The sequence below is a fragment of the Hippichthys cyanospilos genome, chromosome 20, assembly GCF_059441005.1.
Source record: "Hippichthys cyanospilos isolate Australia breed blue-spotted pipefish chromosome 20, RoL_Hcya_1.0, whole genome shotgun sequence".
Taxonomy (NCBI): Eukaryota; Metazoa; Chordata; class Actinopteri; order Syngnathiformes; family Syngnathidae; genus Hippichthys; species Hippichthys cyanospilos.
This window is the reverse complement of record NC_142388.1, coordinates 12,517,099-12,621,697: the sequence shown is the minus strand read 5'-3', so window position 1 is coordinate 12,621,697 and position 104,599 is coordinate 12,517,099. Positions and strand designations below refer to the sequence as shown.

At 39.3% G+C, this 104,599-nt stretch overlaps 4 protein-coding genes across 4 annotated transcripts; all 4 read right to left on the bottom strand.

Annotated features, from left to right (window-relative positions):
• Positions 1-2,592: 2,592 nt before the first annotated feature.
• On the bottom strand, positions 2,593-35,065 carry LOC148407440 (adhesion G protein-coupled receptor F5-like). Its single transcript, XM_088403967.1, has 19 exons — positions 34,961-35,065; positions 33,766-33,961; positions 33,517-33,675; positions 32,815-32,847; positions 15,121-15,261; positions 14,876-15,037; positions 12,092-12,180; positions 11,934-11,995; positions 10,153-10,277; positions 9,814-10,029; positions 9,399-9,599; positions 7,892-8,026; positions 7,607-7,791; positions 5,787-5,963; positions 4,336-5,712; positions 4,067-4,108; positions 3,626-3,688; positions 3,475-3,535; positions 2,593-2,642 (listed from the first exon to the last, which is right to left on the bottom strand). Exons 1-19 carry the CDS (start codon positions 35,063-35,065, stop codon positions 2,593-2,595), a joined length of 3,579 nt encoding a protein of 1,192 aa, XP_088260093.1.
• Positions 15,975-32,262, bottom strand: LOC148407441 (uncharacterized). The gene is made up of 14 exons (XM_088403927.1): positions 32,133-32,262; positions 31,341-31,436; positions 29,767-29,820; positions 27,570-27,592; positions 25,835-25,973; positions 25,556-25,729; positions 23,695-23,748; positions 23,328-23,501; positions 22,625-22,678; positions 22,259-22,432; positions 17,470-17,619; positions 17,232-17,393; positions 16,194-16,247; positions 15,975-16,000 (listed from the first exon to the last, which is right to left on the bottom strand). The coding sequence occupies exons 1-14, from the start codon at positions 32,260-32,262 to the stop codon at positions 15,975-15,977; spliced, it is 1,464 nt and encodes a 487-aa protein (XP_088260053.1).
• Positions 35,066-43,719: 8,654 nt separating the features above from the next.
• LOC148407439 (adhesion G protein-coupled receptor F1-like) lies at positions 43,720-60,334 on the bottom strand. Its single transcript, XM_088403966.1, has 14 exons — positions 60,226-60,334; positions 59,490-59,578; positions 59,328-59,389; positions 58,954-59,078; positions 58,627-58,839; positions 58,227-58,427; positions 53,249-53,383; positions 52,966-53,153; positions 52,597-52,773; positions 51,147-52,517; positions 47,456-47,497; positions 47,084-47,137; positions 46,924-46,984; positions 43,720-44,187 (listed from the first exon to the last, which is right to left on the bottom strand). The coding sequence occupies exons 1-14, from the start codon at positions 60,332-60,334 to the stop codon at positions 44,132-44,134; spliced, it is 2,883 nt and encodes a 960-aa protein (XP_088260092.1). The 3' UTR covers positions 43,720-44,131.
• Positions 60,335-61,176: 842 nt separating this feature from the next.
• On the bottom strand, positions 61,177-81,439 carry LOC148407438 (uncharacterized). The gene is made up of 30 exons (XM_088403965.1): positions 81,355-81,439; positions 80,432-80,461; positions 79,424-79,570; positions 79,154-79,315; positions 78,231-78,260; positions 77,223-77,369; positions 76,953-77,114; positions 76,031-76,060; positions 75,023-75,169; positions 74,753-74,914; positions 73,831-73,860; positions 72,822-72,968; positions 72,552-72,713; positions 71,631-71,660; positions 70,623-70,769; positions 70,353-70,514; positions 69,431-69,460; positions 68,423-68,569; positions 68,153-68,314; positions 67,231-67,260; positions 66,223-66,369; positions 65,953-66,114; positions 65,032-65,061; positions 64,024-64,170; positions 63,754-63,915; positions 63,524-63,607; positions 62,062-62,208; positions 61,792-61,953; positions 61,544-61,657; positions 61,177-61,217 (listed from the first exon to the last, which is right to left on the bottom strand). Exons 1-30 carry the CDS (start codon positions 81,437-81,439, stop codon positions 61,177-61,179), a joined length of 3,345 nt encoding a protein of 1,114 aa, XP_088260091.1.
• Positions 81,440-104,599: the final 23,160 nt, after the last annotated feature.

Sequence of the window (104,599 nt, the reverse complement as noted above, 5' to 3'; positions counted from 1 at the left end):
CATTGAGTTATTATGCTATTGCGAGTTTAGAGTAATTATTTGAGTTATTGTTATTACTTTGAGTATTAGTATTGCGAGTTTAGAGTAATTATTTGAGTTGTTATTGTTATTACTTTGAGTATTACTATATTGTGATTGAAAAAGTTTTAAAATATGTAATTAATTGAGGATGTGCCTTATAATCCGGTGCGCCTCATATATGGAAAAAGTTTTAAAATGTCATTAATTGAGGGTGCGCCTTATAGTGTGGAAAAGACGGTGTGTATATATATATATATATATATATATATATATATATATATATATATATATATATATATATATATATATATATATTTATATATATACACACACACACGTGTGTGTGTGTGTGTATTTTTTCCCCAGACCCCTGAGGAAAATTTTGACCCAATTCAGGCTTTTTGATGTTTCTGATTTGTAATATCAAAGAAAAAGCATGTACAAATAGCATTGATTGTCAAAACATGACAACTTTCAAGATGCCACGCTGCCATTCCTTCTAAATGCTTAAGAGTAGAATTTTTACGACTCAACCCGACTCTGGCTCCCACAAATGTGTACCAACATCACTTCTCTGTTTTACCTTTTGTGTTGTGACCTAATTTTGTTTTTGTTGATTCCAGACACTAGATCAGGGGTCTCAAACGTGTTCAGCTTGCGGGCCACGCAGAGGAAAATCTATTCCCAAGTGGGCTGGACCAATAAAATCATGGTATGTATTTTGATCACTTTAAAACAGCAACTTCAGATTTGTTTTCCTTTTTTGATACTGTCCAAAATAGCACAAGTGCAACATCACTATTGACCATAAAACATTAACATTACTATTAATCAGAAAGCAAGTTTTCATTTATTGAAAAAAAAATCAGCTCATTTTTATACTTTACAATATCATTTCGAGCAGTAGTGTTTGGCTTAATTTTGTGTGTGTGTGTGTGTGTGTGTGTGTGTGTGTTTTGTGCCCGCAAACATTTACAGTGGGGGGGGGTCTCTGGAAAATGTGTTTGCTAAAAGGTTTGAGAACCCCTGATTTCAAGGGCCAGATTAAACCTGTTTCTTGGGACAGAACCAACCTGCGGGCCATATGTCTGACAACCAACTCGAGGTATTGCTTGTTATTGCAGACCTTCAGCCAATGCACACTGTTAATCAAGGGGAGAGTAGCTTGTTGTGCAAACAATTAAGTCAACAGCTCTCTTTGTATGCAGTTAATATAATATTATAACCCCTGTATGTTTACTTTTGAATTATGTAAAATTAAAATTTCTCTAAAGAAAATTGAGTGTTAAATGTCTTCCTGTCCTCTCTAAAATGCCACAAAGAAAGAAATGAAGTCTTACTCTCAACTTCTGCAAAGCAGAAAGGAAGGAAAAGGATTAATGTCAAACAGAAGTTGACTCAACATTCACTCAACATTTTAATTATCAGTCAATGATACACATTAATTTACACTTGAAAGTATTCTAAAACACAACAAACAATACAACATCAAACTGGTAACTTAATGCATAGCAATACTCTGTTACAAAAATGTCATGCTAGCAAGAAAACTACATTCAAATATTGCTAGCACATTTATTTACATTTAACCGTGGAAAAACAGCTACTTTGCAGTATGGTTCTGATAAGAAATGAATAAACTACAATCAAAAATACAAAACAGACAGAGAAGGCATGTTAAAAAAAAGTATTACAAAAACAAAGTTCGATAGCATATGTGAGCTTCTACAATTTCAAATACATCAGTATATTTAGGCAAAGTAGCAAATTACAGCACATTTATGATTTTAAAACAAAAAGTGACAAATAAGTGGCATTAAAGTCCAAAAATGTACATTCCATACAGTGCTATTAACTTCATTAAAGGGACAGTGTGTAAGACTTAGACCGTTTTTCATTAAAAAGGAATACATTAAATGATTGTAAATTTCAAAAACTTGCAAATTAATTTGCTCTTAATGACCAACAGTATGTTTTAAATATAATCATAGGTCTAGTTATCATTAAATTATATTACATGAAGGGTGGCACTTCTCCGGAGGTGGTCATGTTTGTTATCCTTGTCTTGTTTGCCTTCCTTGTCTGTCTTCTCGTTTCAGTGATTATGTCCACCCGTCTATGTTACCTGGCCCCTGTGTGTCAACCACTTTAAGTTCCCTGCCGTTCATGGCTGTCTCGCTGTTTTGCGTTTGCCTAATTAGTGTCGGTGTATTTAAGTTCCAGTTTAGTTCTTGCTAGCTGTAGGGTTATTGTCTAATGTTATGCTGTCTGATGGTCATGCTGCTGCCTTCGCTGTTTTCCTTCATCCACCGGTCCGAGAATCCCCTATCTTCCCGTTGTTCCCTGTGGTTCTCCGTGAGTTCCTTTGGGTTTAAGTTTTTTGGTTGTACTTTGTATTTTTTAGTTCCTGAAGTCCTCACTTCTGTTCTCTATTAAACGTCCATTTTTTGTGAGCCTCGTCTTCCTGTCTTTTTGGGTCCCCTTCATTTCACACCTCCAGTCGCCATGCCCCGCTGTGACAAGATGTTGCAAAGATGTTGCTTGCAGAGATGCAAGCAGTGGTCATCAAGATCATGCAACGCGAGACGATGCACTGGCATCCGAAGACACGTTGTTTCCACCTGAAAAAAACATCAAAAAAATAAGCTCAATCTATGACAAAAAGGGTCCACATAGATCACACAGTCAAAGGTTTATTTGACTTTTAGAACCTAAGAAATACAGCTCCTGCTATCCCGATGAGCTGTGGAAATAAATGGATGGATTTACAGATTGACGGGTGGATGTTCGGCTAAGGTTTGAATATCCTGAAATTTACCTGAGAATTAGCGTCTTATGTTAATCACTATGGCAGGGGTTTAACTATCATCGGCAAACGACCATAGAGAGATGTACAACGCTTGGACTGGGATTCATAAATGAGTGGTGAACGAGTAAATAAACGAGAAAGGAGTGAAGATTTGGGCACCCCAGGTAAAGAATTGTATTTTTGTACATAAAGAAGTCAAAGACAGGTGGGTAATTTCCAAAAGGTACCAACTTTTGTACTTTTCTTTTGTAAGGAAGAATGGTCAAAGATACCTCAAACAAGAAGCGAAGCACTCCTTGCTGGTTACAACAAGCATTCAGAAGCTGTGATACTTGTCAAGGGGCACTACAAGTTATTACCTCTGCAGCATGCCCAAAAATTATTTTTCGAGTATATCAAAAATGTAAATGAGGGAAATAGAATAAAAGGTTTGGGACAAATTATAACAGTGTCTCATCTTTACGTCTTGTAGCGTTTCCATTTTTTTTTTTTTTTTGACTTATACCCAGTAATACAATTTTTCATGTAGGGTTCCCAAACTTTCGATCCCCATTGTACAAGGTAACAATCAAGTCCTGGGTTTTTGTGTTGTATTGACACAGGGGTTGCAGAATACTGTAATCCGAAATAAAAAGTTGGAATACCTCCTCTTCCAAAATTCCTAAAAGCCTGCATGAAAGTTGACGATGTTCCAGAAGTGGTAATCTAAAAGAGTTGACATACATCAGTGCATTATTAATGAAAAGGACATTGCAAGCCGTTACCAATTTTTTTTTTTTTGATGAGTGGTATTACCTTTGTCCCACTTCCAGAATGTTGATAAAGTTTGAGAAACGGCTTTGCGATTTCTGACCGCACCTGAAAACATTAGTAAATTTTAGTAAGTGATTGGCTTAGATGAATTACTTTTAAGAACATGCCAAATTACCAACACTTTTTATTAACTAGGTCATAGCTACTTCAAAAACAAATAAAATTGGAAGATTGCCAAGATGTGATCATTAGATTAATGCCCCCCCCTCCCCATATCTATTTCTATAATTATTTAGTCATTTAAAAAAACAATGTGGGTTGGGTTCATAATCACTTTTGTCAGCAGAAGCACACAAAAAAACAATTACCAATGATGTTATGAGCTAATTCAGGCTGCGTTTTCACATCATGAATAATGATTAAAATAGTTTTAAAAAACAGTTTTAAAATCTTTAAAATATTTTCGGAATTAGAGGCACATACCCTTTTGACCAAGAGAGTTCCAAAAACCAATACAAACAACCCCTATTTAAAGACAGAGAGAAAATTTAGGAAATATAAATTTCACAAGTTAGATGAGTTTAGTAACATGAAAAATTGTAAGCATCTCATTCAGAAAGATCATCCATCTCTTTTGAAATGTTTTACGCTTCGCAGTCCATCGCCTTTAACAAACTTTTTAAATAATAGTGATTGATGAGGATTGACAAAGGATTAAATACATGATACATAAAAATGTATCAGAAACTCACCTGAAGAGAATTGAAGAAGGCGAAGGCGATGTGGATTCCAATATTTCTTGGGTCAATTAGAGTCCCCACTCCGAGACTCCAAGTAATTCCAAAAAAGGGTGTGAGGATGGCCAAGGTTTCAGCGACTACCCACAAAACGTGCTTCTCATTGTCTTGTACAGCGATTCGCAGCCCACGACTCCGCAGAATTTTAACCACCACCACTATTAGAATTACAATGTTTATAAACACGATGAGTAGCGCCGGTATCACAAAAGCCAGCAGCGCTTTCGACTGATTCCAGTTAAGCCAGCAGATCTCATTTTCTTGAATGTAAGTATTGCTTGGTGCAGTTATTGCTATAGTAAGGGCTGCGATAATCAGCGGCGTCCCGTAGCCGACAGTGAACGCAAGACCGAACATAACCCCTGAAGACAGCGTTCCACCGATGTCCTTGACTATGTAATAGAACAGGAACATGGCATAATTCAACATCCAGAAAAAGAGAGCTAGGTAGAAGAAATGGATGAAAAAGGTAGCAGCGGTACATGCAGCCCGATTTGTTTTTTCTCCTTCGGAAATACTCGAACCAATGATGAACCAAATATTTGCAATCAGGAGGGACAGAGCAATGTTAACGATGGCTACGTTGCGAAAGAGCGATAGCTTCTCCTTTCTCACGCTTCTCCATATGAATGCCTCAATGCAAAGGCATATAACTAAAGACGCCATGGAAATACCCACGCCGATGAAGGTTATGTAACTCAGAATATCGCTATCTGGAAAAAAGGGGGACATTAGCATTGAAAACGAGGTCAGGTGGTCACACTGACACGTGACGGTTTTGTCATCTCTTTCGACAAGCTCACAGCCTTCATCATCCCATCCTCCAAGACCGTCAAAGAGGGAAAAGTTCCAGAATACGCACTGAGGGTTTCCCAGAGTGTCATTTATAATATCAAACGTGAAAGTAATATTGCTGACGCTGGTGTCAGACTGAACCAGTACGACTCTCCCATTGATGACCCTGCCCGTAGCGTTGTTCTCATCTCTTGGAGGAAGTACATTATCTAACGATTCAAAGGTTATCACAGTGAGGTTTGTTGCTCCATTTGTCTCCTGAATGTCTATCTCCACTGTAGAATTAAAATCTCCGTTGAAACTGTCGACGAATGTCGTTTTGTTCAAGAGGATCAAAGGCGTTTCGATGCCAAAAGAGGCATTGACAAGCCTACTTGTTATACCTTCAAGAGCAAACAACAACAAGGAACTGACGCTCTCATTTCTGGGAGCGATGGTTCTCGTTTCTACAGTATCGATGACAGCCTCAAGGTTAAGAATATTCCATGATTCGATTGCTGCATCTGTGGTAAGGACGCCTGCTGTTAAAAGGACATCCTAAAGTAGAAAGAGACAGTCAAAACTTGTTTTAACATCCTGCCTGTGAGAGGAAAGAAGAATAACGCACATACCTCCATCGAGACTTGACTTATTGTGAAAGAAGATGTTGTTACAAAAGAGGCTACATTGCCTAGGATTTGAGAGATGGCTTCGATATTGTTGGGAGATTCAGTCACTTCCTCACTCAGCTCCACTGTAACATTACTGACTTCATCCAGGAAATCTGGCAAAGTTATTTCATTCAAAAACTGAAATTTGAGAGGAAAAAAAAACAGATGTTACAATCAATGTGTGGCTCAAGATTTTCTGTGCAGAACAGGCAAACTTAAATAATCTTCTGATTTCTACTTTTAAGATGTTCTAAAGGCATTATAGATTATTTCTAAATTAACTGCCTCTATGGGGTTCTCAGTTTACAGTGATCCCTCATTTTTTGCGGTTAATTGGGCCTGGAACCCCCCCGCGATAAGTGAATTTGAAGGTTTTTGCTCCTCTGTCTTGTGAGAGCAAGAACAGCCTGCGTGTTTTACCAATGAGTCGCGCCGGGAGCCAATCGCGTGTCTTATAGAACAATGGTCCCCAACCACTGGTCCGCGGCCCGGTATCGGTCCGTGGATCAACTGGTACTGGGCCGCGTGGGCCGCACCCGAAATAATGTTTTGGAACTCATTTAGTTTAACAGCTCATTCATTAGTGCTTTGTTTGGCGTGATCTTTGTTTTTTGGCGCCGCTTCTGGCCGCTGTTGGTATTACATAGTGAGAAGGATGATGTGCTTTTGAGAGCAGTCAGTCGCGCTTCCAGTCCGCAATGGAAATCCCAAGCGTTGACTGGGCAATAGAAATCCCAAGCGTTGACTGGTTCGTGGTGATAAAAAGCTTGTTATAGAAGACCTTGTAGTGACCTGCAAGACACTCAACTTGATTTCAAGAGGGAGATTGGCACTTCTATAGTTGTGTTGTAATCTACTCTAGCCCCAACTCCCGCTTGTTATTCGCAAATTGACGTGCCAGTTAGTCAGTCTCATTCGTAAAAGATGCAGGCTGTTCTTGCTCCTCCAAGACAGAGGAGCAAAAACCTTCACTGGACCATTGGATATCTCTTACTTGGATTTCTTTTAGAGTAAAATGGTATTTCAAGTATAAACTCTCATTGTTCTCATGTTTGATCCTGTACACATTTGACTTTAATTTGACTTCTCGGTGCCGCGAATATGACCGCAGCGAGACTTCAAAGCATGGAAAATGGTAGCTGTTCAGTTACTGTTTAAGGTTTAGTACAGTATTTTCCTCACTATAAGGCGCACCTAAAAGCCTTAATTTTTTTTAAAAAGCTTATGGTGCGCCTTATATTCAGGTGTGCCTTATATATGGATCAATATTGAGATTGGGATACGTAGATGGGGAACGAACTGATAAAGTAAGCCATACCTGTTACTTTTGTGTATTTACAGTTGAACAAGGGTGGTCATATTGACATTGAGTTAATATGCTATTGAGAGTTTTGAGTTATTATTGTTATTACTTTGAGTATTACTGTATTGTGATTGAAAAAGTTTTAAAATTTGTCATTAATTGAGGATGCGCCTTCTAATCCGGTGTGCCTTGTTGTGCGGAAAATATGGTACTTTAAGATTTAAGTAAATATGTGAGCTGCAATAGTTCCGTGTCCTTGGCAAGTGCATTTATAATCACCCCATCTGTCTGGCATGCAGGAAACCATCACAGCATGTCTCTTAGCATTATAGGTTTAAAAAAAAAAATCCATGATGCACTGTGGGTGCGATAGGCAAGGTGCAAAGTTGTGAGGGGTCACTGTATTTTCTTCTAACTTTAATAGTCCTTGCAGTTTAAATTTTATTGATTTCATTTTTAAAAAATTCCGTCAACTCACCCGAGATTGAAAGAGTAATTGCACAATAATCTGAAGGGTGCAGTTGTCGTCTCTATCTTCCCATTCTCCACTTGCCCTGCAAATGGCAGTTCGCTCGCCCACCTCGTCTATTTCACAGGCAGCTCTACCCACAGCATTTAAAAATCCATTTCCAAATTCTGGATCATCAACACATATAAATACACCTAGAAAGACAATTCATGTTCACTGAAGGGATGGACCATGTAAAACCTTGTCAGTATTCTGTAGTATCAAATGTGTTGTCGTTTCTGGCACACTACTTACCATCATCAACCAACCGCAATGTTGTAATCTGTGAGAATTGAGAAAATTCAACTTCTTCACATGTGATATTTAATTCCGGTTGATCACAGTCTTCCTGTGTGAGTGTTATAAGACTTTGGATTGCAGGGCCTCTTTCTAAACATGCACACGAAAAAAATAAAAACAACACTGTGAAAGTGATGCATCAATTATTTCAATTCATTTAAGGAAATAAAAAGCACATTTTGCTGAGCGAAATTTTATTTGATGAAGCTCAAACAAGCACAAGACCAACATCCAAACTGCACACACCACTGAGTAAGACATATTCATGTATTTGCTATATCTATTTTTATTATTATTAGTAGTATTATTATTATTATTATTGGTGTTGTTGTTGTTGTTGTTGTTTTGCATTTAAAAGATCTGCACTTTCAAAATGCAGCCATCATCCAAATTTGTGGAGTGGGTGAGAATGCATAATTCACAACCTAAAATACAAGATAGCTTATTGCTAATGTTTTGGTGCCCCTTAGCCATGGTCAACATATTAGAAACACTTTAATATGATTAAGAGATGAGTTGCACAGAACAGCAAATTAAAAGAGCTGAAAAGGAAGTTGTTGCTAAGTTAATATCACTCAAAACTTAGCATTATTTTGTTCATAGGTTTTGTGGAGCTTAATGTTGATGGTGGTTGGTTGTCTGCGACGGGTCAACTGTTGTATTTTTTACACCAGCTAACCCTGTTTTCTATAATTTTCTATTCTGTACATGCCAATACTCTGCAAGGCCTGAGAAGTTTCTGTGGGTAAATAATGAACTAATTTAAGAAACCACACAGCTTTTCTTGTGAGATAAGGAAACCTTTTACTTCATTAATATGGCTGCTCGGATCCTATTGTGCTTCTCTGGAACACATACAGGAGCTTACTCCTGATGACTTGACCACTGTGCAGAAGCCTGAGATACGACTACAACAGCAGAAAGAAGGAAATGCTATCTTCATATAATAAAGATTTATTTTTCTGCTATTTGCCCTTTTCCTCTGCCGCCACTTTTGCTTTGGAACATCTCCTCACTCGAAAGGTCATATATTGCAACGTTCAATGTGTTTTTTTTCAAGCGCTTAGAATGATTTGCAAATAAAACCCGATTCATCATATGAGAAAACTTATGATGAGAAAGTCACTCCAGATTAAAACAAACAACAACAACAAAATTTCAAAACCGATACGTAATATTTTGGAAACTGAACGTCATACTGGAATACGCTCATTGCGTCGCTTCATATCGCAATATATCGATATTATCACCCAACACTAATTAAACATTTGATAGAACTACCTTGTTAGTTTTTGTAATTTAGTGACATAACTCCACCTCCCGCCGAAGTCCGTGGTGATGCAATCTCGTTTGCTTTTTCAATCAATGTAAATCCATTGTTGCTCAATCAAAATCTTTCACTGCTCGCTCAATATTTTTTTCCATGCTGTAAATTTTTTTTGTTTTTCTCTTTGCATTTTACCTGAATCCGGGATTCCTCTAAACAACACTTGGTAAGGGTCTTGGACAAAGCACTCCACCGACACTTGCTGCCCCGCCTCACAGAAGATATCGTCTTGGCGGGGAATCACCCGAATTATGGGTGTAATTAAAAGGTTGACTCTTCCATTAGAGGCTTGCCGGAAACTTGAATCCGCATCAAAAAGCAGACATTCATAGCGTCCTGAAATGAAATTCTTTTATGAATACAAGACGCCACCTCTACAAAAATTCAGTAGGTAGCAGCAGGTGACAATATAGGAAAAATTAAATAATAAATAGAGTGTAAATATTGTTCCTTTTTCTCAATTGTTGCCAACAGATTGCAGAATTCTTCTAGTCTCATGTATAAATTATATTTTGAACATGAATATACTCAGATGTCGAGGGTTTCTTACCATCGTCGGTGAAAAAGTAGTTAGTGATGGTGAGCGTTTCCCTTCCATTAACTCGTGAAAAGCTGTGTTGATCATCTTCATTAATAATTCTACCATCCCGTGTCCACACTGACGAAGTGATACGAAACTCGAGGTCCTCTGGTGGTGGGCCACATGTCAGAGTCATATTTTCTCCAAAAAATACGTTGTTTGGTTCAATTTGTAAAGGAGCGAAGCCTTTGATTGAAAAAATACAAAGTGCGGACAATCACACTGCATTAAAAGTTTTTCAAGGCAAATTATGGTAAGATGCTATTTAAAGGTCATTAATTTTGTCTAATGAGAACAATAGTTACTTACTGTCAAACACCAAAGGAAATTCATTTCTCAGGTCATTAAATATTCCTGCTAGAAGTGCTTCAACGGCTTCATCTTGAATTGTAGCATTTGCAATAATTTCAAAGTCAACAATGGTGCTACCGGAACTTGATAAAAAACATAAAAGCAGATTAAACGTGAGGAAACGGGTAACTGCATGCTTGAAAACAAAGGTCAAATTTCAATTCTATGTAGGACCAAGGGTGACCAAAAGTTTTTAAATAAACAAAATTTGTCATTAATTATTTCCCTATTTAATAATTTCAACGTATCCTGGAATTAGATATTTCCCATTATTTTAACGTTTCAATCATGCTGTCAAGTGACATTCACAAGCTCATCCGTTGTTAGTTGTTACGCGCACCTTGAGCAAATGCGATGTCATTTTCGGCAAAAAGTGTTTTTAAAGATATTACCGTAATTCCCCAAATATAAGACACACTGGTGTATAAGACACACTCTTAATTTCGAGGTTAAAGTCTACAACTACAAAGAGAAAACAGAATGAATCTCATCTTTTTTTAAATCATTCATATTACACACACACACACACATATACATATATATATATATATATATATATATATATATATATATATATATATAAAAAGTAGTATATATATATATATATATATATATATATATATATATATATATATATATATATATATATATATATATATATACACACACACACACACACCTATTTTCATGTGCTTGTATTCGTAAGTTATACATATGTTGTTCATTAAGTGTATTGTAGATTTTCCACATTGTGAGCAGTCAGTGAATGCCTCACCAGTAATGTTGAATGCACTCTAAGCAGTTGTTTCTCCTTTTCCTTGCAATGCGGTTCAAGTTAATTTTACCATAAATAACCGAAGTTGAGCAGCATCCATGTTTCACCAAGTTTATGATTGTGCGTGTATGCCAGAAGACCACAATTAATAAACGAGTCAATTAGAATACCTTTCCGTGTTCTCTAACCGGTGCACTTTTAATTGAATCACCTGGAGACTTTTACTTGTTCCTCTCCATTTTGGTAATATTCCTGTGCATGAACAAGGAGGGACCCGGACGTTGGTTCAGTCTGCTTGCTTCTTTTATTGAAAATAATGCTGTAACAACCTCAGCCTACATGAGCTGTTGATAGATGCAACAGGCACTTGCTGCTAACTGATGTCCCCGTCTAGCTCGTCCCGTTACGGTAATTATCGTATGTAAGAATACGGTCAATCAAAAATGCTCATCTGTGTGTTAAAGCTCGGCTTATGTGGCTGACAGATCAATTATCCTTGAATGATGTTGAAAAAAAAAAAAAACAATGTTTTTTTTCAAATTACTGTTTATAAGACGAACCAATACTTTTGGCCTTAATTTTGGGGAAAAAAGTGTGTCATATTTGGTGAATTACGGTAATTGTACGTAATAAATGTAGTCATCAAATGAACTATGGACAAAACATTAAATTTTACAGCAGAAATATACGTTTTGTATGCTTTTAAATCCACGAATTCCCTCTTTTCCTGGCTTAAATGTTTGAAAATAATCTTCAAATAAGTAAATAAGTAATAAATAAATAAGTAAGTAAATAAATAAATAAATAAATAAATAAATAAATAAATAAATAAATAAAAGGAATTATTGTACTGTGTGTGTCCACTTAGGTAAGGTAGGTAAATTAGATCATTGTGAAAAATATCAGTGGGCATCAAACACTCGTAAAAAGTTTGAAGAATGTGGGATTAAAGAATTATATGTACCTGAAGCCTAAAATATTTGCTGATTGTAGCCCTGGGATGTATATCCTAGATTGAGTTTGAATCTGAAACAGCAAGCACACCCAACATACGGATTCAACAATTATTTCAATATCAACCATCACAAACCTTTGAAGGGACGGTGACGAAGGATAACTTACAGAATTTGAACAAATCTGGTTAACATTATTATTTACGTCGTTGTATGAGTCATCAAAATCAATGTCAAGGGTGATCATCAATGACCTCACTAAAACACAGATGCAGTTAATTAGTACAAATTGGTCCAATTATTTTCTTTGAGATAAAACATTGTTTGTGTGTAAACTCATTTACTGTCAAATATCGGGGGAACTGTAGCAGGACCTGAAAATAAAAAAAATGTAGCGTAAAGAAGAAGAAAACACGGTCAAACATTGCATTGTTTGTTTACAATGCTTAACATATTCATAAGCGCATTCTCAGGAGGACACTCCTATACAATTCGGAACAGCAAAGCCGATTCCTTTATTTCTGCTTACCAGTGAAACGTTTTGGTTTTGACGAGAGCAACATTTGAGATTTTTCTTTAGCGGTATAGTGGACATAAACTGTTATATTATGCTTGAATATCAGTCCAAATTGTAGTCTTGAATATTATTAAATAATATTACTTGTCATTCCTTAAGGATTGATTTAAAGGCCTCTATCAAATAGTGTTCCCAAAGATTATTTACTGGGACATAACTTATAGGTCAATCATAACTTGCTTAAAAAACGATCGATCAATAAAGGCAATGTTACAGTTTGTTGCATTAGCAGCAGCCGGTAAAGCTGGATGGATGGAGAGACACGTACAAATATTTTAGCAAGCTCTTTTTGCCTTTGAGGGAAGGCGTGGAAGATGGCGGAAGCTATTTGAAACATTCTATAAATAATATGGCAGTTGAGAGCAAGGCGTCTTTGTTTTGATCTGCCCTGGATGTTGGATTCGGGTGCGTCAGCCTAACAAGACAATGGCCTAGAATGACTTAACTTTGTACTCCTATTAAACACTTGCGATAAAATTGCAACTCTTGTGTTAGTTGTATTGATAATCTAAGAGAAAAGAACACATTCGTTGGGCAAATGTGTACTTGCTAACTCATTTTGGACATCGTACATAACGTACTTTTCTGACTATAAACCACATTTTTTTTCTTATGATATGAGCCCTGCATTTTATGAGGATTAGTGAGGGTTATCTGCAGTATTTTTTTATTATGCTTGCCACCACAAGGCAGTCCACCAGTAAAGCAAATGTGTGCATCTATTCAAAGTGTCAATTTGTGAAACAACTATAAGATGTGAATCAATGGCTGTATTCACAAATAAAATTAATAGAAAAGAGTTAAAAAGATGACAATTATGTAAAAAAAAACATTACTAAGATCCAAGATACAAGTTTGTGATTGTAATTTTACGTAATTGTGTATGTGTGTGTGTATATATATGAGTGTGTGTGTAAGTGCGTGTGTGTGTATTATTTCTCTTTTTTTTGGCTTATATACCGCTGCATCTTATAGTCCAGAAAATATGGTATATTTTACTGATTTCTAACAAACATGTGTACCCAGGTAATGCTGATAGAAAATAAAAATGAGACCAAGATAAGTCAATAATGAGAATGAAGTATGATTGATATATATATATATATATATATATATATATATATATATATATATATATATATATATATATATATATATATATATATATATATATTAATAAAAAAAAGTCAGTTTCTGCTATGTTGAGATATATTTTAGGGTAGTTTTTTTCCTTTCATTTTTTTAGTCTCGTAATTGCAAGCAAAATGGCATGTCCATCCATCTTTAATGGAAAACCATATCGCTTCACTCAAAAGCTTGAAAAAAGGAAATGGCATCACTGAAATTCTCAGTATGAATTAGTACAGTACCGTATTTTTCGGATTATAAATCGCGCTTTTTTTCATAGTTTGGCTGGGGGTGCGATTTATACTCTGGTGCGATTTATGTGTAAAATTATTAACATTTATTACATCATTTCACATGTTATTTTCACACTAAACCGCAAGAAAGCGCTCTAGGCCTGTGCTGATAATTTCAACATCGCCAGTAATTTATAAAAACAACTGAGAAGGGCTGAACTAAAATCGCACCGATGAGGTCAGCGACGTAGAAGAGGAAGCGGCGCATCGCCTACCTCCCGAGTTGGGGGAGTTGTTTAAAAGTGACACAGAGGATGAAGATTTCATTGGATTTAGTGATTTGGAGTAAAACTGATAGTTTGGTAAACTTGTTAGCATATTCTTTATGCTCGAGTTTTCTGAATAACTCATATGTTACTGACATTACCAGGCATGTCAATCATGTAATCTTAGTATTACCGTCCATTATTCAGACTGTTGTTCCCTATTTTATTTTTATTTTAAATTGCCTTTCAAGATGACATGTATGTTTTTGGTGTTGGATTTTATCAAATAAATTTCCCCCCAAAATGGAATTTATACTCCAGTGCGACTTATATATGTTTTTTCCTTCTTAATTATGCATTTTTTGGCTGTTGCAATTTATACTCCGGAGCGATTTATAATCCGAAAAATACGGTACTTTTAGCTTGCAAAAAATCTTTTGATGAAAAGTAACTCATCATTTTGTAGAGGTATGAAATAACAAATGCGACTTCAGACCTGATTGATGATTTTGAAAAGAAAGTATATAAATCTAAATAATACAAAGAATGAGTTTCCTCTGTGCTTATGAAATGTATAAAAACACGTCTTAATGAAAATGTACGTAATTTCATAGCTGTTTAAAGTAAGATACATTACTTTCTGTTGGACATGCAGCGGCTGTGCCTGAGAAGAAGAAATATAGATAAATCAGCATCTCTGGCAAAGTAAGGAAAAGAAAAAAATCAATTTTGATAGGAGCTGCACTTACTCGGTACACATAATATCTCATCTGGGGGAATTTTGTTGATGCAGTTGCAATTGTCCATGCTGTTGTTGTTGCATGCACCAAAGGTTTCACAGATTCCACATGGCCATAGATACTCATCTCCACACTCACACCTCTGTAGACCATTAAAGTCGGAGTAGCAGACTGAAAAGAAATTGACACCATAACATTTACAAATAAAATATTTACACACAAAAAAGACCAATAAACATGAAATACATTCTCACCTGTGATCAGATTGACTTCCGTCAGTATTAATTCCATTGTGATATTCAGCGGTAAAACAGCAACACCTTGTCTTAATCGTTCAATTATTTCTGTTGGCTCACTGCTTAATGTTTGTATGTCGAAAACGGTGATTACTGATGCTGAGAAGGAGTGCAAGAAAAAGGACAGCAGGTGTTATGCATGGCACAAAAGAGGCCATCAGTTGCTACGTCACGCCTCCCATATCGCACGCTCAGTGCATCGCAGTTTTTTTTTTCATGAAAAGAAAAAAAAAAAGGTATATTGCGGAGAGACTCGCTGTGAAGATTCCCTGCATGTCAGGCAGACGAGTTAATTGTAAATTTCACACGCCAACGGGCACTCCTCGGATGTCAAACTACTGCAGTACACATATTTGTTTAAATCTTAAATGATCAAACCTTATACCACAGGTGTCAAACTCAAGGCCCGGGGGCCAAATCCAGCCTGCCACGTCATTTAATGTGGCCCGTGAATGCAAATTATCTAAGTTTCCATGACCCTTGCTAAACTCAGTTCCAAAACTTTAGCTTGTCGTGTATAATGAAAAATAAAATTGAGATTTTTTGGTTTGTTCTTTAATATAAACAATAAATGAACAAACTAGAATGCTTTACTTCTGATTTCAAAACAACTAAGCCATCAATTTGTTGTGTTGGGTAATAATACTATGAGATCATTTAAAACCGACTTGGTTTCCTCAACATATCGGCCCAATGAAGGAAGTTCTCGCTACAAAATGGCCCGAGACAAAAATGAGTTTGACACCCCTGCCTTATACAGTAACTGCAGTATTGTCCGTAAGTAGTCGGGATCATGGTGAGTCGCAATTGCCCTACGAGTAAGAACAACATTGAAACACTGAGGGAGCGAAAGATCATGTGCGAAGTACCGAGAAAACAGTATCTCTTATTCAAATTTGTGATAAAGGGGTATTTTCCCACTTCCAAGTATCTAACATCGTATGTTGTTTACTTCTACTTCTATTGTGTTTTTCCCTTGGCTTCTTTTTGAAGAACAACATGTATGTGAAATAATGCAAAGGTAGTCATACCTCTTTGCGTTTGCTGTGAGACTGTTGGTGGTGGTGTTGTACATGGGGTGATTTCTGGTCCAAAAACAATAACATAAAAACTGCTCATTATTTTCACAAGAGTCCTCATTCGATTCCATTAAGCAACAATGAATAAAATAGCGACATACTGTACGTTTGCCATTGAGAGTAACTTCTGTACACCCTATGGCACATGTGTCCAAACTAAAGGCCCGAGGGACAAATTCGGCCCAACACATCATTCTATGGAGCCCGTGAAATGCCCATGACTTTAAGTTTCTGACAAAAAAATAAAAACAATTTTGCAAGTTGTCTTTTTTTAAGAAACAACAAGCACTTTTTTTTTACCAATCCCATTTTGAACAGTTTTTACTGGCCTCTGATTTCAACACTAGGTAAATATGTGACGATCAGACTTAAATTTATATGACGTCACTGTCACAACGGCCCTCTGACAGAAACTTAAAGTACAATTTGGCTCATGATGATGGTAATAAGTTCGACACCCCTGCCCTAGGTCCTCGACTAGGTATGGGCCGATAACCATAATGGCAATGTATGGCAATGTTGTAATTCATAGTTATTTAAAATTGTCCAAAATGTCAAAACCAGTAAGTGTCTTTTTTTTCTCTTTGGCAAGAAAGTGTACAGTCGTCAACATGGAACAACAGAATCAACATACTGTACTACTAATTGAAACACATTGTAATTGAGTGATTGAGTTGTACTTAACTACGATCACTCGACGGTAGTTAATTTCAAATCAATCGTTTTTCAAAATATTGTGCATTTAGATTTTTTTTTTAATTATTTTGCACAGTAAATATTTGTTATTGCAACACATGCATGTTATGGCAGTATAACAGTTCATATAAAGAAGAAAAATGGCTACAATTTTTTTTTAAATATATATATTTTTAAGGGCTGCATTTTCAATACTTTGAAACTGCAATATTTTTGCTCAAGGTTATCATACTGTCAGATTCTGATATTGTCCCATGCATAGCCACGACATTTTAAACTTGGGATTACACTTACCTGAAATTGGTTCACAGAACCGCCAAGAAGGAATTCCATATATGCAGTCACATGTTGATGTAAAGGCATTACCACATGCACCAAAAGTGTCACAGAAGTCACATGACCATCCAAAGGAGTCCTCGCACTGACACCGGCCACCACTAGAGTTTGGATAGCAGACTAAAAAGATATTATGTTACTTAAATGTTACTTAAATTTGAGTGGGCAATAACATTTGTCCAACAGAAAATTTCACCTGTGGTCAAATTCCAGTTTATGAGTGTTAAGTCATCTGCAATCTTAAATGGTAAGGTGACATCCACAGCAGCCCTCAGTCTATTAATGAAATCTGACGGTGATGAGTCTATCAGTGTCGTGTTCACGTTGATGACAAGGTCCACTGATGCTAAAGAAGAGCACAAGAGACATGACTACAGGAACGATACCACATGAGGGCCATTCGTCATGATTTAACCCATTGTGCACATGCTTTGCAAACTAGACACGTTTCCTTTTTTTCCCCCCAGATTTTGTCAATACTTTTAAAGGCATAATTTTTTTAAAAAGTTATAAATATTTTTTCCTTCGACCAGTTAAATTGTTCAGTGGCATCAGTTCTGTCCATACATATGTAGGTTAAATTTATTACCACCCAGAAAAACATTAAAAATGTTGCGGTCTGTCTTTGTAGTCTGTGACGTGATGATGACACTTTAAGACAGCCATTAACTGGTCTCTCCCACCACTTACTGTCTTGAGGTGAAACACAAGTCAACAAAGAATTTTCTGTTTGCTGACATACCTGTAGTTTGACTGCCGCTCAACGGAACGTTGCGAAAATCGCTGGAAAATCAATGTCATAAATCCTATTAAAATGCATCTCAAAAATGGAAATTATAATGGTTATCTATGGTCCAAATTTTGGACAATAATTATTTTTGTACACGTAATCAGCTGCAATCACATAGAAATGTCAGAATTGTTGCATTTTGAAATTGTACATGAATCATCTGCGAGAAATTTCAGCTCCCTTGTCCCCAACCCCCCCCCCCCCCCCTTGATTATTTTATGATAACTTAAAATAATTCAAAGGGATTTCCATAATTTGTAACATAATGCCGCAAGGATTATGCTTATCGGTGTCAAATCCTTTGTGGATGCCATTGCATCAAGATGGGCTAGCCATGAGGGTCCGCCTTTTGGCACAATGCCTTCAAAAATGGGCAATTTGGTGGCTGAAAGTCAGTCTCTCCTGACGCCTGCTGGGATCACAGTAGGCATATAAAGCTGGTCTCCCTCAGATGGGTGGCAAATCAAAGTTGTGTTGTGCACACACTCTCACAAAGTGTCCCACTTTTAATGAAGCTGGCTTGCGTGCATCTGCAGAATTACCAACATGCGGTCTAACCTGTCTCTTTCCTTGCCAAAGGCATAGTGATCACTAAAATAGATCCTGTGGTTTTGAATGGTAAAATGATACTGCAAGAGCCCATCCATCCATTTACTTCCACTTATCCAGGGTCGGACTTCCCTTTCCCCGGCTACTTCGTCCAGCTCCTCCGGGAGAATCCAGGCCAGCCAAGAGACATAGTCAAGAGACATAGTCCCTTCAGCATGTCCTGCCTGGGGCGTCCCCGGGGCCTCCTCCCGGTGGGACATGCCGGAAAACCTCACCAGGGAGGCGTCCTAACCAGATGCCCGAACCACCTCAACTGGTCCCTCTCAACACGGAGGAGCAGTGGCTCGACATTAAATCTCTCCCGGATGACCAAGCTTCTCACCCTATCTCTAAGGGAGAGCCCAGACACCCTGTGGAGAAAACTCAATTTGGTAGCTTGTATCCTGCGAGTTTCTGAGTCGTTTCATAAGTTCTCACTCAGCGCTAAATGTATATGTTGTGAACCGTGTTTACAGAAGATCAGGAGAAATACAGGTGACATGATAACAGTTAACACAATATGTATGAGTAAAAGCGATGTGGAAAGCCAATTTCAAAGGTAAAGTTCATATTTTGTCAAAAAGAAGGTGATAACCAAATTACTTTATATGTACAATTACGACCTTTAAAACCAGTTTTTGTTTTTGTTTTCTCTTATTATTTTATACTCTGCAAAAGTGCTGACCAAATACAAGAAAAGATTCCTAAAAAATTGGCAAATTTTCTTTTTTTAAGCTAAAAAATAAATAAAATCTACCAATGGGTTAATTCATTTCTTGCCAAAAAAACAACAACAACAAAAACCTTATTCAAGACACTTTTTTCTTAAAGGGACACTGTGTAAGGATTTGAAAGTTTTTCATGACAGACAGCAGGAGATGCAGCATTTACCATTGTCCGTAGTTATAACAAACATGGCAGCCTCCGGAAAAGTGCCACCCTCGATGTAATATAATTTAATGATAACTAGACCTACGATTTATATTTAAAACATACTGTTGGTCGTATAATTTAATGATAACTAGACCTACGATTTATATTTAAAACATACTGTTGGTTGTTAAGAACACATTTATTTGCAAGTTTTTGAAATGTACAATCATTTAATGTATTCCTTTTAATGAAAAACGGTCTAAATCTTACACACTGTCCCAAGAGGAATTTGAGCTAAAAAAAAATAGTCAGAAATTGTTGTAACTTTTATGCAAATAGTAGTCTGCATAAAGTCAAACTTTAAAAAAATGTTTTAAAATGAGTTGCATTTACATGGGACTTTTCTAAGTTCGTACTTATAATGATTCACACTGACTGCTTATAACACAACATCTGGAGCAACTGGATGTTGAGTGTCTTGCTCAAGGACACATCCACAGGATCACACTGGTGTTGGGATTGAACCCACATTTTCTCAGTTGGCAGGTAAGCTCGACCACTGAGCCATGCCAAAAGTAAAAAAATATAAATAAAAATCTTCTTTCCTAAAAAATCTTGATTAAAATCTATTCCTTGTATGAGCCTAGATTTAAGAAAAACGTCCTTATGTACTGCAAAATGTAAGCAATATTTTCTAATTACTTTAAAATGACACCCATGTGAAATTAGGATTTTAAAACACCAAAATTATTTCCAGTCATTTTCTTATGCAGTTTTACCTTTGCAGTAGATACAAGTAAACATAATTCTAATACATAATTTAACTTAAATTACAGAAAAAGGTGTCTTGCTGTAAATGTTTTAAGCAATGCTTATTAGTAAGGCACTTCATATAATATTTTGTTTTTGCTGTCACACTTTTACGTTTTAGACAAAAAATGAGAATATATTTCCTCTTATTAGCCTTTTTTTAACCTACCTAAAATGGACTTTTTGCAGTGTATTATCTGGTCTTTTGTTTCATGTTTTCACTGTGCATGTTTTTGCATGACCATGACCACACGTACGGCATTTTGTGTGCGAGAATGACTTAAAGTGCTGAATACATAAAATTGACTTGAATTGTGATGTCATATCCAGTCAACCACAAGTGTGAAGAAAAAGAAGTAAGAAGTATGAAAATGACATCATTGGCACAGGTAAAAAAAAAAAACAATCAAGGTTCAGCTTGTGAACGCCACATGCCCAAACCCAGAAAACCAGGTTTGGGCCAGGTCATTGAGCACTGTTAATTGGATTTTTTTTTTTCTATTTTTACTTCATATTATCTGCTTTTTTTATTGTTTTCCCTGTGTATTTCTGCATGACCACTTTGTGCATAGGAATATTTTAAAGTGCTACATCGATAAAGTTGACTTGAATTGTGATGTCATTTTCAATCGCTAGCAATAAAAAAAGTCTTTATCCAGGTATTAATTGGACATTGGTGATGAGTGCAGAAGGAGAAGCCCTTTTAGGACGTTGAATTTGGATATTTTATATTTCCAGGGAGCAATAATAATTATTTTTTTTTATTATTATTATTTTGAGCATATAATTTTACTTAAGTTTAGTTCGGGTGCTTCCTGTGTGACGTCATTGCTGAAGCGCGAACAACTTACTAAAAATGCTAATGTCAGACGTGACACCCCAAAGCAGTAAGTTACATATTTGTTTTTATCTCAATATGTACCATATTGGCCGTAGCTAATGTGAATTTTATGTTTGTTAGTTCTATGCTGTAAATTGTTGGTGGGAAGTGTGGATGAAACCAGTAAAGATGAGCAAAGATGAACAGTGCAAGACAACTGTATACATCAATGCAAAAAATTATTGTCTCGTTTGTGGGCAAGCCAGTATATAAATAAATGATTAAAATGCATCACAGCCGAGGCTTTTTGTAAGCAAATTTTTCCTAATGAAAGGCGTTCTTAAGTACAGTACCATTGTATATCCGTTTAAAAAAAACACCAGCAGTTTTTTTTTTTTTTTTTGGGGGGGGGGGTTCATCATCAAAAAAAAAAAAAAGAGTAGAAAATATTTGTTTGAGCAGAATGTAAAAATCAATAAATGATAAAAATGCATCAAAAAATGTAACAAATACGGGAAATATGGGTTGTTATATCAAATTACATTACATTCATGTTAGCACAAGCGCTGGTGTCTTGTGTCTCTTCATGTCTGTTATATGACAACAATGTCCCCTTTTGTATCTTAAATTTTCTCACATCACCTGAGGCATTATTTCTACGCTGAGACATTTTGTCAGCACATTTTTCGTAACGAGGCGTTGATAAGTTAAGGTACCCCTATATCTCAATTTAAAAAAAAAAAACACCAGTTTTTTTGGGGTGGTCATCAAAAAAGAACGGAAACAAATACTAATTCGTGCAGAATGTACAAATCGATTCAGAAGATATATTGTCTAAGTGTGTATCTAGAAATAGATTTACAGTGAATTCAATTGCATTAAAATATTTAAATATTGCGTTAAAAGTATTAAACTGTTATGTGCGTACGATTTTATGCATGTGAAATTATGGAAAAGATGTCAAACATTTCATTTACAGTTCAATACCTTCTGTTGTTGGTCGTTGACATGAGGTGATAGCTGTGGAGAAATGAGAAAATATGCTTAGAAAAAATGGTAAGGCAAGTCTTCCTCTTTCAACAGTTTCATATAAGAGCCACTTACATGAAATTGGTTCACAGAACTGCCCAATTGGAGGAAGTCCATGTATGCAGTCACATGTTGGTGCAGTAACATTGCTGCATGCATCAAATGTGTCACAGATGTCACATGACCACCCAAATGAATCCTCACACTGACATTCATATTCTCCAGGAGAGTTTAGATTTGAAAGACAAACTAAAGAGAAATAGATGCCAATGGTCATTATTACACATTTGCAAATTTCTGAATTATACGAGCCAGTCGCATTTGTTGAATGAATAAATGAACTAAAATTCTTACTTGTGGTCAGATTCCAGTCAAGTATTAATTCATTAATATCTGTACTTAAAGTGGAGGGGGTCGTCGCCACAGCAGTCCTTAGTCTACCAATGAACTCTATTGGCACTGATGTGTTCACCATGAGGACCATGTCCACTGATGCTGAGAAGAAGCACAAGGAGATAACCAGAAATGTTCTCACATTGGGGGCATTCATCATTTGTAGCCCAGAGTTGTATTTTCAATGGGCTGCTGGCTTTGACCAGTTATTGAACATGTATATAATCATTTTAACTTAACGCATTCTTCCAAGTACAAGTCAAATTTTTTTCCCCTCATTTTCAACCCCCATCGTAGGGCAGTCGACCTATAACCGCATAACTTAAAACAGACTATTTTTTTTCCACAAATCTGTGTTTGAATACCATGGATTTAAATGTGAAATAAGTTCTATCATGTCATTTAAAAGTGTGTGTGTGTGTGTGTGTGTATATATATATATATATATATATATATATATATATATATATATATATATATATATATATATATATATATATATATATATATAGCCTCGTTATGTACGTGTGTGCGATTAGGGTGACTTCAATCTATATGTTTAAACCATTTTTGATGATTTTATGCAAGTGAATTATTGGAAAAGCTGTCATACATTTCATTTACAGTGCAATACCTTCTGTTGTTGGTCGTTGACATGAGGTGATAGCTGTGGAGAAATGACAAAATATGCTTAGAAAAAATGGTAAGGCGTGTCCTCCTCTTTCAACAGTTTCATATAAGAGGCACTTACATGAAATTGGTTCACAGAACTGCCCAATTGGAGGAAGTCCATGTATGCAGTCACATGTTGGTGTAGTAACATTGCTGCATGCATCAAATGTGTCACAGATGTCACATGACCACCCAAATGAATCCTCACACTGACACTCATATTGTCCAGTAGAGTTTAGATTTGAAAGACAAACTAAAGAGAAATAGATGCCAATGGTCATTATTAAACGTTTGCAAATTTCTGAATTTTACGAGACAGTCGCATTTGTTGAATGACTAAATATAACCAAAATTCTTACTTGTGGTCAGATTCCAGTCGAGAATTAAATCATTAATATCTGTATTTAAAGTGGAGGGGGTCATTGCCACAGTAGTCCTTAGTCTACCAATGAACTCTATTGGCACTGATGTGTTCACCATGAGGACCATGTCCACTGATGCTGAGAAAAAAAGCATAAGGAGATAACCAGAAATTTTCTCACATTTGGGGCATTCATCATTTGTAGCCCAGAGTTGTATTTTCAGTGGGCTGCTGGCTTTTCCCAATTATTATACATGTATATTATCATTTTGACTTATCGCATTCCTCCAAGTACAGAATTTTTCTCCTCATTTTCAACCCCCACCTTAGGGGGGTTGACCTATAACCACCAAACTCAAAATAGACCCATTTTTTTCCACATATCTATCCATTTTAGAGTGTTTGCACTGAACATTGCAAAATGCACTCTCGTGATGTGCCGCCAAATCGGTTCTTTGTTGTCAACAATGTTGCTCATTTTTTCAATGGACTTTGACGCGTTATGAAAACAAAAAGACGGTGATCTCCTGACTGAAGTACAGGTACTAGTATGTGTCTCTAGTATGTGTGACTGAGCGTGGGAACACTATTGCAGTACAATGGGTAAGCGCTTCTGAAAAGCTCTGATATAAAATGATGTAAACACTGCAGCTACGGTATTATCAATATATGACGACATATACATTTGAAAAAAAAACGTGAAGCACTGAAGTTGCAAAATGTGAAGTGGCAAGCGAACTCTGCAAGTAAGAAAAAACATACATTTTAAATACATGGTTAAATACATGCCTATAACTGATGGAATCTTACCTTTGCCTCAATAGAAATTCAAATTTTAATGAAATATGAGATTTTTTTTAATTTTTTGGTGGCTGTATTTCTAAATAGCTGAAACAGCTCATCCACTGAAACCCCACCTCTCACCGTGTGTCTGTCGCACCCTCTTTATGATGCCATTCTATAGCCGATCACCAAGACGGAACAACAACAAAGCTAATGCGATCAAAAATGGGTAGGAGATGTGGAGTGAATAAAAAACCCCCAAACAAGTGTTTTACTAACATTGAAATGAACTGGATTTCACAACAAAGCAAAAGCCTTTTAACTTTCAGTGCCACGGCCGGGATTTATGTTCTTTTAAAATACTTACAGTACGTTGTGTGAGAATAATGAGAATTCTCGTCAAATACGATTTTTTTATGAAAGGGTAGCTGACACCCCTGACTAATTCTTATTTAAATATTAAGACAAGTGAGCACTGTAGTTGATAAACTGTGATTTGGATGGCAGTGTTGCACAAGGTGATGAAGAAAGCCATACATAGTACACATACATTACATTGATGTGATTCAAATTAAGGAATGGAAATAAATTTTCATATGATACCACCCTTGTTTAAATAGATATCGTATAAAATATTCTGTTGGCCTTGAAAGGTAAGTGAAATTGCTTAAAAATTGGCTGGCACACTCGGTGTTGCCTTTTCCGATAACGCTTGGCACCGAAGTTGTCAAGATAGCACACACAACAACATTCAATTGTCCTATAAAATCGGTCTCCTCGGGGAATTACTACTCATAACAACAGTTCCACCCATGGATGAATTATTTAAATGTTGATTGTCAGTCCGTGTGCTCCCAAATACACTTTTTCGCCACTTGGACATATTGTACACTAAAACTTTCCAACTAATAAACGAAATGTTGCTTTTTAATTGGCCAAATCAGTAAAGTAAAATAGTCAACATCTCCTTGGAAGATGTGTGTGTAATGATTTTATGCATGTGAATTAATGGAAAAGCTGTCATACATTTAATTCATAGTGCAATACCTTCTGTTGTTGGTCGTTGACATGAGGTGATAGCTGTGGAAAAATGAGAAAATACGCTTAGAAAAATGGTAAGGCATGTCCTCCTCTTTCAACAGGTTCATATAAGAGCCACTTACATGAAATTGGTTCACAGAACTGCCCAATTGGAGGAAGTCTTTGTATGCAGTCACATGTTGGTGTAGTAACATTGCTGCATGCATCAAATGTGTCACAGATGTCACATGACCATCCAAATGAATCCTCACACTGACACTCATATTCTCCAGGAGAGTTTAGATTTGAAAGACAAACTAAAGAGAAATAGATGCCAATGGTCATTATTACACATTTGCAAATTTCTGAATTATACTAGCCAGTCGCATTTGTTGAATGAATAAATGAACCAAAATTTTTACCTGTGGTCAGATTCCAGTCGAGTATTAAATCATTAATATCTGTACTTAAAGTGGAGGGGGTCATCGACACAGTAGTCCTTAGTCTACCAATGAACTCTATTGGCACTGATGTGTTCACCATGAGGACCATGTCCACTGGCTGAGAGAAGCACAAGGAGATAACCAGAAATTTTATCACATTTGGAGCATTCATCATTTGTAGCCCAGAGTTGTATTTTCAGTGGGCTGCTGCCTTTACCCAGTTATTGTACATGTATATAATCATTTTAACTTATCGCATTCCTCCAAGTACAAGTCAAATTTTTTCACCTCATTTTCAACCCCCAACGTAGGGCAGTCGATCTATAACCGCATAACTCAAAACAGACCAATTTTTTTCCACAAATCTGTGTTTGAATAACATTAATTCAAATGTGAAATAAGTACTATCCTGTCATTTCAAAGTGTGTGTGTGTGTGTATATATATATATATATATATATATATATATATATATATATATATATATATATATATATATATATATATATATATATATACACACACGTGAATTATGTTCTTTTGAAATACTTACAGTACATTGCTAATGATGAGAATTCTAGTCAAATACGTTTCTTTATTAAGTTTTTTTTAAGCCAAATGAGCACTGTAGTTGAACTGTGATCATCGGATGGCAGTGTTGCACAAGGTGATGAAGAAAGCCATACATAGTACACATACATTATATTGATGTGATTCAAATTAAGGAATGGAAATAAATCTTTCATATAATACCACCCTTGTTTAAATAGATATTGTAAAAAATACTCTGTTGGCCTTGAAAGGTAAGTGAAATTGCTTAAAAATTGGCTGGCACTCTTGGTGTTGCCTTTTCCGATAACGCTTGGCACTGAAATTATCAAGATAGCACACACAACAACATTCAATTGTCCTATAAAATCGGTCTCCTCGGGGAATTACTACTCATAACAACAGTTCCACCCATGGGTGAATTATTTAAATGTTGATTGTCAGTCCGTGTGCTCCCAAATACACTTTTTCGCCACTTGGACATATTCTACACTAAAACTTTCCAACTAATAAACGAAATGTTGCTTTTTAATTGGCCAAATCGGTAAAGTAAAATAGTCAACATCTCCTTGGAAGATGTGTGTGTAATGATTTTATGCATGTGAATTAATGAAAAAAGCTATCATACGTTTCATTCACAGTGCAATACCTTCTGTTGTTGGTCGTTGACATGAGGAGATAGCTGTGGAGAAATGAGAAAATATGCTAAAAAGAAATATGGTAAGGCGTTTCCTCCTCTTTCAACAAGTTCATATAAGAGGCACTTACATGAAATTGGTTCACAGAACTGCCCAATTGGAGGAAGTCCATGTATGCAGTCACATGTTGGTGTAGTAACATTGCTGCATGCATCAAATGTGTCACAGATGTCACATGACCACCCAAATGAATCCTCACACTGACACTCATATTGTCCAGTAGAGTTTAGATTTGAAAGACAAACTAAAGAGAAATAGATGCCAATGGTCATTATTAAACGTTTGCAAATTTCTGAATTTTACGAGACAGTCGCATTTGTTGAATGACTAAATATAACCAAAATTCTTACTTGTGGTCAGATTCCAGTCGAGAATTAAATCATTAATATCTGTATTTAAAGTGGAGGGGGTCATTGCCACAGTAGTCCTTAGTCTACCAATGAACTCTATTGGCACTGATGTGTTCACCATGAGGACCATGTCCACTGATGCTGAGAAAAAAAGCATAAGGAGATAACCAGAAATTTTCTCACATTTGGGGCATTCATCATTTGTAGCCCAGAGTTGTATTTTCAGTGGGCTGCTGGCTTTTCCCAATTATTATACATGTATATTATCATTTTGACTTATCGCATTCCTCCAAGTACAGAATTTTTCTCCTCATTTTCAACCCCCACCTTAGGGGGGTTGACCTATAACCACCAAACTCAAAATAGACCCATTTTTTTCCACATATCTATCCATTTTAGAGTGTTTGCACTGAACATTGCAAAATGCACTCTCGTGATGTGCCGCCAAATCGGTTCTTTGTTGTCAACAATGTTGCTCATTTTTTCAATGGACTTTGACGCGTTATGAAAACAAAAAGACGGTGATCTCCTGACTGAAGTACAGGTACTAGTATGTGTCTCTAGTATGTGTGACTGAGCGTGGGAACACTATTGCAGTACAATGGGTAAGCGCTTCTGAAAAGCTCTGATATAAAATGATGTAAACACTGCAGCTACGGTATTATCAATATATGACGACATATACATTTGAAAAAAAAACGTGAAGCACTGAAGTTGCAAAATGTGAAGTGGCAAGCGAACTCTGCAAGTAAGAAAAAACATACATTTTAAATACATGGTTAAATACATGCCTATAACTGATGGAATCTTACCTTTGCCTCAATAGAAATTCAAATTTTAATGAAATATGAGATTTTTTTTAATTTTTTGGTGGCTGTATTTCTAAATAGCTGAAACAGCTCATCCACTGAAACCCCACCTCTCACCGTGTGTCTGTCGCACCCTCTTTATGATGCCATTCTATAGCCGATCACCAAGACGGAACAACAACAAAGCTAATGCGATCAAAAATGGGTAGGAGATGTGGAGTGAATAAAAAACCCCCAAACAAGTGTTTTACTAACATTGAAATGAACTGGATTTCACAACAAAGCAAAAGCCTTTTAACTTTCAGTGCCACGGCCGGGATTTATGTTCTTTTAAAATACTTACAGTACGTTGTGTGAGAATAATGAGAATTCTCGTCAAATACGATTTTTTTATGAAAGGGTAGCTGACACCCCTGACTAATTCTTATTTAAATATTAAGACAAGTGAGCACTGTAGTTGATAAACTGTGATTTGGATGGCAGTGTTGCACAAGGTGATGAAGAAAGCCATACATAGTACACATACATTACATTGATGTGATTCAAATTAAGGAATGGAAATAAATTTTCATATGATACCACCCTTGTTTAAATAGATATCGTATAAAATATTCTGTTGGCCTTGAAAGGTAAGTGAAATTGCTTAAAAATTGGCTGGCACACTCGGTGTTGCCTTTTCCGATAACGCTTGGCACCGAAGTTGTCAAGATAGCACACACAACAACATTCAATTGTCCTATAAAATCGGTCTCCTCGGGGAATTACTACTCATAACAACAGTTCCACCCATGGATGAATTATTTAAATGTTGATTGTCAGTCCGTGTGCTCCCAAATACACTTTTTCGCCACTTGGACATATTGTACACTAAAACTTTCCAACTAATAAACGAAATGTTGCTTTTTAATTGGCCAAATCAGTAAAGTAAAATAGTCAACATCTCCTTGGAAGATGTGTGTGTAATGATTTTATGCATGTGAATTAATGGAAAAGCTGTCATACATTTAATTCATAGTGCAATACCTTCTGTTGTTGGTCGTTGACATGAGGTGATAGCTGTGGAAAAATGAGAAAATACGCTTAGAAAAATGGTAAGGCATGTCCTCCTCTTTCAACAGGTTCATATAAGAGCCACTTACATGAAATTGGTTCACAGAACTGCCCAATTGGAGGAAGTCTTTGTATGCAGTCACATGTTGGTGTAGTAACATTGCTGCATGCATCAAATGTGTCACAGATGTCACATGACCATCCAAATGAATCCTCACACTGACACTCATATTCTCCAGGAGAGTTTAGATTTGAAAGACAAACTAAAGAGAAATAGATGCCAATGGTCATTATTACACATTTGCAAATTTCTGAATTATACTAGCCAGTCGCATTTGTTGAATGAATAAAATGAACCAAAATTTTTACCTGTGGTCAGATTCCAGTCGAGTATTAAATCATTAATATCTGTACTTAAAGTGGAGGGGGTCATCGACACAGTAGTCCTTAGTCTACCAATGAACTCTATTGGCACTGATGTGTTCACCATGAGGACCATGTCCACTGATGCTGAGAGAAGCACAAGGAGATAACCAGAAATTTTATCACATTTGGAGCATTCATCATTTGTAGCCCAGAGTTGTATTTTCAGTGGGCTGCTGCCTTTACCCAGTTATTGTACATGTATATAATCATTTTAACTTATCGCATTCCTCCAAGTACAAGTCAAATTTTTTCACCTCATTTTCAACCCCCAACGTAGGGCAGTCGATCTATAACCGCATAACTCAAAACAGACCAATTTTTTTCCACAAATCTGTGTTTGAATAACATTAATTCAAATGTGAAATAAGTACTATCCTGTCATTTCAAAGTGTGTGTGTGTGTGTATATATATATATATATATATATATATATATATATATATATATATATATATATATATATATATATATATATATATATACACACACGTGAATTATGTTCTTTTGAAATACTTACAGTACATTGCTAATGATGAGAATTCTAGTCAAATACGTTTCTTTATTAAGTTTTTTTTAAGCCAAATGAGCACTGTAGTTGAACTGTGATCATCGGATGGCAGTGTTGCACAAGGTGATGAAGAAAGCCATACATAGTACACATACATTATATTGATGTGATTCAAATTAAGGAATGGAAATAAATCTTTCATATAATACCACCCTTGTTTAAATAGATATTGTAAAAAATACTCTGTTGGCCTTGAAAGGTAAGTGAAATTGCTTAAAAATTGGCTGGCACTCTTGGTGTTGCCTTTTCCGATAACGCTTGGCACTGAAATTATCAAGATAGCACACACAACAACATTCAATTGTCCTATAAAATCGGTCTCCTCGGGGAATTACTACTCATAACAACAGTTCCACCCATGGGTGAATTATTTAAATGTTGATTGTCAGTCCGTGTGCTCCCAAATACACTTTTTCGCCACTTGGACATATTCTACACTAAAACTTTCCAACTAATAAACGAAATGTTGCTTTTTAATTGGCCAAATCGGTAAAGTAAAATAGTCAACATCTCCTTGGAAGATGTGTGTGTAATGATTTTATGCATGTGAATTAATGAAAAAAGCTATCATACGTTTCATTCACAGTGCAATACCTTCTGTTGTTGGTCGTTGACATGAGGAGATAGCTGTGGAGAAATGAGAAAATATGCTAAAAAGAAATATGGTAAGGTGTTTCCTCCTCTTTCAACAAGTTCATATAAGAGGCACTTACATGAAATTGGTTCACAGAACTGCCCAATTGGAGGAAGTCCATGTATGCAGTCACATGTTGGTGCAGTAACATTGCTGCATGCATCAAATGTGTCGCAGATGTCACATGACCACCCAAATGAATCCTCACACTGACACTCATATTCTCCAGGAGAGTTTAGATTTGAAAGACAAACTAAAAAGAAATAGATGCCAATGGTCATTATTAAACAATTGCAAATTTCTGAAATGTACAAGCCAGTAGCATTTGCTGAATGAATAAATGAACCAAAATTATTACCTGTGGTCAGATTCCAGGCGAGTCTTAAATCATTTATAGCTGTACCTAAGGTGGACGGTGTCGTCGCCACAGCAGTCCTGAGTGTACCAATGAACTCTATTGGCAGCGATGTGTTCACCATGAGGACCATGTCCACTGATGCTGAGAAGGAGCACAGGAAATAACCATATTTTTTTCACATTTGGGACATTCATCATTTTGTAGCCTGGAGTTGTATATATATATATATATATATATATATATATATATATATATATATATATATATATATATATATATATATATATATATATATATATATATATATATATACAGCCTCGTTATGTACGTGTGTGTGTGATTTGGGTGACTTCAATCTGTATGATGAAACTGTTTTTTGATGATTTTATGCATGTGAATTAATGGAAAAGCTGTCATACGTTTCATTCACAGTGCAATACCTTCTGTTGTTGGTCGTTGACATGAGGTGATAGCTGTGGAGAAATGAAAAAATATGCTAAGAAAAAACTGGTAAGGTGAGTCCTCTTCTTTCAACAGGTTCACATAAGAGCCACTTACATGAAATTGGTTCACAGAACTGCCCAATTGGAGGAAGTCTTTGTATGCAGTCACATGTTGGTGCAGTAACATTGCTGCATGCATCAGATGTGTCGCAGATGTCACATGACCACCCAAATGAATCCTCACACTGACACTCATATTCTCCAGGAGTGTTTAGATTTGAAAGGCAAACTAAAGAGAAATAAATGCCAACGGTCATTAATAAACAATTGCAAAATACTGAAATGGACAAGCCAGTAGGATTTGTTGAAAGACTAAATGAAAAAAAATTCTTACTTGTGGTCAGATTCCAGTCGAGTCTTAAATCAATTATATCTGTATCTAAGGTGGAGGGGGTCGTCGCCACAGCAGTCCTGAGTGTATCAATGAACTCTATTGGCTGCGATGTGTTCACCATGAGGACCATGTCCACTGATGCTGAGGAGCACAGGAGATAACCAGAATTTTTTTTTTACATTTGTGGCGCTCATCATTTGTAACCCAGAGTTGTATTTTTCATAGGACTGCTGGCTTTACCCTGTTATTATGCTTGTATTTGATCATTTTACCTTTTTCTCTGAGTACAAGTCAAGTTTATTTTCCTCATTTTCAACCCCCACATCAACTTATAACTGCAAAACAGACCAATTTTTTCCACATATCTGTGTTTGAATAACATTACTTCAAATGCTAATATCATGTCATTTACAAGACTAAAAAAATAGTGTGTGTGTGTGTTTCTGTGTGTCTGTATATATACAGATGTATGTATGTAATGGATGGATGGATGGATGGATGGATGGATGGATGGATGGATGGATGGGTGGGTGGGTAAGTAGGTAGGTAGATAGATAGATAGATAGATAGATAGATAGATAGATAGATAGATAGATAGATAGATAGATAGATAGATAGATAGATAGATAGATAGATAGATAGATAGATAGATAGATAGATAGATAGATAGATATGGTAGTACCTGTTGTAAGTTGTGTTGGAAATGTGATGAAACCTGTAAAGCACAAACAGTTATCAAACTAAACAAATGATGGCTATTATAATGCATTACAACACAAAAGAGCATTCAGGCCACATACTCAAGTACAGTAGGGAAAAATGATGGCTTATTTTCAAGAAAGAAAAACTCATAATTGTCACTGTTAAATGAATTGAAAGCATCAGCCTAGCTTAAATGAGTGTAACCATCACTAGACAATGTCCACCTTCTTTCAAAATAAATACAGTATATGGTAATAATAATAAAACAATCTCATAGAAATATCATGTTCACTCCTAAAAGAATAATTTACAGTGAAAACCATCACTGGCACACCTTCTTTGAAGTCACTAAATAATTGGACAAACGAAGGATTCCTTCCTTCTTTCTTTCTCGTCGTATAATAAAGCACAAACATGTTCTTAACTTCCTCCTAACTCCAGACAAACTAAACTCATTGTTAAGGGTCCGCAAATGTTAAACTATGCAGGACGCTGGATCAAAATCTTTGTGAAACTTTGTTATTTTGTAATGTGATTTTTTTTTGTTTTTGTTTTTTTTTTTGCTCTTGGAGGAGCAGGAGGATTGGGCTCATTACCATATCTACTTTTGGACTTGTTCAAAAAGCAAGTTGTTATGTCGGTGTTACTATTAGTGGAACTGTTTCAAAGAAGCATCACTTACGCGGTTTACAGTACTGCCCATTTGGAATTCCATTTACACAGTTACAGGTTGGTGTGAGGGCGTTGTTGCATGCACCATAAATGTCACAAATGTCCTCAGACCAAAACAACATATCTTCACAATGACACTGATATTCTCCAGTAGAGTTCGGATAGCAGGCTAAAAGGAAATGGATATGGCAGAATTACCAAAAAGATTGATTAAATTGATTGAAATACAAAACACCTTGAGAGCCCGGAGAATTCTTACCCGTGGTCAAATTAAAACCTGCCACCAGCAATGAACCATCTGTGCTGTTGTATCGCAAGGCACCGGTAATTTCCAAAACCTCCCTCAGTCGATTAATGAAGTCTACTGACATCATGTTTAGAGTGCCAGTCAAGACGAAAATGTCCAGTAATGCTCTGGAGCAATATGCACTCGAACAGTTTCCTATGTCTTGGATCTGAAGTCCAATTGTGGCTGAAACGGAAATATTGTGGGTCCTTAATTTCAGTCACAATTAAAAAAAAATACTAAAAAGAGGAGGAAAACTGTGTCAGTTTCAACCCATGCTTTATTAAGCACATGCTTTACTTAGCACACACATTTAATGCTCCACCCTAGTTAAGTCCTCAAAAATATTACTCACCATTCCTTTTGGCTCTGTTATGACTGTGGGTGTGTTTTCTGTGTATCAGCTCCTGGGAAGTATAAAACCATATATAATAAATATCAATAAACCTGTATCAATAAATGGTAATTTTCTTCTGTTTTGCTGCTTGACTATTAATATATAAAATAAGTTTCCATCAATCTCAGAAAATTTTCCTGGTCCTGAGGAAGAAAGCAGCCGTAGATCATCACACACAAACAAATGCTTTATTGCTTGTCTTTAATGTTCCTTTTATCAAATTCTGCACCAGATGTTTGAACGTACAGTACAGTACCACCTAATCCCAAGGACTGGCATTTTTACCATAATGCCAGGTGGGTTTTGACTTGTACATGCACAATAAAAAACACAACATTTACCAATCTGCTCAGAAGTCAAGTAAATATTTGTAATCTTTGTGGTTTTATTAGTGTAGCCGCCGTTCATGATTTTTCCATAATATCACAACGTACCAACTTGCACATGTGCAATCACTGTGATGAAAAAACTGTAGACCAGAAATTATGTAATACAGACATTATAATACAGTACAACCATCAATTTGCACATTAAAAAGTTAATAACCTTAGCAATATGGGGAAAAATATGAGATGTTTTTGCATTTAGCCTACAAAAAGTACGTTTTGCAATTTATTCACAAACTTGTTTGATAGTTTTTGCCCGTCAAAAATGTTTAGCAAAAACGACTTTATAATTACGTGGATATTATCATTCCATAAATGCATCCAATTTGTAGGTCAATAATACTTTATGTGTTTGCAAGTCATCTTCGTTGCTTTGAATTCTTACTTTCAAAAATAAATTTGAAGACTGTGTGTAGTCCGTGTTGTGGTAAAAGATGAAGGATCCAAGAAAAACGAGATAGATGAATCGAAATGCCTTCAGTAGTTTCATTCCGACTGTAAAGAAGAACTGAAATCACAGTAGAAATAAAATAAAATTGTAACACTGAAAACCATCCATCATTTTTTATTGCGCTTTTTATGTTGGCTAAGACATCACATACAACAAGAAAGAATAGAAAGAAGGTAAAAGGTTTGTATTTACCTGTGGTATTCTTGTTACTGACGAAAGCTCTTATTTTGCCAAACACCTGAAGAAATGCGAGTCAGTCGCGAGCCATCGTGTATACCGCATGTGTCCGAGTTAATTACCGGTCTGACGGGTTCAGTTGCTACAAACATGGAACCATTAGGATTATTCAGCGTTCTTGTCGTGATCATTCCAATTAGAAATTTAGTTCCTTCTTCCTTGATGTTCACACTACTCATTACTGACAGGGAAACTTTAATGCGACTCTAAGGCGTGCGGACTCAATTGTTAGGGTGTGTATGAGGCCATTTAAACTTTCGGTATTGTTGTGCTGCATTTGTTTAAACCAGGGGTTTCATAAAGAGTCATGAATATTTTCACAATTTAAAATAAAATTAATTGAACACAAATATCTGTTTTTGTTGTTAATACCCCCAATGTTCTGTTATTCCTTGATGTTTCACTGGCTTCTATCTACATAGATAGGCAGCAAACAGAAAATTAGTGTAACTCTTCTTTAATTTATTTGTGTCAGTAGTACAGCTCTCACTCATTTATATTGTAAAACTGTAAAGCTAAGAAAATATGTTATTTATGTCAATGTCATTTTAACGATGGTCTGTGGTGGGAAGAAGTACGCTAATTAATAGCCAGTATCTGTAAAGTGCTAGTGCATGAATTTACGTATTTGCCGTGTCAGCTTGTGCAAAATATTGAGATGAGTGTCCTATTCTATTCCTTCTTGCTCTTGGGGCTTTGTTTGCTTGCAACGCATTTTGGCAAGTACAGTGATCGCTCCTACTTCGCGGTCTCAGATATCGCGGTCTCAGTACTTTGCGTTTTTTTCCAGGAAAAATAAAAAATATTTCAGAATAAAAAATCATTTAAAAAATGTGCAAAAATGTACAAAAATTGAGAAAAAGCACAAAAAGTACATTATACAGTACTGTATTAACCAAATAACGAAGTGATATTAGTTAATAACTATGTTAAGAATTCTTCAAGCGTTAGAGTTCGTGATGGTTTATATCTTAATTTGAAATGCATACTTTTAATTTGTCGGGTCGCGTTGCATTTCCGTTTCCTGTTTTACGTTCTCTGTGCTCATTCAGTTAGTTAAGGTGACATCATAAATGACAACGTAAGCTCATATTTATAGTTTATTATCATTTATGTTGATAACGCACGTTACTGCCTATGTTTAGTAAGCGATGAGTGTTTATTCTGTTTATGTGTTCGTTTGTGTAGAGGTTGCACTTTATAGTTAGTAGTTGTTATTAGTTGTTGCTAACCCGCTAATGTCAGCTAAAAATACGGTAAATTCATAAATTAAGTGTTTATATGTTAGTTTACTGACTTTAAGATTGTTGTTTATTTATTATTCAACAGATACTACATGATACACCATACTTGAGTCAAAATAAATGTGAAGTTCAACGTGATGACTTGCATACTTTTTCACTGGAGTCTTGGTGCAAACCAGTCCTGAGAACAAATTCTCAACAAACTAAGTAATATTAGTTATTTAATGAATATACAATAATGTTAATAAGGATAATGTAATGTTCAATAGTAGGAGAAAGGAAATAAAATAGGCAAAAAATACAAAAAAAAAGGATTGTTTATGGTTAGTGCAGCTATATTGGGGCGTACATAGAAATCTAGGAACTGATACCCTACTTCGCGGGGGGTTGACAGCCCCCATTAACCGCGAAGTAGGGGGAATCACTGTATTTATCATAAGGAAAATGGGTATTTTTTACTAGCTCATCGGCTGTTTCTGGCCATAGAATGTCAGTTACAGCTATGAAATCCCACTCAGTGTGAATCTGAGAAATACTACCAACTGCAAACCCAACTGAAAAAATGAAACACATTTCTACATGCTAACTCTCTGGCAGTGTCATTGATAGCCACTATTCTTGTATGGTATGCTTGCAGGAAGAAGACAGCCCTAAAAAGGCATGCAAATCCGTTTTTGCCAAGCTTTCCTGGCATGTTGCCAGTCAAATTAAGTGAACCGAAGGCACTTTTGGTTTCACTTCATATTCAACAGCTTTTTTGCAAGTTACATCAATAATAATAGGAAAAATAACTCTTGAAGTTGACTAGAAAATGAGAATGTATACAGCTAACTAACAAACATCATCTTATAGGTAAAAGTAAGAGAATGACACATTGACCTAAAAGGAGACCAGATGATGAAAAATATTAGAAAGAACAAGGTTAACCACACGAGAAATCATAAAATGGGCATCTACGGAGAGAGTAATAATTTAACCAAGGAGAGGAATGGCATGGTACATCTTCAATGACGTTGCTCCACCATGAAAATAGTTCACTCGCATAATAATGAGGGTGTTTCCACCCAGCTTGTCAATAGACAATGGTGTTTAATAACTGTTGGCTTGCATTCCAAAGAAATGATACAAAGCAGACTTGGAGCATAGATGGCTGAGTTTTCCGCTACATCTCAGGTTGGTCACTCCTAATGAAGCCCTTGTTGCATGAACTGATTAAGCACACTCAGATGAGGGTGAAGACAACCAGAATAGTCAAATTTCATTGATTCAAAACCTTGATGAAGAAATCACCTGGAAGAATTCATTCATTAGTGGGGATACGTGGCAAGGAAAATGGATGGATTGGTGCGTCAGCTCTTGGTGTTCCCCTTGTGATTTTATTTGTGTGTTGCAGAAAGTTGGAATTCTTTGCCTAAGGGGGCAGAGTCACTGGCTGTGCACCTGCTTGAAATCAATCGTTGTCAGATCACTTAAGTCACGGGTGTCAAAGTCAAGGCCCGGGGGCCATATCCGGCCCGCCACCTCACTCTTTGTGGCCCTTGAAATGCTGATGTGACTTCAGGTTTCAGACTAAAATACCAAAATTGCAAGTTGTCTTTAACTTTTAAAAATTTTGTGGAAGAAAAGCAAACATTTTCTTATTCTCCAAATCCCGGCTTCTGATATCAAATGTGTGATCAACACACTTAAAATGTATTTGAATTCACAGTCATTCCGGCCCTCTGACAGAACCTATCACTACAATGCGGCCCAAAATAAAAATTTGTTTGACACCACTGACTTAAGTATAGCCGGAACAGGAGAATGATGCAGGATGCTTGTCTGAATAAAAATATGACAAAAACCAAGGAGGAATGTTATTTATCAAATACAGTAAAACCTCGAGATATGGTCGCTTCTGTATTTTTTTATTGTATTATGAAAATTAGTCAGCACATAAAAGTGTTACAGGTGGGTTCGCTCAGGGGTCTTGCTCTCCGGTATCGGCCTGCTTTGTTTCTTTTTCCCCTGTGTTTCCTGGCATCTTTTTTTTAGGTGTGCCCCATCAGTGAAAGGATTGGTCGGCCATTATTGGCTGCTGCTGATTGGCAGGTCGCACACCTGCTATATATTGAACTGAGATGGCAGGCAACTTCCTCGTCCTCCTTCGCTCCCAACCAGCCACGCATTTGTACAAATAGTTATGGAAACCGAGCAGTAGGGGTGACGCGCAGTTTTTGTTGTACATTTTCTTTCCTCCTGTTTTTGGAGCTAGGGAGGTAAGCCTATTGTCTTTTGGTTATTTTGTTTGCTAGGTTAGTTTGGTTATTGCCCTGACAGATTATTTTGTTTGTTGTTTTGGCCTTGGTTCACCCTGAGTTAATTGTTCCTATCTTTCAGTAACCCTTTTGTCATGTAATTAAATACTGTATATCTTTTGTTTTCAAACATCTGGTTTATCGGCTGGCTGCTTGGGAGTTGGGGAAGGCGGGGCCCATTACCTATGTTGTGTCCTAGGCCCCTAGACTGGGACATAACAAAAGAAACAAAACTTGAAATCTCAAAATTCCAATTTGTGTTGAATGCAATATGAGGTTATACAGCCCGTTAATATGGCTGCTCATTTGGAAGGTTTAGGAGTCAGATATTAGAATTTTTTTTCTTGATATTACAAAAATTAGTCAGCATGTATAAGAAATATAGCCACTTATGCTTGGGGAAAATATGCAAACTTCACACAGGAAGGCTGGAGCCAGCTCGATTTGGATTCGGGTACCTTAACTGTGAGGTGAACTTGCTAACCATTGCGCCACCTGAGTCACCCCTAAAAGAAACTAAATGAAATTAAACAAAAAACTTGAAATCCTCAAATTCCCATTTGTGTTAAAAGCAACAGGAAATCCTACAGCCCAGTACTCTGGCTGCTCTTTTCAGAGTTTTTAGTTTAGGAGTCGGATAATATTGCGCTTCTCAGGAACACATACACGAGCTCTCTGTGGATGACGAGAAATTAATACAATGGCAGAAACAAAGGAAGTGCCATCTTCGTAATATAAAGTTTTCTTTTTCTGCTGTTTGCCCTCTTTCTCTGCTGCTGCTTTTGCTTTGGAATATCCGCTCACTCAAAAAGTAATGTAACATTTTTTAAGCAATTGGAATTATTTACATGTAAAACATGACTCACAATATGACAAAAATCATGTTATGAAAGCCACTCCAAAGCAGATTGATTAAATAAATAAAGTGTTTTTAAAACAATAACACTATATATTGAAAACTGAACATCTTATTGCAAGTGAGTATTGCGCCACTCTGTTAGCAAAAAAAAAAAAAAATCGATATCATCGCCCAGCACTATTAGTCATGTGTTGATGAGGTGTGATGGAGAGTACAAATCAAAGTCGAGGCCCGGGGGCCAGATCTGGCCCACCACATCCTTTTATGTGGCCCACAGAATGCTGGTTGGACTTGATTTCTGGTTAAAACACCAAATGTGACGCTCTGTGACACCGGAAATAACGGGAGTGGCTGGACCCAACAGACACTGAACTGAAGTATCAAATGAGCAAAACGTTGAAAAACAAAAGGAGCACGTAACACGCTACCAGGATTAGAAAACAAGAAAATCAAAACACGACATGGGTCAAATGGAGAACAAAAAATGGCAGAGACAAAAAGTGTCAATGCAAATATAACACGTGTGGAACAAACCACGGGAGGGACGGAACCCACAGGGCCGCAACGTCAAAATAATGCCAAATAAAAGTAGCAAAGTAAAGCGCTCGGAAAAACTGCAGGGATGATTAGTAACAACAATTGATACGCGGAGAATACTCACGGAGTACAAAGTGGCACCAGAGAAACAACAGGGAGGGTACGCAAACATGCAGTAGATAGGAACTTAGAAAAACTTGGATTCAGGAAGTGCTAACAAGACGGATGTTCAGAGAATAATCTGACGTCGTCACCCTGCCCCGGCTGCGCTTAAATAGAGGTGATGGATATTGAGAACAGAGGGGTTCCACCCCTCACTCAAAGACAGGGTCGTCCTGCAATAAAACAGAGTCCTCAACACAGTCATACCGGCCCTCAGAAACAATACTGTAACAACAATGTGGCCTGCGATGGGAATGAGTGCGACACCCTTGGTGTAGACAGAATGAAACACTGTGTCACTGACACCTACTGGACTTTAAAAATCCTGCAGGCAACCCACTTGACAGACTGAACTGACACTGATTCATGACTTTCTGTATGCAATATCGTTTAAGTCTATGCATATATAATGTATAATTCAGTATCTTTAAATAATGTGAACGTGTATCAATGCGAAAATCTAAGAGAAAATAATGAGGATGCTTGGACTTTTTGTCTTTACAAATCTTTATTCTAAAAATGAGTCAATTGGATGCAATCCACTCTCTCTTTCAATTTCATTATCGTTCTTTTTCTTATGGACGCCATGATCTACAGGACATGATTTTGTAATTACAGCCAAACTCATGACAGTGAAAAGTCACTTAAATGTCGCCATTTTGGATCTGATGTCGACGATTGAAAAGGAGGAAAGGACAGAGTTATTCTGTAGTATTGAGTGGGAACTTTCATGCATTTGCACTATTGTGGGCTTCCAGTTTCCGTAGGTTCGGTTGCAAGGTCACTAATGTAATATAGTCGTAGAAAATGTAATGCATACGTTTTTTTTCCGGGTTCGGGAATTTCCATTTGACAGAGGTCCATAGTTGGGAGTACTTACTGTATTTGTTTATATTTCAATTTACTCTTCCTTTTCACATGAACGAAAGGGTTTTTAGTAGTAATTCTTTTGCTGCCCCGAGAGTCCATGGCACACTTAGCATCTGCCAATTCTGACTAATAGGCGAGCTTGCACTGGCTGAAGGGAACTAACTTACAAAACAAGAAAAATTAAACAAAAGAACAAAAGTCAACAAGAAGTAGATGAGATGTATTTAATCTTGTAACCAAAGGTTTGTGATACACCGTATTTTCCGGACTATAAGCCGCACCGGTATATAAGCCGCAGAAGCAAAAATTGACCCCCCCCCCCAAAAAAAACATATTTTGCCACGGATAAGCCGCACTGGACTATAAGCCGCAGGTCATAACATCAGATATTTATGCAAAAAGATGGTATATAAAAGTTTTAATTTCTTTATATATATATATATATATATATATATATATATATATATATATATATATTTGTTTATTTATTTTAATAGTCTACCAACTGCAACATTTCTAACAGCATTCTGTCTCCCATTGTTTAATTGATAGATTAATTTCATAAACTTTGGCCACACTGCACATAAATAATATATAGAATCATAATATTATAAATACAATCTTATATACTGTATACTGTATATCAAACACAAACTTTTATACAAGATCTTTATGCCGTCCTCACTCCTAAGCGTCTGTATTTTTTTGCTAGCTAGACGGCTGGTTAACGACGTTTCAAACAACCAAACTGTCTCTCCTTTTGCTCTGGTTTATTTGAACAATGGCCATTGACCATTAAACTCTTTAGGTCGCCGTAAAACTAAAAAAATAAAACATGTAATCAGCTCATGATACATAGCACCTCTCGAGCTAACAAACAAGTTGCACAATCAAAAAAAACTCTTATTTCCAATGTCTCTAACGATAAAAAAAACAGATGACCCGTGTCATCATTTTGACAACTTGTGTAATTACGAACAATTCTCATTCAAGGCAAAACAAAATAAGATCAGCAATCCTCCAACATTGCCTTGTTGTCTTATTACGCTGCTACATTGGAGAACTAACTGTCTGCTGAGAAAAAAAAATATTTCGAAATAACCATAAGAGGGTGCTCTATGTCTATGTACAAATCTAAAACATCAATAGTGGTACTGCATTTCTGAAGGGCAAAAATAATCTCATTCTATTTAGACATTTTTTTTATATATATTTTTAATAATATATTTTAAAACTCTTTTTGAGCACAGCCATTGATTCACATTTTTGCAGTTCTATTTCATAGTTGTTCCATAAACTGACTTCTTCAGCAGGTACACACAATTGTTGACCGGTGGGAAAAAACAGCGGATAAGCCGCACGGCTCAAATCAAGAGGAAAAAGTCTGAATTTGAATTTTTAGAACTAATTTGGTACTAAATGTTGCCAAATGCATCTTGTTCACAGCACTTAAATTTAGTAAAGTGAGATGTGTTAAAGAACAAAGGTAAATTCAATGTTTGATTAATGATCGCATTCAACAATTTATTAATCTCGTACATCAATGAATTAGTTGGATACAAAACATTTATACAGTTAATGGTGTCTTAAATTAAGATTAAACAAATAACCATGAAATACAAAGTATAGAAATATAGTTCCTGTAATGGGAGTAACACAAAATTCACAAACAGGTACGTATTATGCAAAGGATGCACTTTAGTGCCCTTAAGTTATTTTTGCAACTGGAAAACACGGTACATTTTTCACAGAAAGTTTTCAGATGAACCTTAAACGCACTATATTTTTATTTCATAATCTCTCTAAGATTGCATAAAGTACAGATAAGGTAAATATTATTTTTTAAAAAATGTTCGATCAAAAATTGTCAAATCACTTCTCTATTAGAATTCAAAAAGTCCTAAGATTTGTCACTTACTATACTATATTATGACCAAAAAAGGTTAAAGTGCATTTTAAGTTAATCCTGAAATTTCTGATCCACAACAGACCAAGCATAAAAAATCGCAAAGTTTTATGAGTTGTATGTAATTCAAAAACATAGTACAGTTAACACCTGCAGACTCTCTGTTCATCATAAAATGATTTGATTCGCTGATTTTGTTTTGCATTTGAAGAATTTGTTTGATATGTTTGAGGGTTTCTCCCTATCCCCACCACTCAATTTTTTTTTCTTTTTTTTTGTATAACAAATGAGTGTCGAATTGTCTCAAGTCGTGAGCTGGATCGGTCCCTATCTCCAGTGAATAGCGGGACCTGACTGTATAGCAGGGGTGGCCAAGTTCGGTCCTCAAGAGCCACAATCCAGCCTGTTTTCATTGTGTCTCTTCAACTAACACACCTGATTCAAATGATTAGCTCATCAGCATGCTTTGCACAATCCTGATAACGACGCTGATTTGACTCAGGTGTGTTGGTTGAAGAGATACATTGAAAACAGTCTGGATTGTGGCTCTTGAGGACCGAACTTGGCCACCCCTGCTGTATAGCATATTACAGGACATCAAACACTCAAATAACAAAAACATGACCAGCAAAATACTGCGCTCTACATTTTAGTATTATTATTCTGGTAACAATGAAGATTGGCGCAATATTTTGAGTATTAGCAAGAACTAAGACGATAGTCAAACAACATTTAGTTGTTTGTCTGTACTGTATGTATTATATTGTTGTATTCTGGCCAATATTTATAAATTAGTATCAAACAGTTTGGAATACGTACATTCGAAAAAGGTCACCTGTTTTAAGGCAATACTATTGCTCTTGTATGTGCTTGAATGAAAGTTATCAAGAAGACAACTTTATAGTCAGTGTTTTAGCATAACTCAGCAATCAGACCATTTTTGGAAATATCTTGTTGCTCGGTCAGCCCAAGCAGAGATGTTTGCAGAGGATATCAAGTGTTGACCGCATGAGATGACGAAGACAAATCAGATGATACGTTGTTACCGCCTAAAAGGAAAAACAGACTCAATCAGTGACAAAACTTGGACAAATGGACAGAATTCTAAACTACAACTTGGTTGCTGTCATCTGTTGCTTTGCTGACAGTTCTATGCTGATCATCTATTCTGACTTTGTGATGTCTTCCCTTGGAAAGAACAACTTTACAGGGATCTTCAGTATTTCCTGGGATGGTTCACAGCTAAGTGCATAACTGTCAGGATGAAAATTAGCACTTTCAAACAAGAGCCAATAATACAGTGGACCCCCGATCTATGACATCCCTGCCTTTTGTTTTTTTTTCACTTCACGACGTGGACTGTGACGTTCTTTCGTACACTCTACGGTATTTTTCCCGCTTTACAACACTAACAAGGGTCATGGCCTTAATGGTTGGCTGTGTTTATGTTATTTGCCTCCATCTTCAGGCATTTTTAGGTAATTGCTATTATTTTCTGTACCAACCAGAATCCAGTGGGCTAAAAGTGCGGTGTAATCCCTACTTTCTATTAAAAACCAAGAGAGGGAACCTAGAGGTACATCTCAGATAAACTAGAGACACTAAATTAGATAGGTAGGGTTCCAGAAGACCTGGTTGGAGGTGGCAGGCAAGGCAAAGTTACAGGATTCCATTTTTAAGTGCTGTCCGACTATACATCATAATTGTCGAACTCAAGTCCTTGCAGGCTGGTATCCTGCATGTTTTCCAGTTTTGTCTCCCAAACACACCTGATTGAAATGATGAGTTTATTAGCAATCTCTGCAGGGGCTTGACAATGATCCTTATCATTTGAATCAGGGGTCTATGAGAAACAAGGTTCAAAGACATGCAGGATACCGGCCCTCAAGGGCTGGAGTTTGACACCCGTGTAACTACATGGAGCTCTCCTATGGGATTGATGGGCGGGCGGACAGATGTTCTTTGTTATACGTTACCCTTGTTACTTTGAAAAATCTACAACCGTTTTTGTCTTGAATGGTATTTTTAAGTTTAGTGGATGATCCTCTTAAATTGCTGCACCATCCATGTGACTTCAGTATTAATTTACAATATGGGGGGGTAAAAAACTGGATTTTGCAGTTTTTTTTACTAACTTCCACATGTCACCATTTTATTTTAAAGTAATGAGTACACCATAATCTCCATATTAACAATGGTAGTTAGGAACCCAGCATTGTGTTCTAAAGTCTCAGAAAGCCACAACAAAAGGAACAAAGAATCAAAGAGGATCTGGATCAAAGAAATTGCAAATCCCTGCTGCAGAAAACACTCTCCACTCTGTGAATAGTGGCTCACAGCAAGGGCAAACTTTTAAAAGCTGCAAAAATTGTGCCAGTCGGATTCTGTATATGACATTTCTGTGTGGAATGTACATGCATCAAGCATATATCAAGTTTTACACTAATAATTTGGGTTGGTGGATAATTGATTACAATTGTCCATCCATGCATCCATTTTCTATCGCAGCTTATCCTCAATAGGGTCACTGGTATGCTGGTGCCCATCCCAACTGTCTTTGGGCAGAAGGCAGGGAACACCCTGAACTGGTTGCCAGCCAATCAGAGGACACACAAAGACTAAGAATCGTCCACATTCACAAACACACTTAAGGGCAATTCGGAGTTTCCAATACCTCTGCCATGCATGTTTTGGGCAGGGGTGAGCAGCCCGTCAGCACTGACGGACTTTCAGTTGCTGACGGTGCAGACTGAGAAAGCAATGTTTTGAATTGAGTGTCAAGATGTTTTTGTGGTACTTTGCTTTTTAAATATTCAGCAAAGAAAAGTATTCATCACCAGTCGCTGTTGATCAAGCGGTTATAGCTTACTAATAATACAAACTGAATTAGAACATCATCAAAAATAATGCCACCTAGTGGACAGGCTGACTATTGCAGTTTTGTTACTCTATGACAAAACTATAGAGCAGTGGTTCTTAACCTTGTTGGAGGCACCGAACCCCACCAGTTTCATATGCTCATTCACCGAACCCTTCTTTGGTAAAAAATAAAATGTGATTTTTGTTACTGGTGCACGAAATGAACTGTGCATTAATATCACCTTGTTCAAATAACAAAACCAACACAGTGCATGGTAGGAAATCTCAGAGCAGGACGCTTTTAATGACTGTGGCCACTAACTGCAGACTAGACGACGTGGTGGACCTCTGCGGCAGAGGCTCCACCGAACCCCTGAGACCGACTCACCGAACCCCTAGGGTTGGATCGAACCCAGGTTAAGAACCACTGCTATAGAGAGACCAGGAGTTGCAAATTGTTGCCCGCATGACTGTGCTCACTGGCATGCGGAGAATAAGCAAAATCCAGACAGGGAGGCCACGGCTGGAAGTGTATCAGAAAGTGAGGCAGAGGCGTTAACCATTCTTCCACCGTGCAGCCCTGGTCTAAAATCTAATCAAAGGATTTTCAACTTATTTGTATCGACAGGAAGCATTGGTAACTAATTACAAAGTGTTAAGTAAATTAGATTCATCTACAAAAATTAACTACAAGAATTAAAATCAGAATAATAATAATTTTTGTACTTTATGAACAGAAGCCTCCTATGTTTGTGCTTTGCCTGAAACTGTCTTTGCTTGAAACCAAATTGTCAGGTGCGCTAATAGCACATTAAAGAAAACACCTGTCCCTCCTTTTTCTAAATTTTCCAAACATGCAAAACGAGGTTTGCCCCAGTGAAATAGAATCCAAGAAGTATAATGGACACTTTTCAAAAATGCGGTACCTCTTCTTCCAAAGTTCCTGAAAATCTGCCATCCACTTGACGAAGTGCCAGAACTCGTAGTCTAAAAGAATTGACAAAACCACATTAATTGAGTACAATATTGAAGAAGGGATAGTGTATGTGATCTGCAAATACTGTGTGGATGCAATGTTTTTCTTACTCTTGTCCCACTTCCAGATGTCGATGATTTGAATGCCGAAATTTCTGACCGAACCTGAAAAAAATGTCACAGTGCAACTATAAGTAAATAAGTCTGCCAGGGTTTGTGACATGATTTTTTACTTTTATACACAATTTTTCCAATGTGTTACAAGCACAATGAAGGAAATCTAAGCAAAGTCAACTCTACAGGTGATGAAAGGTTTGAGACTTCTGTGCAACAAGTGAGATTGTTCTGCTCATTTTAACTGTGCTTAATTAAATTTAAAAAAAACTCTCATCAGATTTAAAATAAATTATGCAACAAAAAGTGAGGTGATTGATTTTGCATATGCACTACAAATAGTAGTTTTGAGGAATTAGAAGCACGTACCTTTCTGTCTAGGAGAGTTCCAAAAACCAATATGAAGAAACCCTGTGTAACGACGAGAAGAAAAGCAACAAAACATGTAATCTCCAGAAAATGTAATGTGTTTTAAAACATGGAACCTGACCTGATTTGCGTGCAATGACTCGCTATATAGTCGATATGTGACCTTATATGGTTAACGCTCAATTGTGACTAAACACTGCCTTTTTTCATTGGATTGTTTTTGCACAATTTTGTAAGTATAATTCAAACAAGATGAAATTAAGCCTAGTTGTATTTTAAATGCTGAACAGTGACATGTCCTGAAGGCCATTAAGAGCTTCTCTGCAAGCCTAAACATCCATCCATCCATGAGCCACTAATCCTCAATAGAGTAGCTGGCGTGGCCGTGCCTATCCCAGCCTTCTTCGGGGAGGAGGCAGGCGACACCGAGGACTGGTTGCAAGCCATTCGCAGAGCTCATGGAGGCAAGCAGCCATTCACACCCACTGTCACCCCTGAAATCAATTTGGATTGGAATGTGGGAGGGGACCCGACGAACATGGGGAGAAAATGCAAACGCCACACAGAAAGGCCGGCGAAAGCTGGAATTGAACCCCGGGTTTCCTATTACATCTTCTTATTTTCTCTTATTATTTTGAAAGAACTGTGATTATATATCAAATCATAACAAGTGAATGTTTGTTATTATAGCAAAACAATCTACATCAGGGGTCACCAACCTTTTTGAAAATGAGAGCTACTTCTTTGGTACTGAGTAATACGAAGGGCTACCAGTTTATGTGAAGACACCGATCATGTTAATTATTTTCCACAATAATTAAAGAACAGCTGTAGTAAGTATGTAAATCAAGTGTAATATGTGATGTAAATGTAATACAGGTATAATTATTTGTAAAAATCATAGAAAATCACCAATGTTCTATCTCTTGTAAGCTACAGTATTTGCAGAACAGACCTGCGGCCTACTCTTGTGATATTTGGAGGCTACCTGGTGCCCACGGGAACCACTTTTGGTGAACCCTGACCTACATTATTAAAATTTTGATAACGGAGATAAACCCTATTGGAGTTGGCGGATATCTAGTTTATCGTAAAGTTTCCCAGACAGTTTCCTAGTTCTTTTGGGCACGACCCACAGCTTGTAACCATAGGCAAGGGGAGAAACGTAGATCGACCAATAAGTCGAGAGTTTTGCCTTTTGGCTCAGCTCTTTCTTCGGTAACAAGTCAGCATTACAACAGACGCTGCGCTAATCCACCTGTCGATCTGCTGTTCCATCCTACCCTCGCTTGTGAGCAAAACCCTCAGATACTTAAACTCCTCTGCTTGAGGCAGGACCTCATCCGCGACCCAGAGAGGGCACTAAACCCTTTTCTGAGAAGCCTGGTCTCAAATTTGGAGGTGCTGATCTTCATCCCACCTGCTTTACATTCGGCTGCAGATTGCACCAGTGAGAGTTGGAAGTCACGGCCTGAAAAAGCCAAAAACGCCACATGATTTGCAAATTGCAGAGGTGCAATGCTGAAACTCCCAAACTGGACACCCCCCAAGGCTTCTGCTGTGCCTAAAGATTCTCTCTCCAAAAGCAATGAACAGAATCTGTGACAAAGAGCAGATTTGGCGGAGTCTAACCCCTACTGGAAACAGATTAGACGATGCAGACCAAACTCTGCACCCCTGAAACGACTTTACTGAGGAGGCTGAGGAGTGTGATCCCTCTAAAGTTAGAAGACACTCTCTTAAAAATAGAGACCACCACTCCAGTCTGCCAATTCAGAGGTGCTGTCCCCGATGTCAATGCGGTCTTGCAGAGGAGTGACAGCCAGGACAGCCCTACAACATCCAGAGCCTTTAGGAACTCTGTGCAGATCTTATCCACCCCCGGGCCATACGACCAAGGAGTTTTTTAACTACTACCTCAGTGACTTCAACCCCAGTGATGGAGAGCCCACCTTAGAGTTTCCAGACTTTGCTTATTCAGAGGAAGATGTGTCAGTGGAATTGAGGTCTTCCAAGTACCCTGCCCACCGGTTCACAACGTCCCAAGTTGAGGTCAGCAGCACCCCATCCCCCCCTTTACAATGCTTATCCCTTCTGAGACGCTCGATGGTGAATCTGAATTTTTTCAAAGACATTTGGAAGTCGTTTTCCATGGCCTCGCCGACCTCCTCCCACAGCGCATTTTTGCCTCTGCGATTGTCGAAGCCACACTTCAAGTGGCCAGTCAGTTCCTGACTTCAGCCTATCAGCTGCCGATGGAGTTCCAAAGGCCCGATAGGACTCTTTCTTCAGCTTAGCACTGGTGTCCACCAGCGGATTCGGGGATTGCTGCCAAAGGCACTGACCACCTTGCAGACAGAAAAATGCCTCAATAATGGTCATGGAACATGGTCCACTTGGACTCAGTGTCCCCCGCCTCCCCGTGACGTGAGGAGAAATACTGTAGGGAGTTGAAACTCCTTCTGACAGGGGACTCTACCTGACATTCCCAGCAGACCCCCATGGTATGCTCTGGTCTACCAAGTCTGATCGGCATGCTCCCCCACCACGGGAGCCAACACACTAGCATGTGGTGATCAGTTGTGTGCTCCTGACTTGAGTACTGCTGTTTGGTGCATAGGAACAAACAACAGTCATGACCCGCACCCGCATCCAGAAGTACCCCAATGCACAGGTGCCGAGCCGTTGGGCAATCAGTGTGCCCACAACTGATCTACGCCTTTCACTGTGTGCAACTCCAAAGTGGAAGAGAGTCCAGCCCATCTTGAGAGGACTTGGAGTAGAGCCCAAGCTATGTGTGGAGGCAAGTCCGACTAAATATTGTCTGAACTTTTCCGCCTCGCATACCAGCTCAAGGTCCTTCCCTACCAGAGAAGTGACATTCCATGTCCCAGGAGCTAGCTTGTGGAGCAGGGGATCTTAGCACCCAGATCACACCGTACCTGACACCTATGGCCCCTCCCACAGGTGGTGAGCTCATGGGAAGAGGGACCCACGTGATCCTTTCAGGCTGAGCCCAGCTGAGCCCCATGGGTGCAGGCCCAGCCACCAGGCCATCACCAACAAGCCCCACCTCCAAGCCTGGCTCCTGAGTGGGCCCTTGGTAATCCCCATTCGGACAAGGGAAAACTAGATGCAATAATTATGCTCATAATAAGGGAACCGTTAGCCCTGTTTAGTCTGTCTCAAAGTAACATTGCTAACTTGGCTAATTAAAGTCCCACTTAGAGTCTCATGCTTTGGATTCGCGGCCGACAACATTGTTTGTCAGCCTGCTCCCAAAACAACTATTATCTGTAGATTTTTTCCAAAGACTACAAGGCTACCTGTGCCCCTCCTACCAAGTGTTTCTGGACTGATAAACAGACTGCACCTTTTTGTAACTGAGAAAATATGCTTGGTGTATCAGCTGAAGGACACACTTACACAAACACCTCGTTTCATACGAATTTCATACCTTGTACTTGTGCAGGTGTAATGATAATATAGGTTTTCTATTCATATACTGTATACTAAAATAGGGGTGAAACTGAATATCTGGTAAAGAACATCTATTATTGATAGGCTTGGTTAAGTTGATTAAATATAGACACAAGATTAAAGAATAATAAGAATTAAATTAAATATATGAGTGAAATATAAAAACACAACCAGAAAAATAATTAAATTCAAAACAATATCAGAAACTTACCTGGAGAGAATTGAAGAAGGCGAAGGCGATGTGGATTCCGAAATTAGTTGGGTCAATCAGGATTCCAACTCCAAGACTCCAAGTTATTCCAAAAAAGGGTGTGAGGATGGCTAAGCTCCTAATAATGACCACCAGTACATACTTCTCATCCTCTTGTGCAGTAATTGTCATCCCCCGACTCTGCAATATTTTAACTATCACAACAATTAGGATTATAATGTTTATAAACACAATGAGTAGTGCCGGGATCACAAATGCCAGCAGCGCTCTTGACTGGTCCCAATTAAGCCAGCAGATCACATTTTCTCGAATGTAAGCATTATTTGGTGCAGTTACAGCTATGGTAATAACGGCAATGATCAGTGGGGCACCGTAGCCGAGAGAGTATCCAATTGCCAACATTGTATTTTTGGAAAGTCCTCCACCAAAGATGCTGACTGAGCGGTAGAACAACAACAGGGCAGATGCCAACATCCAGAAAAAGAGAGCTAGGTAAAAGAAATGGATGAAAAATGTAGCAGCAGTGCATGCATCTGGATTCCTCTTAGCTCCTTCAGAGATACTTGCACCAATAATAAACCAAATGTTTGCAATCAGGAGAGAAAATGCAATGTTAACAATGGAAACATGGCGCAAGTGTGATGTGTTGCTCTTTCTAACTTTTTTCCAAATAAACGCCTCAATAAAGAGGCATATAACTAAGGATGCCATTGAAATACCAACACCAATGTAGGTTATGTAATCCAAAACCCGTCTATTCGGAACATTAGGTGACATTAATATTGAAAATGAGGTCAGGTGGTCACATAGACATGTGACTGTTTCATCATCCCTTGCAATGAGCTTGCAGCCTTCCTCATCCCATCCTCCAAGACCTTCGAAAAGTGAAAAGTTCCAGAATACGCACTGAGGATTCCGTAAATTATCCATGATAACGTCAAATGTGAAAGTGACATTGTTGACGATGGTGTCAGACTGAACTAGAACGACTCTCCCATTGATGATCCTGTCCGTAGAGTTGTCCTCATCTCTTGGAGGAAGTACATTATTCAATGATTCAAAGGTTATCACAGTGAGGTCTGTAGCTCCATTTGCCTCCTGTATGTCTATCTCCACTGTAGAATTAAAATCTCCTGTGAAATTGTTGACGAATGTTGTTTTGTTCAACAAGATCAAAGGCGTTTCAATGCTAAAAGAGTCACTGACAAGCCTACGTGTTATACCCTCAAGAGAAAACAACAACAATGAGCTGACACTCTCATTTCTGGGAGTGATGGTTCTTGTTACTTCATTAACAGCTTGAAGGTTGAGAGTGCTCCATGATTCATTTGCTTCATTTCTAGTAAGGACATCAGTAACAAAAAGGATATCCTAATGTAGAAAGAGGAAAAGAACTTGTAAGTACTTATCTTAACCTTTTCAAGTATTGTGATTTGAAACGAACACTCACCTCCATTGAATCCTGACTTATCGTGATAAATTCTTTTGTGACCAAGTTCTGAACATTGTTGAAAATTGCTACAATGAGTTCAATGTCATTAGGAGATTGAGTCACTTGCATGCTTGTGTTCAGTGTAACAGTACGGAGGTCTTCCAGATATTCTGGCAAAGTCTCTTCAGTCAAAAACTGCATTTTCAGAGGGAGAAAAATGTCACAATCAATACGTAACTCGAGGTTTATCCACAGAACATTGAAATTATACAACTCAACCATAACAATTGTCTTTTTTTTAAACTGATTTGTAGTTCATAATAACAGTATAACACAAGAAGAGTGTTAAAAAAAGAAAAACAAATTTAAAAAAGTTAACCATCTCACCTCAGATTCAGTGAATAATTGTGCAATAGTTTGTTGGGTGCAGTTGTCTTCTCGATCTTCCCATTCTCCACTTTCTCTGCAAACAGCAGTCTTCAACCCCACTTCTTTTATATCACACGAAGCTGTGCCATTATCATTTAAAAATCCATTTCCAAATTCTGTATCACCTACACATGTGAACGTCTGATCTGGAAAGATAATGCATATCTACCTAAGTGATGGGGCATGGAGGGGGAAAAAAAGCTTCAATGTTCAATGATTTTATTTCCAGCTGAAGACTTACTGTTTCCGACCAACACCAATCTTGTGTCCCGTGTAAATTGAGAAAATCCAGACACTTGACAAGTGATCATTCGTTCTTGCGCATCACAGTCTTCCTGTGTGATTGTTATGTCTTGTTGGATTTCTCGTCCAATTCCTAATATTGCACAAACAAAACACAGCACTGTAAAAATGATAACACTTACAAAGTAAAACATTATTCTAAAACTAAATTTTGCTTTGTTAAGAAATTCCCAAATTCAGGAAACCCACACAAGAATTTGCAGACATGAGTAAGTCTTAATTATAAGACTTACACATGAAAATTTATGTATACTCCTGACTACTGTAAAGTTTACAAAATATGTAAGACATTATTTTTCTATAATTTTATGTCTTAATATTTAGAGTAACTACTCTTTTTGGCCATAAGGTTCCGCCCCATCTTAGTCTAGCTTGGTCCAATTACAAATATTTTTGTTTTCTTGATCCTTACTTATGTTGAATATAGGAGTGGAACACCATTATACTGTATAGTAAAGTCCCTGTAGTACATCTCACATATGAACCTGCAAACTTTGGACTAGAAGTAAACAACTAGTTCAATAATATAGAGATGATTATCCTTGAAGAGCACTAACCGACCTATAGAAATACATTGTATGAAGTGTTCTTCTAAAACCCTGCCTTCCTTTATTTCCCATGCCGATTGATATCCTAGCCGTTGTATTGAAGTTGTAATCCGTTCCGCGGTTGGGGTTGTAAGGCGAATTGGCCGTATGACGGGCAATCCAAACCTACAGTATGTTAAATAGCTAATGCATTTAGAACCCCAGGTAAAAACATCAAAATTGTACATACATATTAAAAATTGGCACCATAATAGTATAGTAAGTGCTACGTATGTATAATATACAATCAGAAAACATCATAAATAAAAAAAATGTAGAAAGGATTTATTTACCTTTGAGTGCCACGTGTTATGCCCATATTCCCTAATTAGGGTTATCTCCACCATCGTTTCCATATAAACCATCTTCTTACTTCTCTCTTTAACATCACTAGCAATGGCTAACCCTTTCAACTTTGAGTTAAGCAGTAAAATGCACTATAAATATGGTTTTGTAACCACTCACAATCAAACAAAGCTTTACCGTTCCGCCATTTTGAAACAATTGAGGCCGACCAATAGCAGACCACTATCTCCGTGAGGAGACACCGACCAATACCAGACCTGCATTGTAGTCACGCGTTGCATGGAAGCAGTTAGACGGCAATATTAAATAAGTCCAATACCTAAAAACACCAGCAGATGGAGGCAAAACAACACAAAAACAGCCAAGCCCCTAGTCATGACAGTTGTTTTGGTCGCATTTGGCCATCAGGGCCAGCAAGGCTTTCTCTGCTGGCTGAATATAACCTGACATTATCATAACTATAATAAACTATAATAATTGTCATAACTATAATAAAAGTCAATTTCATTTTAAATTGGGGGGGGTGGCCGAAAGACATGGACGCGTAAAGTTGAGGCTCCCGTAGGCCAACATAATTAACTCCCATACAATTCGAAATAAACATGGCAATTTTTCATGGTGACATGATGAGCAAAGTGGCGACAAAAGAACAAAAGGGCCCCGGAGAGCCAAGGTAAACAAAAGACAATTGTAGCCACTGAAAGCAAGTCACAGCTGGAGGCTGGCATGATGTAATTTCAAACCTGCCTGAACGGCATTAGCCAACAAATTCAAGACCTACGCAGCGGGATGAAGGTGGATCCGCAAACACACAGAGACGAAATTACGGCTCAAGAAATGAGTTGGTACACCTCAAAGTTGATATTGACTAAAATCTCGCGAAAATAACTACTGATATCGGACAACAAAATAAGAAGATAAAGGCTACCCTTGAGCGCACGGAGAAAGTTGTATTGTGGAACTACAAGGCTAATGAAGCACTTCAAGAAATGATACAAGAACAACAAAAAGTCATGGACAAACTGGACCATTTGGAGTCACATTCGCTACGTATTAACTTGCGGATTTATGGCATGTGAGAAGAGGCAGAATCTAAAAGTGGCTCTGTGTCGCAGTTTATGTACGGGTGACTATGTGAAGAAGTTTCACTTGATTTCAAATGACAAATTCACCATGCTCAGCCCTTGGCCCGAAGTCGAAACCTGACTGTCAACCAAGGTCGATTGTCATATTCATTCAGATTGTCATCTTCATTCAGCAATTCACAGTGAAAGAGATGATTTTGAATAATGCATGAGAGAAGAAAGTTGTCACGTTCGACGGACACAAGATTTACTTTGACCACGATTATCCTGGACGGATTCTACTACAGTGTAAAGCCTACCTAAACATTGAGAAAGTTTTAAAAAAAGAAGGCTTCCGATTCCAGACTCCTCTCAACAAAATGCGTATTAATTGGACCAGTGGTGTGAAAACATATGGCATTGCAGCGGAGGCCACCAGCGATCTGTTGGGAAGAGGATATGTGGTGGATAACATGATGGCTGTCGATGAAGGTGATGCGCTCATCCAAAGGCTTCAAACGACCGAGACCGCAACTTGGAAGCACACAGGGAGCGGCCGTGCGAAGGAAACCAGCAAACGCACGTGTGGATGACTGCAAGAATATTAGCTCAGGGGCAGAAGCAAGACCAACCTCGTCTATGCCAGCCTGAGGTAAAAGGCATGTGGAATATTGACTTGCTGGAGGAGGTTCACTGAAATGACCTTGGTGGCCCGGGGAATTAGAAACTGTATATTTGGCTCGAGGGACATTGAAACATTTGGACTGGTAAGAGTATATTAATCCTACATGGGTTGTCACCTGTAATGGGCGTGTTCCAGCTCTTGTGTAGCTCTGGTGTTTCGTGTTTCACCAAGCTTCTGAGAGTAATAAATCTTTTTATGGAGCTCATCTCATCATGCCTCCCTGCATTTTGGATCCACCTTCCCACATCTGTCGCCAACATGGCGCACCGACATGACACTTGGTGGACTTCATAAAACTTTGTGGACAAATACCTTAAGATTATGATTAATCATTTTAAGTTCTGTCGGTATCACATATAATGATACTATCAGCTGTATCATTATATTGATGCAGCTTAAATGATACGTTTCAATTGGTGATGTGGGTTTATTGATGATTAAATGCCCCAAAAATAGCCTGTGTAGCCCAGTAATGCGTACGTGAGCTTCTGAGGGGGCCGAATCACTGAAGGCCAAAGTGTGAAACGCACGAACCACCATTGGAAAGTGGGGAACTTCATTTAAATTAGAGACTTCTAAAAATCAAATAAAAAGAGAGGTTTCAGGCTTTAGAATGGAGTAGAATTGTGATTGTGCAGTCCTTCTCTGTTCTTCTCATGAATGATAAAGAAAAATGCCTTTTCTCCTTTGTGTATAGTTTCCCACAAATGTCTAACAATTGAACCTTACACATTGACACAATGAATAGTTTTATGGGACTGCTTCTCCTCCAGTGTCACAGGAAATTTTGTCAAGGTTGAAAAAATTATAAAGGAAGAAGGATTACGTCGGAATTCTTCATGAAAACCTACAGGAGTCTGCTGAAAAAGTCCAGCTCAATCACAATTGGATGGTGACAGCCACAATTGGCCTGTGAACAATAGACCAATATTCAACAATTATTCAAAACAAGCAACAAGGTAGTGAAGAAATGGACAAGGACAATGATGTGAATGTCTTCAAATGGTCTAGTCAGAGTCCTGACCAGAATCCGGTCAAAAACTTGTGGTGAAACTTGAAGATAAGGAAGGTGGCTGAGGAAGCCACCAACTTGATCCACCTTGAGACCTTTGCCTGTGAACAATAGGCCAATATTCGACAGGAGAAATGGACAATGCTGCTTGACACATCAAGATGGTTATGGGGGTAGTTTGAAACAACTAAAAGCCATGGTATTGATTATTATTTAAGACATTGGACTAGGGTATGAATATTACGTTTGGGTCTGGCAGGCCTGACCGGCACCCTTCCCCACCATCGAAAGCCAACACACCACCAAGTGGTGATCAGTTGACAGCTCCGCCCCTTTATTCACCCACGTGTCCAAGACATGCGGCCACAAATCCAAAGTCGATCATCGAACTGCGGCCTAGGGTGTCCTGGTGCCAAGTGCACATGGACACCCCTATGTTTGAACATGGTGTTCGTTATGGACAATCCGTGACAAGCACAAAAGTCCGAATAACAAAACACCACTTGGGTTCTCTTCAGCCCCCCCGCCGCCGCCAGTGTGCGCTCGCCAGCAGACCCTCCAAGGACTCCAAGAAGGGTAGGGTCTCCGAACTGGTGTTTGGGGGCATAAGCACACACAAGTCAGGACCTGCCCCCCCCCCCCCCCCCCCACCCCCCCCGCCTGAAGGCAAAGGGAGACTACCCTCTTGTCCACCAAGTTAAATCCCAATGTACAGTTGCTGAGCCTGGGGCCAATAAGTATGCCCACACTTGCTCTGCGCCTCTCACCGCGGGCAACTCCAGAGTGGAAGAGAGTCCAATCCCTCTCGAGAGGACTGGTACCAGAGCCCAAGCCGTGTGTGGAGGCGAGTCGAACTATATCTAGTTAGAACTTCTCTGCCTCGCACACAAGCTCAGGCTCCTTCCCCACCAGAGAAGTGACATTAAATGTCCCAAGAGCGAGCTTCTGTCGCCGTGGATCAGTCCGCCAAGGACCCAGCTCACATGGCATCCAAACCCTATGGCCCCTCCCACGGGTGGTGAGCGCAAGGGGGACCAACATTACCCTTTCGGGCTGAGCCCGGCTGGGCCCCATGGGTGTAAGCCCGGCCACCAACGAGCCCCACCTCCAATTATAAAAAACAGCAATTAAAATAAAATATAAAAAAGTTCAATCATAATGAGTTCACAAAATCACTAGAAAAATAGGACAATTTAATTCATTTTTCAATGAGCTGCATAATTTTACTATTACAAACTTTGATGTCTTTGTTTCAGTTTTACCTGTATTTGGGATGCCTTGAAAGCTCACATTGTAGGGTTCCTGGACAGAGCACTGCACAGACACTTGTCGCCCAACTTCACACAGAATAGTGCTTTGGAGGGGGACAACCTTGATTGTGGGTGTTTCCATAAAACGTATTACTTCATTAGAGTTCTCCCAGAAGCTGGAATTCTGATCAAACAGTTGACATCGGTAGATTCCTGAAATAAAATGGTTACGCAAATTGAATTGAGACCTGACAACCAACTACCAAGTATGCCACTTAGTGGTACATTTCCCAAATTTGTAGTAGAAAATACTAGCCTAGTAATCTAATACATACATGTAATCTTTATTTTGACAGATAATTAAAAAAAAACTGTAGAAAATGTGTTTACAAATAGAAAAAGTGTTTCTTACCATTGTGTCTAGAACGGTAATTTTTTATTTCAAGTGTTTCCACTCGATCAACCCTTGAAAATGTGTGATCATCTTCAGTTATTGGAACACCGTCGACTGTCCATTTTGATGAGGTAATACTAAACACAAGCTTCTCTGGTGGTGGGCCACATGTCACATTCATCTTGTCATTGAAGAATACAATCTGTGGTTGAAAGTTTAGGTTTTTGGGGCCTTTGATGAAAAACAATAGAAAGGGTGTAGAATATTATTTTGCAGATTTTTCAGAGATTTTTCTGAGATTAAAATATTTAGAAAGTTTCTCCGACAAGAACATTAGTTACTTACTGTCAAATCTCATAGGAAAGAAATTCCTCAGATCATTGAATAGGCCCACAAGAAGTGCATCAACAGCTTCCTCTTGAATTTTATTACTTGCAGTAATGTTAAAATCAGTTATAGTGCTACCACTCCTATATAACACATTCAAAATCACAGTAAAAACACAAGGTAAAAATTGGTAATAGCAGCTTCAGAAGTTATTATTCACTCTCAAAATACACAATAGATGTGTTTGATAATTGAGTGATTGAATTCTTAATTAATGAAAAAAAGAAATGCAAAATGGCTTGTTTATTGTATTTTTGGAAGGGTAAAGTAACACTGTTTAAATAAATCATAGTTAGAATTTAAGCATCTCCAGATGAAAGAATTATATCTACCTGAAATTCGAAATGGCAGCTGAGAGCCAACCCGGGATATGGATCCCAGATTGGTTTTTAATCTGTTTGAGATGATCACACCCAACATATGTGTCAAGCAATTAAACAAATGAAAACCATTGCTAGAATTCTTTGGAATAATTAAAACAAATGTTAACTTACAGAACCTAAACATCTTTGGTGAACAATGTTATTTTCATCAATGTATGATGCATTAAAGTCGATCTCCAAAGTGAAGGATAATGACCTCCCTACAATGCAAGGGTAGCTTGTCAATGAAACTAGTACATTATTTCATTGTGAAAAGTAATGATGTGTAATATACTCACGATCTATTGTTGGTGTTGATGAGGTACCTGAAGTGTGAATTGTAGAACAAAGCTGAATTAGAAACAATATTTTTTCAAGGTCTAAATCAAGATTATAACATTTCTTAGTGAGAGTAAAGGAAAAGCTGATAAGTGTTTTCAGCCATTGGAAATTAGGATATTACATTATATTTATATTATTAAAGTCATAGGTGAGTCTTGTCCTTTCAGCTTTTCCCTTCAAGGGTCACCACAATATCTCAATGATTGTTGGGCAGGGCATCCTTTTCTCTTACTCCAACTACTCGTCCCTGTAACACCGATGTCAGAGTTTGCCGACAGTAAGTCGAATCAGTTTCCAGTGAGGGTTGATCCAAGGCTGCCCTTCATCACCGATTCTGTTCATTACTTTTCTGGACAGAATTTCTAGGCACAGCCCAAGCCTTGAGGAGGTCCGGTTTGGGAATCTCAGAATAGCATATCAGCTTTTTGCGGATGATGTGGTGCTGTTGGCTTCTTCAGGCCATGACCTCCATCTCACTGGAGCGGTTCGCAGCCGAGTGTGAAGTGGCTGGGATGGAGATAAGCACCTCCAAATCTGAGAACATGATCCTCAGTCACAAAAGGGTGGAATGCCCTCTCTGAGTCAGGGATCAGGTTCTTCCCCCAAGTGGAGTAGTTCAAGTATCTCTGGGTCATGACCTCAGTGTATGCGTCGGGTGACGCGATGGATGCGAATGGAGCGACGTGAATGCCCGCGCACGGTCACAAGAAGTGAAATTTCGCCTTTCGCGTGAAATTAAAATTGTTTAACTTTTTTCGCGTTTCACGTCGCGACAGCCAATCAACTTCGGAAACATTCAACAGCTTACGCAGGGGGCAGGAATGAATCATGGCGGCCGCTTTGCGTTCACCGGGAGCGATCCAACGCTGCCAGCTGAGCTTTCAATACAAAACAGAGCCAAGCAAGAGCACTCAGCTGGCTTGTAGAAAGGCGGAAGCGAGAACATGGGCCAACCGGTATGTGCAGCGTTTGCTTCACTTAACAGCTGTTGAACCGTAGTTACTGTGCTAAGCTAACGATAGCGCAGCATTGTCAGCACAATATTTAACACGGTCTCGGCCACTTGATTGCGACATTGAAACTTTCATTTTTTGGCAGGCGAGTATTGCCTCAAAGCGCCGCTCCCCTCCCCTCCCCTCCCCGGTCCCCAATATAAATCTAAGGCGTTGACCGGTCCGTGGTGATCAAAAGGTTGGCGACCACTGATCCAAGGTATACTTCTGTGGTATTGCCAATAGGAGTATGTCTGGTTTTGCCGATGATGCATCTCAGTTTCCAGGTTCGAGCCATTATCTTCTTTTTGTGTAGTTCGATAAACATAATTTAGGCATTTCAGGGAATTTCAGTGTTTGCATTGTTCAATTTTTTACGTCAATTTTTACACTTTGACTGCAAATGAATATGGACCATATCGGTCGTTCTCTCGTCTGCACCAATAACAACTATCATTTTCCTGAGTATGCTCTGCATCACTTCATTAAGATCCAACCACAAATTTTTCCTTCTCCACTATGCATCCTACATGTCGGGCATACCCATTGACAACAATGAACATCGCACATTCTATTTCTAGCTCAGACTCATAACTCTATCAGATACTCTTTTAACTCCAGATAATTGCTAACTCCTTCAAGATAGCACCTACTTGGGACTCAACCGATCCGATGTGGAAGTCATAGGATTGATTCATATACTGTATTTGGCAAAAGTTCTACATCGGATGCCCTTCCAGACACAAACATCTGTATTTATCCAGGCATGGGACCGGCACAAACAGGCACTGGCTTGTACCCCTTTAGGAGCTACATTATAGGTAAGAGAGAAAAATGAATTGAATTCTGTACTGAGTGTCTCAGATACTTTACTTTGTGTTGATGATATTGTTGTTATTGTTGTTGTTGGTGATGACGTTGATGTCGGTGGTGATGTTGTGTTTGAGACACATGGAGGCACCACATCTGTGGAAAAAATGAAAATCATTCTTATTCACAGTGAACATTTAATACATGACCATTTCATGATCATTACTAGCAAACATAATAACCAAATTGGTATTTTATCCTGATTCATGTGTCTGAGGAGATGTACTTACCTAGTTCACAATGCTGCCCATCTGAAGGAATTTTGTTGATGCAGTCACAACTTTGCGAACTGGAATTGCTACATGAACCATACATATCACAGAATTTACATGGCCATGAATATTCCTCCTCACACTGACACTGATCCTGTCCATTAAAGTCTGTAAAGCATGCTGGAAACAAATGACACAGCATCATTGATTAATTAACTAATATATCATTAAAAAACTCAAAGGCTACATGTGTTTTAAAAGGAGCTGATAATTGTAAAATACGGGTACCTGTGGTCAAATTGAACCTTGTCAGGATTAAATCATTAATGACGTTGAATGGCAATGAGGTATTTTCAACAGCTTCTCTTAGACTGTTAATAACGTCGCTTGGCTCATTGTTGAATGTGCGGATGTTGAGAACCATGTCCACTGACACTAAAAAAAAGCACAAGATACATGACAATTTACATCAAATACAGGCCTCATAACTTAAAAAAAAAAAAGTAGCATACAACGTCATTTGGCAGAGTTAGAGAACACAGAACAACTTCGAAATGACCTTCTGTTTAATGTCTTTGTATATGTGCCAGCCTTTTACTGATGCCATTTTGTTTTTTTACCCAAATTTCTATGTATTGTATGTAGCATTCTTATTTTAAATACACATTTTTGTAAGTATCTATTAGCTCGATTTTGGTTATTCCAATAAATTCTCTGGAGACTGAGAGTGATTTCTGCCTTTTCCTCTGATGCTATGCACCTCACTCTAGACGGGTGAATAACAGCCAAAAGGTAAAAGATCTTGTGCTTTCCCGGGTTGAGAAATCTTGTGACGTTCTAATCTCGCAAGGTCTCAGAGCGCAAGCAATTCGCCTATCCACTCGACCAACTACTTTACATATAACCTATATCATATCATTATTTTATTTTATTTTATTTTTGTTTTGTTGTTTTTAACATGCACATATTAAATACATTGAGCAACAAAAGTGAAATGTAAATGTGTTAAATATGACACCCCTTCAACTCCAAGAATCAATGTCTTTGGAACTTCTTAAATTGCACTACGCAATGCTTTCTATGAACTGAACAGGAGTCTCTTTAAACAATGAATTTACTGTTGACCCTTGCCATTGGAAGGGAATTGGTACTGTTAGAAAATCTGCATACTGTATAATTGACACCTATTCAAATGAATTGAGAGGAAACAAACAGTATTTCATTCATTCTCATTTTCAAAAATAATCTTCTGATTAATCGGCATTCAGTATTTGTTTTTTTTCCGCCAAGAATCAGCATAGACCCAAAATTTAATCTTTACCTCTTGAGCCCTGCTTATTAACAGTAAATACTTTTTACTGATACAGAATAGCACTTTTCTACTTCAGGTACTAAAAGTGCCTTATACTGACTCATACTCATTTACATGCGGATTATGCAGCAGAATGAGTGACTGGGCTTTCACTGTCATGATCAAGGAAACTTTGACATGGTCACAATAGACAAGGATTGAGCCCATGTCCTCCTACTTGGGAGACAACCACACACCACTTAACCATGCTGTTATCTCAAAACCGGACACACCAACTAATTATTGAGACCAATGACTCACAAAACTCAGAAGTGCAACAAACAGGACACCAAGTATGCTCAACACTCTGTTAAATGACATTGGCTAGTAGCCGCTTGGGGCTACATTATAGATAAGAGAAAAACATGAATTCTGTACTGTATGTCTCAGATACTTTACTTTGTTTTGATGGTGGTGGTCCTGGTGGTGATGATGTTGTTGAGGGTGTTGAGGTTGTGCTTGAGAGACATGGAGTTGGGACATCTGGAGAATCAACGTGAAAATCATTCTTATTCACAGTGAACACAGTGAACATTTAAAACATGACCATTTCATGATCATTACTAGCCAACGTAAGAGCCAAATTGCTGGTTATATCCTGATGCATGTGTCTGAGGAGATGTACTTACCTAGTTCACAATGCTGCCCATCTGAAGGAATTATTTTGATGCAGTCACAACTTTGCGAACTGGAATTGCTACATGAACCATACATATCACAGAAGTCACATGGCCATGAATATTTCTCCTCACACTGACACTGATCCTGGCCATTAATGTCTGTAAAGCATGCTGGAAACAAATGACATCACATTGTTGATTAATTAACTAACAGAGCATTGAAAAACTCCAAGGCCAGGCGTGTTTTAATAGGAGCTGATACACGTAAAATACATTTACCTGTGGTCAAATTGAACCTTGTCAGTTTTAAATCATTATTGATGTTGAATGGCAAAGAGGTATTTTCAACAGCTTCTCTTAGACTATTAATGAGCTCGCTTGACTCATTGTTGATTGTGCGGATGTTGAGAACCATGTCCACTGACGCTAAAAAAAAGCACAAGATACATGACAATTTACATCAAATGTAGGCCTCATCACTTACTGACAAGGATCTTCTGTCCATTTTCAAAACGCATCTCATTTGTGTTAGCTCTATTTTGGTTCTTTTAAACAATTCTTTGAAAGCTGAGAGTGATTTCTTCTTCTTCCTCTTATGTTATGAACCTTCCTGTATATGGGTGTGTAACAGCCAAAGGGAAAAAGATCTTGTGCTTTGCCGGGTTGATCTTTCTTCCCATTGTCCGTTGATCCAATTTACAGCATTTATATGGTCAGATTCTGATTAATCTGAATCAGTCTCACAATTTTTCAGTCAATACTGATAGATTGAACAACGTTTGATTTGCGGCATTTTCTTGGTCAGATTCTGAGTCAAACTCGCAAACTTCCAGAGTCAATACTTCTGTACTATTCAGTATCAGCATTGACTCTGGAAAATTGTGGAACTGACACAAATCTGTCAAAATGTGACCGAGAAAATGCCACACACTGAATTGGAGACAATGAATGCAAAGCTGTCAACAATGTTGTGTTACGTTTCTGCCCCGTGTTTACAATTCTGACTGTAAGCATGTCTTGACAAAAAGCTTCCTCAAGGTATTTTCACAACCAGCAAAACAAAAACAAAAGCTGCTTGAATATTTGGCTGCATTTTCCTCAATGCAATTTTTTTTTTTCCTTCTGAGCACCACAGATATACTTTCAGGCAACCGTAACTTGACCCTTACTACTTCCAGGCAATCATATCTTGACCCTTACTCAAAAGACTCAGCATTGAACCATATTTGCTTCGAAGACTGAATAACATGACATTGGGAACAGTGGACAAAGGTTTTTATACAATACCTTCAAGTGTTCGTGGACATGGGTTGACGCCTGTGGAGCAAATTCAAAAACATATTTAAATTTCATTATATTAAAAGTAAAAAAAGGTTTATGTTCATTTTTATCCATCCGTTTGCTTTCTATTGTTCTTTTTGTCAATGGGATTACAGGAGATATTGGGATTACAGGAGAGTTTGACACATTTTTATCTGAGGGGGAAAGAGGCAATGGACTTGGATTTTCACTTATTTTCTACCTTGGGTACTCAAAGCGCTTTACACTAACTAGTCATTTACCATCAGATGTAACTGAGGGTTCAGTGTCTTGCTCAAGGACACTTGGACATGGTTTTGATGCTCGGGGGATCGAATCCACAGCCTCCCAACTGGGAGACGACCACTCTACCGCCGAACCATGCCGCTGCAGTGTAAACTCTGAACTGTTTGTAAAGCGCTGAGGGTTCATCAAATACTTTTTCTCCGATGCAGAAATAGTCCTGGTGTAAGAGACTTGTCTTCGATCTAATGGCAGACTGTTTTACAATTAAAAAAAAAAAGTAACAGCTGCAGTCAAGTTGATCATCTAAATCAGTGCTTCTTAACCTGGGTTCGATCGAACCCTAGGGGTTCGGTGAGTCGGTCCCAGGGGTTCGGTGGAGCCTCCGCCGCAGAGGTCCACCCCTCAGTCTAGTCTGCAGTTAGTGGGCACAGTCATTGAAAGCGTCCTGCTCTGACATTTCCTACCATGCACTGTGTTGGTTTTGTTATTTGAACAAGGTGATTTTAATGCACAATACATTTTGTGCACCAGTAAAAAAAAAACAATCAGATATTAATTATTTTTTTTTACTAAAGAAGGGTTCCGTGAATGAGCATATGAAACTGGTGGGGTTCAGTGCCTCCAACAAGGTTAAGAACCACTGGTCTAAGGAGATGTTCTTACCTAGTTCACAATGCTGCCCATCTGAAGGAATTATTTTGATGCAGTCACAACTTTGGGAACTGGAATTGCTACATGAACCATACATTTCACAGAGGTCACATGGCCATGAATATTTCTCCTCACACTGACACTGATCCTGGCCATTAAAGTCTGTAAAGCATGCTGGAAACAAATGACATCACATTGTTGATTAATTAACTAACAGAGCATTGAAAAACTCCAAGGCCAGGCGTGTTTTAATAGGAGCTGATACACGTAAAATACATTTACCTGTGGTCAAATTGAACCTTGTCAGTTTTAAATCATTATTGATGTTGAATGGCAAAGAGGTATTTTCAACAGCTTCTCTTAGACTATTAATGAGCTCGCTTGACTCATTGTTGATTGTGCGGATGTTGAGAACCATGTCCACTGACGCTAAAAAAAAGCACAAGATACATGACAATTTACATCAAATGTAGGCCTCATCACTTACTGACAAGGATCTTCTGTCCATTTTCAAAACGCATCTCATTTGTGTTAGCTCTATTTTGGTTCTTTTAAACAATTCTTTGAAAGCTGAGAGTGATTTCTTCTTCCTCCTCTTATGTTATGAACCTTCCTGTATACGGGTGTGTAACAGCCAAAGGGAAAAAGATCTTGTGCTTTGCCGGGTTGATCTTTCTTCCCATTGTCCGTTGATCCAATTTACAGCATTTATATGGTCAGATTCTGACTAATCTGAATCAGTCTCACAATTTTTCAGTCAATACTGATAGATTGAACAACGTTTGATTTGCGGCATTTTCTTGGTCAGATTCTGAGTCAAACTCGCAAACTTCCAGAGTCAATACTTCTGTACTATTCAGTATCAGCATTGACTCTGGAAAATTGTGGAACTGACACAAATCTGTCAAAATGTGACCGAGAAAATGCCACACACTGAATTGGAGACAATGAATGCAAAGCTGTCAACAATGTTGTGTTACGTTTCTGCCCCGTGTTTACAATTCTGACTGTAAGCATGTCTTGACAAAAAGCTTCCTCAAGGTATTTTCACAACCAGCAAAACAAAAACAAAAGCTGCTTGAATATTTGGCTGCATTTTCCTCAATGCAATTTTTTTTTTTCCTTCTGAGCACCACAGATATACTTTCAGGCAACCGTAACTTGACCCTTACTACTTCCAGGCAATCGTAACTTGACCCTTACTCAAAAGACTCAGCATTGAACCATATTTGCTTCGAAGACTGAATAACATGACATTGGGAACAGTGGACAAAGGTTTTTATACAATACCTTCAAGTGTTCGTGGACATGGGTTGACGCCTGTGGAGCAAATTCAAAAACATATTTAAATTTCATTATATTAAAAGTAAAAAAAGGTTTATGTTCATTTTTATCCATCCATTTGCTTTCTATTGTTCTTTTTGTCAATGGGATTACAGGAGATATTGGGATTACAGGAGAGTTTGACACATTTTTATCTGAGGGGGAAAGAGGCAATGGACTTGGATTTTCACTTATTTTCTACCTTGGGTACTCAAAGCGCTTTACACTAACTAGTCATTTACCATCAGATGTAACTGAGGGTTCAGTGTCTTGCTCAAGGACACTTGGACATGGTTTTGATGCTCGGGGGATCGAATCCACAGCCTCCCAACTGGGAGACGACCACTCTACCGCCGAACCATGCCGCTGCAGTGTAAACTCTGAACTGTTTGTAAACCGCTGAGGGTTCATCAAATACTTTTTCTCCGATGCAGAAATAGTCCTGGTGTAAGAGACTTGTCTTCGATCTAATGGCAGACTGTTTTCACAATTAAAAAAAAAAGTAACAGCTGCAGTCAAGTTGATCATCTAAATCAGTGCTTCTTAACCTGGGTTCGATCGAACCCTAGGGGTTCGGTGAGTCGGTCCCAGGGGTTCGGTGGAGCCTCCGCCGCAGAGGTCCACCCCTCAGTCTAGTCTGCAGTTAGTGGGCACAGTCATTGAAAGCGTCCTGCTCTGACATTTCCTACCATGCACTGTGTTGGTTTTGTTATTTGAACAAGGTGATATTAATGCACAATACATTTTGTGCACCAGTAAAAAAAAAAATAATCAGATATTAATTATTTTTTTTTACTAAAGAAGGGTTCCGTGAATGAGCATATGAAACTGGTGGGGTTCAGTGCCTCCAACAAGGTTAAGAACCACTGGTCTAAGGAGATGTTCTTACCTAGTTCACAATGCTGCCCATCTGAAGGAATTATTTTGATGCAGTCACAACTTTGGGAACTGGAATTGCTACATGAACCATACATTTCACAGAAGTCACATGGCCATGAATATTTCTCCTCACACTGACACTGATCCTGGCCATTAAAGTCTGTAAAGCATGCTGGAAACAAATGACATCACATTGTTGATTAATTAACTAACAGAGCATTGAAAAACTCCAAGGCCAGGCGTGTTTTAATAGGAGCTGATACACGTAAAATACATTTACCTGTGGTCAAATTGAACCTTGTCAGTTTTAAATCATTATTGATGTTGAATGGCAAAGAGGTATTTTCAACAGCTTCTCTTAGACTATTAATGAGCTCGCTTGACTCATTGTTGATTGTGCGGATGTTGAGAACCATGTCCACTGACGCTAAAAAAAAGCACAAGATACATGACAATTTACATCAAATGTAGGCCTCATCACTTACTGACAAGGATCTTCTGTCCATTTTCAAAACGCATCTCATTTGTGTTAGCTCTATTTTGGTTCTTTTAAACAATTCTTTGAAAGCTGAGAGTGATTTCTTCTTCCTCCTCTTATGTTATGAACCTTCCTGTATACGGGTGTGTAACAGCCAAAGGGAAAAAGATCTTGTGCTTTGCCGGGTTGATCTTTCTTCCCATTGTCCGTTGATCCAATTTACAGCATTTATATGGTCAGATTCTGACTAATCTGAATCAGTCTCACAATTTTTCAGTCAATACTGATAGATTGAACAACGTTTGATTTGCGGCATTTTCTTGGTCAGATTCTGAGTCAAACTCGCAAACTTCCAGAGTCAATACTTCTGTACTATTCAGTATCAGCATTGACTCTGGAAAATTGTGGAACTGACACAAATCTGTCAAAATGTGACCGAGAAAATGCCACACACTGAATTGGAGACAATGAATGCAAAGCTGTCAACAATGTTGTGTTACGTTTCTGCCCCGTGTTTACAATTCTGACTGTAAGCATGTCTTGACAAAAAGCTTCCTCAAGGTATTTTCACAACCAGCAAAACAAAAACAAAAGCTGCTTGAATATTTGGCTGCATTTTCCTCAATGCAATTTTTTTTTTTCCTTCTGAGCACCACAGATATACTTTCAGGCAACCGTAACTTGACCCTTACTACTTCCAGGCAATCGTAACTTGACCCTTACTCAAAAGACTCAGCATTGAACCATATTTGCTTCGAAGACTGAATAACATGACATTGGGAACAGTGGACAAAGGTTTTTATACAATACCTTCAAGTGTTCGTGGACATGGGTTGACGCCTGTGGAGCAAATTCAAAAACATATTTAAATTTCATTATATTAAAAGTAAAAAAAGGTTTATGTTCATTTTTATCCATCCATTTGCTTTCTATTGTTCTTTTTGTCAATGGGATTACAGGAGATATTGGGATTACAGGAGAGTTTGACACATTTTTATCTGAGGGGGAAAGAGGCAATGGACTTGGATTTTCACTTATTTTCTACCTTGGGTACTCAAAGCGCTTTACACTAACTAGTCATTTACCATCAGATGTAACTGAGGGTTCAGTGTCTTGCTCAAGGACACTTGGACATGGTTTTGATGCTCGGGGGATCGAATCCACAGCCTCCCAACTGGGAGACGACCACTCTACCGCCGAACCATGCCGCTGCAGTGTAAACTCTGAACTGTTTGTAAAGCGCTGAGGGTTCATCAAATACTTTTTCTCCGATGCAGAAATAGTCCTGGTGTAAGAGACTTGTCTTCGATCTAATGGCAGACTGTTTTACAATTAAAAAAAAAAGTAACAGCTGCAGTCAAGTTGATCATCTAAATCAGTGCTTCTTAACCTGGGTTCGATCGAACCCTAGGGGTTCGGTGAGTCGGTCCCAGGGGTTCGGTGGAGCCTCCGCCGCAGAGGTCCACCCCTCAGTCTAGTCTGCAGTTAGTGGGCACAGTCATTGAAAGCGTCCTGCTCTGACATTTCCTACCATGCACTGTGTTGGTTTTGTTATTTGAACAAGGTGATTTTAATGCACAATACATTTTGTGCACCAGTAAAAAAAAAAAATAATCAGATATTAATTATTTTTTTTTACTAAAGAAGGATTCCGTGAATGAGCATATGAAACTGGTGGGGTTCAGTGCCTCCAACAAGGTTAAGAACCACTGGTCTAAGGAGATGTTCTTACCTAGTTCACAATGCTGCCCATCTGAAGGAATTATTTTGATGCAGTCACAACTTTGGGAACTGGAATTGCTACATGAACCATACATTTCACAGAGGTCACATGGCCATGAATATTTCTCCTCACACTGACACTGATCCTGGCCATTAAAGTCTGTAAAGCATGCTGGAAACAAATGACATCACATTGTTGATTAATTAACTAACAGAGCATTGAAAAACTCCAAGGCCAGGCGTGTTTTAATAGGAGCTGATACACGTAAAATACATTTACCTGTGGTCAAATTGAACCTTGTCAGTTTTAAATCATTATTGATGTTGAATGGCAAAGAGGTATTTTCAACAGCTTCTCTTAGACTATTAATGAGCTCGCTTGACTCATTGTTGATTGTGCGGATGTTGAGAACCATGTCCACTGACGCTAAAAAAAAGCACAAGATACATGACAATTTACATCAAATGTAGGCCTCATCACTTACTGACAAGGATCTTCTGTCCATTTTCAAAACGCATCTCATTTGTGTTAGCTCTATTTTGGTTCTTTTAAACAATTCTTTGAAAGCTGAGAGTGATTTCTTCTTCCTCCTCTTATGTTATGAACCTTCCTGTATACGGGTGTGTAACAGCCAAAGGGAAAAAGATCTTGTGCTTTGCCGGGTTGATCTTTCTTCCCATTGTCCGTTGATCCAATTTACAGCATTTATATGGTCAGATTCTGACTAATCTGAATCAGTCTCACAATTTTTCAGTCAATACTGATAGATTGAACAACGTTTGATTTGCGGCATTTTCTTGGTCAGATTCTGAGTCAAACTCGCAAACTTCCAGAGTCAATACTTCTGTACTATTCAGTATCAGCATTGACTCTGGAAAATTGTGGAACTGACACAAATCTGTCAAAATGTGACCGAGAAAATGCCACACACTGAATTGGAGACAATGAATGCAAAGCTGTCAACAATGTTGTGTTACGTTTCTGCCCCGTGTTTACAATTCTGACTGTAAGCATGTCTTGACAAAAAGCTTCCTCAAGGTATTTTCACAACCAGCAAAACAAAAACAAAAGCTGCTTGAATATTTGGCTGCATTTTCCTCAATGCAATTTTTTTTTTTCCTTCTGAGCACCACAGATATACTTTCAGGCAACCGTAACTTGACCCTTACTACTTCCAGGCAATCGTAACTTGACCCTTACTCAAAAGACTCAGCATTGAACCATATTTGCTTCGAAGACTGAATAACATGACATTGGGAACAGTGGACAAAGGTTTTTATACAATACCTTCAAGTGTTCGTGGACATGGGTTGACGCCTGTGGAGCAAATTCAAAAACATATTTAAATTTCATTATATTAAAAGTAAAAAAAGGTTTATGTTCATTTTTATCCATCCATTTGCTTTCTATTGTTCTTTTTGTCAATGGGATTACAGGAGATATTGGGATTACAGGAGAGTTTGACACATTTTTATCTGAGGGGGAAAGAGGCAATGGACTTGGATTTTCACTTATTTTCTACCTTGGGTACTCAAAGCGCTTTACACTAACTAGTCATTTACCATCAGATGTAACTGAGGGTTCAGTGTCTTGCTCAAGGACACTTGGACATGGTTTTGATGCTCGGGGGATCGAATCCACAGCCTCCCAACTGGGAGACGACCACTCTACCGCCGAACCTTGCCGCTGCAGTGTAAACTCTGAACTGTTTGTAAAGCGCTGAGGGTTCATCAAATACTTTTTCTCCGATGCAGAAATAGTCCTGGTGTAAGAGACTTGTCTTCGATCTAATGGCAGACTGTTTTACAATTAAAAAAAAAGTAACAGCTGCAGTCAAGTTGATCATCTAAATCAGTGCTTCTTAACCTGGGTTCGATCGAACCCTAGGGGTTCGGTGAGTCGGTCCCAGGGGTTCGGTGGAGCCTCCGCCGCAGAGGTCCACCCCTCAGTCTAGTCTGCAGTTAGTGGGCACAGTCATTGAAAGCGTCCTGCTCTGACATTTCCTACCATGCACTGTGTTGGTTTTGTTATTTGAACAAGGTGATATTAATGCACAATACATTTTGTGCACCAGTAAAAAAAAAAAATAATCAGATATTAATTATTTTTTTTTACTAAAGAAGGATTCCGTGAATGAGCATATGAAACTGGTGGGGTTCAGTGCCTCCAACAAGGTTAAGAACCACTGGTCTAAGGAGATGTTCTTACCTAGTTCACAATGCTGCCCATCTGAAGGAATTATTTTGATGCAGTCACAACTTTGGGAACTGGAATTGCTACATGAACCATACATTTCACAGAGGTCACATGGCCATGAATATTTCTCCTCACACTGACACTGATCCTGGCCATTAAAGTCTGTAAAGCATGCTGGAAACAAATGACATCACATTGTTGATTAATTAACTAACAGAGCATTGAAAAACTCCAAGGCCAGGCGTGTTTTAATAGGAGCTGATACACGTAAAATACATTTACCTGTGGTCAAATTGAACCTTGTCAGTTTTAAATCATTATTGATGTTGAATGGCAAAGAGGTATTTTCAACAGCTTCTCTTAGACTATTAATGAGCTCGCTTGACTCATTGTTGATTGTGCGGATGTTGAGAACCATGTCCACTGACGCTAAAAAAAAAGCACAAGATACATGACAATTTACATCAAATGTAGGCCTCATCACTTACTGACAAGGATCTTCTGTCCATTTTCAAAACGCATCTCATTTGTGTTAGCTCTATTTTGGTTCTTTTAAACAATTCTTTGAAAGCTGAGAGTGATTTCTTCTTCCTCCTCTTATGTTATGAACCTTCCTGTATACGGGTGTGTAACAGCCAAAGGGAAAAAGATCTTGTGCTTTGCCGGGTTGATCTTTCTTCCCATTGTCCGTTGATCCAATTTACAGCATTTATATGGTCAGATTCTGACTAATCTGAATCAGTCTCACAATTTTTCAGTCAATACTGATAGATTGAACAACGTTTGATTTGCGGCATTTTCTTGGTCAGATTCTGAGTCAAACTCGCAAACTTCCAGAGTCAATACTTCTGTACTATTCAGTATCAGCATTGACTCTGGAAAATTGTGGAACTGACACAAATCTGTCAAAATGTGACCGAGAAAATGCCACACACTGAATTGGAGACAATGAATGCAAAGCTGTCAACAATGTTGTGTTACGTTTCTGCCCCGTGTTTACAATTCTGACTGTAAGCATGTCTTGACAAAAAGCTTCCTCAAGGTATTTTCACAACCAGCAAAACAAAAACAAAAGCTGCTTGAATATTTGGCTGCATTTTCCTCAATGCAATTTTTTTTTTTCCTTCTGAGCACCACAGATATACTTTCAGGCAACCGTAACTTGACCCTTACTACTTCCAGGCAATCGTAACTTGACCCTTACTCAAAAGACTCAGCATTGAACCATATTTGCTTCGAAGACTGAATAACATGACATTGGGAACAGTGGACAAAGGTTTTTATACAATACCTTCAAGTGTTCGTGGACATGGGTTGACGCCTGTGGAGCAAATTCAAAAACATATTTAAATTTCATTATATTAAAAGTAAAAAAAGGTTTATGTTCATTTTTATCCATCCATTTGCTTTCTATTGTTCTTTTTGTCAATGGGATTACAGGAGATATTGGGATTACAGGAGAGTTTGACACATTTTTATCTGAGGGGGAAAGAGGCAATGGACTTGGATTTTCACTTATTTTCTACCTTGGGTACTCAAAGCGCTTTACACTAACTAGTCATTTACCATCAGATGTAACTGAGGGTTCAGTGTCTTGCTCAAGGACACTTGGACATGGTTTTGATGCTCGGGGGATCGAATCCACAGCCTCCCAACTGGGAGACGACCACTCTACCGCCGAACCATGCCGCTGCAGTGTAAACTCTGAACTGTTTGTAAACCGCTGAGGGTTCATCAAATACTTTTTCTCCGATGCAGAAATAGTCCTGGTGTAAGAGACTTGTCTTCGATCTAATGGCAGACTGTTTTCACAATTAAAAAAAAAAGTAACAGCTGCAGTCAAGTTGATCATCTAAATCAGTGCTTCTTAACCTGGGTTCGATCGAACCCTAGGGGTTCGGTGAGTCGGTCCCAGGGGTTCGGTGGAGCCTCCGCCGCAGAGGTCCACCCCTCAGTCTAGTCTGCAGTTAGTGGGCACAGTCATTGAAAGCGTCCTGCTCTGACATTTCCTACCATGCACTGTGTTGGTTTTGTTATTTGAACAAGGTGATATTAATGCACAATACATTTTGTGCACCAGTAAAAAAAAAAATAATCAGATATTAATTATTTTTTTTTACTAAAGAAGGGTTCCGTGAATGAGCATATGAAACTGGTGGGGTTCAGTGCCTCCAACAAGGTTAAGAACCACTGGTCTAAGGAGATGTTCTTACCTAGTTCACAATGCTGCCCATCTGAAGGAATTATTTTGATGCAGTCACAACTTTGGGAACTGGAATTGCTACATGAACCATACATTTCACAGAAGTCACATGGCCATGAATATTTCTCCTCACACTGACACTGATCCTGGCCATTAAAGTCTGTAAAGCATGCTGGAAACAAATGACATCACATTGTTGATTAATTAACTAACAGAGCATTGAAAAACTCCAAGGCCAGGCGTGTTTTAATAGGAGCTGATACACGTAAAATACATTTACCTGTGGTCAAATTGAACCTTGTCAGTTTTAAATCATTATTGATGTTGAATGGCAAAGAGGTATTTTCAACAGCTTCTCTTAGACTATTAATGAGCTCGCTTGACTCATTGTTGATTGTGCGGATGTTGAGAACCATGTCCACTGACGCTAAAAAAAAGCACAAGATACATGACAATTTACATCAAATGTAGGCCTCATCACTTACTGACAAGGATCTTCTGTCCATTTTCAAAACGCATCTCATTTGTGTTAGCTCTATTTTGGTTCTTTTAAACAATTCTTTGAAAGCTGAGAGTGATTTCTTCTTCCTCCTCTTATGTTATGAACCTTCCTGTATACGGGTGTGTAACAGCCAAAGGGAAAAAGATCTTGTGCTTTGCCGGGTTGATCTTTCTTCCCATTGTCCGTTGATCCAATTTACAGCATTTATATGGTCAGATTCTGACTAATCTGAATCAGTCTCACAATTTTTCAGTCAATACTGATAGATTGAACAACGTTTGATTTGCGGCATTTTCTTGGTCAGATTCTGAGTCAAACTCGCAAACTTCCAGAGTCAATACTTCTGTACTATTCAGTATCAGCATTGACTCTGGAAAATTGTGGAACTGACACAAATCTGTCAAAATGTGACCGAGAAAATGCCACACACTGAATTGGAGACAATGAATGCAAAGCTGTCAACAATGTTGTGTTACGTTTCTGCCCCGTGTTTACAATTCTGACTGTAAGCATGTCTTGACAAAAAGCTTCCTCAAGGTATTTTCACAACCAGCAAAACAAAAACAAAAGCTGCTTGAATATTTGGCTGCATTTTCCTCAATGCAATTTTTTTTTTTCCTTCTGAGCACCACAGATATACTTTCAGGCAACCGTAACTTGACCCTTACTACTTCCAGGCAATCGTAACTTGACCCTTACTCAAAAGACTCAGCATTGAACCATATTTGCTTCGAAGACTGAATAACATGACATTGGGAACAGTGGACAAAGGTTTTTATACAATACCTTCAAGTGTTCGTGGACATGGGTTGACGCCTGTGGAGCAAATTCAAAAACATATTTAAATTTCATTATATTAAAAGTAAAAAAAGGTTTATGTTCATTTTTATCCATCCATTTGCTTTCTATTGTTCTTTTTGTCAATGGGATTACAGGAGATATTGGGATTACAGGAGAGTTTGACACATTTTTATCTGAGGGGGAAAGAGGCAATGGACTTGGATTTTCACTTATTTTCTACCTTGGGTACTCAAAGCGCTTTACACTAACTAGTCATTTACCATCAGATGTAACTGAGGGTTCAGTGTCTTGCTCAAGGACACTTGGACATGGTTTTGATGCTCGGGGGATCGAATCCACAGCCTCCCAACTGGGAGACGACCACTCTACCGCCGAACCATGCCGCTGCAGTGTAAACTCTGAACTGTTTGTAAAGCGCTGAGGGTTCATCAAATACTTTTTCTCCGATGCAGAAATAGTCCTGGTGTAAGAGACTTGTCTTCGATCTAATGGCAGACTGTTTTACAATTAAAAAAAAAAGTAACAGCTGCAGTCAAGTTGATCATCTAAATCAGTGCTTCTTAACCTGGGTTCGATCGAACCCTAGGGGTTCGGTGAGTCGGTCCCAGGGGTTCGGTGGAGCCTCCGCCGCAGAGGTCCACCCCTCAGTCTAGTCTGCAGTTAGTGGGCACAGTCATTGAAAGCGTCCTGCTCTGACATTTCCTACCATGCACTGTGTTGGTTTTGTTATTTGAACAAGGTGATTTTAATGCACAATACATTTTGTGCACCAGTAAAAAAAAAAAATAATCAGATATTAATTATTTTTTTTTACTAAAGAAGGATTCCGTGAATGAGCATATGAAACTGGTGGGGTTCAGTGCCTCCAACAAGGTTAAGAACCACTGGTCTAAGGAGATGTTCTTACCTAGTTCACAATGCTGCCCATCTGAAGGAATTATTTTGATGCAGTCACAACTTTGGGAACTGGAATTGCTACATGAACCATACATTTCACAGAGGTCACATGGCCATGAATATTTCTCCTCACACTGACACTGATCCTGGCCATTAAAGTCTGTAAAGCATGCTGGAAACAAATGACATCACATTGTTGATTAATTAACTAACAGAGCATTGAAAAACTCCAAGGCCAGGCGTGTTTTAATAGGAGCTGATACACGTAAAATACATTTACCTGTGGTCAAATTGAACCTTGTCAGTTTTAAATCATTATTGATGTTGAATGGCAAAGAGGTATTTTCAACAGCTTCTCTTAGACTATTAATGAGCTCGCTTGACTCATTGTTGATTGTGCGGATGTTGAGAACCATGTCCACTGACGCTAAAAAAAAGCACAAGATACATGACAATTTACATCAAATGTAGGCCTCATCACTTACTGACAAGGATCTTCTGTCCATTTTCAAAACGCATCTCATTTGTGTTAGCTCTATTTTGGTTCTTTTAAACAATTCTTTGAAAGCTGAGAGTGATTTCTTCTTCCTCCTCTTATGTTATGAACCTTCCTGTATACGGGTGTGTAACAGCCAAAGGGAAAAAGATCTTGTGCTTTGCCGGGTTGATCTTTCTTCCCATTGTCCGTTGATCCAATTTACAGCATTTATATGGTCAGATTCTGACTAATCTGAATCAGTCTCACAATTTTTCAGTCAATACTGATAGATTGAACAACGTTTGATTTGCGGCATTTTCTTGGTCAGATTCTGAGTCAAACTCGCAAACTTCCAGAGTCAATACTTCTGTACTATTCAGTATCAGCATTGACTCTGGAAAATTGTGGAACTGACACAAATCTGTCAAAATGTGACCGAGAAAATGCCACACACTGAATTGGAGACAATGAATGCAAAGCTGTCAACAATGTTGTGTTACGTTTCTGCCCCGTGTTTACAATTCTGACTGTAAGCATGTCTTGACAAAAAGCTTCCTCAAGGTATTTTCACAACCAGCAAAACAAAAACAAAAGCTGCTTGAATATTTGGCTGCATTTTCCTCAATGCAATTTTTTTTTTTCCTTCTGAGCACCACAGATATACTTTCAGGCAACCGTAACTTGACCCTTACTACTTCCAGGCAATCGTAACTTGACCCTTACTCAAAAGACTCAGCATTGAACCATATTTGCTTCGAAGACTGAATAACATGACATTGGGAACAGTGGACAAAGGTTTTTATACAATACCTTCAAGTGTTCGTGGACATGGGTTGACGCCTGTGGAGCAAATTCAAAAACATATTTAAATTTCATTATATTAAAAGTAAAAAAAGGTTTATGTTCATTTTTATCCATCCATTTGCTTTCTATTGTTCTTTTTGTCAATGGGATTACAGGAGATATTGGGATTACAGGAGAGTTTGACACATTTTTATCTGAGGGGGAAAGAGGCAATGGACTTGGATTTTCACTTATTTTCTACCTTGGGTACTCAAAGCGCTTTACACTAACTAGTCATTTACCATCAGATGTAACTGAGGGTTCAGTGTCTTGCTCAAGGACACTTGGACATGGTTTTGATGCTCGGGGGATCGAATCCACAGCCTCCCAACTGGGAGACGACCACTCTACCGCCGAACCATGCCGCTGCAGTGTAAACTCTGAACTGTTTGTAAAGCGCTGAGGGTTCATCAAATACTTTTTCTCCGATGCAGAAATAGTCCTGGTGTAAGAGACTTGTCTTCGATCTAATGGCAGACTGTTTTACAATTAAAAAAAAAAGTAACAGCTGCAGTCAAGTTGATCATCTAAATCAGTGCTTCTTAACCTGGGTTCGATCGAACCCTAGGGGTTCGGTGAGTCGGTCCCAGGGGTTCGGTGGAGCCTCCGCCGCAGAGGTCCACCCCTCAGTCTAGTCTGCAGTTAGTGGGCACAGTCATTGAAAGCGTCCTGCTCTGACATTTCCTACCATGCACTGTGTTGGTTTTGTTATTTGAACAAGGTGATTTTAATGCACAATACATTTTGTGCACCAGTAAAAAAAAAAAAATAATCAGATATTAATTATTTTTTTTTACTAAAGAAGGATTCCGTGAATGAGCATATGAAACTGGTGGGGTTCAGTGCCTCCAACAAGGTTAAGAACCACTGGTCTAAGGAGATGTTCTTACCTAGTTCACAATGCTGCCCATCTGAAGGAATTATTTTGATGCAGTCACAACTTTGGGAACTGGAATTGCTACATGAACCATACATTTCACAGAGGTCACATGGCCATGAATATTTCTCCTCACACTGACACTGATCCTGGCCATTAAAGTCTGTAAAGCATGCTGGAAACAAATGACATCACATTGTTGATTAATTAACTAACAGAGCATTGAAAAACTCCAAGGCCAGGCGTGTTTTAATAGGAGCTGATACACGTAAAATACATTTACCTGTGGTCAAATTGAACCTTGTCAGTTTTAAATCATTATTGATGTTGAATGGCAAAGAGGTATTTTCAACAGCTTCTCTTAGACTATTAATGAGCTCGCTTGACTCATTGTTGATTGTGCGGATGTTGAGAACCATGTCCACTGACGCTAAAAAAAAGCACAAGATACATGACAATTTACATCAAATGTAGGCCTCATCACTTACTGACAAGGATCTTCTGTCCATTTTCAAAACGCATCTCATTTGTGTTAGCTCTATTTTGGTTCTTTTAAACAATTCTTTGAAAGCTGAGAGTGATTTCTTCTTCCTCCTCTTATGTTATGAACCTTCCTGTATACGGGTGTGTAACAGCCAAAGGGAAAAAGATCTTGTGCTTTGCCGGGTTGATCTTTCTTGCCATTGTCCGTTGATCCAATTTACAGCATTTATATGGTCAGATTCTGACTAATCTGAATCAGTCTCACAATTTTTCAGTCAATACTGATAGATTGAACAACGTTTGATTTGCGGCATTTTCTTGGTCAGATTCTGAGTCAAACTCGCAAACTTCCAGAGTCAATACTTCTGTACTATACAGTATCAGCATTGACTCTGGAAAATTGTGGAACTGACACAAATCTGTCAAAATGTGACAGAGAAAATGCCACACACTGAATTGGAGACAATGAATGCAAAGCTGTCAACAATGTTGTGTTACGTTTCTGCCCCGTGTTTACAATTCTGACTGTAAGCATGTCTTGACAAAAAGCTTCCTCAAGGTATTTTCACAACCAGCAAAACAAAAACAAAAGCTGCTTGAATATTTGGCTGCATTTTCCTCAATGCAATTTTTTTTTTTCCTTCTGAGCACCACAGATATACTTTCAGGCAACCGTAACTTGACCCTTACTACTTCCAGGCAATCGTAACTTGACCCTTACTCAAAAGACTCAGCAATGAACCATATTTGCTTCGAAGACTGAATAACATGACATTGGGAACAGTGGACAAAGGTTTTTATACAATACCTTCAAGTGTTCGTGGACATGGGTTGACGCCTGTGGAGCAAATTCAAAAACATATTTAAATTTCATTATATTAAAAGTAAAAAAAGGTTTATGTTCATTTTTATCCATCCATTTGCTTTCTATTGTTCTTTTTGTCAATGGGATTACAGGAGATATTGGGATTACAGGAGAGTTTGACACATTTTTATCTGAGGGGGAAAGAGGCAATGGACTTGGATTTTCACTTATTTTCTACCTTGGGTACTCAAAGCGCTTTACACTAACTAGTCATTTACCATCAGATGTAACTGAGGGTTCAGTGTCTTGCTCAAGGACACTTGGACATGGTTTTGATGCTCGGGGGATCGAATCCACAGCCTCCCAACTGGGAGACGACCACTCTACCGCCGAACCATGCCGCTGCAGTGTAAACTCTGAACTGTTTGTAAAGCGCTGAGGGTTCATCAAATACTTTTTCTCCGATTCAGAAATAGTCCTGGTGTAAGAGACTTGTCTTCGATCTAATGGCAGACTGTTTTCACAATTAAAAAAAAAAGTAACAGCTGCAGTCAAGTTGATCATCTAAATCAGTGCTTCTTAACCTGGGTTCGATCGAACCCTAGGGGTTCGGTGAGTCGGTCTCAGGGGTTCGGTGGAGCCTCCGCCGCAGAGGTCCACCCCTCAGTCTAGTCTGCAGTTAGTGGGCACAGTCATTGAAAGCGTCCTGCTCTGACATTTCCTACCATGCACTGTGTTGGTTTTGTTATTTGAACAAGGTGATATTAATGCACAATACATTTTGTGCACCAGTAAAAAAAAAAAATAATCAGATATTTTTTTTTTTTTTTTACTAAAGAAGGGTTCCGTGAATGAGCATATGAAACTGGTGGGGTTCAGTGCCTCCAACAAGGTTAAGAACCACTGGTCTAAGGAGATGTTCTTACCTAGTTCACAATGCTGCCCATCTGAAGGAATTATTTTGATGCAGTCACAACTTTGGGAACTGGAATTGCTACATGAACCATACATTTCACAGAGGTCACATGGCCATGAATATTTCTCCTCACACTGACACTGATCCTGGCCATTAAAGTCTGTAAAGCATGCTGGAAACAAATGACATCACATTGTTGATTAATTAACTAACAGAGCATTGAAAAACTCCAAGGCCAGGCGTGTTTTAATAGGAGCTGATACACGTAAAATACATTTACCTGTGGTCAAATTGAACCTTGTCAGTTTTAAATCATTATTGATGTTGAATGGCAAAGAGGTATTTTCAACAGCTTCTCTTAGACTATTAATGAGCTCGCTTGACTCATTGTTGATTGTGCGGATGTTGAGAACCATGTCCACTGACGCTAAAAAAAAGCACAAGATACATGACAATTTACATCAAATATAGGCCTCATCACAAGTAGCATACAACGTAATTTTGCTGAGTTGAAGAACATAAAATACATTTGAAATGACCTGTTCAATGTCTGACAAGGATCTTCTGTCCATTTTCAAAACTCATCTCAAGCCACATTTGTACTCTTTTCATCTCTATTTTGTTTCTGTTAAACAATTCTTTGAAAGCTGAGAGTGATTTCTCCTATTTCCTCTTATGTTATGAACCTTCCTGTATGCAGGTGTGCAACAGCCAAAAGGAAAAAGATCTCGTGCTTTGCCGGGTTGATCTTTCTTCCCATTGTCCGTTGATCCAACTTCCAGCATTTACATGGTCAGATTCTGACTAATCTGAATCAGTCTCACAATTTTGAAGTCAATACTGATAGATTGAACAACCTTTCATTCACGGTGTTTTCTTTGTCAGATTCTGAGTCAAACTCGCAAACTTCCAGAGTCAATACTTCTGTACTATTCAGTATCAGCATTGACTCTGGAAAATTGTGGAACTGACACAGATCCGTCTAAAATTGACCAAGAAAATGCCACACTGAAATGGAGACGATGAATCCAAAGCTGCCAACAATGTTGTGTTACGTTTCTTCCCCCGGTTTGCAATTCTGACTGTATGCATGTCTTGACAAAAAGCTTCCTCAAGGTATTATAACAACCAGCAAAAATAAAACAAACAAAAACTACTCAGCAATTTGGCTGCATTTTCCTTGATGCAATATATTTTTATCCTTCTGAGCACCACAGATATACTTTCAGGCAACCGTAAGTTGACCCTTACTGAAAAGACTCAGCATTGAACCTGGGGGTCTTTGCAACTTTAGATGAATTTTCGAGCTATGGACACAAACAATTCATTTTTACACATTATTATTACTTGACCTCACTGCTGCCTTTGATACCATTCAACGAGATAAACTTTTGGAAAAATGTATGTTTTTGCTTTGTATATACAATTGCTTTGAAGGTATCGTGCAGCAAGATGCATACTACTCATGAAAATGGTGAGAAGAGCAGTGGCAACTGGCCAGTAGATGGCAATGCATTGGATAAAATTGAAGTGATGAAGACATTAAATGTAATTATCAAAATGTTTAGAAAAACAAATCTAAAAAAACTAATCTTCTGCTTCAAACATAAGATTTCCAAATACGGTGATCCCTCCTACTTCGTGGTTAATGGGGGCTGTCAACCCCCCGCAAAGTCTGAAACCCGTGAAGTAGGATATCAGTTCCTAGATTTCTATGTACACCCCAATATATCCGCAGTTACCCCAAAACAACCTTTTTGTTTTGTATTTTTTGCCTATTTTATTTCCCTTCTATTATTTAACATTACATTATCCTTATTAACATTATTGTATATTAATTAAATAACTAATATTACTTAGTTTGATGAGAATTTGTTCTCAGGACTGGTTATCTGCAAAATACCAGTGAAAGAGTACGCAAGTCATCGCGTTGAACTTCACATTTATTTTGGCTCATGTATGGTGTATCATGTAGTATCTGTTGACTAAAGTCAGTAAACTAACATATAAACACTTGCCGAACTTTAATCTATGAAGTTACTGTATTTTTAGCCGACATTAGCGGGTTAGCAACAACTACTAACTATAAAGTGCAACCTCTACACAAACGAACACAAACAGAATAAACACTCATCGCTTACTAAACATAGGCAGTAGCGTGCGTTATCAACATAAATGATAATAAACTATAACTATGAGCTTACGTTGTCATTCACTATGTCACCATAACGAGCTGAATGACACACAGAGAACGTAAAACAGGAAACGGAAATGCAACGCGACCCGACAAATTAAAAGCATGCATTTCAAAATAAGATAAAAACGTCACAAACTCTAACGCTTGAAGAATTCTTCACATAGTTATTAACTAATATGACTTCGTTATTTGATTAATACAGTACTGTATAATGTACTTTTTTGCTTTTTTTCAATTTTTGTACATTTTTGCACATTTTTTAAATGTTTTTTTATTTTGAAATATTTTTTAGTTTTCCTGGAAAAAAAACGCGAAGTACTGAGACCTTGAAATAGGTGGGATCACTGTACATCATTTGAGATTTAGATTTCCATTAAGATAACAAAAATGTAACTAACCTGTCGAGTTTATAAAGAATCAACTTCGTGGAATCACTTCAAAATCTTAAATCAAGAGTAGGAAATATTTTTTGATTTGATAATCATGACTACTATCTTAAACTGTGCAGGTACTAAAAACATCAATACGATGTTAGTCCTTCATATTTTCTTCAAAGATCCAATAACATGACTGGGAACAGTGGACAAAGGTTTTTATACAATACCTTCAAGTGGTCGTGGACATGGGCTGACATCTGTGGAGCAAATTTTAAAACATATTTAAATATCATTATATAATGTTAAAAAAATAAGGTTTATGTTAATTTTTCTCCATCCATTTGCTTTCTATTGTTCGTTTTGTCAATGGGATCACATGAGATTTTGGGACTACAGGAGAGTTTAACACTCTTTTATCTGGGTGGGAAAGAGGCTATGGACTTGGATTTTCACTTCTTTTCTACCTTGGGTACTCAAAGCGCTTTACACTAACTAGTCATTTACCAACTGATGACGCAGCATCAGGAGTAACTGAGGGTTCAGTGTTTTGCTGATGGACACTTCGACATGGTCTTGATGGTCGGGGGATCAAACCCACAGTCTCTCAACTGGGAGACGACCACTCTACCGCCGAGCCATGCCGCTGCAATGTAAACTCTGAACGGTTTGTAAACCGCTGAGGGTTCATCAAATACTTTTTCTCTGATGCAGAAATAGTCTTGGCGTAAGAGACTTGTCTTCCATCTAATGGAAAACTGTTTTACAATTAAAAAAAAAAAAAGTAACAGCTGCAGTCAAGTTGATCATTTAAATCAGTGCTTCTTAACCTGGGTTCGATCGAACCCAAGGGGTTCGGTGAGTCGGTTGGTTTTGATGCTCGGGGGATCGAAGCCACAGCCTCCCAACTGGGAGACGACGACTCTACCGCCGAGCCATCAGTGATACTAAATGTAAAAATAAACAGTTTGCTCGATAGAAGAGTTCAGGTCTGTGAATGTCTTGCTTTTAAGTGTCCTTCGATGTGAGATCCACAGGAAGATTTTTGTGGACTCAGAAGTAACGCATTTAGTGACTAGAACTCTTGAAGGGAATTAAGATGGAAAACAAACTGGAAGTCCCGGATATAAATTCACACCGACCAACCCACACTAATTGATGGTGAAAAGCATTGAGTGGTGACCAAACATGAGATTCAGGGTCAAACACTTGTCGTAGCAGCAGGCAGTTAAAACAAGTGTTTCTCCATGACATGAGGAGCCCAATGTGCAGAATCTCTCATCTTGAAGAGATGTCTCACAGACTGCTAAAAGAAAAATGATCTGGGAACATCTAGCATGAGTTGAGCTTACTATGTCTCACAGCAGGCCAAAAAAGCAGAAGTGAAGAGGTGTTCCAGTTGGCCGTTGTAATCATTGCTAAAATGCTGTCCTTTGTCCAAGGATTCAGCCGATCTTATTTTTAAATGCAATATTTGAGGCAAGTCTAGAGTAAAGGTCAAGCAGTTTGGTCACCTTTAAACTGCATCACTTCTGTTCGCAAATTGTTTGCAATTGTTGTAGACTACCTGTGATGGTTCCATGCCTAGTGTAAAGATACTGGGACCTTGTCTCAGAGCCGGCCCAACAACATCCCAGCAGAAGTGGAGGGGTTGGCCGGACACAAGTAAAACCGGGCAACCTTGTTTGGGCCACGAAAATCCGGTTGAGCAAAGGAAAATAGATGGATGGACAGGAGCTCTGCATGACTTAAGTAAAATTGGTTCAATGCTTTCACAAGAGCAACACTTACCTGAGACTGCTTTGCAGGTCTGTCCGGGTGGGATTCCATTTATGCAGTCACAGGAGCTCATTGTAGCATTATCGCTGCATGCACCATAGGTCTTACAGATGTCACAGGGCCAAACAAAGGAATCCTCACATTGACACTCAGGTCCTCCAGGAGAGTGTGGGAAGCAGGCTAAATAAGGGCATTCATAGGAAAGTACACTTTAGTAACCTTTTTAAAAACATTCATTTGGAAACTGCGAGTACGACTAGTCCAGGGGGCCAATCATCAGACGACAGTGATTCTTACCCGTGGTCAAATTCCAACTCTCCAGTGTTAAATTGTTTGCTATCTTGAATGCTAAGGGGATATTATCTACAGCATTCTTGAGTTGAGTGATGATCTCTGGCGGCTCTGTGTTGGTCGGAGTGTCCACCACGAGTAGAATTTCCACTGAATCGGAGGGCCATCACAAGAGACCGGAAAACAAGTTAGCCCAAATGCAGTTTGCTAAAGTCTTTACATTAACATGTTAAAATACTGTACTATCAATTGCTTCAGATGCAAAAACAAGGTGAGATATGGCTAACTCTGTCGAGTCTATATATTGTGCATCATTACATTATTATTCTCGAACAGTGTTTTTCAACCATTTTTGAGCCCAAACACAAGAAATGTCTTGATGCACATCAACAGCTGAAAATTTTTACATTTCAGACCATATACCTAATTCAGTCAAATCCATTCAATGGACAGGATGTACGTACACATTTATCAGACTTTGGATAAAACTGGAACATTGGAATGTTCATTGTAAACTGGGATTAATAACTGAACCAGCGCTGGCCTCCTCCTTTTTCTGCCATCATGCCTTAACCGCCTTCCAAACATCCTGGCCATGACGTGGCACTCTGGCAAGATAGAAATCTGAAGCACCAGATCTACAGTCGAGATTCACCCTGAGATATCCATAGAGCTTACCCAACAATGACCAAGGGGAGCCTTGGCAGAGCCAGACCCTCACTGGAAACTAATTCCACATATACTTGTTTAAAGGCGATGCAGCTAAAAGAACAATTAACAAAATAACTTTACCTCTTTTTTCTGCCTACTTTATCATTTTACTCCCTACATTTAAAACACAAATATTGTACCTTCTCCTTGCTACATTTTTTTCAAGGGGTCATTACTTTACTTTCAGCATCTTTGCGCAAATGAAATATACCACCTTTTGACCAATTAGTCAGACTGCTGCTAAAATTAAAAAACAAAAAAACAAAACACAGGTATATCACAAAACTGTCAGCACCACATTACCTGTAAAGCAGAGAAGATAGTGGTAGGTACCCTAGGCCAGTGGTCCCCAATGCCTGGTCCGCGGACCGGTAGCGGTCCGTGGATCAACTGGTATCGGGCTGCACCCGAAATAATGTTTTGGGGATGATTTAGTTTAATGGTACGTGCACACTGAACGCGAACGAGGGGAAAAAGTGGAGGGTTTTAGATTGTAGTCAATGGAGTTCGCGCGACTGGGCGAGAATGCACATCGGGCGACGCGATGGACGCGAATGGAGTGACGCGAATGGCCGTGCGCGGTCACGAGAAGCAAAATTTCGCACAGCGTGACATAGCCAAAAAAAAGTTTTTTTTTTTGTTTTTTTTTTTTTTACTTTTTCCGCGTTTTGCGTTGTGACAGCCATTCTACTTCAGGAACATTCAACTGCTCATGCAGGGGGCAGGAATGAATCATGGCGGCCGCTTTGCGGTCACCGGTAGCGATCCAACACGGCCAGCTGAGCTTTCAATACAAAACAGAGCCAAGCAAGAGCACTCACCTGGCTTGTAGAAAGGCGGAAGCGAGAATTTGGGACAACTGGTATGTGCAGCATTTGCTTCACTTAACAGCTGTTGAACCGTAGTTACTGTGCTAAGCTAACGATAGCGCAGCATTGTCAGCACAATATTTAGCACAGTCTCGGCCACTTGAATGCGACATTGAAACTTTTTGGCAGGCGAGTATTGCCGCAAAGAATAAAGGTGCTGTCGGTAAAAATAGTGGCTCTGTCACATCCCAGAAAAGTGAAAGTTCTCAGCAATTCTCTTCTTTCCGGATCTACCGTAAGTGCACAGCAAGCTCGCTCCACTCCCCTCCCCTCTCCTCGCGCAAAAAAAGGGGGCAAAAAGTTCAACAGCGACTGAAAGCCCCGCGAATGAGCGTAGTGATTCGGTGAATGTACAACAGCGACAGAAAGCCCCGCGAATGAGCGCAGTGATTCGGCAAATGATTCGGCGTTCGGTGTGCACGTTCATACGTTTGTGCTTGAGCTTTGTTATTTTGGTGCCGCCTCTGGCCACTGTTGATATTACATACATAGTGAGTGAGAAGGATGATGTGGTGCTAAGAGTAGGCAACCCCCCCCTCCGCAATATAAATCTAAGGCATTGACCGGTCCGTGGTGATCAAAAGGTTGGGGACCACTGCCCTAGGCTAGCAGCTAGCATTGAATAAAACACAGTAGAAGAAGCAGAGGTTCAGGAGGCGAAGCCAGCAGCCACTCACTGGAACTGCAACACAACGAGTGTTCTGTTTGCACTTCAAACTTGGAAAGACATGATCCCGTATCAACTAGTAACACAATCTTGTTATGGTTTACCAGCTTCAGAGCTACTGGAATCAGCATTGAAACGAAAATCAACTTTTATGAACACCTCCAACTGATTTAATATTAAAACCTAATGGAACATAATGGCCTTACATGTACTATTTAAAAAAATAAAAACACTTTTGGTTTCTTTATTTTTCTTTTATTAAACTTACAAATGTGTTGGATCATTTTGAATCACCCTGTACTTTAAAGCATATTTCAGAGCCTTTACTTTTACTTTAGTTGATATTTGGATCAGCATTTTTACTTTTACTCGCCAGACTTTACATGGGTTTCTACATGTTTACTCGAGTAAACAATCTGTGTACTTTCCTATCACTGGTGGTTTACAATAAAAAAAAGAAGATGATTTGATAACATAAAAATTAACAGCAATACGCAGTTATAATGCAGTCAACTGTTACTATTTAACAATCAAATGTTAAATCTAATGTTGAATTCAACAAGACTGTTTTTTTTTTAAACTCATGGTACTGCTAATTTACATGCGGCGGATGGATATTTAACAGTATTTTACAAATGTAATAAACTGAAGATAATTACTGTTGGAAATGCACTTCAGTACGTGTCATTTACTCAATGGTGCCATCAAGAGTTCACTCGTGTTGAGGATTGTGTGTGTGTGTGTGTGTGTGTGTGTGTGTGCGTGTGTGCGTGTGTGTGTGTGTGTGTGATTAGGGGGTGTGTGTACAAAAATGGGGAAATTTAAAAAAATCAAGGGAAATACCTGGCACAAACAAAAATGCGAAAGAGCTCAACACATACAGGTCAGCCCTATATAACATGATGAAGATAACTAATATTAGCTAGCATGTTATCCACATTCACAAGTTGTTGGATCAACAAACAAATTTTGGCCATATCATCATACATCAACATTCTTACAAAGTAAGTACAACTTACATTGGGAAGTGATAGGAAGTAACGGAGTACAAATATTTCGTTACTGTACTTAATTAAATTTTGCCCATACTTTGTACTTTTAGATGTATTTTTTCTTACAACTTTTTTCTTTTACTCCCTACATTTAAAACACTAATATTGTAATTTTTACTTGCTACATTTAAAAAAAATGCCTCGTTACTTTTTTTTTAGTAATTTGTTTTAACAATTCATAATCAAAGGCCTTATTACTTTTCTTTTAGCATCTTTGCGCAAGCTACGTGAACCATGTATGCCCAATCAGCCTGGCTGCCGCTAAATTAAAAAAAAAAAAAAAAAAAAAAAAAAACGCAGGGACGTCCCACAACTGTTAGCGCCACATAACCTGGAGAGCAGAGAAGATAGCACTAGGTTGCCTGAGCTAGAAGCTAGCGTCGAACAAGACAAGGACAAGTAAGCCGAATAAGCATAGGCTCAAGAGGCACAGTTACTCGCCCTCACCCATGGCCACACTTAAAGGATTTCTTCGCGATTATACTGTAGTTTAAGCCAAAACCTCTTGGGGTGTTTGCCTTTAGAAACTCTCCATCGAATCTCAAAAAGCAAGATGAGGTAAATTAGCTAAACCCCGCCGCCGTTATAACGTTGGTTATTCGCTAGCTATCTTAGATACGTTAGCAATGTGGCTAACGTTAGCTAGCTACGCGAATAAAGATAATGTTCATGTCCTTAGGTAATGTTTTTTTTGTTTTTTGTTTTTTTTTTTTACAAAAGTCTTATCGTCATTGGTATTATCTTCTACCAAGGTAAGAAACCCCATTTAGCAGGGGTAGCATCAAATTATGGGGAATTTTCCTGCTTAACTTGATTACTTTAATTTATTTGTGCCTTGGTGCCTTTAACTTGCAGATAGCACCATAGAAATCACAAGAGTTGATCACCTAGGCTAAATCAAACAGAAACGTTGTTTTCCTAAATTTAATATTAAATATGATATGCATATTAGGCATTATTGAAGTTGGCTGCAGACAACTTCCACACATCCCAAAGGCAGAAATATGAAAATTGAAAATCATTTTGATTATATTTGATCATATTATTATTATCATTTTATTAATCAGCTCATTACGCTGTTGTGCAAATAAGGAGAGTGGAGTTTGAATGGAATTGAAACCTTCAACTTGATTCATTTGCAGTTTTGTGTCTTTATTTGGTTATTTGATTTGCACAGCGCAACTGGGTGTAAGAGTGGTTAGCACGGCCGCCTCACAGGTCAGAGTCCTGAGTGCAAATCCAGCTTGCTCCGACCTGTGTGGATTTTGCATGTTCTCCCTGAGCCTATGTGGTTTCTTTCCGGCCTAATTCCACATCCCAAAAACATGCGTGGTAGGTGTATTGAACACTCTAAATTGTCCTTAGGTGTGAGTAGGTGCATTAGTGGTTGTTTGTCAATGTGCCCTCTGATTTGCTGGCAACCAGTCCAGCGTGTCCCCCGCCTACTGCCCTTAGACAGTTGGAATAGGCACCAAACCAGTGACCCTAGTGAGGATAAGCGGCTACAGATAATGGTGGATGGATGATTTTCACAGTGTGCAACTTAGTTTAACTTGCTTTAAATGGGACAATACACATTATTAAGGAAACAGTGCTCATGCCACACAATAAAAAACACTGCTGAAAAATATAACTATGAATGAATGTTACTATTAAAAAAATACTGTATTTTCCACAATATAAGGCGCACCAGATTATAAGGCGCACCATCATTGAATGGCAGAGCTTCTAAAAAAAATGCCATATATAAGGCGCACCAGATTATAAGGCGCACATAGAGTAGTACATAGTACTGGCGGGGGTTGCATTATACATCCACTAGATAGAGTTGTGTTATGCAGCCACTAGATCACAGGTGTCGAACTCCGGGCCTCGAGGGCCGATATCCTACATGTTTTCAAACCTTTTCCCTCAAAAACACCTGATTCAAATGATTGGGATCATTTTGAAGCTCCTGCAGAGCTTGCTAATGAGCTAATCATTTGAATCAGGTGTGTCAAAGGAAAAAACGCGAAAAACATGCAGGATACCGGTCTTTGAGAACTCCAGTCCTCGAGGGCCGACATCCTGCATGTTTTCCAGTTTTCTCTCCCTAACACACCTGATTAAACCACCAGCTCATCAACAAGCTCTGCTGGAGCTTGAGAATAATCCTAATCATTTGAATCAGGTGTGTTTGATAGAGAAAACAGGAAAACATGCAGGACACCGGCCTCCGAGGCCTGGAATTGCCCACCCCTGCACTAGATGGTGCTTTACTAAAGGGAATGTATTAAAAACAATCAGTAAAGTCATCAAACTTTGTTAATAGAATATAAACTTTATTCATACAATATAAGTGTTGTATGGATATTATACTAAGAAATATTTGTTATTATAAAAAAATGAGAAAACAGAATACGCTATTGGTAATTGCTATTTAACCACTAAACAGGAACCGCAGAGCGCAGAATAGATCCAGATCAAGCTATGCACTTGTGAACGCGGTACCGCAATCCTTTTGATTTTCCCCTCGGCATGCATTATATATTTTTGACCAGCTATTTCGTTATGGAGCACAAAGAAGTTACGAACAAACAAAAGTCAGGGAAATTCAAACAACAAACATGCAACAGTATGAGTTTAGAGCCAAGTGCGGGTGAATGCATGGCGCTGATGTCTTATTAAGTTTTTCCTCTGCATGCATTAATTATTTTATATTTTCAACCCGCTATTTCTATGGAGCACAAAGAAGTTACGAATAGACTAAAGTTAGGGAAATTTAAATGACAAACATCCAATGGTATGAGTTTGGAACCAAGCGCGCGTGAAGGCATGGCGCCGTTGTCTTTGTAACTTTTTCCTCTACACGCATTGTTTTTGATTCACAATTATGATATGGAGCACAAAGAAGTTACAAATAAACGAAAATCAGGGAAATTTAAATGACAAACGTGTATGGGCCACACACTCTTAAGTCCTCCAAAAAAAAAAAAATCGTGTTGGGCCTGCAAATCGTTAATTAATCATGCTCGGTCGTGTCGGCATTAATACCCTTGGCCAGGTCGGTTTGAACTGGATTTTGGAGGCATAAATGATCATTTCTGCAGACAGCACATAATTTGATCAATATATGAGGCCCACCGGATTATAAGGCGCACCATCAGCTTTTTAAAAAATATCAAGCTTTTGGGTGCATCTTATAGTGCGGAAAATACGGTAGATTAAAATATGGGCATGTGAGTATCATTTCATCCTAGTGAAAATAATTCTGCTCTCAACCAGAACGCACAATGAGGACAACGTCCACTGAAAAAGAGGGCCATCACAAGAAAGGAAGAAAAGATTAGGCAAAATGATACTGTCGGCTTTAATACCCTTGGCCAAGTCGGTTTGAACTGGATCTTGGAGGCATAACTTATCATTTCTGCAGACAGCACATAATTTGATCAATATATAAGGCCCACCGGATTATAAGGCGCACCGTCAGCTTTTTAAAAAATATCAAGCTTTTGGGTGCACCTTATAGTGCGGAAAATACGGTAGATTAAAATATGGGCATGTGAGTATCATTTCATCCTAGTGAAAATAATTCTGCTCTCAACCAGAACGCACAATGAGGACAACGTCCACTGAAAAAGAGGGCCATCACAAGAAAGGAAGAAAAGATTAGGCAAAATGCCGTCTGCTCATGTCCGTCCCAAGATACCGAATGTTAGAATGTTTCCAGATGCCTTGCAAGCGACAACTAGGTAAGGTTTGACAAACCCCTTCGTGCCGAAATATACAATACGCGGTCTCAATGCATCAATATGTAAGAAGTGGAGTAAAGGTGGCTTTAATGCTTATTATCTCGGCTATGTCACGCTGTGCGAAATCTATCTGTACAAAAGTTGTCTAAAAAAACGGTTTGCAATTTTAGCTTCTACACAAAGTCATGCATCTTTATACAATACCTTCTGTTGGTGGAGTGCATGGGGCAACAGCTGTGGAGCAAAGTTAGAGAAAAGAGAAAAACAATCCATTAGATCAGTTTCCATACAAAGGTGAAGAAACAATGTCTTTATCAATGTACTTCCATCCATTCATTTTCCATCGTTTTCGTCCCAACTGAGGTCTAGGATGAGCTGGAGCCTAATTGAACTATGAACACAGCCTTTCCACAGCAAATGTTGGACTCTGGCAAGCTGTCCTTTGTCTGGGGATTCAGCTGATGATGTTTTCGAACCGAATTTCTAGACACAGGTCTCGTGCAGCGGGCAACCAGTATGGTCACCTTTGAATCGCTTCGTTTCGCAGATGACTTGGTTAAATTGCACACTGCTACATTTCCGAGTGCTCAGCTACTGGGACCGGAATGAGCCGCTCCAGTTTGAAGACCGTGGCCTTGGTTTTGAAAAAGCTCGATTGTCCTCTACGAGGGCGATGGATATTCTCGCTTGGCTCGAGCCAATGGAGGAGTTCAATTCCCTTGCGTGCACGGGAGAGCTGAATGAATACAGGAGGCTCCCAGGTTTGCACACCTTGGTTTCCGCCCTCATCACAGGTAGAGAGCATTGGGCAAGGACCTAACGGATGAGAGTGAAGACACAGGCGGCCGCACAAAGTTTCTAGCTCCAGGAGGGCTGGTTCAACCTCATGCGTGTAAAGAGAAGCTCTGTCGCTGAGCAGGCGGTCAAAGCAACCGTTTCACCACATTGTGAAGAGCGCAATGAGCGGAGTCTGGCATCTCCAAGAGACTTGATGTGGAAGGCTCGGGGCACCTTGTCTGCGATTTGACCCTGGGATGCGGCTAGCACTATCCAGGGGGATGGGGGGGACTATATCTCAAAGCTGCCCCTAAATGAAACACCTCAGCAGAAATGCACGGGGTGGCTGGAGACAGGGAAATCGGGGCAACCTCCTTTGGAACGCCGGCCTCAAAGAACCGAATGAGCAGAAAAAGATAGATGGATGGACACGAGCTCTGCTTAACGTTTGCCTAATGTCAATTCAACAAGAGCTGCACTTACTTGAGATTGCTTGACAGGACTTCCCAAATGGTATTCCGTAGATGCAGTCACACGTCGATGTATTGTCATTGCCGCATTGAGCATGCATAGCACAGGTTTCACATGGCCAAGCAAAGGAATCTTCACAATGACACTCAGGTGTTCCAGTAGCGTTTAGAAGGCAGGCTAAATACAACGTTGATGCGGAAGGACACATGAGTAACCCATTTGAAAACATTTGTTTAGAATAGCGATGAAGAGTTGTCCAGGAGACCAACCAACAGACCAAAATTCTTACCTGTGGTCAAATTCCAACTTTCCAGCGTTAAATCATCTTCTATCTCTAGCGCTAAGGGAATATTATCGACAGCGTCCCTGAGTCGACTGATGATCTCCGATTGCTCAGCGTTGCTTGGAGTGTCCACAATGAGGATAATCTCCACTGAAAAAGAGGGCCGTCACAAGAAAGGAAAAAGAAGTTAGGCAAAATGCTACTGTCGGCTTTAATACCCTTGGCCAGGTCGGTTTGAACTGAATCTTGGAGGCATAAATTATCATTTCTGCAGACAGCACATAATTTGATCAATATATAAGGCCCACCGGATTATAAGGCGCACCGTCAGCTTTTTAAAATATATCAGGCTTTTGGGTGTGCCTTATAGTGCGAAAAATAAGGTAGATTAAAATATGGGCATGTGAGTATCATTTCATCCTAGTGAAAAGAATTCTGCTCTCCTCCAGAACGCACAATGAGGACAACGTCCACTGAAAAAGAGGGCCATCACAAGAAAGGAAGAAAAGATTAGGCAAAATGCCGTCTGCTCAAGTCCGTCCCAAGATACCGAATGTTAGAATGTTTCCAGATGCCTTGCAAGCGAAAACTAGGTAAGGTTTGACTAACCCCTTCGTGTCGAAATACACAATATGTGGTCTGAACGCATCGATACAACATGATATGTTAGAAGTGGAGTAAAGGTGGCTTTAATGCTTATTATCTTGGCTATGTCACGCCGTGCGAATTCTGTCCGTACAAAAGTCGTCTAAAAAAAACGGTTTGCAATTTTAGCTTCTACACAAAGTCATGCATCTTTATACAATACCTTCTGTTGTTGGAGTGCATGGGGCAACAGCTGTGGAGCAAAGTGAGAGAAAAGAGAAAAACAATCCATTAGATCATTTTCCACACAAAGGTGAAGAAACAATGTCTTTATCAATGTACTTCCATCCATTCATTTTCCATCGTTTTCGTCCCAACTGAGGTCTAGGATGAGCTGGAGCCTAATTGAACTATGAACACAGCCTTTCCACAGCAAACGTTGGACTCTGGCAAGCTGTCCTTTGTGTGGGGATTCAGCTGATGATGTTTTCGAACCGAATTTCTAGACACAGGTCTCGTGCAGCGGGCAACCAGTATGGTCACCTTTGAATCGCTTCGTTTCGCAGATGACTTGGTTAAATTGCACACTGCTACGTTTCCGAGTGCTCAGCTACTGGGACCGGAATGAGCCGCTCCAGTTTGAAGACCGTGGCCTTGGTTTTGAAAAAGCTCGATTGTTCTCTACGAGGGCGATGGATATTCTCGCTTGGCTCGAGCCAATGGAGGAGTTCAATTCCCTTGCGTGCACGGGAGAGCTGAATGAATACAGGAGGCTCCCAGGTTTGCACACCTTGGTTTCCGCCCTCATCACAGGTAGAGAGCATTGGGCAAGGACCTAACGGATGAGAGTGAAGACACAGGCGGCCGCACAAAGTTTCTAGCGCCGGGAGGGCTGGTTCAACCTCATGCGTGTAAAGAGAAGCTCTGTCGCTGAGCAGGCGGTCAAAGCAACCGTTTCACCACATCGTGAAGAGCCCAATGAGCGGAGTCTGGCATCTCCAAGAGACTTGATGTGGAAGGCTCGGGGCACCTTGTCTGCGATTTGACCCTGGGAGGCGGCTAGCACTATCTAGGGGGATGGGGGGGGACTATATCTCAAAGCTGCCCCTAAATTAAACACCTCAGCAGAAATGGACGGGGTGGCTGGAGACAGGGAAATCGGGGCAACCTCCTTTGGAACGCCGGCCTCAAAAACCCGATTGAGCAGAAAAAGATAGATGGATGGACACGAGCTCTGCTTAACGTTTGCCTAATGTCAATTCAACAAGAGCTGCACTTACTTGAGATTGCTTGACAGGACTTCCCAAATGGTATTCCGTAGATGCAGTCACACGTCGATGTATCGTCATTGCCGCATTGAGCATGCATAGCACAGGTTTCACAAGGCCAAGCAAAGGAATCTTCACAATGACACTCAGGTGTTCCAGTAGCGTTTAGAAGGCAGGCTAAATACAACGTTGATGCGGAAGGACACATGAGTAACCCATTTGAAAACATTTGTTTAGAATAGCGATGAAGAGTTGTCCAGGAGACCAACCAACAGACCAAAATTCTTACCTGTGGTCAAATTCCAACTTTCCAGCGTTAAATCATCTTCTATCTCTAGCGCTAAGGGAATATTATCGACAGCGTCCCTGAGTCGACTGATGATCTCCGATTGCTCAGCGTTGCTTGGAGTGTCCACAATGAGGATAATCTCCACTGAAAAAGAGGGCCGTCACAAGAAAGGAAAAAGAAGTTAGGCAAAATGCCACTGTCGGCTTTGATACCCTTGGCCAGGTCGGTTTGAACTGGATCTTGGAGGCATAAATGATCATTTCTGCAGACAGCACATAATTTGATCAATATATAAGGCCCACCGGATTATAAGGCGCACCGTCAGCTTTTTAAAATATATCAGGCTTTTGGGTGCGCCTTACAGTGCGAAAAATACGGTAGATTAAAATATGGGCATGTGAGTATCATTTCATCCTAGTGAAAAGAATTCTGCTCTCCTCCAGAACGCACAATGAGGACAACGTCCACTGAAAAAGAGGCCCATCACAAGAAAGGGAGAAAAGATTAGGCAAAATGCCGTCTGCTCAAGTCCGGCCCAAGATACCGAATGTTAGAATGTTTCCAGATGCCTTGCAAGCGAAAACTAGGTAAGGTTTGACTAACCCCTTCGTGTCGAAATACACAATATGTGGTCTGAACGCATCGATATGTTAGAAGTGGAGTAAAGGTGGCTTTAATGCTTATTATCTTGGCTATGTCACGCCGTGCGAATTCTGTCCGTACAAAAGTCGTCTAAAAAAAACGGTTTGCAATTTTAGCTTCTACACAAAGTCATGCATCTTTATACAATACCTTCTGTTGTTGGAGTGCATGGGGCAACAGCTGTGGAGCAAAGTGAGAGAAAAGAGAAAAACAATCCATTAGATCATTTTCCACACAAAGGTGAAGAAACAATGTCTTTATCAATGTACTTCCATCCATTCATTTTCCATCGTTTTCGTCCCAACTGAGGTCTAGGATGAGCTGGAGCCTAATTGAACTATGAACACAGCCTTTCCACAGCAAACGTTGGACTCTGGCAAGCTGTCCTTTGTGTGGGGATTCAGCTGATGATGTTTTCGAACCGAATTTCTAGACACAGGTCTCGTGCAGCGGGCAACCAGTATGGTCACCTTTGAATCGCTTCGTTTCGCAGATGACTTGGTTAAATTGCACACTGCTACGTTTCCGAGTGCTCAGCTACTGGGACCGGAATGAGCCGCTCCAGTTTGAAGACCGTGGCCTTGGTTTTGAAAAAGCTCGATTGTTCTCTACGAGGGCGATGGATATTCTCGCTTGGCTCGAGCCAATGGAGGAGTTCAATTCCCTTGCGTGCACGGGAGAGCTGAATGAATACAGGAGGCTCCCAGGTTTGCACACCTTGGTTTCCGCCCTCATCACAGGTAGAGAGCATTGGGCAAGGACCTAACGGATGAGAGTGAAGACACAGGCGGCCGCACAAAGTTTCTAGCGCCGGGAGGGCTGGTTCAACCTCATGCGTGTAAAGAGAAGCTCTGTCGCTGAGCAGGCGGTCAAAGCAACCGTTTCACCACATCGTGAAGAGCCCAATGAGCGGAGTCTGGCATCTCCAAGAGACTTGATGTGGAAGGCTCGGGGCACCTTGTCTGCGATTTGACCCTGGGAGGCGGCTAGCACTATCTAGGGGGATGGGGGGGGACTATATCTCAAAGCTGCCCCTAAATTAAACACCTCAGCAGAAATGGACGGGGTGGCTGGAGACAGGGAAATCGGGGCAACCTCCTTTGGAACGCCGGCCTCAAAAACCCGATTGAGCAGAAAAAGATAGATGGATGGACACGAGCTCTGCTTAACGTTTGCCTAATGTCAATTCAACAAGAGCTGCACTTACTTGAGATTGCTTGACAGGACTTCCCAAATGGTATTCCGTAGATGCAGTCACACGTCGATGTATCGTCATTGCCGCATTGAGCATGCATAGCACAGGTTTCACAAGGCCAAGCAAAGGAATCTTCACAATGACACTCAGGTGTTCCAGTAGCGTTTAGAAGGCAGGCTAAATACAACGTTGATGCGGAAGGACACATGAGTAACCCATTTGAAAACATTTGTTTAGAATAGCGATGAAGAGTTGTCCAGGAGACCAACCAACAGACCAAAATTCTTACCTGTGGTCAAATTCCAACTTTCCAGCGTTAAATCATCTTCTATCTCTAGCGCTAAGGGAATATTATCGACAGCGTCCCTGAGTCGACTGATGATCTCCGATTGCTCAGCGTTGCTTGGAGTGTCCACAATGAGGATAATCTCCACTGAAAAAGAGGGCCGTCACAAGAAAGGAAAAAGAAGTTAGGCAAAATGCCACTGTCGGCTTTGATACCCTTGGCCAGGTCGGTTTGAACTGGATCTTGGAGGCATAAATGATCATTTCTGCAGACAGCACATAATTTGATCAATATATAAGGCCCACCGGATTATAAGGCGCACCGTCAGCTTTTTAAAATATATCAGGCTTTTGGGTGCGCCTTACAGTGCGAAAAATACGGTAGATTAAAATATGGGCATGTGAGTATCATTTCATCCTAGTGAAAAGAATTCTGCTCTCCTCCAGAACGCACAATGAGGACAACGTCCACTGAAAAAGAGGCCCATCACAAGAAAGGGAGAAAAGATTAGGCAAAATGCCGTCTGCTCAAGTCCGGCCCAAGATACCGAATGTTAGAATGTTTCCAGATGCCTTGCAAGCGAAAACTAGGTAAGGTTTGACTAACCCCTTCGTGTCGAAATACACAATATGTGGTCTGAACGCATCGATATGTTAGAAGTGGAGTAAAGGTGGCTTTAATGCTTATTATCTTGGCTATGTCACGCCGTGCGAATTCTGTCCGTACAAAAGTCGTCTAAAAAAAACGGTTTGCAATTTTAGCTTCTACACAAAGTCATGCATCTTTATACAATACCTTCTGTTGTTGGAGTGCATGGGGCAACAGCTGTGGAGCAAAGTGAGAGAAAAGAGAAAAACAATCCATTAGATCATTTTCCATACAAAGGTGAAGAAACAATGTCTTTATCAATGTACTTCCATCCATTCATTTTCCATCGTTTTCGTCCCAACTGAGGTCTAGGATGAGCTGGAGCCTTATTGAACTATGAACACAGCCTTTCCACAGCAAACGTTGGACTCTGGCAAGCTGTCCTTTGTGTGGGGATTCAGCTGATGATGTTTTCGAACCGAATTTCTAGACACAGGTCTCGTGCAGCGGGCAACCAGTATGGTCACCTTTGAATCGCTTCGTTTCGCAGATGACTTGGTTGAATTGCACACTGCTACGTTTCCGAGTGCTCAGCTACTGGGACCGGAATGAGCCGCTCCAGTTTGAAGACCGTGGCCTTGGTTTTGAAAAAGCTCGATTGTTCTCTACGAGGGCGATGGATATTCTCGCTTGGCTCGAGCCAATGGAGGAGTTCAATTCCCTTGCGTGCACGGGAGAGCTGAATGAATACAGGAGGCTCCCAGGTTTGCACACCTTGGTTTCCGCCCTCATCACAGGTAGAGAGCATTGGGCAAGGACCTAACGGATGAGAGTGAAGACACAGGCGGCCGCACAAAGTTTCTAGCGCCGGGAGGGCTGGTTCAACCTCATGCGTGTAAAGAGAAGCTCTGTCGCTGAGCAGGCGGTCAAAGCAACCGTTTCACCACATCGTGAAGAGCCCAATGAGCGGAGTCTGGCATCTCCAAGAGACTTGATGTGGAAGGCTCGGGGCACCTTGTCTGCGATTTGACCCTGGGAGGCGGCTAGCACTATCTAGGGGGATGGGGGGGGACTATATCTCAAAGCTGCCCCTAAATTAAACACCTCAGCAGAAATGGACGGGGTGGCTGGAGACAGGGAAATCGGGGCAACCTCCTTTGGAACGCCGGCCTCAAAAACCCGATTGAGCAGAAAAAGATAGATGGATGGACACGAGCTCTGCTTAACGTTTGCCTAATGTCAATTCAACAAGAGCTGCACTTACTTGAGATTGCTTGACAGGACTTCCCAAATGGTATTCCGTAGATGCAGTCACACGTCGATGTATCGTCATTGCCGCATTGAGCATGCATAGCACAGGTTTCACAAGGCCAAGCAAAGGAATCTTCACAATGACACTCAGGTGTTCCAGTAGCGTTTAGAAGGCAGGCTAAATACAACGTTGATGCGGAAGGACACATGAGTAACCCATTTGAAAACATTTGTTTAGAATAGCGATGAAGAGTTGTCCAGGAGACCAACCAACAGACCAAAATTCTTACCTGTGGTCAAATTCCAACTTTCCAGCGTTAAATCATCTTCTATCTCTAGCGCTAAGGGAATATTATCGACAGCGTCCCTGAGTCGACTGATGATCTCCGATTGCTCAGCGTTGCTTGGAGTGTCCACAATGAGGATAATCTCCACTGAAAAAGAGGGCCGTCACAAGAAAGGAAAAAGAAGTTAGGCAAAATGCCACTGTCGGCTTTGATACCCTTGGCCAGGTCGGTTTGAACTGGATCTTGGAGGCATAAATGATCATTTCTGCAGACAGCACATAATTTGATCAATATATAAGGCCCACCGGATTATAAGGCGCACCGTCAGCTTTTTAAAATATATCAGGCTTTTGGGTGCGCCTTACAGTGCGAAAAATACGGTAGATTAAAATATGGGCATGTGAGTATCATTTCATCCTAGTGAAAAGAATTCTGCTCTCCTCCAGAACGCACAATGAGGACAACGTCCACTGAAAAAGAGGCCCATCACAAGAAAGGAAGAAAAGATTAGGCAAAATGCCGTCTGCTCAAGTCCGTCCCAAGATACCGAATGTTAGAATGTTTCCAGATGCCTTGCAAGCGAAAACTAGGTAAGGTTTGACTAACCCCTTCGTGTCGAAATACACAATATGTGGTCTGAACGCATCGATATGTTAGAAGTGGAGTAAAGGTGGCTTTAATGCTTATTATCTTGGCTATGTCACGCCGTGCGAATTCTGTCCGTACAAAAGTCGTCTAAAAAAAACGGTTTGCAATTTTAGCTTCTACACAAAGTCATGCATCTTTATACAATACCTTCTGTTGTTGGAGTGCATGGGGCAACAGCTGTGGAGCAAAGTGAGAGAAAAGAGAAAAACAATCCATTAGATCATTTTCCACACAAAGGTGAAGAAACAATGTCTTTATCAATGTACTTCCATCCATTCATTTTCCATCGTTTTCGTCCCAACTGAGGTCTAGGATGAGCTGGAGCCTAATTGAACTATGAACACAGCCTTTCCACAGCAAACGTTGGACTCTGGCAAGCTGTCCTTTGTGTGGGGATTCAGCTGATGATGTTTTCGAACCGAATTTCTAGACACAGGTCTCGTGCAGCGGGCAACCAGTATGGTCACCTTTGAATCGCTTCGTTTCGCAGATGACTTGGTTGAATTGCACACTGCTACGTTTCCGAGTGCTCAGCTACTGGGACCGGAATGAGCCGCTCCAGTTTGAAGACCGTGGCCTTGGTTTTGAAAAAGCTCGATTGTTCTCTACGAGGGCGATGGATATTCTCGCTTGGCTCGAGCCAATGGAGGAGTTCAATTCCCTTGCGTGCACGGGAGAGCTGAATGAATACAGGAGGCTCCCAGGTTTGCACACCTTGGTTTCCGCCCTCATCACAGGTAGAGAGCATTGGGCAAGGACCTAACGGATGAGAGTGAAGACACAGGCGGCCGCACAAAGTTTCTAGCGCCGGGAGGGCTGGTTCAACCTCATGCGTGTAAAGAGAAGCTCTGTCGCTGAGCAGGCGGTCAAAGCAACCGTTTCACCACATCGTGAAGAGCCCAATGAGCGGAGTCTGGCATCTCCAAGAGACTTGATGTGGAAGGCTCGGGGCACCTTGTCTGCGATTTGACCCTGGGAGGCGGCTAGCACTATCTAGGGGGATGGGGGGGGACTATATCTCAAAGCTGCCCCTAAATTAAACACCTCAGCAGAAATGGACGGGGTGGCTGGAGACAGGGAAATCGGGGCAACCTCCTTTGGAACGCCGGCCTCAAAAACCCGATTGAGCAGAAAAAGATAGATGGATGGACACGAGCTCTGCTTAACGTTTGCCTAATGTCAATTCAACAAGAGCTGCACTTACTTGAGATTGCTTGACAGGACTTCCCAAATGGTATTCCGTAGATGCAGTCACACGTCGATGTATCGTCATTGCCGCATTGAGCATGCATAGCACAGGTTTCACAAGGCCAAGCAAAGGAATCTTCACAATGACACTCAGGTGTTCCAGTAGCGTTTAGAAGGCAGGCTAAATACAACGTTGATGCGGAAGGACACATGAGTAACCCATTTGAAAACATTTGTTTAGAATAGCGATGAAGAGTTGTCCAGGAGACCAACCAACAGACCAAAATTCTTACCTGTGGTCAAATTCCAACTTTCCAGCGTTAAATCATCTTCTATCTCTAGCGCTAAGGGAATATTATCGACAGCGTCCCTGAGTCGACTGATGATCTCCGATTGCTCAGCGTTGCTTGGAGTGTCCACAATGAGGATAATCTCCACTGAAAAAGAGGGCCGTCACAAGAAAGGAAAAAGAAGTTAGGCAAAATGCCACTGTCGGCTTTGATACCCTTGGCCAGGTCGGTTTGAACTGGATCTTGGAGGCATAAATGATCATTTCTGCAGACAGCACATAATTTGATCAATATATAAGGCCCACCGGATTATAAGGCGCACCGTCAGCTTTTTAAAATATATCAGGCTTTTGGGTGCGCCTTACAGTGCGAAAAATACGGTAGATTAAAATATGGGCATGTGAGTATCATTTCATCCTAGTGAAAAGAATTCTGCTCTCCTCCAGAACGCACAATGAGGACAACGTCCACTGAAAAAGAGGCCCATCACAAGAAAGGGAGAAAAGATTAGGCAAAATGCCGTCTGCTCAAGTCCGGCCCAAGATACCGAATGTTAGAATGTTTCCAGATGCCTTGCAAGCGAAAACTAGGTAAGGTTTGACTAACCCCTTCGTGTCGAAATACACAATATGTGGTCTGAACGCATCGATATGTTAGAAGTGGAGTAAAGGTGGCTTTAATGCTTATTATCTTGGCTATGTCACGCCGTGCGAATTCTGTCCGTACAAAAGTCGTCTAAAAAAAACGGTTTGCAATTTTAGCTTCTACACAAAGTCATGCATCTTTATACAATACCTTCTGTTGTTGGAGTGCATGGGGCAACAGCTGTGGAGCAAAGTGAGAGAAAAGAGAAAAACAATCCATTAGATCATTTTCCACACAAAGGTGAAGAAACAATGTCTTTATCAATGTACTTCCATCCATTCATTTTCCATCGTTTTCGTCCCAACTGAGGTCTAGGATGAGCTGGAGCCTAATTGAACTATGAACACAGCCTTTCCACAGCAAACGTTGGACTCTGGCAAGCTGTCCTTTGTGTGGGGATTCAGCTGATGATGTTTTCGAACCGAATTTCTAGACACAGGTCTCGTGCAGCGGGCAACCAGTATGGTCACCTTTGAATCGCTTCGTTTCGCAGATGACTTGGTTGAATTGCACACTGCTACGTTTCCGAGTGCTCAGCTACTGGGACCGGAATGAGCCGCTCCAGTTTGAAGACCGTGGCCTTGGTTTTGAAAAAGCTCGATTGTTCTCTACGAGGGCGATGGATATTCTCGCTTGGCTCGAGCCAATGGAGGAGTTCAATTCCCTTGCGTGCACGGGAGAGCTGAATGAATACAGGAGGCTCCCAGGTTTGCACACCTTGGTTTCCGCCCTCATCACAGGTAGAGAGCATTGGGCAAGGACCTAACGGATGAGAGTGAAGACACAGGCGGCCGCACAAAGTTTCTAGCGCCGGGAGGGCTGGTTCAACCTCATGCGTGTAAAGAGAAGCTCTGTCGCTGAGCAGGCGGTCAAAGCAACCGTTTCACCACA

Coding starts and splice junctions, on each gene's coding strand:
- LOC148407441 (XM_088403927.1), bottom strand. CDS start 32,262: ATGGTCCTCATGGTGAACACATCGCAGCCAATAGAGTTCATTGATACA. Junction 25,730..25,834: donor CGACTGGAATCTGACCACAG/GTAAAAATTTTG, acceptor ATTTCTCTTTAG/TTTGTCTTTCAAATCTAAAC. Junction 22,433..22,624: donor AGTGCCAATAGAGTTCATTG/GTAGACTAAGGA, acceptor ATTTCTCTTTAG/TTTGTCTTTCAAATCTAAAC.
- LOC148407440 (XM_088403967.1), bottom strand. CDS start 35,065: ATGAAACTACTGAAGGCATTTCGATTCATCTATCTCGTTTTTCTTGGA. Junction 32,848..33,516: donor TGGGCAGTACTGTAAACCGC/GTAAGTGATGCT, acceptor TGTGCTTTACAG/GTTTCATCACATTTCCAACA. Junction 3,689..4,066: donor GAACTCTCTTGGTCAAAAGG/GTATGTGCCTCT, acceptor TAATGTTTTCAG/GTGCGGTCAGAAATCGCAAA.
- LOC148407439 (XM_088403966.1), bottom strand. CDS start 60,334: ATGACCCAGAGATACTTGAACTACTCCACTTGGGGGAAGAACCTGATC. Junction 58,840..58,953: donor CTTTCCTATGAGATTTGACA/GTAAGTAACTAA, acceptor TTTTCATCAAAG/GCCCCAAAAACCTAAACTTT. Junction 44,188..46,923: donor CAGGAACTTTGGAAGAAGAG/GTACCGCATTTT, acceptor TTTTCCTTTTAG/GCGGTAACAACGTATCATCT.
- LOC148407438 (XM_088403965.1), bottom strand. CDS start 81,439: ATGTATGGTTCATGTAGCAATTCCAGTTCCCAAAGTTGTGACTGCATC. Junction 79,571..80,431: donor ATGTCCACGAACACTTGAAG/GTATTGTATAAA, acceptor GCTTTTTTTTAG/CGTCAGTGGACATGGTTCTC. Junction 79,316..79,423: donor AAGGTTCAATTTGACCACAG/GTAAATGTATTT, acceptor ATTTGTTTCCAG/CATGCTTTACAGACTTTAAT.